At 36.3% G+C, this 125,747-nt stretch overlaps 2 protein-coding genes and 2 non-coding genes across 4 annotated transcripts; 3 read left to right on the top strand and 1 right to left on the bottom strand.

The window, feature by feature from the left end:
• Positions 1-8,369: 8,369 nt before the first annotated feature.
• Positions 8,370-8,474, bottom strand: LOC120891256 (U6 spliceosomal RNA). The gene has a single exon (XR_005735627.1). It is a non-coding gene; the product is annotated as a U6 spliceosomal RNA (small nuclear RNA).
• A 17,492-nt stretch (positions 8,475-25,966) lies between these two features.
• On the top strand, positions 25,967-81,023 carry LOC101978234 (heat shock factor protein 3). The gene is made up of 13 exons (XM_040288561.2): positions 25,967-26,199; positions 35,497-35,605; positions 56,413-56,540; positions 60,268-60,392; positions 63,605-63,680; positions 64,130-64,191; positions 66,909-66,993; positions 67,195-67,328; positions 71,921-72,145; positions 74,265-74,364; positions 74,818-74,898; positions 77,062-77,125; positions 78,342-81,023. The coding sequence occupies exons 1-13, from the start codon at positions 26,101-26,103 to the stop codon at positions 78,665-78,667; spliced, it is 1,614 nt and encodes a 537-aa protein (XP_040144495.2). The 5' UTR covers positions 25,967-26,100; the 3' UTR covers positions 78,668-81,023.
• On the top strand, positions 53,977-54,107 carry LOC120891076 (small nucleolar RNA SNORA1). The gene has a single exon (XR_005735511.2). It is a non-coding gene; the product is annotated as a small nucleolar RNA SNORA1 (small nucleolar RNA).
• Positions 81,024-100,924: 19,901 nt separating the features above from the next.
• Vsig4 (V-set and immunoglobulin domain containing 4) lies at positions 100,925-124,945 on the top strand. The gene is made up of 8 exons (XM_078034641.1): positions 100,925-101,078; positions 106,919-107,275; positions 108,055-108,356; positions 118,554-118,596; positions 119,100-119,177; positions 121,607-121,711; positions 123,832-123,853; positions 124,207-124,945. The coding sequence occupies exons 1-8, from the start codon at positions 101,024-101,026 to the stop codon at positions 124,442-124,444; spliced, it is 1,200 nt and encodes a 399-aa protein (XP_077890767.1). The 5' UTR covers positions 100,925-101,023; the 3' UTR covers positions 124,445-124,945.
• Positions 124,946-125,747: the final 802 nt, after the last annotated feature.

The raw sequence follows: 125,747 nt of genomic DNA, 5'->3' as shown, positions 1-125,747 counted from the left end.
CCAAGAGCTCACACAATTGCCAGCATTTTGAATCCTCAGAAGATTCCAGTCATGCGTGTATTAATGTTCCAGTTAAAGAGCTGAGGAACTAGGGACAGAAAAGTCAAGTGACTTTCCCAAAGTCACACAGCTAAGAAGGAGTCAGCCAGGATAAAAGTCCTAGGCTAATTCCAATTGATAGACCCAACCTGATCTTTTCTTAAAATTGGGAGCCATCTCGCCACAAAGCCACGACAAGCTGATTTCAGCTTTACTATATATTACTGCAAATTCTGAACCTGCTTGGAATGCCTGCCCGTGCCTTGAACTCACCCATTTCTGGCTCTGTGACCAGATAGCAACCCTCTCTGAAACTTTAGTGATGCCTCACAAATCTTGGCCTTCCCTGGTCAGATACTGACCCTCTCTGAGGCTCTAATGGTCTTCATAAATTCTGATGTCGGGGCCAGCAAAAAATGTAAACTACCATTAGTGTGATGCTCGTCAGAGTTCTGTTATCTGTAACCCCCCCTTTGTGTAACTTTCTGGGCTATAAAGCTGGGCTGCAGGAAAAATGCTGCTGCTGTCTTGGGGTGGGAGAGGCAGCCCAGGGGTCGAAATAATAAACTTGCTTTAATTTGATTTTGATTGGAGTCAGTGGTCTTTTCCTGCATCCTGGTCTAACACCAATCCCTAAATTTCTCACACTAAAAATTTGTTGTTTTTTATTCTTTTTTTAAAAATTTTTTTCTAATTAGTTATACATGCCAGCAAAATACATTTTGACATATTATACACAAATGGACCACAACTTCTCATTCCTCTGGATGTATATGATTCACAATCCCACCAGTCATACAATCATATATGTTCATAGGGTAATAATGTCCCACTCATTCCATGATCTTTCCCACCCCCACACCCCTCCCCTCCCCTTTCTACGCTCTGCCCAATCCAAAATTCCTCCATTCTTCACTAGCCACTTCCCCATTATGGATTAGCATCTGAATATAAGCGAAAACATTCAGCCTTTGGTTTTTTGGGATTGGCTTATTTCACTTAGCATGATATTCTCCAACTTTATCCATTTACCAGCAAATGCCATAATTTCATTCTTTTTTAAGGCCGAGTAATATTCCATTGTGTACATATACCACATTTTCTTTATTCATTCATCTGTTGAAGGCTTCTAGGTTGGTTCCATAGTTTAACTATTGTGAATTGAGTTGCTATAAACTCATATCACATTAAAAATTGTTGGCCCTTACATGAGAGTCCATGGGATTCTCTCATCTTTATAGATTCCCCAAGTTTATGCCTTGGTTATGATTCATTGACAGGTTGCATTTGTTTTCAAAACACTCACCAAATATTTTATAATGACCTAATAAATTGCCTTTTATATTGATTGTTAACTAAGACTTACACATATCCTTTGAAAAATAGTGACAGTTTAGTAAAAAATACCTTGTTTAACAAATAATTAACAAAAGATCCTCTAAAAGGAAAGAGAGTGGGAACTCACTCCCAGTTTCATGAATATTTCCTGACTAAAATTAGTAAACAGGAACCACATAAGTGAGTCAGAACACTGTGGTATATCACTGTTAGAGAAAGTTTAAAATATGTGGTAAGGACTGCCATGATGTCATATGCCTCTAATCCCAGAGACTTGGGAGGCTGAGACAGGCAGATCACAAGTTCAAGGTCAAATTCAGCAATATAGCATGATCTTCAGAAATTTAGGGTCACGCTGCCTCAAAACAAAAAATAAATAAATAAAAATGCCTGAAGATGTGGCTCAGGGGTTGAAAGCCCCTCAATTCAATCTCTACTACCAAAATAATAATATTAATAAAAAGAACTGGGAATGTGACTTAGTTGTAAAGTGCCCCTAGGTTCAATTTTCAGTACTGTAAAACAACAACAACAAAAACTATGGGCTAAATTTTGGACTAGGGTTTAGTAAAGGAAATGGTGAAGGGAAGGAAAGCATTAGGAGATGAAATTAACACATGCAGAGAATTCCAATGGCCAAGGGATTTGGTGGAGAAGAAGAAAAGTGAGTTTTACATGTGAGATTGAGGACAAATTTGAATGGTTTGAATATTAAAATATATTAAATATTAAATATTTCAACTTTGTCAGTTGGTTCAAAGTTGTGAGTCTCTAAATATTATAGCAGAAAATAAATATAATAAAATTTACTTTTAGTTTGAAAAGTATATAATTTCTATATCTTTAGTATTTATTTATTTACTTATTTATTTACTTTTGTGCTACTGGGGATTGCTCTAGCACTGAGCTACATCCCCTGCCCTTTTTATTTTTTGAGAGAGGGTCTCCCTAAATTGCCAAGATTGGCCTTAAACTTCTCAGTCTCCTGAATAACTGGGATTGCAGGCATGTGCCATTGCATGTGGTAACCTTTAATATTTTTATGTCATAACTACATGATTTTAATCAGATATATTGGATGTCTTAAAATGATTTATAATGCCACAGCCACTGACTAATATTAAAATTATAAATCTAATGAGAGGTGATTATGGACAAAAAGGATTCAAGAAATATTGCATTTAAAAGTACACTTAGAAAAGAGAAAAAAAGACTGAGGTGGCCTAGGGATGTAGATGAGTGGTAAAGTATGTGCTTAGCATGCACAGATCCCTGGGTTCCATCCCCCAGCACCATTAAAAAAAAAGAACACAGTGATATTTTATTTCACACCCAGCAGTCTGGCAAAAATATTCAAGTCTGTCAAAACACAAGAACCTTCTAATCACCAAAAAAAAGCAATCAAATATTGTGTGACTTGTTTGTCTCAAAAAGATAAGCCTCTAGACCTAAATAATCAGTTCAGTGGCAAGGCAGAAGAAAAATGAATATGTAAAATAGCATTAAGTAGGGGATGGTGGTATAGCTCAGTAGTAGAGTATTTGCCTAGCAAGTGGCAGGCCCCTGGGTTCATTCCCCAGCAACACACACACACACACACACACACACACACACACACACACACACACTGCAAATGATAAAATACATGATATGTAAAATTTTACAAAAGACCTGGTTTTTAAAAACCACGTGGAACCTGGCATGGTTGCTCACACTTGTAATGGAAATGACTTGAGAGGCTGAGACAGGATTTCAAGTTTGACTTCAGCCTCAGCAACTATGGGAAGCCCTAAGCAAATTAAGGAGACCCTGTCTCAAAATTTTAAAAAGGGCCAGGGATGTAGCTTGGTGGTAAAGTCTGGCTTCAATCCCCAGTACGGAAAAACAACAACAACAACCCAAAAACAATCCTAATGGTAGCAAGAGTCATATCAACTCGGGAGGCTGAAGTTGAAGAATCACCAAGAGTTGAAGACCAACCTGCCTAATATATAGTGAGACCTAGACTCAAAAATGTATTACTGGAAAAGGAAAACAGAAAGGAGGTTATAGATTTAAGACTAAAAGGGGAGAATTCAACCTACTGTACTTTGTTTTGACTTTGATTTGATCATAAAAAGTACTTTAAAATTGAAAAATCCAGAATTCTGAATACTGACTAGATATTTTGTGATATAAAAAATTATAATTAAAATGTTGTATGAGGTGCAGTAGTGCATGTCTGTAATCCCAGCTGCTCAAGAGTCTGAAGCAGGAGGATTTCGAGTTCAAAGCCAGCCTCAGCAACAGTGAGGCACTAAGCAACTCATTGAGACCCTGTCTCTAAATAAAATGCAGAATAGTGCTGGAGAGGGGGCTCAGTGGCTGGGTGCTGCTTATTTTAAGAAACTATAATGATATTTTTTAAAATTCTATATAAATAAATAAAAATTCCTTATTATTTAAAGATGCTTATAGAAATATTTATAGATGAATTGATATGACATCTAAGATTTGCTTTTAAATACATGTGACTGAGTAGTAGAGTGCTTGCCTGGCATGCATAAGATTCTGGGTTCAATCCACAGCAATGCAAATTAATAAATAAACAAACAAATAAATGTCATTGGTGTGGCAGGTAAGGCATATAGATGTATTGATAATTGGTAAAATAGTATAATTTCTTTTTTTAACTTTATTTTATTTGTTTAGTTTCATGTGGTGCTGAGGATCGAACCCAGTGCCTCAAATGTGCTAGATGAGTGCTCTGCCACTTAGCCACAACCCCAGCCCTAAAATAGTGTAATTTCTACATAGAAGTTTAACACGCTGTTACATATACACTTTTGTATATTTTTTAAAGTCAAAAGGAAACAATAAAAAACAGACAATAAAAAGTATTGGCAAGTATGCAAAACAATAGAAAACACTTCTTCACTACTGGTGGTATGATAATTGGCATAAACATTGTAGAATGTTTGGCAAATTCTAGTCAGGTTGCATGTGCACATATTGTACAATCTGGCAATTCAGTTATTAGATATAGACTCTAAAGAATCTCTTGCCCATATACAAGCAATGTTGTAATAGTAAAAAATAGAGACAACCCAAATTACTACGAACAGGAGACTAGACTATGGAACAGCATAATGGAATCTCACATATTAATGAAATGAAATAATTATAATTTTATTTGTATTTATATACATATATAATCATATCAATAAAATGAATCTTAAAAACATGATATTTTGTTTATTTAAAGCAAGTTGAAGAAGAATGCATATAGTATGATATAACTTATTTAAAATTTACTGACATGTAAAGCAATACTACATACATTGCGTATTTCTAGATAGTAAAGGAATAAATAAACTCATGGAGATGATATGCATCAAATTCTGGATAACATTTGCCTCTAGTAAGGAAAAGAGATAAAATCAGAGTGATTTTTTAAAATTTTAGATATTTTTAACAGTTCTAGTTATATTACACTTCTTAAACTGGGAGGTAAGTGTTCCTTGATTGTTTTTGGAACTTTTTGTGAGGAGTACCAAGGATTGAACTCAGGTGCACTTGACCATTGAGCCAATCCTCAGCACTATTCTGTATTTTATTTGGACACAGTGTCTCATTGAGTTGCTTAGCGCTAAGGCTGGGTTGGAACTCGCAATCCTCCTGCCTCAGCCTCTCAAACTGCTGGGATTACAGGTGTGCTCCACTATGTCCAGCTGTTCTTGGTACTTCTTTGTATATTGTACAGATCATATAATACATTTTTTTTTTCTTTTCTGGGGATCAAACCCATGGTCTCCCAATGCTCCCCATGGTCTCCCAATGCTAGGCAAGTGCTTTGGCACTGAGTCACACTCCCAGCCCCATGTAACAAAATTTTTTAAGAAAAAAGATTTTAAAGAAACAATTGACAGTTTATAGCAGCACAATTTACAATAGTGAAACTGTGGAACTAACCTAGATGCCCTTCAATAGAGAATGGATAAAAAAACCTATGGCATATATACACAATGGAATATTACTCAGCACCCAAAAGAGAATAAAATCATGGCATTTGCAGGTAAATGGATGGAGTTAGAGAAGATAATGCTAAGTGAAATTAGCCAATCCCAAAAAACCAAATGCCTAATGTTTTCTTTGATATAAGGAGGCCAATTCACAGTGGGATAAGGAGAGGGAGCATGGGAGGAATAGAGGAACTCTAGATAGGGCAGAGGGGTTAGAGGGGAAGGGAGGGGACATGGGGTTATTATGAATGATGGTGGAATGTGGTGATCATTATTATCCAAGGTACATGTATGAAGACACGAATTGGTGTGGATATACTCTGTATACAACCAAAGATATGAAAAATTGTGCTCTATATGTGTAATAAGAATTGTAATGCATTCTGCTGTCATGTGTAAATAAAAAAAGAAAGAAACAATTGACAGAGCTAAATGATTGGAAAAGAAAGGAGGGTTTAACTTCAAAATTACAAATCTGAAGTGGTTGTGGTGGCGTACACCTGTAATCCCAGCAGCTCTGGAGGCTGAGGGAGGAAGTTCAAGAATTCAAAGCTAGCCTCAGCAAAAGCGAGGTGCTAAGCAATTCAGTGAGATTCTGTCTCTAAATGAAATACAAAATAGAGGGGCTGGGGATGTGGCTCAAGTGGTAGCACGCTTGCCTAGCATGCATGAGGCACTGGGTTTGATTCTCAGCACCACATTGAAACAAAATAAAGATATGTGTTCACCTAAAAAAATTATATTTTTTAAAAACATACAAAATAGGACTGGGGATGTGGCTTAGAAGTCGAGTGCCCCTGAGTTCAATCCCCCATACTCCCCTAAGAAAAATTATAAATCTGAGTAACTGGTTATCCAAAGAATAAAGTTACTAAGTGAGACAGTCCAGATAGTGCTGTGGGACTGATCATAGGCTGAATTTTAAGTAATGATGGGGTGTCAAGAATCATGGGGAAAAAAAAACAAAATAGCAAACACTTGTCTCAGAGAAGGAGATACAGAGCACTAGGGAAAGTGGTAGAGCTACAAAGTTTCAGCATCATGAAGCCAGGCAGAAGAAAGTTTGAAGAGGGAGGGGTTGATCAGAAAAATCAGATGCAACAGATAGCAAGCAAAATGAAGACAACAAAAGAGGAGGTTGGATTTGGTTATTAGCATGCCAGTGGTGAGCCCAGAGAGAGCCATTTCCAGGAAATGGAAGAAATAAAATCTGGATTCAGAGGTTAAACTGTGAGTAGGTGTTGAAACAGTGGGTGGAAGCAAGTGGAGCAATCAGCAGCAGAGTGCCGAGGGGAAGTGGGAGTGATGAGAACAGTTTGAAAAGAAGAAAACATTTCAAAGACACATTGAAGTATAACTTCAAATGACGCAGAATAGTTATGAATTTCTGGAAATTGACAGCTACAGAGAGAGCATGCATGCATGCAGTTAATTTAATTTATTAGAATTCCTGGAATTTGATATCATGCTTTTGTTTATCAAATTCACTTATCCATATTAACTCATGGGATCTTCACAACATCCCTAGATATAAAACAGAACACTTTATGGATGAGGAAGCTAGAGCCCCGAGAGATTTCCCCCAAAGCCCACTGTTAATAAATGCTTTATCCGTATATCATGTTAGGAATGGGTCCATGTAAACATGGATAACAAGAAAGAATGACAGAATATGAAACTAATAAGAAAAGGTATGAATAACAAGAGCCTCTTCAAATAATTGTAGCTGCAAACCAAAGGCGAGTCTCTATGTGTATGTAACCTAGAAAAAAAATTTCATCACACACTAGTCATTTATTTCAGTCACACAAGGATGGTATCACTGTTACAGACAGCTTATGACAGAGCTGTCTGGACCAGATAAGAATAATTAAAGATTTCAGGATTTGAGACTCTTTACATATCTTTTTTCTATGATATATAAAGATAAACATTTGTACCTATATGAAGAAAACTTATAAAATCAAGCAAAGGAGTATAAATGAAGACTTGAAAAACTGAAAAGATACAACTTATCCTAAGATACAAGTCTCAGAATTGTATTTCTTGCTAAACCATTCTGTATATTCATTGATATTATTCTTTAAAAAGATGTGATTTTTTTCCTTCCACATCTTTATTGGTGTATTATGTTTGTAGGTAATGAAGGAATTTGTTGTTAAATATTAACACATGCACACAACATAACAATGTAATCTGGCCTATATCACATCCCAGCACTTCCCCCCTCCCTTCCCACTCATCATCCCTTAATCCATTTCCTCTACTGATCTCCTTTTGCCTTTCATGAGATCCTTGCCCCCTCTTTCTTTTCCTTTTTCCTCTTCAGGTTTCACATATGAGATAAAACATACACCCCATAATTTTCTGAGTTTGACTTATTTCCCTTAACATAATGGTCTTAAATCCCATACATTTTCCTGTAAATGACACAATTTCATTTTTCTTTATAGTGGAATAAAAATTCACATTTTCTTTATGCTTTCATCTGTTGATGAACGCCTAGGCTAGTTCCATAGTTTGGCAACTGTGAATTCTGCTGCTATTAACATGGATATGCATGTATCACTGTAGTAAGATGACTTAAATTCTTAGGATAAATACCAAGAGTGGTACAGCTGGGTCTTATGGTGGCTCCATACCTAGTCTTTTTAAGAACTTCCATACTAATTTCCATAGTGGTTGTACTAATTTACAATCCAACCAAGAGTGTAAAAGTGTTCCTTTTTTTCCACATCCCCTCCCGCATTTATTATTGTTTATGTTCTTGATAACCACCATTCTGACAGGTGTGAGGTGAAATTTCAGTGACATTTTGATTTTCATTTCCTGGATTACCAGAGATGATGAACATTTTTTTTCATATATTCGTTTGCCATTTATATTTCTTCTTTTGAAAAGTGTTTATTTAATTCATTTGCCCATTTATTAATTGGTTTATTTTATTTTATTTGCTGTTATGTTTTTTTGAGTTAAAAGACATGATTTTTAAAAAATATGGTACACTTCATAAATTTGTGTGTCATTCTTGTGCAGGGGCCATGCTAATCTTCTCTGTTTCATTCCAATTTTAATATATGCTCTGCTGAAGCAAGCTCAAAAGACATGATTTTTTAAAAAGAACTTAACAAAATTATTCTAAAGTTCTCTTGGACAATGAAACATGAGAAGAGGCAGAAATGTTTTGAAAAATAGAAGTATTGATGAGATACTGATTATAATCATTATAATATGTTATAAATTTGCAGCAGTTACAGAAAATTTGTAGCAGTCAGGAATTAGACAAAAATCAATAGAACAGGACCCAGAAATAGACCTAACATATAGGAAAATTATAAATTATTCATCAAATGTCATTTATTGGATATTTACCTAGCATGTAGCATTGATCTGATCCCAAACACCACAAAAAAACAAGAAGAAACAAACAAATAAAACCAAACAATAGCATACAGGACACCGAGCACACAAAATCACAGTAGACCAACGCCAAGACACATTGTTATGAAGATATCCAACATACAGAACAAAGAGAAAATATTAAAAGCTACAAGAGAAAAGAGGCAGATTACATTTAGGGGTAAACCAATAAGGTTAACAACGGATTTTTCATCACAGACGCTAAAAGCGAGAAGATCCTGGAACAACGTATTTCAAACACTGAAAGACAATGGTTGTCAACCAAGAATTTTGTATCCAGCAAAATTAAGCTTCAGGTACGACAACGAAATAAAAATCTTTCAGGATAAACAAAAACTAAAAGAATTCGTAGCCAGAAAACCAGCATTGCAAAGCGTCTTGAGCAAAACATTACATGAGGAAGAAATGAAAAACAATAACCAAAACCATCAGTGGGAAGTGCCTCTATAAAGCCAGAGGGCGGGGGGAAAGCTAAGCTAGGAGAAACAAACTAAAAGAAGATAAATAATCAAACATGGCTGGAAGTACAAACCATACATCAATAGTAACTCTAAACGTTAATGGCTTAAACTCTCCAATAAAGCGACATAGGCTGGTAACATGGATTAAAAAAACAAACCCAACAATATGCTGCCTCCAGGAGACGCATCTGATTGGAAAAGACATACACAGGCTGAAGGTGAAAGGTTGGGAAAAAATATACCACACACACGGACCTCGCAAGCAGGCAGGTGTGGCCATCCTCATATCGAATAAAATCGACTTCAAGACTAAATTAATCAAAAGGGATAAGGAAGGTCATTATATACTGTTAAAAGGAACCATTCACCAACAAGACATAACAATCATCAATATTTATGCACCAAATAATGGGGCTGTGACATTCATGAAAGAAATTCTCATCAAGTTCAAGAATCAAATAGACCACAATACAATAATTATGGGTGACTTCAACACACCTCTCTCACCATTGGACAGATCTTCCAAACAAAAGTTGAATAAAGAAACTATAGAACTCAATATCACAATCAACAACCTAGACTTAACTGACATATATAGAATATATCATCCAACATCAAGTGGCTATACTTTTTTTTCAACAGCACATGGATCCTTCTCAAAAATAGACCATATATTATGTCATAGGGCATCCCTCAGTAAATATACAGGGGTGGAGATAATACCATGCATTTTATCTGATCATAATGCAATGAAAATGGAAATCAATGATAAAAGAAGGAAGGAAAAATCCTACATCACATGGAAAATGAACAATATGTTACTGAATGATCAATGGGTTACAGAAGACATAAAGGAGGAAATCAAAAAATTCTTAGAGATAAATGAAAACACAGACACAACATATCGGAATCTATGGGACACAATGAAAGCAGTTTTAAGAGGGAAATTCATCGCCTGGAGGTCATACCTCAAAAAAAGGAAAAACCAACAAATAAATGAGCTCACACTCCATCTCAAAGCCCTAGAAAAGGAAGAGCAAAACAACAGCAAATGTAGCAGAAGGCAAGAAATAATTAAAATCAGAGCGGAAATCAACGAAATTGAAACAAAAGAAACTATTGAAAAAATTAACAAAACTAAAAGTTGGTTCTTTGAAAAAATAAATAAGATTGACAGACCCCTAGCCATGCTAACGAAGAGAAGAAGAGAGAGAACTCAAATTACTAACATACGGGATGAAAAAGGCAATATTACAACAGACACAACAGAAATACAGAAGACAATTAGAAATTATTTTGAAAACCTATATTCCAATAAAATAGAGGATAGTGAAGGCATCGATAAATTCCTTAAGTCATATGATTTGCCCAGACTGAGTCAGGAGGATACCCACAACTTAAACAGACCAATATCAATAGATGAAATAGAAGAAGCAATCAAAAGACTTCCAACCAAGAAAAGCCCAGGACCGGATGGGTATACAGCGGAATTTTACAAAACCTTTAAAGAAGAATTAATACCAATACTTTTCAAGTTATTTCAGGAAATAGAAAAAGAGGGAGCTCTGCCAAATTCATTCTATGAGGCCAACATCACCCTGATTCCGAAACCAGACAAAGACACCTCAAAGAAAGAAAACTACAGACCAATATCTCTGATGAACCTAGATGCAAAAATCCTCAATAAAATTCTGGCGAATCGGATACAAAGGCACATCAAAAAAATTGTACACCATGATCAAGTAGGATTCATCCCTGGGATGCAAGGATGGTTCAATATACGGAAATCAATAAATGTTATTCACCACATCAATAGACTTAAAGATAAGAACCATATGATCATCTCAATAGACGCAGAAAAAGCTTTCGACAAAGTACAGCATCCCTTTATGTTCAAAACACTAGAAAAACTAGGGATAACAGGATCTTACCTCGACATTGTAAAAGCTATTTATGCCAAGCCTCAGGCTAGCATCATTCTCAATGAAGAAAAATTAGAGGCATTCCCCCTAAAATCTGGAACAAGACAGGGATGCCCTCTATCACCACTTCTATTCAATATAGTTCTCGAAACACTGGCCAGAGCAATTAGACAGACGAAAGAAATTAAAGGCATAAAAATAGGAAAAGAAGAACTTAAATTATCACTTTTTGCGGATGACATGATTCTATACCTAGAAGAACCAAAAGGGTCCACAAAAAAACTACTAGAACTAATAAATGAATTCAGCAAAGTAGCAGGATATAAAATTAACACGCATAAATCAAAGGCATTTCTGTATATCAGCGACAAAACTTCTGAAATGGAAATGAGGAAAAACACTCCATTCACAATATCCTCAAAGAAAATAAAATACTTGGGAATCAACCTAACAAAAGAGGTGAAAGATCTATACAATGAAAACTACAAAACCCTAAAGAGAGAAGTAGAAGAAGATCTTAGAAGATGGAAAAATATACCCTGTTCATGGATAGGCAGAACTAACATCATCAAAATGGCGATATTACCAAAAGTTCTCTATAGGTTTAATGCAATCCCAATCAAAATCCCAACGGCATTTCTTGTAGAAATAGATAAAGCAACCATGAAATTCATATGGAAAAATAAAAGGCCCAGAATAGCAAAAGCAATTCTAAGCAGGAAGCGTGAATCAGGCGGTATAGCGATACCAGATTTCAAACTATATTACAGAGCAATAGTAACAAAGACAGCATGGTACTGGTACCAAAACAGACGGGTGGACCAATGGTACAGAATAGAGGACACAGAGACTAATCCACAAAGTTACAACTATCTTATATTTGATAAAGGAGCTAAAAGCATGCAATGGAGGAAGGATAGCATCTTCAACAAATGGTGCTGGGAAAACTGGAAATCCATTTGCAACAAAATGAATCTGAATCCCCTCCTCTCGCCATGCACAAAAGTTAACTCAAAGTGGATCAAGGAGCTAGATATCAAAACAGAGACTCTGCGCCTGATAGAGGAAAAAATTGGCTCCGATCTACATATTGTGGGGTCGGGTTCCAAATTCCTTAACAGGACACCTATAGCACAAGAGTTAATAACAAGAATCAATAAATGGGACTTACTTAAACTGAAAAGTTTTTTCTCAGCAAGAGAAACAATAAGAGAGGTAAATAGGGAGCCTACATCATGGGAACAAATTTTTACTCCTCACACTTCAGATAGAGCCCTAATATCCAGAGTATACAAAGAACTCAAAAAATTAAACAATAAGAAAACAAATAACCCAATCAACAAATGGGCCAAAGACCTAAACAGACACTTCTCAGAGGAGGACATACAATCAATCAACAAATATATGAAAAAATGCTCACCTTCTCTAGCAGTCAGAGAAATGCAAATCAAAACCACCCTAAGATACCATCTCACTCCAGTAAGATTGGCAGCCATTATGAACTCAAACAACAAGTGCTGGCGAGGATGTGGGGAAAAGGGTACTCTTGTACATTGCTGGTGGGACTGCAAACTAGTGCAGCCAATTTGGAAAGCAGTATGGAGATTCCTGGGAAAGCTGGGAATGGAACCACCATTTGACCCAGCTATTGCCCTTCTCGGACTATTCCCTGAAGACTTTAAAAGAGCTTATTACAGGGATACTGCCACATCGATGTTCATAGCGGCACAATTCACAATTGCTAGACTGTGGAACCAACCCAGATGCCCTTCAATAGATGAATGGATAAAAAAAATGTGGCATTTATACACCATGGAATATTACGCAGCACTAAAAAATGACAAAATCATGGATTTTGCAGGGAAATGGATGGCACTAGAGCAGATTATGCTTAGTGAAGCTAGCCAATCCCTAAAAAACAAATACCAAATGTCTTCTTTGATATAATGAGAATAACCAGGATCAGAGCAGGGAGGAAGAGCAGGAAGGAAAGATCAACATTAAACAGTTACAATAGGTGGGAGGGAAAGGGAGAGAAAAGAGAAATTGCATGGTAATGGAGGGAGACGCTCATTGTTATACTAAAGCACTCATAAGAGGTTGCGAGGGGAATGGGTAAATAAACAAGGAGAGAAGTGAAATACAGTAGACGGGGTAGAGAGACAAGATGGGAGGGGAGGGGAGGGGGGATAGTAGAGGATAGGAAAGGGAGCAGAATACAACAGATACTAATAGGGCATTATGTAAAAATGTGGATATGTAACAGATGTGATTCTGCAATCTGTATTTGGGGTAAAATTGGGAGTTCATAACCAACTTGAATCTAATGTATGAAACATGATATGTCAATAGCTTTGTAATGTTTTAAACAACCAATAAAAAAAAAGAAAAAAAAAAGAGTTTTCTTGTGTAGATTTTTAATTAAAAAAAATAAATAAATAAAACCAAACAATAAAAAAGTTGTTGTGAAAACTTATTAACAATTTTGACAAAAATGTATAAAACATTAAATTAAATTCCTACCTCTGTACTTATGCCAAAGTAGATTTTTTTTTTTATGGACCAAACAATCAGTTAGTTTGTTTATTTATTTATTTATTCATTCATTTATTTTTTATTTTATTTTATTTTTTGGATCAGTTTTTAAAAAATGAATGCAAATCAGGATACAAAAAGAAAACATGTGAAATGTTCAAGAATTCTTGTGGAAGAGAAAATCTAGAAACCACAAAGGAATTTTAATACATTTTATATAAAATGATTTTTATATCTCCACAAGAAAAAAAGAAAAAAATTATTTTTAAAAATATTTATTTTTTAGTTCTAGATGGACACAATATCTTTATAAAACCCAGTGCCTCATGCATACTAGGCAAGTACTCTACCACTGAGCCACAACCCCAGCCCAAGAGAAACAATTCTAATAGGAAAGTATCGCAAAGGACACAAACAGGCAATTCACATAAAAAAGCAATAAATGACTAATGAACATAAAATAAAGAAGTGATATATGAGGAATATATTTCATCTATAAGATTGACAAAGATTAAAAAGATTGTTAATGTATGATGATAACAAGAGTATTGGAAAACATTCATTCTCCAAAAAATGGACTGATATAAGTAGAAACTTGTACAAATTTTCAGAGAAAATTTATAATTATCCATTAAAACTTAAATATATGAACTCATTAACCCATCAATTCCACTTTATCCTGTAAATATTCCCATAAATATGAATATATATAGAAACACACATAACATAATCATTGCATAGTTTGTAATCACTAGAAGAACTAACAACCAAATGTCTATTAATAATATGGCTCAGTGGTAGAGCACTTGCCTAGCACCTGTGAGGCATTGGGCTTGATCCTTAGCACCATATAAAAACAAATAAATAAAATAAAGGCATTGTGTCCATCTCTAAAAATATATATATTTTTAAAATAATTATATAATTATGCTTGTGTGTGTGTGTGTGTGTGTGTGTGTGTGTGTGTATGTGCGCCCTCGCTCGTGCGCACACACACCTATGCAGTGGTACTAAGGATGGAAGCCAGGTCTTTGAGCATGCAAATCAAGCACTGTATTACTGAGCTATATCCTCAGGCTTAGAAAGTTTATAGAACTTACTAAGTGAGGAAAATAACTTGAAGCGCTTATATTTAGTATGATCTCATTTTTGTTTAAAATACTCAGGTTCACCCAAACACATCTATGCACAGACTCAGGCATATATGCTTGAACAAGCAGAAAAAAATACAGAAGTATACATAAGATATAGTTTAAAATTTACTAGAGTTAATAGGGACTTGGTTTGGGAGGGAGAGAACCTTTCTTTCAACTTTCTATGTTTCTGAACTATTGACCAAGATCATGAACTTCTTATTAAAAAAGAAGAACACAATCAATTTCTAATACGTAATAGTTGACAAACTAATGAAGATGGCCTAGTTAGACATATTCATATTATCAGCCTCATTTCTTGCTTCTTGTCTCATGCTGCTATAACAAAATAGATACACTGTGTGGTTTAACAGCAAACATTTATTTGTTAGGATTCCAGAGACTGGGAAGTCCAAGATCAAGGTCTTAATCTGGTAAAAGCGGCTTTTGTTTTATAAAGACCATTTTCTTCCCGTATCCTCACATGAAAGAGGGTGAAAAATGAGATCATTTCATATATTCTCAGCCTCATTTCTTGTCACTCACCCATGCTCCTTCACCAAGCCATCCTTCTACACTTTTGCTTCTATAATGCCTTTTGCCTGGAATGCAATTTACATATTTCTCCAAGCCTGAAAATCCTTCAAGAACTGGTTGAAATGTAAATCTGAGACTCTCTCTGATTCAGCTCATGTAATCAATTGGCATTTGCACTGCTGTGTCCCTGCAAATATTTTAATGCCCTTTGTCACACTTGCCTTTTAGCACTTATCTCATTTCATTGTTGTGTAAGTTTGTACATTTACATCTCTTTTCTCATTTATAATCTTTTTAGAAGCAGGAGGCAAGCCTTATGCTGCTGTTATCTTTTGGGCTGAGACTAGTACTTATTACACACAAGGTTTTCAATACATGTTTTTTAAATGAACTATGAAAATTCAAGTTCATTATCATTTATTCAAGGGGACACTACTGATTTTAACTAAGGCAGACATATTTATAGTATATAGCATTATGGTGAAGTGGCTAAGAATATGGGTTGTGGAATATGGGTTGGGTTTAAAGACTGATGCTTCTACTAATTAGCTATTGACCTTTGGTCAAATTATTTATCTTCTCTGTTCTTCAATTGTTTCATCTAATACTAATATATACCTCACAGGACCATTAAATGACATAAAAATATCATATCAAAACATCAGCTATTTTCAGATATCATAATCATAATCATATTAGCATTTGGCTTTGATCACAGAAAAATAAGTAAAAATGCTCTAAATAGATAATTTTCCTTTCCTGATTTCAGTATCAACAACAAGTAGCTCTAAATTAGATTTTAGAGGTTTTCATTAATTCCAGTTTAGATAATAAACAAATTACTAATTTTTGTTAAACCAAACAATCAGTTTGTGGTACTGGGGACTGAACCCAGGGGTATTTTACCCCTGAGCTATAGCCCTACCTTTTTTTATTTTTTGAAACAGAATCTTACTAAGTTATTGAGGTAGGCTTCAAACTTGAAATCCTCCTGACTGAGCCTCCTGAATTGCTAGGATCACAGGAGTGCACCAACATGCTCAGTGTCAGAAAATTCTTCCCAACAGAAGCAAAATTTGTATCCAGCAATGGTCTCCTTTATCCTTAAGAGTATACTTAGGTCATGAGTTACCCTCAACCACAGGAAGCCAGTTGGACAACTGACCTTCACTTCTTCACTTCAATTTTAGTGCCTTGAGAAAGATGTTATTAATTTCTTCCAATAGGCCCCATTGCTTACCACCTTGCAAATAATAACAATTGTAATAATGATAACAATAATAATAGTTCTTTTTTTCTTCATTTTTTCTTATTTATAATAGTTCTTAACCTGTAATAAACATTTAGGATGTTCCAGCGGGCAATTCTAAATACTTTATGTACACTAACATATCAAAATGCTCAGTACTGAAACTGTGTTGTGGTCATCCAGCTACCTATACTTAAAGAGAATCCATTTGCTAAAGCACAATTCTGGTGAGGGATAAATTAAAAATACATCCTGCCTATTGGCAAACAGCTTGTAATCCAATGCTGTGCAGTACAATAGCCAGTAGCAATGTATGGCTTTTGAGCACTTGAAATGTGGTATGTACAACTGAGAAACCAAACATTTATTATTACTTATAATTCATTCATTAAATTTATTTTTTGACACTGGGGATTGAACCCAGTGGTGCTTAGCCATTGAGCAACATCCCCAGTTCTTTTTTTTTTTTTTTTAAATTTTGAGACAGGGTCTCACAAAATTGCTTAGGGCCTTGCTAAATTGTTGAGGTGGGCCTTGAACTTGTGATCCTCTTGCCTCAACCTCCAGAGTTGCTGAGATTACAGGCGAGTGCCATCACTCTCAACACTTAAATTTATTGTTTGTATTACTGGGGATTGAAATCAGGGGTGTTCTATCACTGAGCTATACCATCATCTCTTTTTATTTTGAGAGAGGGTTTTGCTAAATTACCCAGACTGCCTTGATTTTGTGATCTTTCAGCCTCAGCCTCCTTGAGTAGTTGGGATTACAGGTCACAGTGCCTGTCTGATTAATTTAAATTTAAATAATCACACAAGGCTATGGGATACCTTATTGAACATAATACCTCCAGCCAAGAATTTCATAAAATATTTCTGTAAAAAGTCAGACAGGAAATAGTTTAGGCTTTGCAGATCACATAAAGTTTCTATTACATAGTATTCAGTTTTACAAATCTTTAAAAATTTATAAGCCATTCTTACCTCAGGAGCTGTACAGATTATAGGCTGGATTTTAGCTTCAGGGATATAGGTAGCAGACCTCTGCTCTAGTCCATTAGGGATGGTGAGAAATAAACACAAATATCCAATATGGAGTAATAACTATCTTACCTTTGAAATTATGAATTCAGAAATTTTTAGCTGGGTTCAGTGGCATATGCCTGATGAGACAGGAGGAATGCAAGTTTGAAGCCAGACTCAGCAATTTAGTGAGGCCCTAAGTAATTTAGCAATACCCTGTCTCAGAATAAGGTAGAAAGAAGACTGAGGATGCAGCTCAATGGTAAAGCACCCTAGGGTTAAATCCCTAATACCAAAAGAAAACAAAATCTTATTCATGGGCTGGGGATGTAGCTCAGTGATAAAGTGCCTGCTTAACGTGACTAAGGCCCTGGGTTTGATTCATAGCACCAAAGGGGTGGGGGTGGGGACAAGGGGGCGGGGTGGGGGGAGAATCTTACTTATGACAGACTGTCAGACTGTATACATGTGTTAAATTATCACATTGTACCTCATAAATTTATACAATTAAAATAATAGTTAAAATAAAATGAGGAGAAAAAACAGAAAAATGTTATTTACTCACTACAACCTCTTATTTTTTTAATCAATAATTTCCATTACATCTCTTAGATCTATTTCCCTAGCACTCATAAAAATAATAGTATTTGGGTTGGGGGTGTATCTCAGTGGTAGAGTGCTTGCTTAGCATGCTCAAGGTGCCAGGCTCAATCCCCAGGGCAAGTCCCCACCCAAAACAAAACCAAACAAATAAAGAAAGGAAAAAAAATATTGGGGCTGGGGCTGGGGCTCAGCAGTAGCACTGTTATGTGTGAGGCACTGGGTTTGATTCTTGCCTGGTATGTGTGAGGTGCTGGGTTTGATTCTCAGCACCATGTATAAATAAATAAAATACAGTTCTATTAACAACTAAGAAAAGAAAATTTTAAAAAGGAAAAAAAAAATAGAAAAAACTTGAAATGAGAAAGCAATTAATAAACACTCTATTTCCTTAACCTATTAAGGAACTATGTCACTGTAAAATCATTTCAGATACTTTGTATTTTAATTTGCTTTAATGATGGTTATTATATCAATGTTATCATCCCTCTTAATTGTGAGTTGGTTTATTGATGAGTCAATAAAAACAGTCTTTGGTTTTCATATTGAATGTCCCCTTAAAAAAAAAAAACTGCAGGGGCCAGGGGTGTAACTCTGCCTTAGAGCCCTGGCCTAGCTTTGGTTGTGGTCCTGAGTTTAATCCCTGGAACTACAAAGAAAAGAAAAAGTTCAATGTTTGGGAGGAGGGCAGCAGATGAAACTAGAGTGGCCATGATTTGATAATTATTGAAACTGGGTAAGAGGTACACAGATATTTATTATACTATTCTTTTGGGTTTTGCATATGCACAAAAATATTCATAATAATACAAGATTTTAAAATATTTATTTATTATTTTATATATTTATTATGCATTATAACTATACATAGTGGTAGATTTCATTGTGACATATTCACATATGCTCCAGGACATTCTCTAGTACATTTCATTTTCCTTCCCCGCTTCTCCTTACTGAGTGCCTGCCCCTAGATCTTCTACCTCTACTCTACTGATCTCCCTTCTATTTTCATGATATTGCCTGCTTTAAAAATTTCTTTTTTTTCTCTTTGGCTTCCCCATAGGAGAGAAAACTTTCAACCTTGACTTTTCAAGTCTGGTTTATCCCACTTAGCATGATGTCCCCTGGTTCTATCCATTTACCTGAAAATGACATTATTTCATTCTTATTTATGGCTGAGTAGAACTGGTGTGTGTGTGTGTGTGTGTGTGTGTGTGTGTGTGTGTGTGTGTGTATACATATATATCACATTCTTTTGAATTTATGAAATATCCATAATAATAAAAATGATTTTAATTAAAATTATAAGGCAATTAGAAATATTGAATAATGGATATTTAAGAGTCTTTGTTAATTTTTAGGTGTGATATTGGTATTGTGGTTATATATTTTTTAAAAAAATATTTATTCTTTAGTTGTAATTGGACACAATACCTTTATTTATTTATTTTTATGTGGTGCTGAGGATCAAATCCAGGGCCCCGCACATGCTGGACGAGCACTCTACCACTGAGCCACAACCGCAGCCCTGTATTGTGGTTATATTAAAAGAAAAAAGGTATCTTTCAAAAAAGTTAATTAAAGTGTCTATGCATTAAATTATGTTAATTATGGATTAAATTATATAGTGTCTGACTATTCAAAATAAGGAATGAGAGGGGTTGGAGCATGTTTTAAATGAAAACAGGTTGGCCTTAATTTGTAATTGTTAAAACTGGATAAGAGGAAAAAGGACATTCATTCCCATTACAAATTTTTTTCTACTTTTTTGTTTGTTTGCAGTGCTAGGGATTGAACCCAGGGCCTTGTGCATGCAAGGCAAGCACTCTACCAACTGAGCTATACCCTCAGCCCCTCTTTCTACTTTTATGTATGCTAATTTTTTTTTTTGGTGCTAGGAATTGAATCTAGGGCTTTGCATGCTGGGCATGTGCTCTAATACTAAGCTACACTCCATTTCCAGTGTTGAAAATTCTTATGATAAAAAAATTAAAGCTCTATGCTATTTGTTACCTCAAGAATTTTGTATGTACTGTTCCAACTGTCTGAAGCACTCTTCTTTTAATTCTTTGCAAGGTCTCAGTTCAGGTATCACTTCATCATGTGACCACTCCCTGGTCCTGAAAGTCCAAGTTAGGGCCCTCTGCATTCCACAGTCACCTTTGCTATTTAGTAATAGCACCACAATTATTAAATTGCTTGCTTATTTATTTGCAGCCCCCAGTATACTGTTCCAATTTTGTGAGGCAGGGATCAAGTTTATATTGGCATATAAGTTCCATCAGCCAACCTATTACCTGGCATGCAGTAGGTACTCAATAATTATTTGTTCAATGAGCAAGTTTCAACTACTAGGAAAAAATAGGTATCTATATCTGTGTTTTTATATATCAGATTGTCCATTTATCCATCTCTTCTTCATTTATTTATCTAATATATAGTAGGTAGTATTACAGTAGCTAGGAATACAAAAATGAACAAAATGACAATAGCCTTTTCTTATCGTGACATTTGTATTTTCCTTCTAGTGGGAGAAGAGAACAATAAGCAAAATAAATAAAAAATATATATAACAAATAGTGATATAGTACTAATGGGAGTGAGTACAGGGCTAGGTGTCATTAGATAGTGAATTTCAATTTAAAATAAAGTGGCCAAGGAAAGTCTCACCAAAAATATGACATCTAAATCAAAATGTTAATATATGACGAGAGTCATATAGATATTTGGGAAAGTTGGTTTTGGGCAGAAGAAATAAGTTTGAATGTTCTTATGCTGGGAAATGTCTAGTGTGTTCAACAAATACAAAGGAGGCTGATACAGCTGGAACAGCAAGAGCAAGGGCAAAAGGAGAGGAGATGAAGTCTGAAATGGAGGGGAAAGGATGAGGCACAGATCATGTGGTAAAAAGGAAGCTTGAAGATTCAGAGTAGAGAAATATCATGACTTGTCATACATTTTCACAGGATCACTGTGGCTCCTGTGTGGAGAATATGTGAAGAAAATGTTTTAGAGGAACAACAAGAGGGCCACTATAAGTGATGATGACAATTTGTACCAGACTTGTAACTGGCAGGAATCAGTTAGATATATTTTAGAAACTAAGCTATCAAGATTTCTTAAAGGATTGAGATGTGATGGATATGGGTATGAGTAAAACAATTTAATAGTTATTTGAGCAACTGAGATGATAGAACTGTCATTTCAAGGACTGAGAAGACTATTGGAAGAAGCAGATAAGGGAAAATATCAGGAGCTGGCATTCTAAGTTTGAAATGCTTTTTAGACATCTATGTGGATACAGCTGGATATATGAGTCTGGAGTTCAGAGGAGAGGTCTAGACTAGAGATATAAATTTGGGAGTTAACAAATAAAAATGATATTTAAAGCTATGAGACTGGATGAGATCATTAAGATAATGAGTGTGAATAAAAAAAAAGAGAAGAGGTCTAAAAGCTAAGAAGAGGAAGAAGCAGCAAAGAAAGTTGAAAAAGAGCCACTTGTAACATAGAAATTGCTATATGAAAGCACTCTAAATACTTCCACATACATCAGTTCATTTAATCCTCTCAAACTCCATGAAAGGTTCCTGATATTGGTCCCATTTTCAGATGAAAACACTGAGGTGCAGAGACTAGAAGTACATTAAACCGGGCACATTGGGGCATGCCTGTAAACACAGTGACTCTGAAGGCTGAGGCAACAGGATCTCAAGTTCAAGATTAGTCTCAGCAAGTTAGTAAGACCTGGCTCAAAATAAAAAGTAAAAGGTTTAAATTCCCAGTACGAGAGAGAGAGAGAGAGAGAGAGAGAGAGAGAGAGAGAGAGAGAGAGAGATACGAGAATGCTATAGAAAATCACACAGCTAATACATTTCAGAACAAGAATCCAAACCCAGATGGTCCGATTTAGATCTCACAGCTCCTCCACTATGTTATTTTGCTTCTGTATAAAGATGGATATAATATCTACAGGCATAAAATTTCTGGCCAAGGAAAGTGGGGAATGTGCTTCAAGAGGAGTGTGTGTCTGGGGGTGCACATGAGTGCGTGTGTGTTGGTGTGTGTGTGTGTGTATATGTGTGTGTTGTGTGTTTTCTTTTTGTTAGATCACAGATCATATGAAGTTGTTAAGGTAGGAAAGAAAAATTTAGATCACTTTCAAAAGGATTGAATTCCATGCTAAGGGATATATGAACTTTATATTACAGTTCTGAATATGGTTTGAGTGCTTTCCCCAAGGAAGGATTTGTATATTGGAAGCTAATTCTCTAGAATGGAAATGTTGAGAGGTGGCATGGAACCTTTAACAAGTGAGGCCTAGTGGGAACTGGATAGCTCATTTGGGCCTCTGTCCTTGGAAGGGATCAAGGTAGTCTCACGGGGGAGGGGGGCGGGCAGGGGGCCTGAGTTAGTTGTCATAAAAAAAAGTTCTTAAAAAAGAGTGAGCTGGGCTGGGACAGTAGCTCAGTGGCAGAGCACTTGCCTTATATGTGTGAGGCACTGGGTTTTGTTCTTAGCACCACATAAAAATGAGACAAATAAAATAAAGGCATTCTGTCCTTCTACAACTACAAAAAAAAATGTTTGGAAAAAAAAGAGTGAGCTGAGCCCTGTGGCTTCTGTGTGATCTCTCCTTTAGGCACATGTGCCACTATGTGACACAGCCAAGGGGGCCCTTCTCAGAAGCAAACTGATTACAGGATCATGCCCTTGGACCTCCAGAATTGAGAGCTAATTATACTTCTTTTATTTTTGTGGTGCTGGGAATAGAAACCAAGGTGTCATACATGATAAACACATACTCTACCACTGAGCCGTACCCCTACCCCACATCTATTTTCTTCACACAGTATCTAGCTTCAGGTATTTTGTTATAGTAACAAAAAATAGGAAATAAAATATGGAAGAGCCACCATAATTTTCAGGGTACAGGAATTAATTCTGGCAGTGATATATAAGATTATCTTGAGAAGACAGAATACAGGTAGAAAGACCAGTTGGAAGATAATCCTATTGTCACTGCATATAGAGAAGTATGAATACAAAGGAAAGGATTGCTTAAGGGAGCACCGGTTAATCAACAGATATTTACTGAGCCACTTCTATCATCCTCGCCCCATGCTATAAGGAAATACTAGGATATTATAGTGTATATAATAGTCTTTAACAAGTTTATAATCCAGTTAGAGAGGGAGACATGTTTGAGAAATAATAAGCAAATAGAGAATTGACAGATAAGAATTATTTATTGAAGTAAAAGTTCAAATTGTGGGGGCTGGGGATGTGGCTCAAGCGGTATCGCACTTGCCTGGCATGTGTGCGGCCTGGGTTCGATCCTCAGCACCACGTACAAAGATGTTGTGTCCACCGATAACTAAAAAATAAATACTAAAGTTATCTCTCTCTCTCTCTCTCTCTCTCTCTCTCTCTCTCTCTCTCTCTCTCTCTCCTCTCTCTCTTTAAAAAAAAGTTCAAATTGTGGGGAAAGAGAGATAATCAGATACTACATAATTAAAGTGCAAATTATCTGGTAGAACACCTATTTAAGAAGTCTGAATATGCAAAAATAGAAAATTAACTATTGGGATTCAATAAATCAAAGAAATAAAAAAAAAGAAGTCTGAGACTGGTGAATGGTGGAATCAAAGGCCTCCAAAGTCTTCCTTGGTTTGTTTTGGAATGAAGGGTGGGGAATAGAAAAGTAAAAGCCAATGAGAAGAAGTTGGCGAAAAGTTAAAGAGAGATGAATCTCTCAGGCAAATAATGGTAAATCATGAGATCTTTATGCCCAGCCAGCTGTATTACTACAAATCAGTAAACCATGGACACAAAAAAGAATAGGTATTAATTTACGTATCATTCTCAGCTCGTTTGGAAAGATTTTGAGAATAAGTATTCAACTGAACAAGTAGCACTGGTCAACAAAGAGAGGAGGATAAAGATTAAATAACAAAGAAAAGAACACTTTATAAAAAGTACAAAAAGAGGGGGGCTAGGGTTGTGGCTCAGTGGTAGAGTGCTTGCCTAGCACGTGTTAGGCACTGGGTTCAATCCTTAGCACCACATAAAAATAAATAAATATATAAAATATATTGTGTGCATCTACACTAAGCATTTATTTTAAAATAGCACAAACCTACACATAAAACTTTTTAGGTTATATTTAATATTCATAATATTTAGTAACTCAATCTCCATTCAGAATGACCATTTATTTTAAATTTTTTTTTAAATAATTATTCTTAAGCTTTAGGTGGACACAATATCTTTATTTGACATTTATGTGGTGCTGAGGATTGAACCCAGTGCCTCCTGCATGTTAGGCGGGCACTCTACCACTGAGCCACAACCCCAGCCCAAGAATGACCATTATTTTTATAAAGTGGGACATGCTGCCTGCCCTCAATAAATTTACAATTCAAGAGTGGCATAATCAGTGTGCCACACTTATAAGAGATTCACTGTTTATGAGTGGGGTGTAGCTAAACGGTAGAGCACTTGCCTTGCCTGCGTGAGGCTGTTGGTTTGATTCCCAGCATCATAAAATAAATCAATTCACTATTTAGTTCACAAAAATAGACATTGGACCTCCATTATTTCCCTTTAGAATTTACAGGAATTTAGCCTTCAGATCCCTTCCACCTCTAACATTGTATGAATTTGTACCTACTAGTTATTAAAATCCATGTGAACTAGAAGTGAGATAATCCCTACTGCTATTTTACTTTATTTTATTGTTTGAGGCCAGGGATGGAATCCAAGGACACTTAACCACTGAGCCACATCCCCAGCACGTTTTTAAAAAAATTGATTTTGAAACAGGGCCTCACTAAATTGCTTAGGGCCTCTCTAAATTGCTGAGGCTGGCTTTGAACTTGTGATCCTCTTGATAGCCTCTGGAGCCACAGGGATTACAGGCCTGTGCTGCATCACCATGCCTGGATCCTGCTGCTATTTTATTGCTATTATTATTAGTATGTCCGGTATAAGAGAGGGACTGATAAATTTCAGGACTCAGTTCAACTCAAGGATATATAAAAAAAATTCAGAAAATAAGTGGCATTTTAATCACTCAATATTTTCTAATGAAAGTGGGGCGGGCAAGTTTGTCTTCATGTTCTCCTTCCCAATCTTAATAGTAGGAGGAAGGGAAGGCCTATTTCCTAATATCCCAAGAGTCTTCCTTCATACCAAAACCATATGCCAAAAATTCTTACCATTTCTCCAAACAAAGGATCGAAACTGTACTGCAAAGTTTCATTGCTTTGTAATTCATTAAGTTCACCACCAAGCAACATGCAACACCAAGCTCATGCAATGCCAAGCTAGTGCAATGCCATGCCCCTTGCTTACCTGAACATGACCTAAGTCATACAATATCATCTCCCATGTAGTGTGAGGTCGTGACCTGTGCCATGTAGTGCCATCGTCTGCATCCCCGTACTTAAATGCTTGCTAATTATTGCTAGGGATAATATGGGAGGTCTCAAGTCTATATTAATTCCTCTTACTTTTGAATTGGGATTCGTGGATACAACAGAAAAATCTATGTCAAAACCCTTTTCTCCATGACTATGTTTTTACTGCCCCTTTAAAGATTTTCCTCCTACCCAAAGTAACCTAAGAGTCACGTGTGAGTAAGTAGGGGCTTTGAAATAACAATAGCTTAACCAGCCTATGGGGTTTATCTATTAGGCAATCAGCCCCTCCCCCAAGGGCTGTAGGCGGTACCCAGAGTTTAGTCACCGAAGGCTGCTGCTCTTTGGTTGTGTCGGTAACGAGTTGTCCCTGGGCTATTGCCCCTGCCTCTCCCTTCCCCTCAGTACTGACGCTCAAAACCATGGAGGAAGCCTCCAATGCCACGGTTCCTGGCTTTCTCATTAAGCTCTGGACGTTAGTAGACGACACCAACTTGGATGATGTGATTCGCTGGAGTGAGGTATACCTGCTTGGGGAGAGGATTGGGTGTAGTAGAGGGGTGCGGGTTCGGAAAGGGTCTTTTCAAGATGTAGAAGATTTGGGGCAGGGTCCAAGGGCAGAGGCACCAGACTATTTAACGACCCCACGTCATTTGGGCATCAAATTCAGTTTCTTCCCAAGATAAGCCTCACCTTATTAATTTCCGTGGGAGTAACTGCCAAAAGCTAGCCGCTATTTTCTGGCTTTTGTTTTTCTCTTCAGAACCCCCAAACACGTGGCACAGCAGCAAAGAGTCCCTTACCCTGAATACGAATTCCTCCCCAGGAAAGTGCCTTGGTACACACTAGTGAGCAACTCAACTGCCTTCTTACTAGAGCATAAGTAACTTTTTTTTTCCTTTTTTTTGGTGCTAAGGTTAGAAACCAGGGCCTCGTGCATGCTAGCAGAGCGCTCTCCCACTGAGCTGTACCCCACCCCCACTTTTTCTTTTTAAATAATGGGAACTTTCCTGCCAAGTGTACCTAATTGAGTGTCTTGGGTGCTTTTAACAAGACCAACTTTTTCACAGCTTCTGAAAGCATTGACTTGTAGATTCCATTCTTGACCAGGCCTTGTCAGTTTCTCCCAGACAGTGTGCTGGGTGGGCATACGGAAGTTTGCACCTTCCTCAATATCGGCAGTCTGATGCTTGATCAGACTGCTTCTAGGATTTGATTTATGCTACCTTTAATCACCCAAATAGAGAATTATGGAACCCTGCGGGATAAGTTAAAGCCCAGTACTCTAACTTGGTAATAGTCACCTTGGTAAAATATACGTATAAATTGAGGTAGAACTTTAACCTTTCACTTCTTTTGCTTTCTTTTCTTTGGTGTTGGTGTTGTAACCTAGGCTTTCATGCATGCTAAGAAAGCACTCTGACACTGAGCTACACTTTTTATATTATCTATAATTCATATTTATATTATCTATATATGTCATATATATTTATATTACCTATAAATGTCATATATATATATATATATATATATAAAATCAAACACAAATATAAAGGGCTACAATGAACTCACAATTTCTATAGCCAACTTAAGTAATGATTATGGCCCTTCTTGTTTCATAGATAAACTTCTACTCTTCCTCTAATTATTTTGAAGCAAATGCTTCATGTGATATTTAATTTATAACTTATTCATACACATGGCTAAAATGAAAGAAATTCTGAAGTAAAATTTTGATGCTTAAAAAAATGAGAAGCTGGAGTGTAGTTCAGTGTACAGGGAGAAGAGGCCCTGGGTTTGTTCCATGACCAGCACTCCAAATATATATACTGCTTTGAGATCAGGATGTAGCTCTGTGGCAGAGCACTTGCAAGGCCCTGGGATCTATCCCCTAAACTGGAAAAAAAATACACACACACACACAGATATATCTATATATCTATATATATGTATATTTATATATATAAATGGACTCAGAGAATTTGAAAAAAACTGAGTCCTTATGTTACTGTGGAATTTTCATGATTATGTATCTGTCTAAATGCCTGTAACCCAAGTTTTTGTAAAGGAATATATTATTAAAGCACTTGTTGAAAGACCTTAGGCCTGTAATCCCAGCAGTTTAGGAAGCTGAGACAGTTCAGGACTCCAAGGTCAGCCTCAGCCATTTAGTAAGGCCCTACGCAATTCAGAAAGACTCTGTCTTAAAATAAAATATTAAAAAAGTGCTGGGGATATGGATCCATGGTTAAGTGCCCCTGAATTCAATCCTCAGTACCAAAAAAGGTAAAGTTCTATATAGGTATGTTGTATTCCTTATTTTGAACTATAGAGCAAAAAAAATTTACTTTTTTAATTTGTTATTTTATTTTTATTAATAAAATATACTTGCTCATGTGGATTGTGAAACCATTAAGATAAATGTGAAAGCAATAAATGTTAGTGTTCATAAAATTGCATCATAATTGAAGAGACACAAGCACATAAGCCTTCTAGATGACTTACCTAATATTTTTGGGAAATGTATATCTACATAACACAGAACTATTTTCCATTAAATTTTATTCTTTCCTTTTCCATTTCCATCACCTTCTAAAAAGTTAACTCTTCCAATTTTTAAAGCACCTGCTAGGCAAAGCCTGTATCACTGAACTACACCCCCAGCACAGCACCTGGAATAATACACCCCCCCACACACACACGTTATTTTATTTTTATTGATAAAATATACTTGCTCGTGTGTATTGTGAAACAATAAAATGCCTATAATCTATGGAGAAAAAAACAGTGGAGTCTTCTGTTGTGGGGGACAGATTTGAGTAGAAAAGAGAATGGGGAAATGGTTTTAGGAAAATAGCTGTTAGCCAACCCCATCCATATCTAAATGGTGTATACATTTGTCAAAACTCACTTAAAACTGGTTAATTTCACTAAATCTATTTTTTTCTGAAAACCCCCAAACAAATGTCAACAGTGTTGTGCTCTTAAATTTTTTTGTGATAGTCATGTGTATGAATAACTTATAAATTAAATATCACATTGTTTTTTTTTGTTTTGTTTTTTGGTGCTGGGGATCGAACCCAGAGCCTTGTGCATGGGGGTAAATATATATTGTTGATTGACTTAAAGCATTGAGGATTGAGGAAGCCTCTTTTTAATGAGTGAACTTTTTAAAAAGCCTTTTCACAGCAGGGGTTGGGAGTGTATAGCTCAGTGGTAGAGAGCTGACCTAGCATATAGAAGGCCCTCTATTTGATCCCCAGGGAAACACAGCCAGCCAGCCAGCCAGACAGACAGACAGACACACACACACACACACACACACACACACACACACACACACACGCCTTTCCACAAAATCCATTAAAATCTTATGTCACATCATGTGCACATGGTAGATAAACGTTGCTCTTAGGCTTTGGATGATTTTTGCCTTATACAACATTTAATGTGTACGTTGAAGTAGTCTTATTTTATAGACAGTGGTGTGCTAGAATGGGCTGATTATTGCTCAGAGGTGTTTATGAAAGCCAGTTGTACTCATCTCACAAATCTGCATTCAGTGACTTCATGTCCTCAAAGTGAAATCAGCAGTATTTACATTTGGAAATCACCAAATTCCACAAATCAGTCCCATATCCCCAGAATAATATTAAACAATAGCACAATACCCATTTTTGTAACAAAATAAATTGATAAATTGGCCTTGGATTCAATTCCCAGAAAAGAAAAAAGGAAGGAAGGAAGAAAGGAAAGAAAGAAGAAAATTGAGGCTGAGGTTGTAGCTCAGTGGTTGTACCACGACGTGGGAGATGCTGGGTTTGATTCTCAGCATCCAATATAAATAAATGAATAAAATAATAAATATCCATCAACAACTAATAAAATATTTTAATAAAAAGAAGAAAATTGCTCCCAAGTCATTGATATTGGGTGTGAATAGCTGTACTGCTACACTTGAACTGGGTAACAATCTCCAACATTTTTTGAACGCTGATTGGTGTTGGTGGGGTAGGTGGGAGAGAGCACCACCTAGCGCCTTTCTGAGTTAACTGTTGCTTCTGACCCTGGGATTTCCTAGTAACCATGTAGGCATTGCAATTAAAAACTGTGTATTTGAGTATGTTCACCCAAACCTACATCATCTTAAGAAGTAATATTCTTTCAGGATATATTAAGTGAAACAAGCCAGACACATAAAGATAAAAATGCTACATATTCTGAGTCATTTCTGGAAGCTAAAAGTATTTGACCTCTCAAGTATCACTTTTTACTCTCATGTTGAATCTAGGGGAAAAAAGACATGAAACTACAAGGGTGACTATTAGGAAAGGGTACTGGGATCAGGAGGAAGAGGAAGGATAGAGTAATAGGGAGGGTGGATATGATCAAAGTATATTATATGCATGTATGAAAATATCAGAAAGAAACCCATTATTTTGTGCAATTAATATTTGCTAGTAAGCACTTTTAAGATTTTTTATATTTATTCTTAAGTTTTAGGCAGACACAATATCTTTATTTTACATTTATGTGGTGCTGAGGCTCGAACCCAGTGCCTCCTGCATGCTAGGTGAGCACTTTACCACTGAGCCACAACCCCAGCCCCTAAAATGTTTCATAAAAGATATTAAAATGATAGTCTTTAAAGCCTAGGAAGGGTGCTGGAGGGACAGGGGAGGTTGCATAGTAGATACCAAAATACTGTTAGGAGAAATAAGTTCTAGTGCTCTATAGCACAATAGGTAACTATAGTCTACAACAATTTATGATATATTTTAAAATAACTACAAAGAAGTCCAAAGATTGTCAACATATAAAAATCATAAGTGGGGGCTGGAGTTGTAGTTCAGTGGTAGATTACTTACCTAGCACATGTGTGAGGCACTGGGTTCAATCCTCAGCACCACATAAAAATAAATTAATGAAGTAAAGTTAAAAAAATAAAAATCATAAGTGTTGAAGGATGCCTACACTAATATATTGATGCTCATTATACATTGTGTTCATATACCAAAATTTTATAATACATATACACATCATAAAGATACACAAATATGTCAAAGAAAAAAAATTTTAAAGGGCTGGGATTGTGGCTCAGCAATAGAGTGCTCGCCTTATTGCATTGCAAGGCCCTGGATTCGATCTTCAGCACCACATAAAAATAAATAAATAAAAACAAAGGCATTATGTACAACTAAAAGAAATAAATATTTTTTAAAAATTTTAAAAATAAAACAATTATTCCCTTTCAGATAGTATAAATATAAATGAGTGCAAGAATACTGAAGCTTGAGCAACTGTGTGTGTTTGTGTATGTGTGTATTCATGGAAATTTGGAAAATATAAAAAAATGTCTATAATTACAACATTCAAAGATAACCCAAATTTTATGTATTTTTTTACATGGTGATATAAATGTATTCATACAGGTTGACATGTATCTTTACAAATGCACATTTATTTACCAAATTAAGATCATGGGGCTGGGGTTGTGGCTCAGTGATAGTGCGCTTGCCTAGCATGCATGAAGCACTGGGTTTGATTCTCAGCACCACATACAAATAAATAAAATAAAGGTAAAGGTCCATCAACAACTAATATATATATATATACATACACACACACACACACACAAAAACATATATAAAGATCATACTCTGAAATTTTGTAATTAACTTTTTTCATTAGTATTATATTTTGACCATTTTTCATACTCAAAATTGAATATTTAAAAAATATTTTGCTGTGCATTTGTAGTTTCAGCAACTCAGTGATTGAGGAGGATATCTTGAGTCCACAAGTTTCAGACCACCCAGGGCAATGTAGCAAGACCTGGTTTCTTTTGGGGGGGATGGGGGCACCAGGGGTTGAACTCAGGGGCACTCGACCACTGAGTCACATCCCAGCTCTATTTTGTATTTTATTTAGAGATAGGGTCTCATTAAGTTGCCTAGCTCGTCACTTTTGCTGAGGTTAGCTTTGAACTCTCTATCCTCCTGCCTCAGTTTTCCCAGCTGCTAGGATTACCAGCACTGCGCCTGGTCAAGACCTGGTTTCTAATCATCATAGTCATGGTTATCATCAACATTATCTCATGTAGACATGATGAATACATTTGTGCAGAAAGGTTTTTTCATGGGTTCTGCTTCTTTAGAATAGATTCCTAGGATGGGAATTACCAAGTTAAAGGATATGAGCTTTTTGTGTCTATATGCTACCTTGTGATAATAACAATTTTTTGTTTGTTTTTTGTGATACTGGGGGTTGAACCCAGGGCCTTGTGCATGTGAGGCAATCCCTCAACCAACTGAGCTATATCTCCAGCCCCCAATAAAAATTTTTTAAAAAAATTATTTTTTAGTTTTAGGTGGACACAATATTTTTATTTTATATTTATGTGGTACTGAGGATCGAACCCATTGCCTCATGCATGCTAGGCAAGCACTCTACCACTGAGTGACAACTGCAGCCCTCAAGTAGTTTTAAATAAATTTAAAATTCTGAATACAATGTATGCTTATCATAGAAAAATTTATAAACTGAAAACTAAAGTAAATATACCCAAATATGAAACAGTACTTATTTCTAGGAGGTGAAGTATCAATTTTATTTGTACTTTTCATGTTTTGTGTTTATGTACACACATATATATCAGTGTCTATATGTATATATCAGTGTATATTCAGTGTATTCGTATATATTTTTAATATGTATTTTTTTAGTTGTAGGTGGACACAATACCTTTATTTTATTTTTATGTGGTGCTGAGGGTTGAACCTAGTGCCTCATGTGTGCCAGGCAAGCACTCTATCACTGAGCCGCCCTCCATGTATGTATTTATAAACATACAGAAAAAAAGTTCAGTGTCTATGTTTTGACAGATAGCCTGGGAGTTCTTTACAATGTTAACAATTGCTATCTTTAGATGGTGGGAATTTTATGATTTATTTTTCTTTGTTGTTCTTTATATTGATAATGTATCATTTAACAATCAGAATAAAGCCAATTTTTAAGAAGGAAAACACTTAAAATATTACATTATGCAAAGTTTTATCTAAGACAATATTTTTAGGAGTTACAGTATATTTTGTCATAGAAATATGCTGTAAGTAATGTAATCTTTCCTCATGTTTTCTGGACATGGGCATGTAGGTTCTTTCAGTCAAATATTTTAAATATATGAAGGAGAATGTACCCTTTAAAGGCAATCAGTGTTGTCATTCCTTATGTAATTTGAATAATCACTAATTCATTTTTTTATACACTTCCTTTTTAAGTATTAATAGTTTAATTTTTATAAAATGAAGGATGGACCAATATATAATATATTTAAACTGGAACATACATTATCATATTTTACTTGCACTTTTATCATATATTATTATCGAACCTCTAAATATTCAGATACCATTTATCCAATTTAGAAGTAATTTTCTCTAGGGCCTTTTTCACTTCCTGATTATTTTTAATTGAATCATCATTTGTTTGTATCTCCACAGAGGGTTGATCAAGGGGAGGAATAGTCTAATCTGACATTATGCAGATTTCTCTGTTATTTTCTCTTATCTCTGAAGTCCAGTCAATTCTGGGAAAAGCATGAGCTGAGTGAATTCTGGGGATTCTGTTCTGAGAATAATTTAGTTTGGTTTATAGATAGTCCCAAGGGCTCTTGAGAGGCAATTCCAATTAAAGACAATCCCCAGCCAAAACACACACCTTTAATAAGAATGACTCAGGAAGTCTGAGAACAAACTAGACTAGAATGAATTAAAATTCTTGGATTTTTCTCTCTCGGTGCCTTTTAGGATTATGATGATCCATTTCACTTCTAAAGAACTGAACTAATTGTTAGGTAATATAGGGACATGACAGATAAGCATATTTTTCTAAATCTTAGTCCAAGTGGATATTAAAATTTAAGCAACATAATATTGCAGTTAATACATTTTTTATAATTTCATTGAACATTAAATTTATAATTTTAGAGAATGAGCACTACCACCTTTTACTACTTTTAAAATAATTTTTATTGAAATACATTTGTTTTAGAAAATTTAGAAAATAAAAATAAGCAAAAAATGTCATATTACCATCCAGTGAAATTACTGTTAACAATTTGCAAAATATTCTTTTGTGGGTCTTTTTTTCTGTGTGTGGTGCTGGTGATCTAACCCAGGGCCTTAAACCTGCCAGACAAGCACTCTACCACTGAACTATACCCCAGCCCAATATATTTAATATAAAATTTATTATTTTATACTGTCTGAAAATTTGCTGTTTTTTTACTTAAAATATATCATTATGAACATTTCCATATCATTAAATACACTTCTATGGCTTTACTTTTATGTCAGTATAACATTCATTTGCATGGATTTGTCATTCTCTTAGTATGTTATTTCAATTTTAAATATTAAATAAAATTATTTATGTAACAGTTTTTAGATAAATCTCTGTACATATCAATAATTATTTAATATAATTTAATATCAAATATATATAAATATAATATTTAATATATATGATATAATTTGAATGTCTTTTTTTATTCTTTATTTTTTTATTCCTTTCTTTTTTTTCTTTTTTTAATTATTATTAGTTGTTCAAAACATTACAAAGCTCTTGACATCATATTTCATACATTTGATTCAAGCGGCTTATGAACTCCCATTTTTACCCTGTAGACAGATTGCAGAATCACATCGGTTCCACATCCACGTTTTTACATAATGCCATAATAGTAACTGTTGTATTCTGCTGCCTTTCCTATCCTCTACTATCCTCCCTCCCCTCCCATCTTCTCTCTCTACCCCATCTACTGTAATTCATTTCTCTCCCTTGATTTTTTCCCCTTTCCCCTCACTTCCTCTTATATGTAATTTTATATAACAATGAGGGTCTTCTTCCATTTCCATGCAATTTCCCTTCTCTCTCTCTTTCCCTCCCACCTCTTGCCCTAGGGATTATTGAGTGCTAGGGATTGAACCTAGGTGCTGATATATGCTAGGCAGGTATTCATCCTCTTAGTGGCATCCCCAGCCACGTGTGTGTGTGTGTGTGTGTGTGTGTGTGTGTGTGTGTGTGTGTGTGTTGCTAGGGATTGAACCTAGGGCTTTGTGAATGTGAGGCAGGTACTCTACCAGCTGAGCTATATCCCCAGCCCCCTAGACACTTTAATTTTGCTTTCAGACAGGGTTTCATTGTGTGATACAGAATGGCTTTGAACTTGTAATTCTCTTGCCTCACCCTCTTAAATAGTCTGGATTATAGTTGACCATCATCTTTCCAACTCAGGACCAATCTAATTCACATTTTAAATACTTTTTTTTCAAAATTGTCTAATTGTTTTGAATTATTATTTTTTTTCTGTTTTTTTCAAATGGAGTTTATGTGTTTTGACAATTTGAACGCATTCATTATATTTTAATAATGTTCTTTGTTATATGTGCTGAAAATATTTCTTTCACTTCATATTTGCCTTTTAAATTTGTTTATGCTTTCTTGATTTATGGTTTTTGTACATGTTTTCATTTTTGTAGCCAACCTATTACCTTTTTCTTAATGTTTTCTCTCTATGACATATTCTGTCTCTTTATAGAACAATTTTTCCCCAGTGGTAGGTAGGGATTGAACTTAAGTCCTAGAAAGCATGTTATCACTAAACTAGAACCCTAACACAAATGTTCTTATAATTTTTGGCTTGACATTTTTACAAGTCTTTCAAGTTCTTGGTTCCTGATGCATTGTTGTTGAACTGCTGCTTTATTGAAACTTTATTTTTTCTGTAAATAACTACTTTTTGATCTTATTTCTAGAATGGTCACAGCTTTCTCGTTGTGAATGAACAAAACTTTGCCAAAAACATACTTCCAAAATACTTCAAACATAACAATATATCCAGCTTCATACGGCAGCTCAACCTGTGTAAGTACGACTTATTTCTGCAAATATCAGAATTTAGTGGTATATCACATAAAAATAATCCTTTTTGTAAAACATATGTGATATTACTTGAGTTGAGTGAGGGTTCTTAATAAAATCTATTATTATTAAAACTTTACTTAGTTTGATTTTTTGATTGTGGTTCCAAATATGAAAAAATTTCCTTTTGGCAATGCCTGCTTTAATTCTTTTGAGTTATAGAATCTTAAAACTGAATGTTACCAAAGAATTTATCTAGTTTAATCCTATTATGTTAGAGCCAAGGAATGGGCTCTAAAGAAATTAAGTATACTTGATCCAGTTCATACAGCTAGGCAAATCAAGTCTGGACTCCATTATTTTGATTAAAAGTAGATTAGTTTTTCTCCCTCTAATCTTTAGAATTCAAGGTCTGACATAGCACAGATATGAGTTCTACTGCTGCCATAAGTCTTCTTTTTTCAACATAATCTTATATTACTGTTAGAAAAAAATTGAGAACTATATAAAAGTATAAGAAGTACATTTGTATTTGTGTATGTAAACTTAGGATAATCTTTGCAAAATTTGTATCTTGCATATTTTCAACCTAGCATTGTGTCATAAATATTTCCCATTTAAAATATTTTGTCTTATGTAATATCATGATATCATTATTAAGGCTGCTCTCACTTATACACACTTTTGTGGTACTAGTTACATGCATTTTTTTAAAAAAATGTGCTTCTACAAGTGCAGTGGCTCATGCCTGTAAATCCTAGCTACTCAGGAGGCTGAGTAAGGATGATTACAAGTTCAAGGATAGCCCGGACAATTTAGCCGAGACCCTCTCTCAAAATAAAAATTGCCAGCTGAGGATGTTGATCAGTGGTAGAGCACTCCTTGGTTCCATCTCCAGTACCATTTGAAAAAATAAAAAAACTTCTCTTTATACCAATTTTTATTGTGAATATCTATTATTTTTACAGTAAAATAGAAATATTATTTATGTAAAATACCTTTGAGATATTTTTAAGGCCTCAAAAGAGTAATAGTTGGAGATACCCAATGTATTGCTTTAAAAATTATTCAGATTTAGAAGCACAGAAACTTTTCATATTTATTAACAACACATAATATTTTTATTTAAAATATGTAAGGCATACCAAGTAAAACCATAGGCATTGCAAAAACCTTAAACATTTCTTTTTTTTTTTTTGTGGTGCTGGGGATTTAACTCAGGACCTTGTACATGCAAGGCACTCAACCAATTAAGGAATATCCCAAGCCCCTTAAACATTTCTTTACAAACTGTCATATTAATATGGTTACTCTGCTAATTCTTCTTCTATTCATCTTTAAACATTATGCATTTATTACTGAACCTATCTCAGCATAACTAGAGACAAGATCTGTTTTCCTAGTTACTTTGGAGAATAGAAAACTATTCATGTACCTGTGCCTCCCCAGTATCTTTAGCATTTTAGATTTATTTATTTTTTGTGGAACTGGGAATGAACCCAGGAGCACTTTACCACCGATCTCTATCATCAGTACTTTAAAAAAAATTTTGAATTTGAGAAAGGACCTCACTAATTTGCTGAAGCTAGCCTCCAACTTGTGATACTACTGCCTCAGCCTCCAGAGTTGTTGGGATTATAGGCATGGACTACTGTGCCCAGCTTAGATTTGTTTTTACATTTAATAAAATATTCTATACATTAATAGGAATTCCAATTAATAGGAGTTTCAAATTAAAAATACAGTGAATTTTTGCTCTTCCATACTTATAAACTATTTTTTGGGGGGTGCTGGAGAGCACATCCCTAGCCTTTTTTATTTTTTATTTTCAGAAAGGGTCTTGCTAAATTGCTTGGGCTTGCATAAATTTCTGAGGCTGGCTTTGAATTCATGATCCTCCTGCTTCAGCTGCAAGCCTCTGGGATTACAGGTGTGTGACACCATACCCAGCTCTAATTTGTTTTAGAGGAATATATATTCTCTGTATAAAAATATGATTTCTGTGCTTTTGTCATGTACAGGAATGAAAAAAATAACTTTTTACTATGTTAAGAATGACAAATTACACTAAATTAACCTAGATCCATGGCAAGAAATTACATTTTGACTAATTGAATAGGCAGTAAAAAAATGTAATAATCCTCTATTTTAAGTTTATTGTGTGTTCATGTTTGTGTGTGTAAAGTTGATAAATGCTGGTTATAGAAAATTAAACCTTTATAAAAGGAGAGGGAAAATTTCTCCTAGTTTCATAATCCAAAGATAAAAAATGGGGTCCTAAGTAGAATAACATATATTCATGCTTGTACAATTATATCAAAATGAATTCTACTGTCATGTATAACTAAAAAGAAACAATTTTTTAAAAAGATAAATACTGCTGGGTGTATTGGCACACACTTGTAATCCCAGCAACAATTAGTTTTTTTTTTTTTTTCAGGACCTGGGATTGAACTCGGGTGCACTGGATCACTGAGTCACATCCCCAGCCCTATCTTGTATTTTATTTAGATATAGAGTGAGGTTTCAATTTCTTGGCACCTCAGTTTTGCCTTTGAACTCGCCATCCTCCTGCCTTAGCCTTCTGAACCATTGGGATTACAGGCATGTACCACTGTGTGTGGCTAAAAATTTTTAAAAATTAAAAAAAAAACAGGCTAGGGATGTGGCTCTGTGGTTGAGGTCCACTGGGTTCAATCCCTGGTACCAAAAACAAAGCAAAGACAACTACTGATTGATAAAGTTATATATCCTAATTTTGTTTGTTAGGTTGTTCTATGTAGTGTTTTAATTTTCCAATTTTTATCTTATCTCATTTTGAGATGGAGTCTCACCATTCTACCTAGGCTATCCTTGAACTCCTGGGAACAACAATCCTCCTTCCTCAGCCTCCCAAATGGTTGGAATTACAACCACACAACAAGGCATGCACTACCCTGAATCGGGCAAAGTTAATATTTTTTAATTGACAACATTGTATGTATTTATTGTGTATAACATGATATTTTGCATTGTGGGATGCTTAAATTTAACTGATGAACATAGTTAACATTTTTGTGGTGAGAACACCTAGCCACTCTATTGTTTTCAAGATTACAACATATTATCATTAATTCTAGTTAACATGTGGCATAGTAGCTCTTTTGAACTTACTCTTTTTCTCTCCCAGTGCTGGGGATCAAACCAAGGGTCTTGGGCTTGCTAGGCAATCACTCTACCATTTAGCCATGTCCCCATGCCTTGAATTTACTCCTTCTATCTACCTGTAATTATATGTCTTTTGGGCAATATTTCCCCTATTCTCTAGTCTCCTTGACCTCATTCAAGTTGTTTAGGCTGGTCTTGAACTTGGAATCCTCCTGTCTCAGCCTCCCAATTTGCTAGAATTACAGACATGTGCCACCATGCCCAGTTTATTGTGGTTCTTAATTGCAATTTCTGGTGATTAGTAATGTTGAACATTTTTCATATGCCTATTGGTCATTAGCATTTTTCATATACCTATTCTCCTTTGAGAAATTTCTATTTAGATCTTTTTCCCAATTTTAGAAATTCAGGTTATTTTTATTCTTATTATTGAGTTGTTTGAGTAAACTGTTCTACTTGTGTGTGTGCATGTGTGTGTGTGTGTGTGTTAGTTACTAAGAACTGAATCCAGGACCTTGCACATGCCAGGTAAACTGTATACTATTAATCTACATCCCTAGCCCTTTTTAAATTTTATTTTGAGACAGGGTTTCATAAATTTTCTGGACTGACCTTGAACTTGGGATCCTCCTGCCTCAGCCTTCTGAGTAGCCAGGATTATAGATGTGTGCCTGCCTATTTTTTAGATCTATATTGTGCAAATAATTGCAACTTGGCAGTTTTTCCTCTTTCTCTGTTTGACTTATTTCACTTAATATATAATGTACTTCAGTACTCTACATGTTATAATTGATACGAATTCATTCTTTTTATGACTGAATAGTATTACATTGTGTATATGTACTACGTTTTCTTTATCCATCCATCAATGGATAGATACTTCAGTTGATTTCATCTTATCTATTGTGAATCATGTGCAGTAAACATAAAAGAGCAGGAATATATTCAATATACTGATTCATTCCCTTTGGATATATACCCAATAGTGAGATTGCTAGGTCATGTAATATTTCTGTTCTTAGGTTTGGATTTTTTTGCTTGTGCTGTGTATCAAACCCAGGGCGTTGTGCATGTTGGACAAGTGCTCTATCACTGAGCCATATCCCTAGCCCCTAAGTTCTAATACTTTGAGATTTTTCCATACTATTTTCCATAATGGGTGTACCAACACCATTTATTGATACACCCATTCCCAATACTATTCTTTTTAAAAAATTTTTCTAGTTGTAGATGGACAGAATGCCTTTATTTTATTTGTTTATTTTTATGTGGTGCTAAGGATTGAATCCAGTTCCGCATGCATGCTAGGTTAAGTGCTCTGACACTAAGCTACAGTCCCAGCCCTCCCAACACTATTCTTATCAATAGTGTATAAAAGTTGTCTTTTCTCCACATCTCGACCAACTTTTCTTTCTTTTTGATAATAACTATTCCAACAAATGTTATGTGATACAGCTTTTTTTTTTTATGTACTGGGGATTTAATTCAGGGGCCTTACTCTGTCCCTGAAGTACATCCCAAGCTCTTTTTCAGTTTTTGTTTTGAGAAAGGGTCTCTGTGGACCTCATTCAAGTTGTTTAGGCTGGTCTTGAACTTGGAATCCTCCTGTCTCAGCCTCCCAATTTGCTAGAATTACAGACATGTTCCACCATACCTTTTTTATTGTGGTTCTTAATTGCAATTCCTGGTGATTAGTAATGCTGAACATTTTTCATATGCCTATTGGTCATTAACATTTTTCATATACCTATTCTCCTTTGAGAAATGTCTATTTAGATCTTTTTCCCAATTTTAGAAATTCAGGTTATTTTTATTCTCATTATTGAGTTGTTTGAGTTTCTTATATATTTTAGATGTTAACTGTTCATCAGATTTATGGTTTGCAAACATTTTCTTCTATTTTGTAGATTGCCTCATCACTTGGTTGTATTTTTCCTTTGACATGTAGCTTTTTAGTTTGAAGTAATTCCATTTGTCTATTTTTACTTTTATTGCCTGTGCTTTTGAGGTCATATAAAAAAAATCGTTGCCCTGAACAGTGCCATGGAACGTTTTTCCTGTGTTTTTTTTTCTGGTAGTTTCATAGCTATGAAGCTTACATTTAAATCTTTATTCCAAACTGGGCATCGTGCTACTCACCAGTAATCCCAGCAGTTTGGGAGGTTGAGGCAGGAGGATCTCAAGTTCAAAGCCAATCTCAGCAACTTAGCAAGGCACTAAGTAACTCAGCAAGGCCCTGTCTCTAAATGAAATACAAAAAAGGACTGGGGATAAGTGGTTATGTGCTTCTGGGTTCCATATCCAGTACATAAAAAAACATAAATAAATAAATCTTTACTCCATTTTGATTTGATTTGACTTTTGTATTTAGTCAGTGCTAAGGGTCTAATTGCATTCAGTTTTCCCAACAGCATTTATTGAAAAGACTGTCCTTTTCCCAATGTGTATTATTGGCACTTTTGTTGAAATTCATTTGTCTACAGATTCATGGATTTATTTCTAGATTCTCTATTCTTTTCCATTGTTCTATGTGTCTGTTTTTATGCCAACAGCATGCTGTTTTTAAAGTTTGGAAATATTATGCCTCCATCTTTGTTCTTTTTGCTCAAGATTGCTTTGGCTATTTGTTCTATACCACAATTTTCTTTTTCCCCTTTTTTTGGCACTACAGATTGAACCCAGAGGTGCTCTAACACTGAACTGCATTCCCAGCCCATTTCATTTTTTTTTTTTTAATTTGAGACAAGGTCTCACTAAATTGCTTAGGCTGGCCTCAAACTTGTGATTCTCCTGCTTCAGCCTCCAGGCATGTGCCACTGTGCTCAACTATACTCTAATTTTCTTAATACTTTGCTTTTCTTTTTTTTGGGGGGGGCGGTGTGGTACTGGGGATTGAACCCAGGGCTTTGTGCATGTGAGGCAAGCACTCTACCAACAGAGCTATATCCCTAGCCCCGTCTTAGTGCTTTTATGGGAAGTATTAGTAATCTCTTGTTTTTCTCCAATGCCCCTCCTTTCCTTTTTCTCACTGTCCAAGAGTAGGTTTTTGGCTAGTATTTGACCCTTTACCCCATTCTAATAAACTCTATGCATTGATTGTTCTAATAAATTATTCATATTACTGTTTGTTTCACATTTTCAAATTCAAATCTTATTATGTCAGTCTTTTTAAAAGGTCTTACTTGGTTTCAACCACAATATATAGAATAATGTACAGTTCCTCAGTCTAGCATTCACATCTTTCTACAGCTCAACTTTATCCTTTGTTTTCTATCTTCTTGCCCTACTTCTGTTCTCACTCATGGTGTGTGTGTGTGTGTGTGTGTGTGTGTGTGTGTGTGTGTGTACACATCTTTCCACTATACAGGGTAGTTACTGTCTTTACATGTTTTATAACTGTGTTTCTCAAATAAACCACAGTAAAAGATATATTTAGAAAAAAAATTGGACTGGCAGTATGGCATTCGTCTCGCGAGGCTGAGTCAAGAGTATTGTGAGTTCAAAGCAAGGATGAGCAATTTAGCAAGGCCCTAAGCAACTCAGCCAGACCCTGTCTCTAAATAAAACATTAAAAAGGGTTGGGGATATGGCTCAGTGGTCGAGTGCCCCTGGGTTCCATCACCAATACCAAAACATTTTTTTTCAATCTGTTACAAAGCAATACTTTATTTTAAAGTATAATAAGAGTAGATTCTTAATGTTTGAACTTCAGAGCAATGTTGAGTTACTATAAAGTTATCTAAGAGACTAATATGAATTTTAATACTTATAGCATTCCAGCCAAAACAGATGGCTTGTAGAGCAGCAAGAGTCCCTGAACAATACTTTGTGTAGTAGTGCCATAGACTTTTCTGAATTAGTGTCTTTCTTCATGCTCCTTTCTTCACAGGAAATGCTCTTCTTCTCCAACTCCATTCATAGTGTTTGCTTATCAGAGTTCTGTTTATTTTTCAAATACGAGCTCAAATTTAGTTCCTTCAAAAAGCCTCATGTGTGAGAATTAATCTCTTCTTTCCACATGTGCCCACAGTACTTCATTTAGAAGAAAACTACAGTGCTTATAACAGTCTTTTTTTACATACCTGGGATTTAATCCAATGTGCTTTACCACTGAGTCACATCCCCAGCCTGTTTTATTTTTGTATTTGGAGACAGGGTCTCAATAAGTTGCTTAGGCCTTTGCTAAGTTGCTGAGACTGGTCTTGAACTTGTGATCCTCTTGTCTCAGCCTCCTGAGTTGATTACAGGTGTGCACCACTGTACCCAGCTCAGTCAGTCTTTTTTTACTGAGATGTGATTCACATACTCTGTAATTCACCCATTAAAATGCCAAATCCTTGGCTTTTAGTATATTCACAAGAGTTTTGCAACCATGGCCACAATCTTAATTTTAGAATATTTCTGTCACCCAAAACAAACCTTGTGCAGATTAGCATCTCCATTCCCCCCACCCCACACACCTTACTTTATTTATGCTTGTGTGTGTGTGTGTGTGTGTGTGTGTGTGTGTGTCTGCTTTAAAAAGTTGTGACTTCTTAGATGATAAAGGTTTGGGAAAGTGCTGTTATTTATCAGCAATCAATATTAAGCCATCTAGATAGAGTGCAGTGTTTTGTTTGTTTGTTTGTTTGTTGGTTGGTTGGTTGCTGGGGATTAACATGCTAGATAAGTGCTCTACCACTGAGCTGCAGACCCATCCCTTTTTATTTTATTTTTTAAATTTTGAGACCTGGTCTCATGAACATGTTACCTTCCTGCTTTAGCCTGCCAAATTGCTGGGATTAAAAGTATGTGCCCTGGGGCTGGGGTGGTGGCTCAGTGGTAGAGTGCTCACTTGGCATGTGCAGAGCCCTGGGTTCCATCCTCAGCACCACATAAAAATAAATAAAATAAAGGTATTAAAAAAAAAGTATGTGCCCCCATGCCCAGCTGAGTACAATTATAACAATTATTAATCATACATTTCCTAATTGTTGAATTTATATGTCTCTCTGATTTAATTTTCAGAAAACTTTTGCTTTGGAAATGCCTTTGTGTGGGGTCTGGGAATGTAGTTTACTTGCCGTACTTGCCTAGAATGTTCGAGGCCCTGGGTTCAATCTTTGTTTCCATGAAAAAAAAAAAAAGCCTTTTGTGAACGTGTTTGTTTCTCACAATTTTGTTCCCTGAGAACTTACAGATGTCAAGGAAAACTACATCTGCTGATGATCATCCACTCAAAGCCTTAGCTTTTCTTTTCTTTTTTTCTTAATTTTTCTCCCTTTCCTGAGTTCAACATGTTAGCAGGGGTTTGAAAATAAAGCAACATGTACTGGATCGACTGTTCTGGTGCAGATTTTCTTCCTATATAATTCTATGACAGTATTTTTATTCTTCTGACAAATTTGTTTTCTAGGAAGACCACTCTGGATTTTCTTATTTTGTGAGAGTTGATCTAAAGATATTTGATATATCTCCATCTACACTGGGAGTAATTCATTGTTCCCTCCTTTATGTTCTCAAACATTTGTCCATGCTATAACTTTAGCATTCAAGCATGCTGCATTACTGTAGTTATAAATGTGTTTGTCTTCCTTGCTAGACTGTTAAGATTCTTGCAAATAGGAATTTCATCTTATTGATTTGTATTTCCTCCAAGAGCCCAGCCAACTAGTTATGCAGGGTGAAGTTAAGTGTTTAATAAATGTTTGTTAAGTGGATGAATGATAAGAAAATTCATTTGTAGAGTGGAGTGTCATGGGAATATGTTTAGACTTTGGTCTGTGAATACATTTCAAATGGAAAGGAATAAATCTTTAAAACTATCTATCAGGTTGGGGATATAGCTCTGTTGGTGGAGTGCGTGACTTGCATGCACAAGGCCCTGGGTTCAATCACCAGCACCACAAAACAAAAACAAAAACAAACAAACAAACAAAAAATCTATCAGTCTTCAGTAAGAAAAACAAGAACCCTCCAAGTGGAGCATGGTGGCATATTTTGTAATCTGAGACTCTGGGAGTCTGGGGATGGACATCAAAATTTAGAGGGCAGTCTCAGCAATTTAGCAAGACCCATAGCAAATTAGCAAGCTCTCTCAAAATAAAAGTTAAAAATTAATAAAAGTACCCCTCAAGTGATTAGCTTTTATGCTATCTGCTCTGATAGAAGATATAGGAATAGAAAATGAAAGCCAAACCTCTTACCACATGAGGGAGAAATAATGCTTCAGAAACTCATTCCTGAAAGGAATACATACCTTTTAAAAACACCATTGATGGCCCAGGCCTGTAATTCCAGCTACTCCAGAGGCTAAAGCAGGAAGATCGCCACTTCAAGGCCAGCCTTGGCAATTTAGGAAAATCCTGTCTCAAAACAAAATTAAAATGTCTGGGGATATAGATCAGTGATAAAGCACCACTGGTTTCAATCCTAATACCAGAAAAAAATTGTGTGTGTGTGTGTGTGTGTGTGTGTGTGTGTGTGTTCTGGCAACTCTTTCCAATTGATTAGGTATAGATTTGTAGCTGCCTATGTTTAATCCCATTCTCTCAAAAGGGCCAGTCTCTGTTTACCTAAATTTAACTTTTTGTCTTTGACACATATAACAAGAAAACCTCAAAGATAGTTCTCATTTCAAAGCAAATAGTAGCTGGGTATGGTGGTGCATGCTTTTAATCCCAGCAACTCAGGAAGCTGAGGCAGGAGTATCACAAGTTTGAGGGCAGCCTCAGCCCTAAGCAACTTAGGGAAACCCCATCTGAAAACAAATTAAGAGGGGCTGGGGATATAGCTCAGTGGTAAAGATCCCTTGGGTTAAATCCTGAGTACCCAAAATTAAAAAAATAAAAATAAAAGCAAATTGTCATTTTCATATACTAGAACATTCTTATGAAATTTATTCATTTATTAATTTTTTTTTTTACCAAACACATGTTTATCATTTTTTTTCTCCAGGTACTGGGGATTGAATCCAGGATTGCTCCAACACTGAGCTACAACCTCACCCCTTTAAAAATTTTTTTTTATTTGAAGACAGGGTGTCACTAACTTGCCTAGGCTAGCTTTGAATTTTTGATTCTTCCGTCTCAGCTTCCTTAGTTGCTAGCATTATAGGTGTGTATCACCACTCCAAGCCATATGTTTATTTTAATGACACATAATACTTGTATATATTTATAAGGTACAGTGCAAATATTTGAATACATGCATATATTGCATAATGATCAACTTAGGGAAACCAATATATTCAAGATATCACACAATCATCATTTCTTGTAGTGAATCCATTTAAAACCCTCTTCTATTGATTTTTAAATATATATTACATTATTGTTAAATATAATCACCCTATTATGTAATAAAAACATCAGAACTTATTCATTCTATTTAATTATGTTTGTACCCATTGGCTAATCTCTCCTTATTCCTCTAGCCTCCCTGCCCTCTCCAGTCTCTGGTAATCACTGTTCTACTTTTTTACTTCTATGAGAACAGTTTTTTGTTTTGTTTTTTTTTTTAGATTTTAAATGTAAGTAATATCATGCAGTATTTGTCTTTCTGTGCCTGGCTTATTTCATTTAATATAATGTACTCCAGTTCAATCCACATTATTATAAAATGTTAGAATTTTGTTCTTCTTATAACTGAATAATATTCCATTTCATATATATGCCATATTTTATATATTCATCCATGGATGGATACTTAGCAAAATCAACCTATTTTAAATAGTGCTGAAATACATAGCAGTGCAAAAATTTCAGTATACTTATTTCTTTTGGACATATATCCAGTTATGGGACTGCTGGGTCATGTGGTAGTTCTATTTTTAATGTTTTGAGGAACTTCCATATTGTTTTTCATAATGGACACATTAATAAATATTTTTTTGGTACCAAGGATTGAACTCAGAGGAACTTTACTATTAAGCTACATTACATCCCCAGCCCTTTTTTAAAAATTTTGATTTGTTATATATGACAACAGAATGCATTACAGCTCATATAACACATATAGAGCACAATTTTTCATATCTCTGGTTGTACACAGAATAGAATCACATCCTTTGTGTCTTCTTACATGTACTTAGGGTAATGATGACCATTGCCTTATACCATCTTTTGAACCCTTATGCTCCCTCCCTTCCTCTCCCTTCCCTTTGCCCTATCTAGGGTTCCTTTAATCCTCTCATCCCCCTGACCCCAACAGCATATTATGGATCAGCATCCTTAGAACAGACAAATCATTTAACATTTGTTTTTTTTGGGATTGGCTAATATCACTTAGCATTATATAGAGAGCCTACTAATTGGAACAAATTCTCATCACATGCATGTCAGATAGAGCTCTAATCTCTAGAATATATAAACAACTCAAAAATCTTAACACCAAAAAACAAATAAGCCAATCAATAAATAGGCCAAGGTACTGAAAAGACTTTTAAGAAGAGGATGTACAATCAATCAAAAATGTTCAATATCTCTAGAAATTAGAGAAATGCAAATCAAAACTACCCTAAGGTTTCATCTCACTCCAGGCCCTTTTTTCCTTTTATTTTGAGACAGAGTCTTGCTAAAGTTTTTAGGGCCTCACTAAGTTGCTGAGGTTGGATTTGAACTTGCCATCCTCCTGCCTCCGTCTCTGGAGCTGCTGGGATTACAGGCCTGCAACACTGCTCCTGGCCTAATATACATTCTTACTAACAGTCTGCAAGTGGTCCCTTTTCATCACATCTTCACTAACATTTGTTATCTTTTGTCTTTCTTATAATAGTTATTATAACGACTTTAACAAGCATTAGGTGAAATCTTACTGTGGTTTTGACTTGCATTTTCTTGATGATTAGTGATGTTGAGCATTTGTTTATATACCTGTTGGTCATTTGTACATCTTCTCAGATATCTGTTTAAGTCTTTTGCCTGCTTTTAAATTGGATTATTTTGTTATTGAATTGAGTTCCTTACATATTCTAAATATTAACTTCTTGTCAGATGTACATTTTGTATTTTGTATCTTCTCCCATTTGTTAGGTTGTCTCTTCATTCTTTTTTTGGAGGGATGGATACCAGAGATTAAACTCAGGGGCACTCAACCACTGAGCCATATCCCCACCCTATTTTGTTCTTTATTTAGAGACAGGGTCTCACTAAGTTGCTTAATGCCTCGCTTTTTACTAAGGATGGCTTTGAACTCGTGATCCTCCTGTCTTAGCCTCCCGAGCCACTGGGATTACAGGCATGTGCCACCACACCTGACTCTTTATTCAATTTTGAGTTGATTTTTTTGCATGTGTAATGAATGATAGGGGCTTCAGTTTTATTCTTCTTCATATGGATATCCAGTTACCCAGTATCACTTATTAAAGAGACTTTCCTTTTCCTATTGTATATTTTTGACACCTTTGTTGAAGATCATGTACATGTGTAGATTTTTTTCTGAGTTCTCTCTTCTGTTCCTCTGATCTATGTATCTGTTTTTTATGTCACTATCATGTTTGTTTGGTTCCTAGACCTTTGTATCATCATCATTGTCATCATTTGTTGTACTGGGAAGTGAACTCAGGGGAACTTTACCACTGAAGTATACCACAGATTTAAAAATTTTATCTATTTATTTTTAAGACAGAGTCTTGCTAAAGCTGGCCTCAAACTTGTGACCCTCCTTCTTCCTGAGTAGCTGGGATTACAAGCATGCACCACCCCTGTGCCCAGCTGTATTATATTTTGAGGTTTGGTAGTGTGATGATGCCACAGTTTTGATCAATCTTTCCTTCTTTCTATGTTTCTTTCATTGTTTCTTTGTTTCTTTCTTTCTTTGTATTGGGAATTGAACTCAGAACCTCACACATGGTAGTCCAGCACTCTACCACTGAGCTATATGGTCAGCTCCCTTTTAAAATTCATTTTGAGACAGACAGTGTCTCACTGTGTTGTTCAGGCTGGCCTCAAACTTCTGATCCTCCTGCCTTAGCCTCCCATGTAACTGAGATTATTGGGGGGTAGCACCACTATGCATGGTTATGTTTTATCTTTTTGATCCAGAATTACATTGACTTTTCAGGGTCTTTTGAGGTTCCCTAGAATTTTAGAGGTTCTTTTGTATTTCTGAAAAGAATACCATTGATATTTTAATAGGAATTGCATTAAGTTTATAGGTTGCTTTTTATAGCATGTACATGTTAACATCATTAGTTCTTCCAGCCCATGAACATGGGATATATTTCTATTTATTTGTGTCCTCTTCAATTTCTTTCATTAGTGTTTCCTAGTTTTCAATTTAGAGATTATTCACTTAAATATATTCCTGGGCAATTTTTGGTACCTATTCTAAGTGGAATCAATTGCCTGATTTGTTATTTATATAGCTCACTATTTTTAAGATGCATTTTTAGTGCAATTGTAGTTATACATAACAGTTGGGTTTATTTTGACATAATCATAAATTCATGGAATTGAATTTGCTCCATTTCAGTCCCAAGTACCTCCTCTTTTCCCTCTATCCTCCCCCTATTCCCTTTCCTCTGCTCTACAAGTCTTCCATTTATTTATTTACTTATTGGTGCTATATAGATATACTGAAAAGTAGAATTCACTGTTGTATATTTATATATGTACATAACATTTGTCAAATTCATTACACATTTCTTCCCCTTTTCCATCCCTCTTCTCGTCCCCCTCAATGTCTCTTCTCTACTCCACTGATATTCCCTCTATCCTTACAAAGTCAGACCACCCATCATTTTCCCCCCTTACTTTGATGTAGTCTTTGCATGAGAGAAAACATTCAACCCTTGATTTTCTGGGTCTGACTTAGTTCACTTAGCATGATGTTCTCTTACTGGCAAATGCCTTGATTTCATTATTCTTTGTGGTTGAATAAAACTCCATTGAATATATGTGCCACTTTTTCTTTATTTATTCATCTGTTGACAGGCATCTGGGCTAGTTCCATAACTTGTCTATTGTGAGTTGGACTGCTATAGACATTAATGTGGCTGCATTCCTATAATTTGCTGATTTTAGATCTTTTTGGAAATATACTAAGGAGTGTGATAACTATCTCATATGGTGGTTTCATTCCTATTTTTTTAGGAATCTCTATCTGGTTTTCAAGACTAATTTGCAGTCTCACCAATACTATATAAGCCTATGTTTTCTCCCACATCCTTGCCAGCATTTATTATTTGTGTTCTTGTTGATTGCCATTGTAATTGAAGTGAGATGGAATCTCATTGTGGTTTTTATTTTCATTTTTCCTAATTTCCAGGAATGTTGAATATTTTTATGTATATGTTGACCATTTGTATTTCTTCTTTGAAATGCTACTTATTTTTGTATGTTGATTTTATATCCTGCAGCCTTACTGGATTCGTTTATTAGTTCCAGCTGATTTCTTTTTGTAGTTGTGGTGGTAATCTTTAGCTTTTCTATATATTAAAGACAATTTTGGCAGCAAACAGGAATATTTGACTTCTTTTCCAAATTATGCTTTTTACTCCTTTATCTTGCCTTATTGCTCTGCTTAGGATTTCTGTGGTTTATTGGATACAAGTGGTCAAAGTGGGTATACTTCTTTGTTCCTGATTTCAGAGGAAAAGATTTCATGTCTTCCCATTTAGTATGAGATTGCTTGTGGGTTTGTCATGTGTAGATTTATTGTGTATCTGTACACTTAATTTTTTGAGGGTTTATTATTATAGCGAACACCTAGACTTTCTGAACTGTGTATAACATGCTTTGTCATGGAGGACAGATATGACCTAGAAAATGTTCCTTGGTGTACTTATCAGGCAAACATACTCGGGATGCAAGCATAAGGGCACAAGTGGATGATCTACTCAGGAGGGTCCTAACTACCCTGTTGAATTTTAAGGTGTGAGAATACAGTATTATCACCTTGTTTCACATGTGAAAATAAAATTTGCGTGGAATTCAATAATTCAAAATTTGGGATTTCTTACTCTTTTAGGTAATGAGGTGGTGTTCAAAGTTTTTGCACATAGGTAGCTGATATTAATGCAGAGAAAATCAGGCTTAGGACAAAAAGGGCAAACTACATTAAGAATATTAACAAAGACAGAATGATACAACACTTAAAGATAAAAGGTCAAGGGATCTAGGGATGTAGCTCTAACATAAATGTGGCCTAGTTTTTATCCCCAGACCACCCTCCGACATGATGAAGAAAAAAAATCTCTCTCTCTTTTCTTCTAAGTACTGGGCATTGAAACCCGGGATGCTTACCACTGAGCCTTATCCCCAGCCTTTTTTTTTTTTTTTTTTCATTTTGAGACTGGGTCTTGATAAGTTCTTTGGGTCTCACTAAGCTGTTTAGGCTGGTCGTTTAGATTAAAGGCATGCACCACTGGGCCCAGCAAAGATCTCTTTTATTCCCATATTAAGTTTAATTCAGTGGAGGGATTTGGATGTAGGCTACTGTAGACTGATTTCTAGCTTTTTCCATAGAACACTTTATTGTCCCAGGTTAACCAGGAAATAAAAAACTGATTAGGCCTTAAAAAGAAAGTAGTTACTATGTAGAAAAATTGATGTATAAATGCCCAGAGTGCAATATTTCAAAAGAAATAATTTAAATTTGAGATTGCCCTCAATTGGATATCAGCTGTTGATTTCTCCCTAGCAAGGTATATTGAGATTCCTCATGACATTAAGAAAAAGTTTAAATTCTCTTAAAATATGCTGATCTTTTTAATTATGAAACTTTGAAAGTAAAGACAAATAATTTAAAGGCATAAATTTTAGTCATTCTTCAGACTTGTGTTCAAATATAGAATAATAATTTCCCTTTTGCTACCCCCCCAAAATTTATGAGTGATGTTTCAAGTTCATGAAAGAGACTTACTATACCAACTATTGCTGTTAGTCTATGATGGCATAAAGGATGTGATTCACTTTATAATCAGCTCATTTAAAAATATATTATTCACAATTTGGAATAGGACAGAATCTTTTTAGATGTCTTCCTGAGGGAAGGCAGTAAAGGAATGTTAGATTTCTTAATATAAGAGAAAACATTAAATAATGTTTCAGAAACAGTATTTTTATTTTATACATACTGTGGCTAATAGCTACTGATATAATTTTTTTCCCTTCCTTGCTTAGTTTCTGTGAACTATGAATCTCTGAATATGTTCATAAATCCAGATTCCTAAATGAAATTAAAGAAATAGGATGGGTGGGCTGGAATTGTGGCTCAGTGGTAGAGCACTTGTTTGGCATATGTGAGGTACTGGGTTCTATCTTCAGCACCACATAAAATAATAAATAACATAAAGGTATTATGTTCATCTACAACTATTTTTTAAAAAAGAAATAGGGGGCTGGGGTTGTGGTTCAGTGGTAGAGCTCTTGCCTAGCATGTGCGAGGCCTTGGGTTCAGTCCTCTACACCACATAAAAATAAATAAAATAAAGGTATTTTAAAAAGAAATAGAATGGGTAAGCCATGTCTAGTTTAAACAATTATTTGAAATAACTCATGCTGCCATTGCCATCTTTTCCCAACTCCCTATTAATCAGCACATATGACTGCACCTGGTAAGTGACAGTTGACAGTTGTGCTGTGTGTGTATGTGAGGTACTAGAAATGCATCTCAGGCCTCATACATGTTAAGTACTTTATTACTGAGCTATGGCCCCAGCCTGATTCCTCTTTTTCAGATAGTATACCTTACTAGTTCCAACTATACCTTCTCTGAATTAGTTATGCAGTCATGTTTGTGACATTTTTTCTTACATTAAAAGACATATAATCAATCAACAAACATATGAACAAATGTTCAACATTGCTAGCAATTAGAGAAATGCAAATAAAAACTACTCTAAGGTGCTGGGGCTGGGACTCAGCAGTAGCTCACTTTCCTGGCATGTGTGAGGCACTGGGTTCACTTCTCAGCACCCCATATAAATAAATAAAATAAAGGTCTATCAACAACTTAAAAAAACTACTCTAAGATTTCATCTCACTCCAGTCAGAATGGCAGATATCAAAAATACAAACAACAATAAGTGTTGGCAAGGATGTGGGGAAAAAGGAACACTCATACATTGCTGGTGGGACTGCAAATTGGTGCAGCCAATATGGAAAGCAGTATGGAGATTCCTTGGAAAACTGGGAATGGAACCACCATTTGACCCAGCTATTCCATTCTTTGGTCTATACCCAAAGGACTTAAAAACAGCACACTACAGGGACATAGCCACATCAATGTTTATAGCAGCACAATTCACAATAGCTAAATTGTGGAACCAACCAGATGTCCTTCAATAGATGAATGGATGGGGAAATTTTGGTATGTATACACAATGGAATATTACTCAGCATTAAAAGAGAATAAAATCATGGCATTTGTAGATAAATGGATGGAGTCAGAGAATGTAATGCTAAGTGAAGTTAGCCAATCCCAAAAAACCAAAAGCCTTTTCTTTGATATGAGGATGCTGACTTGTAATGGTGATGGGAAAGAAGCATGGGAGGAATGGAGGAACTTTAGATAGGGCAAAGAGTGGAGAGGGGCAGGGAGGGGGCAAAGGGGTAGTAATGATGGTAGAGTGAGTTAGATATCATTACCCTAAGTACATGTATGTAAGACACGAATGGTGTGAAAATACTTTGTGTACAATCAGTGACTTGAAAAATTGTGCTATATATGTGTAATATGAAATGAATTATATTCTGCCATCATGTATAATGAATTAGAATAAATAAATGATTTAAGAAAAAAGACATATAAGGAATGGGGCTGTAGCTCAATGGTAAAACGCTTGCCTCTCCCGTGTGAGGCACTGGATTCGATACTCAGAACCACATAAAAATATTGTGTATTCATCTACAACTAATATGTGTGTGTGTGTGTGTGTGTGTGTGTGTGTGTGTATGTATAAAAGACATATAAAAGCAGGACACTGTGGGGTATGCCTGTAATCCCTGAAACTCGGGAGGCTGTGGCAGGATTGCAAGTTGGAGGTAGCCTCAGCAGCTAAGTAAGGCGCTAAACAACTTAGAGAGACCCTGCCTCTAAATACATAAATAAATAATTAGAGGCTAAGGATGTCACCCAGTAGATAAGTCAACTCTGAATTTAATCACTAGTACAAAATAAAATTACTTATAAACTGGACACAGTGGCAGAAATCTGTAATCCCACTTGAGGATTACTCAGAAGCTTGAGGCAAGAGGATTGTGAGTCTGGGGATAGCATGGGCAACATATCAAGACCTTGTCTCAACCCTCATTCTAGATGAGAATAGGCACTGTGGATCAGTGTCTAAAATTGGTCAGTGTGGCTAAATTGACACAGTTTATGCTTCTATCACAGTATATGTATTGCAGTGGTGACAATGAGACCTGTAACATTTTGCTTAAGCTCACAAGTGAAAATAGGTAATAAGAAAAATGCTGGCATTTCAATATTAAAAATGATTAATGAGGGGCTAGGGTTGTGGCTCAGTGGTACAGCACTCACTTAACATGCATGAGGCACTGGATTCAATCCTCAGCACCACATAAATATAAAATAAAGATATTGTGTCCACCTATAACTAAAAAAATAAATATTTTAAAAAAATGATTAATGAAACAAGTACTTTCTGCAGTTCAAGTTCTAGAAAAAGAAGACCCTAAGAAGCAAAATAAAAAAATGCCTTTCATTCATACACAATTACCTCTGTTTTCTCTTTAAAAAAAAATAACGAGGATGATTTTTTTTTTCTTTTTGTGGTGCTGGGGGTTGAACCCAGGGCCTTGTGCATGCTAGGCAAGCACTCTTACCAACTTAGCTATATCCCCAGCCCCCACAAGGATGATTTTTTGTTGTTGCTTTCATTTTACTTTATTATTTGCTTAGCATCTATTTTTTGTACATATTAATGGAGTTCAGTGAGATATAAATTATTGATATATAATATGTAATAGTATTTACATAATGCATATATTATATACATTACATAATATATGATATTATATTACATATATTATATAATATCCAATATTATATTGTACATATGCATTATATATTATATATTGTGTACAATACATAATATATAATACAAATGCACATTATATATATATATATATATATATATATATATATATATATATATATATATATAATGACAGAATCTTAGTTTCTATACTCCGGCTGACCTTGAACTCCTTAGTTCAAGTGATCTTTCTACCTCCTCCTCCTCAGTAACTGGGACCATAAACATGTCCCACTGTATTCCAGCGTGATATTTTATATACAGCATGCATTGATCAAATTAGGGTAATTAGCTTTTCCCCCTCCTATGTTTCTTTATGTTTGGATCATTTGATCTCTCTTCTGTATCTTCCCAAAATATATAATAAGGTATTCTGAGCTGGAGAACACCAGAACTTATTCCTGATATCTAGCTATGTTTTAGTACCCATTATCCAACTTCCTTATATCCACCCTCCCAACCCACCTACCACTTTGAAACCTCTGGTAATCACCATTATTTTCTGCATTCAGGTCCATGTTTTTAGCTTTCACATATAAGAGAAAACATTGTCTTCAGTATCTGACATAATGTTTGACATAATGCCCTCCATTTCTATCCATTTTGCTGCAAATTACAGGATTTTATTTTTATTTGTGGCTGAAGAATATTACATTTTATATACAAGCCATATTTTCTTTATCCTTTCATCTGGTAATGGGCACCTAGGTTGACTCCTTATCTTAACTATTGTGAATAGTGTTACAATAAACATGGAAGTGCAGGAATCTCATTAGTATGCTGATTTTTATTTTCCTTTGGATATATACTCAGAAGGATTGCTGGATCTTATGGTAGATCTATTTCTAATGTTTTATGGAGCCTCTGTACTGGCTATACCCCACTAACAGTGTTTTGAGCTTTCTTTTCACCACATTCTCACCAGCACATTATTTGTTTTAAATGTTTTTTACTTGTAGCTGGACTTAATACCTTTATTTTATTTATTTTTATGTGGTGCTGAAGATCAAACCCAATTTTTGACTGTCTGATAATCTCTGTTTTTACTGGAGTGATGTAATATCACATGGTGGTTTTGGTGTGTGTTTCCCTGATAACTACATGTTGAACATTTTTTATATGTTTGTTAATCATTTGTATTTCTTTTGTGAAATCTCTACTTATATCTTTAGTCCATTATTAATTGGATTATTTGGCTTTTCGTTCATGATTTTTCAGAAGCATATGATCTAGTTTGTTATCTCTCCAAGTGTTTCAAGCTTCCCCCTTCTCATACTGCCTTCCTTTTCATGGTTTTTAAAGGGTGAGAAAGACACTAAAAGAGGATGAAACAAATCACTAATTTTTTTCCCATTTTTATCTTTGAGATAATAAAATCACTACATATAGGGAATATTGCAAAATTTGAAGCTATTGCTTAATATGGGTCTTGAGAATTATATATAGATCTTCAATGGTCCATGCTTTCACACTAGTACTCTAAAATCGTATATCTTTTCATATAAACAAAGTAAAATAAGCTATTGAGATTTCACTTCTCAAGTTTGAAATTAGGCTATTATGGTACATTAATTTAGTATGTAGTCCAGTAAAATATTTCACATTATTTCTTATTTATTCTAGTGATTCTAGCTTTCCTTTCAGAGTTTATTCTATTATCTTTGTGTTTTTGTTTCACTAGATGGTTTCCGAAAGGTGCTTGCAATGGAAAATGGAAAGGTTTTACAAGGGAAGACATTAACTATGGAATTTCAACATCCATTCTTCAAAAAGGGAGGATCCAGCCTTCTAGAAAACATCAAGCGCAAGGTAAGGGGACTGTTGCCACAAACTCTTCTGTAGCATTTTGGGCAGTGGCTAGTTTTTCCTTAATCTAAATATTTCAGTTTTTGTAAGTTTTAAGGGTCAAGTTGCTGGAATTTGGCAATTGGAAATTCTTTTGCTAGGTACTTTTTCCAGTTCTCTAGAAAGATGACTTTTAGATATCAGTTTATCTATAGACTTATTATTATGCTTCCTTGGTATATTTTATTGCCATTTCATCTTTTTCTCATGCAGAAGAGAATATAACATTTTAGCAAGTAAGCAGAAGAGACAAGGTTAAATTATAAATTAGTAACTATATTTTTTCCTAACATACAAGATAACTGCTGAACTTGCCTGTTTACTCCCAGAGCTAATTATTAGTCAAGGCAGAATAGTAATAAAGTTTTCCATTCATGAGATGTCTATGTCTGTAGATACTTTTCATGAACCTATGTATAGATGACATCAGTGTACTGGAAGTTTAAGACCAAAATCAAAACCAGAAAGATTTGGATTATCACTTAGATTAGTGGTTCTCATTATATGATCTGTGAACACCCTAACTTTCTTGAGACATTTTTTCAGGGACCTGTGAGATTGAAACTATTTTCTTAATAATACAAAGATTTCTTGGCTTTTTTCACTCTTTATTCTTTCCTGAGTACAGTGGAATATCTCCAAGGTTACATGATGTCTGATTGCATCATCACTCTAATATTAATACATAATGTATATATTATTGTAAATTTCTTTTGGTACTAGGAATTTAACCCCAGGGTGCTTCACCAGTGGGCTGTCTCCCCAATCTCCCCCCTTCCCCTTTAAGACTGGATTTCACAAAGTTGCTTAGAGCCTTGTTAATTTACCAAGGCTGGTCTTGAACTTGTGATCCTCCTGTCTCAGCTTCCCAACCCACTGGATTACAGAAATTAATAAATATTCAAAATTTTATCAAATTTAAATTCTGATATGGTAAATGTTCACAAATATAAGCCATATAAATAAAACCATAGTCTTCATCTTAGATGTGGTGACCTTGGAATGACCTTCCCATTCTGTGAGGTAGAAGAATGAAGAACAAAGCTAAATTAAGATGAATCAGCTGGGCACTGTGGCATTTGCCTCCAGTGACTCAGGAGGCTGAGACAGGAAGATTGCAAATTCAAGACCAGCCTCACCCTGCCCTCAGGAACTTAGTGAGACTGTGTCTCAAACCAAAAAAAAAAAAAAAAAAAAAAAAAATTAAAAAGACTGGGAATATGACTCAGTGGTTCAATCCCCAGTTTATAAAAAAAGGTGAATAATTATCCCATAAGTTGAAAAGGAGTCACTTGGGATTTCCCAAGTGATAAATATAAGCCATATAAATATACTACTGAGCACTTTTTTCTTTTTTCTTTTGTACTTAGGATTGAACTCAGGGGCACTGCACCACTGAGCCACATCCCCAGCCCTATTTTTTATTTTATTTAGAGACAGGGTCTCACTGAGTTGCTTAGCACCTCACTATTGCTGAGGCTGGCTTTGAACTCAAGATCCTTCCGCCTTAGCATTCCCAGCTGCTGGAATTACAGACGTGCACAACCATGCCCACTTTCTGAACACTTTTTTTTGCTCTCATTCGGAGTAATATTTAGATATATGAACTCAACAGTGTTGTTGTTGTTGTTGTTGTTGTTGTTGTTATTATTATTATTATTATTTGGTGCCTGCAATTGAAACTAGGGCCTCATGTATAGGCTAATTTCTTTCTTTTTCTTTTTTTGTTTTTGGTAGCAGGGATTGAACCCTGGAGCACTATCCACTGAGCCATATCCCCCACTTCTTTTTATATTTTATTTAGAGAGAGGATCTCATTGAGTTGCTTAGGGCTTGCTATGTTGCTGAGGCTGGTTTTGAAGTGACGATCCTCCTGCCTCAGCCTCCCTAGCCACTGGGATTACAGGCATGCACTGCCACACCTGGCTTATTTTAATTTCTTATTTTAATAAACAAAAAACTTTAAATGTGTTTTTCTTGTATAAGTATACTTGTTAGCTTTTAAGTTCTTCGGTTTAGTGAATATTTGGGAAATGATACATACCCTCCACAGAGAAGATGACCAGGTTATGGCCTACAAAGAGGACAAGCAATTTTTTCATTTATTAAAGAATGAAAACAGGTATCTGTTTCACTGCAAATATAATTATACCTTCTTCTGAATCTTGATACAATTTATTATCTGTGCTACTCAATTGCCATTTATTGCATACTGCTTTTCCTAGATAGCATCTGTTTGTGTCTAAACATCTAACTTTCTTGATCTAAAAATTTTTTATTTATTTAATTTTAATTAAAAAAAATTTTGGTACTGGGGATTGAATCCAGAAGCACTTTACCTTTGAGCAACATTACAGCCCATTTTGTTTTGAGACATGGTCTCACTAAATTGCTTAGGGCCTTACTGAATTGCTGAGGCTGGAATTGCACTTGTGATCCTCCTGCCTCAGCCTCCTGAGTCACTGGGATTATGGGGATGTACCACCATGCCACTCTTCTGATCTGTAAAATTTATATAAGCAATCTTTGATAGTCAGCTTAGTCCTTAGACAAGTTTACAGCAGGTAAAAATATACTGGAAGCTTTTGTTCAGAATTCCAGACTTTCAACTTAAGGGTCCTAGAACCTCTAGTTTCTTCTTTGCTAGAAGCCAGTCTCACACATATTAGTGGCATGACGTAAAGATTAATTTTAGAGAAATTGGTAACATGATGTGTTGCTTTATTCTGTTAAAGTTTTGTTTTTGTTACTTCTCATCTGTGTTTAATGTAGATTAAAAACTTTTATTGTATGTACACCATGAGATAATGAATGAGTGAGAGTTTTTAAAGATCTAACAAATATGATGATAATGCACCTTATAGGTATACTCCCACCAACAGCAGAGATCTAAATCATTAAAGCCTGTTCAGTCACCACCTGTGGAAATAATTACAACAATGTTATTATAGACATTATTCTGCATTAAATTATAAAGCCTTCTTAGCATGGTGCTTCTTTTTATAAAATACATACTGCAGTATGCACTTATCGCAGCAGGCCTATAAAATGAATCTCTAGTCTAACTTGGATTGTTTCTGAGAATTAACCACATTGTAGATTATCCATAATCTAAAGCCCCTCCCCAACACTGATCATAATAGCTCCCAACAGGAAATAACTAGGTGAGGGTCAGAGCTAAAACTTAAATATAATGAAATATATTTATGAGAGTGCCTATCTAAGTTAATATACTTCCATATGTGTCAAAGTCATGTATAATTGTCTTTTAGATTTTCTGTTTTGCTATAATACATACTTTATTCTCTCTGTAGGCTTTTTCAATTCTTTGGGGATAGAAACTGTGACTTACCCATATTTGCACTATTGTTAATATGTAAATTATACTCAACATATGCTGAATTTAGGAAATATTTATTGCAGATCTCTTCTGTGTAAGGTATTGTTCTAGGTAATGGTGAGAAGGATAGAAGGAGACTATCTTTCAATTAGTGAGAGAGATGATAATGTATGTAATAACTGTAATATGAGGCATAGTTTGCTTCGTGCTACCATAAAGGCACATTTATAGAATTCAGTCTACTGTTTTAGATTAATCATACATCTTTTCCCTTCCATTAGTGCCAATAATGGAGAGTTGATGATATGTGAAATTTCTAACCAGCCCGACTGTATTCTGTTTTCATTTTAGGTGCCAACAATGAAAATTGAGAATGTCAAAACTTACCCTCGTGAGTTGCAGAGAATAATGAGTGAAGTGCAGGATATGACAGACAAGCAGAGTAGCATGGATGCCAAATTTGCAGAACTGAAAAAGTGGGTGTTTATCAAGATTTCCAATGTCTGTTTCCAAGGTTTAAAGGTTGATTGCTTCTGAGTTGAGAAACTGAACTCTTGTTTTCCATGGCACTTTAATGAGGTTTCTTTCAAGTTAAACCGCAGCACTGAATCAAATGCTTTAGTGTTTGGACTGCTGCTAATGTGCCAGTGGCTCAGATCATGTAATTGTGGCTGACTAGAAGACCACTGTATAAATCAGAAATAAACGATTGGCATCCAAAACAACTGTGCAGGCATGAGTGGTATAGCATATAGCAGTTTTCATTTGACAATAGAAAACAGAAAAATATATAGGTTCTGTATTTAAGTAACCTGACCTAAATTCCTGGCTAATTCTTTCCTTGGACTAGTTTTTTAAAATTTTCTGTGAAATGCATACTTTAAGATGTATTTCATTGCTTTCTGAGGAGTTACCATGTACAGAATATAGCATACAGTTATTCTAACCTTTATTCAGAATATAGTGTTCAAAGGCAAAATTTAAATGGTTAAGCAGTCTCAAAATAATACCTGTGATAAAAAATTATAACCTATTTTTTCTTAGAGATGTATGTGAATATTTTCCAGTAAATGTTCATAAGTATTCAAATTAAACTTGAACTCCTTTCCAAATCTTTTGATGAACTGCAAATGTACCTTTAATTTCATGATTCAATCTTTTGTAATTGACTTAGTAAATTAAACTTTTCATATTCATCAAGGGAGAAAAAGAGTGAGGAAGTAAGGAGAATGGAAGTAGTTTTCTTGCTTTTTCATCAACATTGAATATAAGCCCAGATTTTCATTGACATTGACCATGAGCCAACCCTTCATATTAATTCTGGATATCAGCCTGTTGTTAAACGTTAACCATAACCTACAGATACATCATGTGGTTGATGATCCTCCAGTGGGTTCTGGCTTGTTTTATAGGTAAAACAGACCAGAAAATATTGGGCAATAGTGAACTAGATGGCCTTCTGAGGTTTCTTTTGGCCCAAAATTTGTGATACTTTCCCATTGTGGAATTTGGATTGTATTAGAACACATTTAAAAGCCATTCTGTATAGGAAATTTAGTCTCTTAATCTGGTACAAAGTGTCTCTTGTCATACCATTCAGTAAAAGTATAGATGTGTTAGTTTGGCATAAATCCACCATCCTAGAGTTTTAAGTATTCTTTCAGCCTTTTATGAACTATTTCTCTATTCCTAATCCTATGAATGTTATGACTACATTAGAAGTATATGGATTTGTGGGGGTGGGGTTGTGGCTCAGTGGTAGAGTGCTTGCCTGGCACGTGTGAGGTACTGGGTTTGATCTTCATCACCACATAAAAACAAAGAAACAAACAAACAAACAAATAAATAAAATCATGGCATTTGCAGGTAGTAGATGGAGTTTGAGAAGACAATGCTAAGTGAAGTTAGGCAATCCCCAAAAGACAAATGCTGAATGTTTTCTCTGATATAAGGTGATTGACTCATAGTGGGATAGAGAGCGGAATGGGAGGAATAGATGAACTCTATATAGGGCAGAGGGGTGGGAGGAGAAAAGAGAGGGCAAGAGGTTAGCAATAATTGTGGAATGTGATGGATATCATTATCCAGAGTACATGTATGAAGGCATGAATTGGTGTGAACAAACTTTATATACAACCAGAGATATGAAAAAATGTGTTCTATATGTATAATAAGAATTGTATTATACATATAGAACACATATTATACATAATACACTGTCATGTATTTAAGAAATGAAAACAATCAATCAATAAACAAATGTATTATATCCATTTACAACTAAAAAAATGAAAATAAAGAAGTATATGGGGTTTTAATGATTCTCAGATTCTCCCGTCTAGAAGAGACTACCTTAATAGTAGTCTTGCTCTCAAAAAAATTACTGTGTGATACAGAGGTGTAGATCAGTGGTGCAGCATGTGACTAGCATGGACAGGTCCCTGAATTTGGTCTCCAGCACCACATACAAAAAAGAGAAAAATTAGTGTGATATCTGTATGGACTAATTCACTGACAAAGTTTGAAAAGTATTAAATTTTAAACCTGAAATATTCAGGCAGGATAATGGGAGGTGGCAATCTTCATGAAGAACATGTTTTTGAGACTTTTATTTTTAATTAATTTTTTAATTAGGACAGTGGAATGCATTACAATACTTATTACACATATAGAGCACAATTTTTCATATCTCTGGTTGTATACTAAGTATATTCACACCAATTCGTGTCTTCATACCTGTACTTTGGATAATAATGACCATTACATTCCACCATCATTTCTAACCCCCTGCCCCCTCCCTTCCCCTCCCACCTCTCTGCCCTATCTAGAATTCATCTAATCCTCCCATGCTCCCCCTCCCTACCCCACTATGAATCAGCATCCTTACATCAGAGAAAACATTCGGCATTTGGTATTTTGGGATTGGCCAACTTCACTTAGCATTATCTTCTCTAACTCCATCCATTTACCTACAAATGCCATGATTTTATGCTCTTTTATTGCTGAGTTATATTCCATTGTGTTTATATGCCACAGTTTTTTATCCATTCAACTACTGAAAGGCATCTAGGTTGGTTCCATAGTTTAGCTGTTGTGAATTGGGCTGCTATAAACATTGATGTGGCTGTGTCCCTGTAGTATGCTGTTTTTAAGTCCTTTGGGTATAGACTGAGGAGAAGGATAGCTGGGTCAAATGGTGGTTCCATTCCCAATTTTTCAAGAAACCTCCATACTGCTTTCCATATTGGCCGCACCAATTTGCAGTCCCACCAGCAGTGTATGAGTGTTCCTTTTTCCCCACATCCTTGCCAACACTTATTGTTGTCTGTATTCTTAAGAACTGCCATTCTGACTGGAGTGAGATGAAATCTTACAGTAGTTTTGATTTGCATTTTTCTGATTGCTAGAGATGTTGAAGATTTTTCATATATTTGTTGATTGTATATCATCTTCTGAGAGAAGTGTCTGTTCAGGTCCTTGGCCTGATTAAGTTATTTGGGTTATTATTTTGGTACTTAGATTTAGTCTGCTTCCTTAACGCAGTAGACAGTGTGTCAGTCTCATAATCTGAAGAACATTTTAAATACTATTAACTCAGACAACTCAATATAATATTTGATATATATATTCAAAATTCTACAGAAACATTTCTGTCCTGTTTCATTTGAGGAATCTGTTAATGTTGTAGGAAATATGCAACACTTTGGCTTGAAGTGACAGAGCTAAGACAGAATTACTGCAAGCAACAGCAACTTTTAACACAGGTATTAATTAAATCTTTTTTAAAAAAATATTTTTTCATTTATTTATTTTTACATGGTGCCAAGGATTAAACCCAGTGCCTCATACATTCCAGATAAGCACTCTACCCCTGAGCCACAACCCCAGCCCCTCAGTTCAGACTTTTAAGGTAAAGATTAAATAAATCACAACTAAATTTTAATATTTAGTTGTATTGGGCTGGGGATGTGGCTCAAGTGGTAGCGTGCTCGCCTGGCATGCATGTGGCCCGGGTTCGATCCTCAGCACCACATACCAACAAAGATGTTGTGTCCGCCAAAATTAAAAAATAAATATTAAAAAATTCTCTTTCTCTCTCTAAAAAAATATTTAGTTGTGCTTAATGAGGTCTCTACCTTCCTCTTTACCTGTTGATTTCCTTAAATATTAAAGATGATGTCCTAATTAATTATTCTGTATGATTTTTTTTCAGATTCTTCAGTTTATGTTGAATTTGATAGGTGAAAACTACATGGTAAACACAGATAGAAAAAGGTGAATTTATTAACTCCAATTCTTTTCTTGGTTACAGAAGGTGTCTTTATTCTCTCTTATAATTTTTCTAAGATCATTCTTTTTTACATCAGAGAATTTAGCATGTACAAATTGTACGTGTGATATCAGGATAAAAAATACCTACCAACAAAAGCCACACATATCAGCTCAGTGTATCTTGGTTTTCCTTTTGTTTTCGTACTTGATAACAGACCAACTTTGCTAGGCATGATACAATAGGTATATCCTAGTTGCTGGATCTTACTTGCAGGATGATTTTTTTCTTTCTGTCTTCCTTTTGTAGGCCTACTAAGGGCTAATCATTCTAAGGCTTCTTCTCTGTAAGGAGCCAGACAGAACTGGACTTCTTTACTTTTAAATAAACATGTTCATTTTATTGTATGTATGTATGTATGTATGTATTTGGTGCTGGGGATCAAACCCAGGGCCTCACACATGCTAAATCCATACTCTACCATCGAACTATACCACTAGCCTCAGAATCCCTTCTTAACATATCTCCTGGGATTATTCTGGAATAGATTGAAAAGTACTCCCCAACTCTACTTTGTTAAGGAGTCGTAGAACTTTCATAGAGGTTCTTCATACAAGGGATTATCCTGGACAGAAAGAGCAAAGATGTTTTACCTCCAATTTCTGATATGATCAGGAGTTCCCAGCTTTACCTTACCCAGTCTTTTGCAACCTAAAATTATAGGATTTTTATATAAGTCCTTAGAAGACAGAGTATATAATTGTAAAATATTCCCTTGTGATATGCCATGTAGTTGTATCTGAGAAATAAAGTCATGTTATTACCTTGATTCCTCAGATTTCATTAAGCTATTTTGAACCAGTAGATAATAGCTGAAATTTATTGAGTATTTACAGTGTGCTATGTGCCCTACATAGACTATCTCAATTAATTATTACAAAAATTCTATTGGATGGGCTCTAACATTATCCCCATTTCACAGATATGAGAATTAACCAAAAGAAAATTTAACTACTTTATCTGAATTGACTTAGTTAATACATGATAGAGTTATATTTCAAACCTAGGTAGGGGGGAATCATTGACTTCAGAGCTTTGCCTCACATTTGAGTGGACCCTCCTTCACACTTATTTTTGATAACCTCTAATTTTGATATAATCAAACTTGATAAAAATTTATATGAATGCTACAAGTGACTCCCATAGAGCTTTTACCCAGATTTCCAACTTAACATTTTATATTATCATTTATTCTCCCTTCTTCCCTATCCTTACACACACACAGGCACACTTTTTCTGAACCATTTGAAAGGAAATTCAAGATATAGTGTCCATTGTTCCTAAGATTTCATGTGTATTTCCTAAGAATAATGATGATGATGATGATGATGATGATGATGATTGTTATTATTTGCTTTTTGAGGGGGTGTTTTTTTTTCCTTTTCAAGGTATTGAACCCAGGGGTGCTTTGCCACAGAACTATATCTCCAGTCCTTTTTATTTTATTTTAAGGCAAGGTCTTGCTAAATTGCTGAGCCTGGTCTTGGACTTAAGATCCTCTTGCCTCAGCCTCCCAAGTCACTGGGATTATATGCCTACACCACCATGCCTGATGGACTTCAACATTTTTGAAGAGTACAGGCCAATGATTTTTGTAGAATATCCATCACTTTGGGTTTGCTGTGGTGTCATGGCTAGAAAACAATTGTAATTTTTGGTAGTATAACTAAGAAATGATTCTGTATTCTTAGTATATCATTGTCAGAGACAACTAATGTCAGTTTCTGTAATTATCTGTGATGTAAGCTTTGATCATTTGAATTCAAGGGGTGTTTCCTCAGTTTCTCTAGTCTTAAGTTACTATTTCTCACTTAGTAACTTTCCAGGAGATACTTTTAATTTATATAAACACTCTTTTCAATGTTTTTTCCATTAAAGTAGTCCTTAACTCAAGGGCGATTTACCACAGAGTTACACACCCCTCCACCAGCCCATTTTTATTTTATGTTGAGACAGGGTCTTGATAAATTTCCTAGGCTGTCCTTGAACTTGGCATTCTTCTGCCTCAGCCTCCTGAGTAGCTGGGATTATTGGCATGCTATTTGTACAATTTGACTCTTCTAATTATATTATTTCTCTATATATTTTGTTTACATTCTACTATAAGGAAGAACTTTTTCTTTTTTTGCTGGTTATTCATTTATTTATATCAACATGGAATCATGGATTCTTATTTTAGTAAGGGATTATAATCTTTATCAGAATATGTCCATTGACAGATATATTGTGGCTTTGAGCATTTTTACTTTTCACATAATAGAATGTTCTAGGCTTGATTTATACTTTGCATTTCCCAGCTCTGGAATCAGGCATCACTCCAAAGAGTCTGGTTTCCCCTTTAGCTCTTTGTTTTAGTTTTAGCTGACCCAATGTATACTTAAAAAAAAAAGCAAGCTATTAGGATATCTTAATGTAGACACTTAGAAGGAAGCTAGCACACAGTGGTAATATTCCAAATTGTTGCTAATTTTTCTAAGCTGCCTCTCATTAAAATGTGGTGGGTCCTTTTCTTTGCTCACATTGTTGCTGAGATGCTAAAACATTATGTCTCGTGGGAATCATTCTAACAAAAGATAATTAATATTTAGGTTCTATACAATACTTTTACTGACCATGCAACATTAAGATAACTTATAACATTGAAATGTGAATCTCGTTGCAGGTCATTTCCACTTAAATCTGGGGCTTCAGCTTCCAAATGTGCTCATCAGTATTTCCATATTCCAGAGGAGAAGAAGAAAGAAGCTGTAAGATTCTGGAATAAGATGATAGTGGTGGGTGGGTAAAAACAGAGCATTTACTGTCAGTTAAATTTCCAGTACCTGTTATTATTTCTCATACCATTGTTAAGTTTCTCTATGGGAATCACATCAAATATGATCTGAGAAAGACCAGATGTATACATAGGTACATGATCAACTCTCATTTCCTCTAACCTTCCTGTTTAGATGCAGATATTACAAAATGGTTATACACTTATTGAAGAAAAATATAAAAATCTCCTTGACAGTATCATACCTACTTTGAAAGATGAATCTAAAACCTTAGTTTCATGTATGGACCAGGCAATTGGAGATGATGGGTAAGCAGTCTTGTGGATAATGTACTGGTAATGAATCATAATATAGTCTACAGGTATGTTAAATCACGAGGTATATTTTGTTGTTAAGTGAACAAATAATGTTTTCCTTCAGTTACTAAAATAAAATACAACTGATGTCCTGTCATTATGCATTTGTGTTCTTCCTTAGTGTTAATCATACTGCTGTCCATATCTGGGCATTGAACCCAGGGTGTGAGCAACATTCCCAGCCCTTTTATGTGTTGTTTATGGACTTTATTTTATTTATTTTATTTTATATGTGATGCTGAGAATCTAACCCAGTGCTTCACACATTCTAGGCAAATGCCGTATCACTGAGACACCATCCCAGCCCTAATGTTTTATTTTGAGACAGAATCTTGCTAAGTTGCTTAGGGCTTCACTAAGTTGCTGAGGCTGGCTTTGAACTCATGATCTTCCTGCCTCAGTGTCCCAAGCCACTAGGATTATAGACTTACACCACTGTACCTGGCTACCATTCATGTTCTTGTTCAGCCTTCCTTATGACTACCAAAACAACCTTGTAAAAATGTTTAACCTGTATTTTATTACAACAGAATAGGGCAGTGATAACTGGCCCTTTAAAATATGTATACAGCAAATGATTTTTGAAGAAATAAGGTATTAAAATATAATTTACTTAATGTAAGATATTTGTATATGATTATGGCTTGGATATGAGATATCACCTAAAAGTTCATGTTTGAGAGAATCTAAAAAGGTTCAGTAGTGAAAACATTTGATTATGAGAGTTGTAATTTACTCAGTGAATTAATCCACTGATAAGGATTAACTAGGTGGTAACTGAAGGCAGGTAGGGTGTAGCTGGAGGAGATGGGTCACTAGGGGCATGACTTTGGGGTTTATATTTTGTCCCTGGTGAGTGGAGAACTCTCTCTCTCTGCTTCCTGATTGCCCTGTCCTGAACTGCTTTCCTCCTCCATACCCTTCTACCATGATGTTTTGCTTCACCTTGAACCCACAGCTGTGGAGTTGGCCTTCTGTGGACTAAGACCTCTGAAATTGTGAGCACCAAATAAATTTCTCCTTGTCTCAAATTGTTCTTGTCAGTTCTTTTGGTCACAGTGGCAGAAAAGCTGACTAAAACACACACACACACACACACACACACACACACACAATATGTAACTTTTTTTTAGATGCCAACAATAGCCAGTTAAAACTTCTAGTGGAAAAAAATTCTCTTGACAAAAAAAAACTAAATTTAAAAATACTATAAAGTTAATAATAAATATGAAGTATATGTTGGCAAAAAAATTTGTTCTGAAAATTTGAGAATTTCTATATATGCTAAAGAAAATAAAAATATAAGCATGAGGTTTTTTTTTAGTGGGGGTAGAGGTTGCTGCGTAGGGAACCCATTGTATGTTCTAGGCAAGTGCTCTATCAGAGATAGGCATTCTGAGCCTTTTTATTATTTATTTTGAGATCAGGTCTTGCTAAATTGTTGAGGCTGGGCTCAAACTTGTGATTCCCCTGGCTCAGCCTCATAAGTAGCTGGCATTCTAGGCATGTGCCATCATGCATGAATATTATTTTTATTGAGACATAATAGTTTTACATATTTATGTGTTACAGTATGGTTATTCATACATGTGCAGTATCAAATGTGCAGTAATAAAATCAGGTTATACCCTTCTAGTCATTTTGAAATATATTGATTGTTTTAACAATACTTACTTGTGCTATATAGACAAATAGTACTAGTTCCTCCTCTCTGTTTTAGTGCCCTTTGTTTAACTTCTTTCTTTCCTCCCACTCCTTCCCTTCCTAGTCTCCGTTGGCCACCATTTCTTCTATAAGATCAGCATTTTAGTTTCTACAAATGAGTGAGAATATGTGGTATTTATCTTTCTGTGTTTGGCCTATTTTCCTCAGTAAAAGGTCCTCCAGTTTCATCCATGTCACAAATAACAGGATTTCATTCCTTTATATGGTTGAGTAATAATATTCTATTGTGTTTACATACTGTGTGTGTGTGTGTGTGTGTGTGTGTGTGTGCGCGCATGCGCGTGTGCTAGGCAAGTACTCTACCATTGAGCTACAACCTTAGCCCCGTTGTGTATATTATTTTTAGGTGTGTGTTATAGATATTTGGATGTCTATTGGAGAGAGTTTTTTGTTTAGACATCTAAGTCTCAACGATGTCTATATGGTTAGAAAGAAAGACCAAATGGAGAATCATTAAATGTGGTGCAGGAGGGTGGAAGTTCTAGAAAATGATACTTGACTACGAGACTGTTGGAGGAGCATGCAAGTGGAAAATCATTCAGAAGAATATTATGAGATGTATTTTAGAAGTATCCAAAGAAATCCTGAGGGTATAGAATGTTTGGGGAGAGATAAGTGTTGGAGGGGGAGGTCAGTATGGATATGAGCAGTGTGTCTTAGAGCCTGGTATATCCAGAGAAGTAAGCCACTGAGTCAGTAGGGTCTGGGAGCTGGGGTGCTTAAGGGGACAAGACAATGAGAAGGGTGCCATTTTAGAGAAGGAGATATAGATGTTCAACATCAGTCCTTGAATTAAAGTTTTTCACAGATATTGTATGCTAAATCCAATAGCATGTAAGCTATCCATCTGGTTGCTGGCCCAGAAAGAGATGCATATATGCATTTTCTTTACCCTGTCCAACAAGTTAACAAGGATGCAGAGTGGTGACAATAGATACATCTTTAAAAACAGAGTATACCACAAAAGCTTTCCTAAATAGAGCAAAGAAAGAAAGAAATCAGTGGATCTGGGACTTTATGACATCTAGAATGTTAAAATTTTGATGAATGATATTTGAACATGTGTACAAAGAACCTTAGAAGCTAATTAAAAATTCAAGTTTCAGGGAGGCTACACAATCACAGATATTTGTAGTGTCTTAAAATATCATGTCAGGAAAAAATATGGAAAATCATGGTAACACATCAACTTAATTGTTCTATTAGAAACAAATATTTAATCCTATGATAAAATTAACTTGTTTGTTTAGCTTTTTCATCCTTGTTCAAAGAACCCCAACACAAACTATATAATTTGTTACATGAGAAACAATACAAAAATCATTTGTCTTTTCTTTGTATTTCCTCCTTTATTGATAAGCAAATAGTTGTCCCATTCTGCTTATTTTCTAGTCAGAATTGACTACAAAACAGAAAGGAAACTTGAGCTGTGAGCTTTGACTACTGATCCTCATAGTGCCATTCCATTGCTCTGATTTGTAACATGCTATATAGCCTCTCTAAATGATAAATGGATAGATAGGAATACTTATATGTATGATAGTTACATGCATACAATAATATGTAGCTGAGATTTATATATGCATAGCTAAACAGTTTTATGGAGACATAATTTGTTAATTTTAATTTTTGCTGTTCAATTTGTATTGAATTTACTGAGTTGTTAAACTATCCCCATCATCCCATATTAGAGCATTTTTATCACCCCAGAGAAATCTTTCATGCCTGTTTACTAACCTACTTTCTGACTCTCAATTTGACTACTTTGGATATTACATATCAATAGAATGATAGAATAAATGGTCTATTCTGTCTGGCTTATTTCACTTAGCATAATATTTTCAAGGTTCATTCATGTTATATCATAGATTAGTGCTCTTTATAAAAATAAAAAAATTCCATTTTATGGGCTCACCACAGTTTTCTTTCCTATTAGTTAATTGACACTTTGGGTATTTTCCATTTTGAGGCTATGAATAATGAACATTCACAGAAGAATATTTATGTTCATATTTCTCTTGGGTATATACCTAAAAATGGAATTGCTAGAAACTAATGGAATAGAATGGAAAATTATTTTTTGTTACTAGGGATTGAACCCAGGGGTACTTAACCACTAAACCACATCCCCAGACCGTTTTTATATTTGATTAGAGACAGGGTCTGAGTTGCTTAGGGCCTTGCTAAATTGCTGAGTCTGGGTTTGAACTTGCAATCCTTCTGCCTCAGCCTCCTGAGTAGCTGGGATTACAGGCATGTGCCACTGCACCCAGCTTCCCAAGCTTTTTAATTTTTAAAAATTTTGAAACAGGGTCACACTAAGTTGCTCAGAGCCTCAGTAAACTGCTGAGACTGTCCTTGAACTTGTGATCTTCATACTTCAGCCTCCCAAGTTGCTGGAATTACATGTGTGAGCCACCATGCTTAGCATGTTTAACTTCTTAATAAATTTACAAACTGTTTTCCAAAGTGGTTATACCATTTTGCCTGTATTTCCACCAGTAATACGTGGAAGATCCTATTTTTGTATATCCTCACCTTCACTTGTTATTGTTTGTCATTTTTTATTATAGCATTCTGGGTTTGATAAATATTTTTTTCATTAAGTTAAGGTGATAGAACAATTGACTGGTCAGTTGGCATGGACATAGTATTATATGATGTATAAATGAAATGAAAGGAGAACTTCATGGCATATCATATAAGTTATTCTAAATATTGCAAATATTTATATATTATATAACTGATGGAGGTGTTATAGCCTGTATGATTTGAGTTCTAACATCATTTTTGATTAATATGTTCTTGTTGTTTCTCAGAGAGGATCTTAAAATGTCTATTCAGGATATACCTATGAATGAAAATTCATCGGATGTTGATATGTATTCATCTATACCCGATTTTCAAGAACTAATGACTGAAGACTATTTAGGAGAGGAAACTGACAATATTTCTTTGGAGTTTATGTCTTCTCCTTCTGAGGATAATTATTCAATCTTTACTGAAGACAAATCAGACAGTCAATTTAATACTATAATGAATAGGTATGCAATATCTTTCTTCTGTAACCTAGTGGGTTTTACATATTTTTGAGGAAAGTGTTTTTTTTTTTTTAAATTACAGTCTGGGGTTTGGATACAGCTAAAGAAAATCAGGGATATAACAATAGCTTATAGAGTCTTTGAAGGATACCTCCACCCCCACTCTTGCCCTTTATTTCTGTGAAACCCCAAAACATTATTTAGAATGTTGATAAGGACTTTGAAATCTAAGTATATAGCTAGTTACCCCCAAATCTAGCTGAGCAGTAGCATAATTCTTTGCTATATCTGTGATTACACAGTTGAATATTGAGTTGAGTCTACTCTCATTTTGCAACCTTAACTAATCAGACATTTTTAAGGGGAAAACTAAATTAGGATCAACACCTTATCCTGGGACTTAGCACTGATGTAGAACTTGTGTTTCTGAGGAAATTTGGATATTGATTTTCACACATATGTTCTTTTTCTGAAGTTAGAAAATTACCTGTTTATCCAAAGCATAATATTATGGTAAGTTCTGGGAGATATAATTAAGGAAACATTTCCCTTAGGCACCTCCAGTCCTGATATTATCTTTGTTTCTTATATACTGCAAATGTACTTTTTGGTAATATATTTGGTGTTTCACCTTCTGTGGTCTTCTGAAAATAAGAGCCCAACATTGGTAGTATAAAATCTTCCCTTTATTTTATATTCAAAATTATCTCAGAAAGCAGGATGAAACCTCCTGCTTGGAACAGAACTAGAAGAAAAAAAAAAAAAAACAAGATGTCTTCATTTCCTGAAACTAAGAGGTTGTGTGTGCTTCAGCAGAAATACTACTAAATTTGAGCCACAGAGTCACTGTTGTCAGCAGATCTCTACTCAACGACAACACTGAGTGGCTTGTGGAGGAGGGATGTCAGCTGGAGTTTCACCTTCATCAGCAGTGCTTACATTAGTCTGTTTTCATGCTTTACCATCTTATATTTGTATTATTCCCTGCTACTTTCCCTTATTTATTGTCCAATCCCAGAAAGATGAAGGTCATGTGTGGGCCTTGGTCAAATTTTTCTCATAAGTAGCTTCCCAAGAACATCCAAAAGGGGGCCCTGTAAGCTCCCTGAGCCTGATCCAAAACTTCACTACAGACCCTTGGACCTGTTTCAAAGGAAACTTCTCTAGACAATGAAATAATCTACCAATTTTAGGGCACATTATGTCCTCAGAACATTAACAGCAACTGTTGTTTGAGATAATTATTCTGAGTTGCTTTAACATTGCCTGAATTGGCCACCAAAATGAAGTTTAAGTTCTAATAGATTGGCAAAGTTATAGGAAACTAAGAATTTAGTGGCATTTGGATTCTTAGGTTAAATAGTAATATTTGATAATAATAAAATATATGATCCTCAGAACACCTGATTTTCCTGATGACTGGCACCACAAAATGAAGTCAAGAACTCTACCAAAGGACAAAGTCAAACTATGCATTATTTTTTGTTCACTGACAACTGGTGACATGTGTCCCACTTCCTCTATTGACGAGATTCAGGCTGAGTGTTGTTCACTGGAGCAGTGTAGCCATTTCAAAAGCTAACTTTGGTGTATATAGAATCTCATAAATGAAAAGACCTAGAGGTCATTTGGATTAGCTAGCTACATTGTTGTGGTGTTTTGCATCTCACTTTTTTCCTTTTGATTGGGAACAGTGACTTATCATCCTATTTGGCACCAAATTCACAAAAGGGCATCCTGTGGAATTATAGCTTTCCCTGGGAACAGACTAGCGTGTTTTTCTTCCATCCTTCTTTTCTAGGCCTCTTCAGGTTGAAAACTCTGGTATGTTACTTGGAAGTGGGCCGCTTTGGCTGAGTTATAACCAGTGAATTATGTACTGAAATCTTCTGAATAGCATTAGGCTTTATAGTCTGAAAGTGAAATATCTGTAACTGGAAAATGCCATATGGTTTGTGGTTTCTTGGTCAAGGACCTGCCATGATCTGTGCAATTTATTATGTTTGTGGTATTTTCTCAAAGATTGTCTCCTGGCAGTTAGATTACCATTTTTTCCATCCACCTTCATCCTGCTTGGCAGCAGAGTTTGTTGATTTCCCCACCCCTCTATTTTTCATTTAAGGGATGAAATGTATATGCAGGGTATTGAAGGAAATCTGGTGGAAATTAAGTCCTTGCAATCTAGGAAGAAAGTGAACTGTGATGCTGGTCATGTCAATGAGGTAAGACTATCAATTCATTTTGCTGTATTTACATAAATTATTCCAAAAGCAGAATGATATATGACAATTGGCACTGGTAATATTATGCCTGGGATTAAAAAATACTTGAATTCTTACCTTAACTTTTCCGTTGATTTAGTGTATATGGTGTTTATATATTGGTTTTCTGAACCAGAAACTGAAGTAGTTATTATATCTCTCTTCCCCAGACTAATAGTATAATTTATTTTTTATTATGTGGTGATTTTCCTTCTTCCAATTCCTTTAAAATTGTCAATATGAAAGTATAAGTATACCTTTATGTAGAATTTTGTGATGCTTTAATAATAGTTTTTCATACATCCAAAGTTCCTCTTCTTGTCACATTATACCTCACTGTTGTGCAAAAATATTTTCCTAAACTAACAGTGTAGAATTTAAGTTGTTGTATATTTCTCTCTTTTTTCTTTACAGCCAGTCAGTTCTAAACTTCCTACTTTAATGACAAACGAAACTGAAACTTTATCCAGTATGGATGTCATGGCAGAAATTGATGTAAGATCTATTTTTCTAGTTGTTTTATTGCTTTTTATATATCATCCAATTCTGGGACACTATATTGTATTTTTGATGATGAAGATTGCCATAGTAGATTATTAGCAGAAAAACTTGACAGTTAAGTGAATGAAGTAGGATGGCTTAAGGGATGCCATCTATATTCTTTATCTGCCTTCCTCACTTTTTCTTCTATGCCTTAATATTGACTACTTATAGCAAAGTCCAGTTTAACTTAGTATTTTTCAACATTTTACTACTTCCATGCATATTTAAGACACCCAGAGATCCACTTAGTGAAGCAGAACTTCTTTGTTCACATAGTTGCAGGTGGCTACTAATATAATTGACAAGCCATATTTACTGATGAACCTATTATTCCAGCTATTCAAGAGACTAAGAAGATAGGAACATGACTTGAGCCTAGGAGTTCAAGGCCAGCCTGCACAACATAGTGACACCTCATCTCAAATCAAAAATTACTTCTAAGTGAACCATTGCTTTTCTTGGCAATTGCTTTCTTTATAAGTTACATAAAGAGGAATCTTATCCTATTCCTGTCTATATAATCAAAAACTGATCCATGTGTTAGATTAAGTATCTTTTTTAACATCAGTTGCCATGCTGAACAACAGAACTTTCTTTAGAACTTGTCTCTTATAGACAAGGGGACCAGAGAGAATAATTAAAGGAATATTTTTGGGTGCTGGGGATCAAATTCATGGGCTCATGAATACTAGGCAAACACTCTATCATGAGCTATACCCCCAGATACTAAGGAAATATTTTTAAGATACTTGTCAGCCAGAAAATATGTATGACTGGATTAAAATGACCATTACCACATTGCTCATATACTTGATTTTCTTAAACATTACTTCACACTCTAGGATACCCTTTCCTGTCTTTTATGACATAATTTGGTGGCTATAGGTGGCTTTTTTTTTTTTTTTTTTTGCTACTGGGGGATTGAACTAAGGGACACACAACTACTAAGCCACATCCCTAACCCTATTTTTATTTTATTTAGAGATAGGGTCTCACTGAGTTGCTTAGTGCCTCACTGTTGCTGAGGCTGGCTTTGAACATGTGATCCTCCTGCCTCAGCCTCCTGAGCCACCGGGATTACAAGCGTGCACCACCATGCCTAGCTATGAGTGTCAGTTTAATGAGAATGTTTGACAAATGGAAAATCTGTGCATTTTAGACTATGTAATAGATAAATATCTGAATATTAAATGTATTACTTTATAAATATTGGATGGGTAACCAAATTTAATCTATGTAAGAAATCATGCTTTGTTTGGATATAGTCATTTAGTAAATGATCATGATTATGACTGGAAATTATAATAGGACCAAAAAAGAACAGGGCATCTGTTTGTTAAAATTGTTTTTGTTAAGCCTTTCCTCATACTCCTGTGAATTGCAAGGAAACTGAATTCCTATCAGATAATTTTCTTTAATAGTATACTTACAGGCCTGTTTCTCTTAGCTTAGTGAAATCTTATTGTTGCTGTTGCTATTTTAGGAAAAAATAAAACCCTTGTATATTCCCATAACTGTTTTCTCTAGCTACAAAAGATCTCTAGATGAAACTTTTTTTTTGGTCATTGGCCATTAAGTAATGGGGCTAGATCCTGTGGGTGTTGACTCTTGTTATATATTGTTTAGATGAGATAACTTGAAAGAAGTGTTTTTTTTTTCTTTCTGGACATACTAGACATATTTGATGATTCTCATCATTCAGGTTCAAACACTCAGGTTCAAATCCAATATTTACCACATTTGCTTTTGTCTGGGCAAATAAATATTGGTCAATATTAGTTCAAGCTAAGTGACAACTGGACCTACGTCGCATAATTGGCTCTTGCTGCACTATGAATTGATTTTTTCCCCTCTGTCTAAAGAGCAGTTAGTAAAGAAAGCTACAGCCTTTAGAAAGCAAAGTAAATGGAAGCATTCTTCCCTCAATTTTGTTAATCTCTCAAGAGAGAGTTTTTTTTTTAAGGTACTGAGGACTGAACTTAGGGCCTCATGGTTGCTAAGTGTGTACTGCACATACTCCGGCCCAAGACATAGTCTTTTTTTCATCAAGTATTTAACTTTATCTCCAAGAATGATTGATGGATAAAGATTCTAATATTTTATCTCCCTTTATAGACTCTTGATTTAATGAATAGTGAAGAAGGAGAGAGGAATCTACTTGAAGCCAATGGAAGAAAAGGTATAAACGATTTTTTTGTAGAGGGGTAAGATTTATGTTTTAGACTAGCCTCACAGCTTACTATCTAAATGACCTTTGGCATGTCATTTAACCTCTGCAAACCCATCTTTACTCTTGTTTAAACTAAGATAATAATAATTGCTTTTTTGATTTATAAATTTTTATGAATATTAAATGAGTATTAAATGAGATAATATATTTGAAAGAGCCCTGAAAACTATTTTTAATTGAATTTATTTTTTAAATATATGACAGTGGAATACATTACAATTCTTATTACACACATAGAGCACAATTTTTCATATCTCTGTATGTAAAGTATGTTCACACCAATTTATGTCTTCATACATGTATTCTGGATAATAATGACCATCATATTCCACCATCATTTCTAACCCCATGCCCCCTCTTTTCCCCTCCCACCCCTCTACCCTATCTAGAGTTCAGCTATTCCTCTGATGTTCCCCTTCCCTACCCCACTATGAGTCGGTCACCTTATGTCAGAGAAAACATTCAGCATTTGTTTTTACACAATGGAATTTTACTCATCAATAAAAGAGAATAAAATCATGGCATTTGCAGGTAAATGGATACAGTTGGAGAAGATAATGCTAAGTGAAGTTTAGCCAGTCCCAAAAAAACAATTGCCGAATGTTTTCTCTGATACCATGTAAACTTAAGGGAGAATGTATTATAATGTCTCTAACTTTAAGACAAAAATCATAATAAAGATATTCAAAAGGATGTGCTGTAATGAATTTGGGCTTTTCACATGACATCCAAACAAGTTCTCATAAGGTGGGTCCTTTGTTTTTTACTAAGCTTAATTCTCCACAGTTAGCCTTAGATTTTATAGGAAGTGCATCCTACAAAGATCTATATTCTAGTGGTTACTGATATTCCTAAATCCAAAAACAGATTTTAACAAAGTCACATCACATTCTTCTCTTATAGAATCATCAAAAGTTTGAAATATTAAGTATATTAGGAAAGCTGATATTAGATTCTAGGACCAGAGGCAAGAGTACATTATTCTTCCACATTATTCTTGCATAAGATGCCCCTCCAATAGCTATTTTGAAGAGTGTAACTCAGAATAGTGAGAAGATAACTCTCATTCTATTCTGTGATTCATTTAGCAGTGTAAGATTTTGATTATATTTTTTCTTACCCTCTCTTCTCCCACAATGTGTAACAAAACAATGTCTCTCCACAGAACAGCATGTGGCAGAATACAAGAAATATGCCCTGCTTTCCCTGTTAGAAGAGGTGCCAAAAAATGATTTTGGAGAAAGACTTCAAGATTCTAATGACCTTCTTTTGGATGATCTGAAGAATCCATCGTTGGTCTTATCAGATTTCAATGACCATGATTGTATAGCCCTGAATGTTTCATCTCCAGGAAATGTAAATACTATTGAAAACTCTGCACCCCACTTGTATGTGGAAACAAATGGAGAATCTATGCTGTTCCCTTTGGTTTTTCTCAGCCCTGTTACCAATTTTGATGATGAATCCAACAAACTTGTGTCTTCTACTTGAATTTATTTTGAGCTCCCCCCATTCTAGCTTCCTGCTAGAAAAGTGGCAATGATTCAAATACCTTTGGCTATCTAGTATATGCCCCTTCATCTCTTAACCTCTGTGAATTGAAAAATACAGTTAAAATTGTTGCTTGCTGGTACCTAATCAAGTTTTCACAACTGGGATTAAATTCAAACCACACACACAAAAAAAGATAGAGAACACATTGAAGTTGGGAGGGCATGTAAAAAAATGTAAATCAACATTTTGCTGATACCTTATTTACATCCAGAAGTTTATGTTAAGTACTACAAAGGATGACAATCTTCAAAATAAATAGCAAATCCATGTAGCTAGTTTCTGCTGATAGCAAGCAAACTATGCCATTCCAGGGATTCTTGAGACAAATATATTTTGAAAAATATTTTCAAAAGCAAGGATTTTTTTGTGAATTCTGGAAAGGACAGGACTAAAATTTTCCCTTGATTTTACAGGTACATTTATTTTACAGTTTTTCTATTTTAGTTTAATTATGCAATTTTTATTTTCTAAGGAAAATTGAATTTTCAGCATAAAATTATATTTTTATATGCTATTGCACTAATCAAAAGATTCCCTTTACTTGGGCTGGAGTTGTAAGTCAGTGGAAGATAACTTGCCTAGCACGAGTGAGGCACTGGAGTCGATCCTGAGCACCACATACATACATACATATGTAAACAAATAAATAAAAATATAAAGAAATGCTGTCCATCTACAACTATATAAAACAATTTTAAAGAAAGACTACCTTTACCCAATATTTTGAATCTCATCTAAAACCTTGTGAAAGAACTGAGTCACATTCTAGCCATGTTTTTCCCCCCAGTATGAGGAAACACAAATATATAAATATATATATATATATATATATATAGTTGTAGTTAGACAAAATACCTTTATTTTATTTATTTTTTATGTAGTGCTGAAGATCGAACCCAGGTCATTTCACGTGCTAGGTGACTGCTCTACCACTGAGCCACAACCTCAGCCCCCAATTTAGTTTTTAAAAATTAATATGCCACATTCACAGTCAACCATTTCTTAACTTTATCTCCCATCTCTATTTCTTTAGTTGCTTAAAGCATATGCTGGCATGCATATACTTAATTTTATAATTGATTATGCTTCAGGAATGTTATATGGTTTTCAGCCTGGAGCAGTTCTTATACAAACTCGTAGGATTCATATTTGATCAACCAGTGGGCACCACAACACTTGGACTCTAAATCTTCTGTTAAGTACAGGAAACATTATAAAACATGTGCAAGATTTTCTAGTTTTTCAAAATGAATAGAAAATCTTCAGGGTAATTTTTATGTGTGCAGGTGTGTGTGTGTGTGTGTGTGTGTGTGTGTGTGTGTGTGTGAGAGAGAGAGTGTGTGTGTGTGTGTGAGAGAGAGAGAGATTGAACCCAAAGGTGCTTAACCACTGAGCCACATCCCCAGCGTGTGTGTGTGTGTGTGTGAGAGTGTGTGTGTGAGAGTGTGTGTGTGTGTGTGAGAGAGAGAGAGAGAGAGATTGAACCCAAAGGTGCTTAACCACTGAGCCACATCCCCAGCCCGTCTGTCTTTCTTTCTTTCTTTCTTTCTTTCTTTCTTTCTTTCTTTCTTTCTTTCTTTCTTTCTTTCTTTCTTTCTTTCTTTCTTTCTTTCTTTCTTTCTTTCCTTCCTTCTTTCCTTCTTTCCTTCTTTCTTTTCTTTCTTTCTTTCTTTTTTTGAGACAGTATCTTTCTAAGTTGTTGAGGCTGACCTCGAACTTATGATCTTCCTGCCTCATTCTCCTGAGTTGCTGGGATTATGGGTCTGTACCTCCATGCTTGGCTCAAGCTAATTTTTTAAAAATTTTTAGTTGTAGATGGACACAATATCTTTATTTTATTTATTTATGTGGTGCTGAGGATCAAACTCAGTGCCTCACACATGTGAGGCAAGTGCTCTATAACAGAGCTACAATCCCAGCCCCTCAAGCTAAATTTTTAAAGAGATCAATTTGTACCATTTTTCTCTTCTTTTACTCTTATCTGCTAAATGATTTCTACAAATTTACTTATTTTATGCTCCCTTTATTTCACAAAATTTCACATGTGGTTCCAGAACCTCTCCAATGAAGTCAACTTCAAAAGAAAGGATTTTTTAATTGTTTTCAGCCAATACAAGTAAAAATATTTGTGCTCATTTTAATGGTTTATACAATCTCTAAAATTCTTAAGTCCAGGCTTCATTTTATTCAGGACTGAACTTTTAATATGCAGAATTGAACTTTGCATACTAAATTGGAAAAAAAACACTTTCATTGTTGTTATAATGTTTACTTCACAGGTTACATAAAGTTAATAAACATCCTACCATGTGTTTCATGTTGTCTTCTTTGGGGAAGGCTGGGCTCTATACATAAAGAAGTAAACTGTACATATAGGTTTGCGACTGTGTAAAACACATACATATACTTATTTGCACCAATTTCCACTTCAAAAAAATCCTAGCCTTGAGATTCCTTCAGTTGTGTGGTTCTATGCAAAATAAAAACAACACAGAGCCACATATGTGGAGCAATGTGTTGGAGGTGAAACTGGCAGTATCTTCAAATCCATTGCTCAGGAGTTTACATTTCAATTTGAACAGTTTGAAGCAGGCAAAAAATATGAGGGACAAAATGAAATCAAATTGGCATGTTCATAATAGTCTGGTTGTAGATTGGATAGTTTTAAGAATCTAATATTATGTCTATCAAAAATAATGTTCTGTTTTCCTCAGGGCCCATACCCCATACTAAATAGGTAATGAAATAGCACACTTTACTACAGCATTATACAAGACTAAATGTCTAAGGGGTCTTTTTAATTTTTTTAACTTGTTCTAATTAGTTATACATGACAGTAGAATGCATTTTGACACATTGTACACAAATGAAGCACAACTCCTTTCTCTGGCTGAATATGGTACAGAGTCACAGGGGTATTATAATCATTCATGTATATAGCATAATAATGTCCATCTCATTCCACTGTCCTTCCCATCATACAGCCCTCCCTTCCCCCTCACTCCCCTTTGCACAATCCAAAGTTCCTTCATTCATCTTCCCCCGTTATGAATCAACATCCACTTATCAGAGAAAACATTCAGCCTTTGTTTTTATTGGGTTTGGCTTATTTTGCTTAGCATGATATTCTCCAGCTCCATCCATTTACTTGCAAGTGTCACAATTTCATTCATTTAACACTGAGTAATATACCATTGTATATCTCAATGTTTACAAGTGAATGTTGACCTTGGGCTTTTTTCGATTTGGTGAACCTATCATCACTTTCCTTTCGACAGCCTATAGAAGAAAAAGAATCACAAAGCTGAATGCTGTGGCCATCACAAAGTAATCTTGGCAAATTATTTAGGTGCAAGATTACTAAATTTCAAGTACGTATGTTTTACTTCCATTCTGAAAGAGTCAAGGTCCCTTCTTCTAAACCAGGCAAGCACCCAACTGCTTTCATGACATTCCTATCAGGGCCCACGTCTGAGAAAGGGTAAGGTTACATTGGACAAAAACCCAAGTTATGTAGAGAGCTCTAGCTTCCCCCAAATTAGAAATACCATACATTGTGAAATATATAATGAATTATATTTTAGTATTAACTTATTTTTTTCCTGATTGAACCCAGTAGTACTTTACCCCTGAGCTATATCCTCAGCCTTTTAATTTATTATTTAAGACAGAGTCTCACTAAATTGTTCAGGCTGGCCTTGAAATTGTGATCCTCCTGCTTCAGCCTCTTGAGTTACTGGAATTGCAGGCATGTGCTTTCTTTTTTTAAATACCTTTATTTTATTTTATTTATTTTTATGTGGTGCTGAGGATTGAACTCAGTGCCTCACACATGCTAGGCAAGCGCTCTACTACTTAGCCACAACCTCAGCCCTGACATGTGCTTTCTTAATGAAGACTTAGAAGGTACTAACAGATGCACCTACAGTTTGAAATTATGAAAGTGCTCATCTCACACAGTGGAAAGCTTTCAAACAAATGACTTAACCCATTTTGCTTTGCTTGTGCTCAGGGCAATTGTCCATCAAGAAATGAGTATTGGTAGTTCTGATTTTAGAAAAATGAAGGAAGCTTTCTTCTATTTTCTCAAATATCTTTCTTGAGATAAGATCTTGGGCAAAGATAAATCTTTCCTGACTAGTTGATTCTTGTGCCAAAGACACTGAGAAGAATGAACAGAGTAGTAAAACTCATCAATTAAAAAGGTGGTGAATAAGCACTTGCTTTTCTATTGCTGTGAATCCTTTTAATATTTATTAAGTGCCTATTTTGTGCCAAGATCTAGAGGTATGACAGTGCACATGATAGAGTCCCAGCCCCCATGGATCTTAGTCTCTCTGGGAAGTTATAATCATCACTCAAATACGTAATTCCATTAAGTTCTAAGAGACAAAATGGGAAAGGAGGTTTTTTTACTTGTTTATAGTCCATTCCTCTTATCTAAACTCCAAATTGCAAGATCAAGGATTTTGTTGTCTTATTTGCCCTATGTCATTGATTTCTAGAATGTAAGTGCCACAGTATGTTGAATGACAGATGAAAAGATGGTCAGTTAGGCTGTCCCCTGAATAGAAAGAGCTATTCCATAGTGCTTGGGCAGAACTATAAAATCTTGGAACAAATAATTACCTCAACATCCATGAAATTTCTAAGGGGGATGCCCAGTTTGGAATGTTCCACTTAAAAACCAAGAAATATGCAAGTTCTAGAATTAAAGCTAGAGGCCATTCTACTTTTGGAGAGCCTGAACTTATCCTATTTCATTTTGGAAGTCATTCAGAAGCCACCTTTTTTTATATATTTATTTTTTTAGTTGGGCACAATATCTTTATTTTATTTATTTATTTTTATGTGGTGCTGAGGATCAAACCCAGGGCCTCACATGTGCTAGGTGACCGCTCTATCGCTAAGCCACAACCCCAGCCCCCACCTTTGTTTTTTAATTGTCAAAATGCTATTAAGTAAGCCAGGCATAGTGGTGAACACCTGTAATCCTCAGGCTCTGGAGACTAAGGCAGGAGAATTGCAAGTTCAAAGTCAGCCTCAGCAACTTAGCAAGGGCCTAAGCAAGTCAGTGAGACCCTGTCTGTAATTAAAAAATAAAAAGGGCAGGGATATGGCTCAATGGTTAAGCACCCCTAGGTTCAATCCCCAGTACTCCCTCAAAAAATGCTATCAACTATTGGATATTGGGGTGGCACACACTTGTAATCCTAGTGACTTGGGAGATCTTGTCTCAAAAAGGGCTGGGGAGGTAACTCAGTTGGTGAGAGCTTGCCTAGCAGTCGGAGGCCCTGGTTGTTCAACCTCTAGTACCAATAAAGAAAAAAATACTGCTACTTGTCATTTCATATTCTTTTTTTTCCTGCATTCTATTAATCATTTATTTCCTTAAATATCTGTTTATATTTCTCTCATACTGCTGTGCTGACCTACAAAATTAGAACTCAAATCTGAATATTGCCAGAAGTTTGCTAGTCTAATGGTTTTTTAATCTTAGCCTAATAAATACTTATTGTTAGATTTATAACATACACATTCCACCACATTTAACTACAAAATGAATTTCTTAAAAATTTTAAGTCTCAGCAGCTCAGAGGCTGAGGCAGGAGGAACATGAGTTCAAAGCCAGCCTCAACAACTTGCGAGGCTATGCAACTCAGCAAGACCCTGTCTCTAAATAAGTATTAAAAAGGGCCGGGAATGTGGCTCAGTGATTAAGCACTCTGGGTTCAAGCCCTAGTACCCCACTCCAAATTAAATAACATTAGCTTCCATAAAATAATAAATCACAGAAGAAAATAGTAAAAATACCAAAGAATCAATATGGTGTTATTATTCCTTTTCTGACTGGATATTAATAATAGGGCCTGCCATGGTGGGAGAGCATTTGCTTCCCTTATGCTTTATCTCACTTAGGCACTTTCTCAAATTATAAGAATTCTTCCCATGGCTCATGAGTCCCTGACACTACTACATTTCAATTTGATCACATCCTCATCAAAGATAGTACTTACTTTCACTTCTTACGTATGCCCATACCAAAAAGAGGAAAGAGATATAGTAATCTCTGGAAATCTTGCTGGGGATATATCTCATTATAGTACTTCAAATGACATTTAGATATATGCAATGATAAATGCAGTCATTCTCAATCTTGGCTCACATTGGAATCAGCTGGAGAACTTTACAAAAATACTGATATCTGGGACCTTTTAAAGATTTCAGTTTAATCTGTCTGAGGTAATATTTGGACATCAGGACTTTTAAAAGTTCTCCAGATAATTCTAAATGTATCCAACACTGAAAGACACTGCTTTATGTCTATGACTAATTTGACACTATCCATCAGAGTTGATAATAGTGATTGTTTGGATCTATAAAGTTGAGAACCTCTACTGAAGTGTTTGGAACCAAACCAACCTTTGAAGCTCTTTCATCCAGGAATAGCACGGACATGTGCCCCAACATAGCATGAGAAATAGATGTTTCTTCCTAGTGTCTAAAAGATATAAGGTGTTTCTCAAACCTTTTTTAAAAAATGAAGTGTTCTGGAAAAAGCCATTAATTTTTTTTTTTTTACTTTTCAGTAATGTCTAACTCTCACTTTGAGAGATTATAGCAATTAAAGAGAGATAGCCAGATGGAAGTATCATTAACTCTAGGCTTTGAGAAGATTTTTCCTTGCAATGCATCCAAAGTGATGCTGGAGAAGAGCTAACTACATTTGAGTTGTGTAATCCATGTATTTTTTAAAACTTTTTTTTTTTAGTTGTTGGTTTGCCTTTATTTTATTTGCTTATTTATATGTGGTGCTGGGAATCAAACCCAGTGCCTCACCCATATGAGGCAAACTCTCTACCACTGAGTTACAACTTCAGCCCCTAATCCATGTATATTGAAGAAAGCCTCATCTCCTGTTGCACAGTTTGTACCTCCTCATATAGCTCAGCATCAACGCAGTTCATTGAGCCAGTTTGCCACAGAGAGCTGAGCCTTTATGTCTGCATATTTATGTCTCATCCTCAGTAGTACCAACTAATAAAAGTAATAAATTTAATATCACCACTCTTCATATAGATGACAGTAACCAAACAAATAATGGAGACAAGTGATGGTTTCTTTTAAGTTTATCTTATTTTTTTTCTTTCTGCCTGCCCTCTCTGACCCCCAATTTCACCCTGTTACTACACCACCCTAGTTGCTCCATGTTCCATGGGAGTGGAGGGCTGCTTTTGTTGTTAAGTCATTGAAGCCATTTTTTCCATCTCAGTCAGCATACCCTTTGGGAGTGGTTGAATTTCCCAATTCCTCAGTCATGGGATTGACTATAACAGCTTATTAGAACACAGTAATTAGGAAGAAAACCTAAGAAGTACTCTCAAGAAGTTCTTAAGACCATGACACATGATTTGTGAAGTAAGATTAATGGAACTGGGACTATATATTAGAGAAGAAAGAATGGGGAGAGGATATTAAATGAAGTGAGCATCTTTGCTAACAGTCTATAAATTTTGGAAGCTAGGCCAAACACCACCTAACTATTCTCTGCTAGGACTTTAATGGGCTTAAGGTGCTACAGAAAATATATCCAATATTAGAATTATTTTCTAGTAACAGATTATTTTTGGTGCTAGGGATTGAACCCAGGGATGTTTTACCACCGATCCACAAACCCAGCCACCCCCCCTTTTATTTTGAGACAAGAGATCTCTAAGTTGCTTAGAACCTTACTAAAATACTCACATAAGTCCTTGAACTTATGATCCTACTGCCTCAGACTTTGGAAATCACTGGGATTATAGGTGTGCACCACTGCACCCAGATCTAATAACAAAACTAAAAATAATATCTCTCTACTTGATACTTCTGAACTACTTAACATATATAGTGTGACATTAATATGCAGCCTACAAGTCTAGTTAGTTGCTATGTGTACTCTAGATTCTGTGTCTCCTAAAAGCAAAAATATTTTAGACTTATTTTATATCGGCTGAGGGTCAAACACTCAGAAGCAGAATGAATAAGAATATGAATTATAGAGCACGCTTGTTAGCATTGAGCTATTTTGGAAAATACAAAAGATTGTCAAGAAAAATTGTAGAGTTTTATTCGTTGGACTATATAACCTCTGACTTTCATAGGACTGACTTGATTCCTACTTGAGCACTAAAAAGGTAGAAAATGAAATAGAAGATTCTAGGGAATGTAGATTCATGATCCCATGTTGTATTTATTGAATTTTATATAGGTTTCAAGCAGGCAAATTTCCAGGCACACTAGTGACATATCAGTTAAAAAAAAAAAAAAAAAAAGCACGGTACCACTCCATTGAAGCTTGCAGTCTAAAAGAATTAGGAGGAAATTATGTTTTCCAATTCTAAATACTCTCTTGTCAGAATATCTGGGATAATTTAGTACAGGTTGTATAATTTAGTCTTGGATAATAAAGCCAGATGATGAGGAAGAGTTGGCGAAGGATTTTGAGAACTGAGAAAAGATACCAGAATAGAGCTCAGTATAAATTTAAATCCAAATTGGAGATATCTAAGTCCATGAGAACAAGTAAGTTCAGTTGTGAGCTACACAGAACCCCAGTGAGAAATTTGATGATAAAGATGAAGAGCAGTATAATAAGGCACCTGAAAGAGGTAGCAAAAGAAGAATATCTGTTACTTCCAAGGTAAGGTATGAGATAGCAAAATGTACAAGCATAAGAGCAGGAATAAGTTTGAGAATATTTATATTGGTCTCATCCATAAAAACATGTTATTTGTGTATATTTCAACATCCTGTTCCAGCTAGGCTTTGTCAGCTATTGCCACTTCTGCTTTGCTCCCAAACCAGTGAGATAGAATAATTTAGTTTACTCAAGAGTTTTCATCCTCTGTGGTCAGTGACCTAGGAGGACTTATAACTTTAGCCCAGCCCGGAAATGGGATTCCACTTCCACTTTCCCATCTCTAAAGCAAAAAGCAGTTTGCACGTATAAAAAGCAACAGCTATGCAAGACACCAAGGGGCTGCACCAGGGAAAGTTGACTTACTCTTCACTTAAATCTGGACATGGTTGGGCAATATGAAAGAGCATGAACTTAGAATCATACAGAAATGGGCGAGATTCCTGGTTCTATTATATGTGATCTTGGGCAAGTTACCCAACTTCTGAGCCTCTATTTTATCTATACAGTAGAATAATGATAATGTCAGGTTTAGGATAATGCAGGTAAAAATGCTTTGATTTTCAATAGCACGTAAGAACAAACATCTAAGGCTTTTCCCATTCAGAGAACTCCTTTGCAATTTACCAGATATCCTGCTCTTCAAAGGGAGGTTTTAGGCATTTTCTACTGACCTTGTTTGCTATTAAGGCAAAGTCACTAAACCATTACCTGAAAGTGGATTGTCAAATTTTTTCTTTACCATTTTCTTCTGATATCAGAAATTGCATGAAAATAATTAGTTAGAAAAATGCGGTCTGGGGCTGTGGCTCAGCAGTAAGGAGCTCGCCTAGCACATGTGAGGCACTAGGTTTGATCCTCAGCACCACATATAAATAAATAAATAAATAAATAAACAAATAAATAAATAAATAAATAAATAAATAAATAAATAAAGGTATTGTGACCAATTACAACTAAAAAAAAATTTTTTTAAAAAAAGAAAAATGCAAGGCAGAATAATATTGAGCATCTTTGTTCATTTTCCATTTACTTTCAAGAAAACTTTAAGAAATATATATATAATTTATATGTAACAGAAATATATTTATATATATAATTAATATATATATATGTAACATCCTGTTACAAATGAGAAAACTGAAATTAATTTATACATCTCACACCTTAATATACAACAGATTTAGTATCAAAACTCAATCCTTGTCAGGTGTGGTGGTGCACACCTATAATCCCAGAGACCCATGACACTGAGGCAGGAGGATCACAAGTTCAAGACTAGCCTGGAAAACTTAGCAAGACTCTTTCTCAAAATTAAAATAAAAATTATATTTTATCTCATATGTGGAAACTAGAGAGGAAAAAGGAAAATAAAGTTAGGGGGATCTAATGAAATTTGAAGGGAGATCATAAGAGTACAGGAAAGGGACCAGTGAGAGAGAGGAGAATAAGGAAAGGGGAAATAATGGGGAATGAAATTGTCCAAATGATAGTTATATTGTGTGCACATATGAATGTGTAACAACAAATCCCACCGTTGCGTACCACTACAAGGGACCAATAAAAATATGGGGAAAAAAGGAATAGGAATGTAACTCAGTGGTAAACATCCCCTGGGTTCAATCCCTAGTACCATAAAGAGAGAAAGAAAAAAAATCATCCTCTGTAGAAACTGCTAGTCCCCCATAGATAACAATTTGTCTTATGCCCTTCACATAATACCTATACACACATTAACCTATATTGTAAAAAAAATAACTAATTTTATATTCTCTTTTAAAATTTGCTTTCTTCACTTAAAAATAATTTGGAGAGGGCTGCAGATATATTTCAGTGGTAGAGTACTGGCCCTAGTATTTGTGAGGCCTTGAGTTTGACACCCAGTGTTACACATAAAAATCTTGTATGTGTGTACACACACACACACACACACACACACACACACATACTGGGGATTGAATCCAGGGTGCTATACTATGGAGCCTCATCCCCAGCCCTTTTTATTTTTTTTTTACTTTGAGACAGGGTCTCGCTAACCTGCTGAGAATCTCCATAGATGTTAAGGCTGGCTTTGAACATGCAATTCTTCTGCCTCAGCTTCCTGAGTTACTGAGATTGCAGGAGTATGCCACCATGCCCAGATGTACATATGCATTTACCCCCATTCTTTTTAGTAGCTCCCTAGTATTCTTTAGTACATTGATGAAGTAGAATTTGTTTAAACAATCTCAAACAATCTCTTCTTTACAGATAGACATTTAACTTTCCTTTAATTTCCCCTACAAAAATCAATCATACAACAAACATTTTTGTATTTCATTTATGTTTGTGTAAATGTTTCTGTTGATAACATAACTTCAGTTGCTTAGTAAATATGATTTTTTAAATATCTATTTTTTAGTTATAGTTGGACATATATGATTTTTATCTTGATAGATATTATCAACGTGTTCCCAAAGTATGGCACTAGTTTTAATCTTTTGTCTATTATAAGTTTAGCAAATTGTCATGTGTTTACTAGCCAAATATATTATTTCTTATGCAAGTTGTCTTCTGGTGATTGCTTACTTTGTATAAGTTCACTTCAATTATCTTCACTTATTTATAGATGTTATAATGTATAATGGATATTTTATAATATTTTCAACTGCTTTACTTTTGTTGATTGTTTTTTCTCTCCATTTTTTAGTTTTGTTGATTATTAAAATAACATATTTTAGTTGTAGAAAATCCACTAAATGATAAGAAGTAACAATAGAAAAATTATATTGGACCTACCAGTTAAATACAGTGTTAATATTTAATACACATTTTCCACATATAGAGAAAAGTACAAAAATATATTATAGGAAATACATAATTATTGGAAAACACTTGGAAAAATATGGAAAACTTAAAACAATGAAACATTATCTGCATGTTCATTATATTTTAACCTGCTTAAGGTTATAGCTTAGATATAATTTCATATTCTGCTTTATTACTTAACATAAACTTTTTATAGGACATTAAAATTCTTCCCAAAGTATTTTTATCAGCTTTATTGAGATATAATTTACAGAACATAATGTTCACCTATTTGAAGTGTACAATTCAGTGGTTTTCTTGTATATTCAAAGAGCTGTGCAACCATCACCATAGTTAATTTTAAAATATTTCACAACCCAAAAAAGAAACCTTATGCACATTAGCACTGAGTGCCCGTTTTCCTCCCATCTCCTAATCCTGAGAAACAACTTGTCCACTCTTTGTAACCCTATAGTAACTTGTCTGTTTTTTAAAGAACTTTTAATACTGACTTGTTTCTGCCTACCAATATGGACACAGACAGCTTCATAAAATACTTCAAATTTTATGTGCTGATGAAATACAACTTTATAACTAATATAGTAGAATGTTTATTATATCATTTGCAATTACATGGCTTTGGGCATAGTACAGGTGAAGTCCTGTCTGGAGCCAAAATAGCTGCTCACATGTGGGACTGAAGTATGACACATGTGGTAGCCTGGTGTGGTAGTACACACACCTGTAATCCCAGTGGTTTGGGAGGCTGAGGCAGAAGGATCAACAATTTGAGGCCAGCCTAAGCTATTTAGTGAGGCCCTAAGCAATTTAGCAAGAACCTGTCTCAAAATAAAAAGTAAAAAGGGCTGAGATGTGGCGCAGTGGTTAAGTGCCCCTGGGTTCAATCCATAGTGCCAAAAAATAAAAATAGAAAAGAAGACTAGAGGTACTAAAAAAATTATTTGTCCACACAAAAGTTGGCTGCTTCCAGGCACAGTGGCACATGCCTGTAATCCCAGTGGCTCAGGAGGCTGAGACAGGAGGATCGCAAGTTCAAAGCCAATCTCAGCAAAATCAAAGTGCTAAACAACTCAGTGAGACCCTATCTCTAAATAAAATAAAAAAATAGGGCTAGGGAGGTGTCTCAGTTGTTGAGTGCTCCTGAGTTTAACCCCCTATAGCCCCCCAAAAGTTGGCTACTTCACCCTGAACTTCAGCTTGGAGTAGTCCCCTTATTGTCCCTAATGCTTCCTGTAGAAGACTACCCAATTCTCAAAGTGTATTTCAAATGCCGCTATCTCATACTGAAAGCTTTTCCTGACCCTATGGGGAATTTAGTACTTCACTCTTGTATTGTTTTATAGTACTTTAACCTCCTCACATTGTAATGTCTACATTCAATTAGAGGAAACCTAACAGATATGCCAAATACCTGGCACATGTCAGGCTCCTGGCTGGGCTCAGAATTTCAGAGATGAAACTTATTGTATAAGAGACAATATTATATGGTGATAGTAGTCAGAATATGAAATACAAACTGCATAAGTTACATTTCCAGCTCTGTTTTAAATTAGCTCTGGAGCCATGAGAAGTTATCTATAGTCCTTGAGCCTTGCACTCTTAAAAATGAGAACAAAATTAGTACCTTCTTCATAGGAAGGTATGAAGGAGCCAATTCCTGTGAGTAACCTAACATAAACCTGGCATACAGTAAGAACTCAATCCTGTTGGTGAAATTACCAGAAATTGAAAGTTCATTCAGGAGGAACCAGGGAAAAGGCTGGCAGGCCTGGCCTGCTAGAAATCTTCCTAGGCTTTGGAACATCAATGCCCTTTGTTCAACTCTTTGAGTCAGTGGCCAGACTGGGTGGAAGTAGGAAACTGATGAAACTTGGGTGGTGTATGTTCATATCCACCCACTCACAGTTACCATCACTGTTCCACTTCCCCTTTTTCTGTAACCTTAAGAACCAGAGCTCAAGAAACATTGTTTTTTTGTTGTTCAGTCAAAAAGAAGGACTGGCTGCATACACTTGTATCATTTTGTGTTTATTACCCATTTTGCCTCCATGCATGTAACCAATGGATCCAGTCTTCATTTTCAGGCATATTCTTAGATGTTTCAGTAGACTGTTCAATTCTAGTAGTATTACTCTTCAGGGAGGAAAACTGGGACCTAGAAAGGGCAAAGCAGTTCCACAGCCCAGTCTAGAATCAGCCTCTTCCATGAACATTTCTGAAGGTGATTGAATAGAACCTGCCCAATTAAGGGCTATAGCAGCATGAATGGCAGTACGAATGTGCTTAAAAGTAGTCGAGTTGTAGATCTGTTACCCCTTTGTATTCTTTTTTGTGTATGCGTTGGTGGGAATTGAACCCAGGGCCTTATGCATGCAAAGCAAGCACTCTACCAACTGAGCCATATCCCCATCCCTACTGTGTATTTTTGAAAAAATTTTACTCTCTCTCTCTAGGCTTCAGTTTTTCCTTTGTTTACTATTGAGGCCAAGTAGGACTCATTGGTCAAAGAGTCCTCTAAGTTCTGATTTTCAATATATGAGTTTAGAATTGGTGGTGGTGGCGTATGCCATAAGAACTCATTTCTTCATCTGTGGCTGATTTCACTGCCACTACTGTACATTTATTTATTTTTTAAAACTTCTTTTAGTTGTAGATGGACATACTACTTTTATTGTATTTATTTTTTTTATTTGGTGCTGAGAATCAAACCCAGTGCCTCACACATGCTAGGCAAGTACTCTACTCCTGAGCTACAACTCATGCCCCCACTACTGTATATTGAAGCTTATCTGCTACTTGACTTACCATAAAGTGAAATTCTGATAAACCTGTCATGAGTTGAAAATAATGTAAGTAACAATGCAATTTCTACAACTAACATCATAGTTTGCAACACAGTACATTGTGTATTGGCTTTTTTCTCCCGTGTTGAAATAGCTGACTGGGAACTGTGTCTCACTTCCTCTGCCCAGCATCACAAGAGAGTTTTGTAGTACATATCTTAAATCACTAGCCCAGGAAAGATAAAAATTCAAAGTATCATTTCTATTGAATGCTTACCACTTTCACATCACCCTAAAGTTGAGAATTATAAGTAAAATCATAATAAGTTTGGGAGCATCTGCACTTATTTGTCATAAAATCATCCAGACTGGTCTCCCTCCTTCCTTTCCCCTCTGTAGCCTATAGAAGTCTCTAGATACCAGAGCAATGGTTTCAAAATACAAATAAGATCCATCCCCTTGGCCAGGTGCTTCTAATCATTTCATATCACACTATGAAAGCTAAAATCCTTTAAATGGCCTACAAGTCCCCACATTATACACTCCCTCTCACTCTTTTCCCATCTAATCTATCAAATTTCCCCTTTTCTCACTCTGTTCTGATCACATCTTGAACATGCCATGTATGCTTCTTCCTCAGGGCCTTGACACTTGTAATCCTCCATACCTGAAATTATATTTGCCCAAGAATCTGTCAACCTTGCTCCTTTACTTCATTCTGGTCTGCTAAAATATCAGATCCTCAAAGAATACATTCTACTTTATTACTGTCTGTATTAGTTTTAAATGTTACTGTCATAGGAGATTAACACAAATTTAGTGGCTAAAAAGAACACAATTTGAACCAGGCCATGTGGCACATGCCTGTTGTCCCAGCTATTTGGGAGGCTGAGGTAGGAGGATCAGTTGAGCCCAGCAGTCAAAGGCCAGCCTTGACCACAAAATAAGACACCATCTCAAAAACATTGAATAAAATACCCAACATTTTGTTCCCTTACAGATCCAAAAGTTACAATTTTGCCATGAATGCAATGGAGCTAAAATTCAGATGCAGCAGTATTACGTTCCCTTCTGGAGGTTTTGTTTTAGTGAGGGAGGAGGAGTCAGATTCCTTGCCCTTCGTATCTTCTAGATGTCATCCACATAATTGGCATATGTTCATTCCTCTTTCTCCTCTTCAAAGACAGCAGTCTTTTTTTTTTTTTCATACCGGGGATTGAATCCAGGGGTACTTAACCACTGAGTTTCTGAGGGCCTCACTAAGTAGCTGAGGCTGGCTTTGAACTTCAGATCCTCCTGCCTTAGCCTCCTGAGCCACTGGGATTACAGGCATGTGCCACTGTGCCCAGCAATACAGCAATCTGTACACTCCTCTGCCTTTCTTCTGTACATAGTCACATCTTCCTCTAGCTCTAACCCTTCTGCTTCTCTCTTCCACTTTTAAGAACCCTTGTGATGATATTGGACCCACCTGGATAATTCTAGAAAATCTTCCTATGTTAAATTCAGTTGATTAGTAAGCAAATCTGCAAATTTCATTGCCCTTTGACATGTGTTATGGTTGGATATGAAGTGTCCCTCAAAATCTCCTATTAGTGCAGGAATACTCAGAGGCTAATTGATTGGGTTGTGAGAGCTATAACCTAATCAGTCCATCCTATGTTGAATGGACTACTGAATGGTAACTGTAGGTAGATGGGGTGTGGCTGGAGAAGGCAGGTCACTGGGGTCATGCCCTGGAAGAGTACTTCTTCCTACTGGCTCCTAGCCTCTCTCTGCTTCCTGGTTACCATGAATGTTGCAGCATTCCTGCACCACACACTTCTGCCATGATGTTCTGCCTCGCCTTTGCCCCAGAGCAATGGACTTGGCTGACCATTGAATAAACCTCTGGAACCATGAACCAGAATACATTTTTCTTCTTCTAAATTGTTTTTGTCAGGTACTCTGGTCACAGCATTGCAAAATCTAACTAAAACACCATGTAACTTAACATTCACAGTTTCTAGAGATTAGCATGCAGATATCTTTAAGGAACCAACATTCTTTCTATCACACTCTACCCCATAGTCTTATTTTATTTTACTTCATGGTACCTATCACTACTTTACACATTATAACCATATATATTATATTTATATTATATATTATAATATGAAGTATATATTATATTATGTATATTATATATAGAATACATAATATATATATTTGATTGACTACATATCTCTAAGTAGCATGCTTATATTGTTATTCTGTAGAAGATGAGCATCTAACTCTCAGGTACTCACTCTCATCTATTAATCACAACCTTGCAAATACACACTCATGCACATTCCCTATTTTACCATTCTCCCAATGTATTGTTCTTAATTTATTTATGCGTAATTTTGGTGGTAACAGCAATATTCAGTGTTTATGTTACTGATACTTCATAAGTCACAAAATATATAATCATAAATGCACTATTTTCCTTTTCATATATGTTTTGTTGTTTGCTTAATATCTATTATACTAGAATGTAAACTCTATAATTGTTTCATTAATTACTATAGGCCTATACCTAGAATAGTGTCAAAACCATTAAAATATGCCGCAGTCTGGCTAGGCACAAAATCACGAGCCACTCAAGCAGGAACAAACTTTATTTTTTGAAACTGCCGCCAATGCCCCGTACGCCCCCAGGAAGAATCCCGATGGACCCACGTGGCATTCTCCCGGCACCCCAGAGGAAGCTCCTCCCCCGGAATTCCCTCCTACTGTACTTCCCCAACCAATGGGAACTCTCCAGGAGTCCCTAGCAGGCTGAGGTGAACAGCAGGAGTCCAATATCCATATGAATGCAAATCTTAACATAATCATATCATCTCAATGGCTAGCTGGTGTCACCTTTCAACCAAAAATGCCATGCATCATATTACTTGGCTGTGGCTCTTAGCAAAAATATACATTTGTTAAATACCAATTATGTGCCTGGTCTCATGCCTGGACTTATACACTGAACCCTTAAAAGCCAGACCAAATAAATCTTTAAGTGTTAGCTATCTCTGTGATTTCAAACCATTTAAACCATCTAAACCTTTTAGGTAAATGACACATTACGATCCCAATAGTTGAAGCACATAAAATCATTTACTCTGGTTAAAGTGGTATGGAGAATTGAAACCAGTAGTGTGCTGGTGAATATCTGTCAACTCTCCAAAGGAAAAAAAAATCCCTGGATTGTGCCATTTGCTGATTTTCATGATGTAAATACTCCTACCATGGCCTATTTCAAGATACTAACATGATGTCACTATACATGGAATTGGAAAGAAATTCACACAATCATCTCAGAATTCAAGTTGGCTCCAGCATACTATTGGTTGAAATTCAGTCACCTAAACCCCTTCTCCCCATTCTAGCCCTTTTCTCACCTAAAGCATTCCTAAAGATCCCCCAGAACATAACTTGGGAATCCATGGGTGAATATGACACCTTTAGGGTACAGAGATAAACCCAGGCTTCCTAATGTCCATTCAATGTTCTTTCCATTGCATTAAGCTTCCAATCACCTAGTTAATATGCCATTTTCCTGCTTCCAATTTTTCCCACCCAATTTCACTTGTATTTCGTCAATAGATTTGGTACTAAAACTACCTGTTTTTAGCAACAGCAGACCGCTATTTTGCTTTAAAACTTTCTATGGCTACCCTAGAAGCCTATAAGATCAAGTGTAGGCATTTTGGCCTGGTTTACAAACTCCTCCATAATCTGATGAGGCCTTTTCGTCCCCTACCTTCACATACATGCACCAAAATAAGTCCAGCTAATTTTTTCTTCTACAAAACATTTCTTGTTCATGATTGCCTTGGGGCATTAGCTATTGCTTTACCACTTACTTGGAATACAATCACTATCACCTTTACCTGTCCAGTTCTAACCAAATTTCATACCTTGGTTCATACCACATGTCCTTTTGGAAGATTTTCTCGACCACTGAAGTCCATAGGATTTGCTACCACCCTTAAACTCTCATTGTACAAATGAGTTTCTGCTATTCTCTTGCCACTTAGAATGTGAGACCTCTTATTATTAGTTTACATTTAAGTTCACATACTTTTCATGTATTTTGAGGTTGATGTTCATGTGTGTTTCTATGTACATGTATGTTGTATCTGTGTTTATATTAGTGTTCATGCACTTATATGCATGTGCTAATGTTCTGCTTGAGTTTATGAATTTGTTTCAGTATTTCTTTTTCTATACCTGTGCATGTATGTCTTTGTGTACAGCATGTCTGTGTCCTATGTGTATTGCATGTCTGCGTTCTATGTTCTTGTGTTTCTGTGTAAATTTTGTGTATTGTGTGTCACTGTGCTCACATGTTATCCCTGGAGCCATTTTATGCACATACACATATCTATGTTTATGTTTGACCTCATGTATCTACATCTGTTTTTCAAAGTGGTACTTGTGTGTTTATATGTGTGTATGTGTCTTAGAGTAGGACTGAGGATTTCCTCTTCATATCTCTGCTTCCCTCTATCACAGCCAAGCCCAAGGTGCACAGGGTGTTTTCAGCTAATATATTCACACTGATATACTGCTCCATCCTTTTCCTAAGAAGGTAGGCTATGGGGGTGAAAGTAGGCACCAAGCCACAGTGACTTCTGGATACCAGACCTTAAAAGGCTGCTCATTCACAATCTGTGAACTATTATCACATGCCATTGTCCAGGAAGTACTGGGTTTGAAGATAAGGAAGAGGTAAACTCCCTAGATTACCTGTCCATCTCTTTATCCTCTCCTCTTCAACTACTTCCTTTATGTTTCAGTTCAAGTATCACCGTGGGGTATTGAGGGGGGAAAAATATACATTCTTGGAAATGGGCCTATTTGGATGGGAAATCTCATTTCCGCCACTTGCCAGTTTTGTGACCATGGGCAGGTTCCATGGTGCATCTGGACCTCAGTTTCTCCAACCAGAAAATGTTGTTCTTCATGCTGAGGATGTTGCTCAATGTAGAGTATGTGCTTATCATGGACAAGGGCCTGGGTTTGATGCCCAGCACCACAAAATAAGGGGTGTTCATAATGTCTTTTCTATAGGTTAACACCTGGAGTTAACAGCAAGAGCTCTATAAAAGATCATTTTGGTATCAATTCCTCTGGGAACCCTTTCCATACTATTATAGCTTCAATAGATATTGTTTAAACCACAAATTTTAAATCTCAATAATCCAGTTTGTGTTAGTGTGAAAATGTGTGTGCCCATTGGTACGTCCATACTTGTAAGTCTTGACTTTATCTAAAATCTTACTTAGCCAGGGACCATGTCTAACATTTCTTCTGTCTTTCTTACAACATCCAAAGAAGGTCTGGAAATATTATCTAAGTGGTCATTAAAGGTATGAAGAAAACAAATAGTGTGGTACTTAACAACATCATTTCTTGAGCTATGAGCTTGAATCTTGTCTAGATACCTCTATACAGGTAAGTCATTTCATTATTCTAAGTCTTAGTCTTATTTGTAAAATGAAGACATTTAATTCCTTCACTCCACAAGTATTTATTAAATCTTTATTATATGCTGGGTACTGTTTTTGGCACTAGAGATACAGCAGTGAACATAACATACAAAAACTGCAGCCTTCATAAGGTCTCCATTCCAGAGAGTGAGACAGACAACAAACAATGAAGTCAATAAATATGCAATATATTAAGTAGTGGTAAGTTTATAAAGAAAAAGAAAAGCAGTGCAGAGGAGTAAAGAGTAATGAAGAAAGATAGAAACATAATTAGAATAATACCCACCTGAGGGATTGTAAGAAACAAATTAAGTCATCCATGAAAAATGCTTAGTAAAGTGCCTAGTATAGTATAGTTTCATTTTTAAAAATCTTAGAAGAGGGGCTGGGATTGTGTCTCAGCAGTAGAGCGCTCGCCTAGCATGGGCAGGGCCCGAGTTTGATCCTCAGCACCACATAAAAATAAAGGTATTGTGTTGTGTCCATCTACACCTAAAAAAATATTTTAAAAAAATCTTAGAAGATACGGCATCAAGTCTAATGAGGTGATAATTGGGGAAGCTGAGGTTCATAGAGATTTGATTTGTCCAAAGCCTCAGGATGAAATAAATGCAGAGCCCTGCCTGTCTCCAAGTTAACTGACTTCCTATCCAATTCTCTTTTGATCTACTGGGCTGCTGAGTCCACTGCAAGGCTGGAAGTCTTCCCCAGAGAAATTCTGTGCATGCTTCCCGGCACATTTACTTATCTTTAGATACAGGAGCTCCTAATAAGATGCGAGAGACAGCTCAAAAGATACACAGGGCTAGGCAGAAATTGACACCAGTTTAATGGGTTTCCACCTCCTCAGCAAGAAAAGCTGTAGAGGGGAGGGTCAGTGTGTGTGTGTGTGTGTGTGTGTGTGTGTGTGTGTGTGTGTGTGTGCGCGCGCGCGCGCGTGCTAGTAGTGGTGGTAGAATGTTGGTTGGAAAATACAAAAGGAAGTTTCTCTGAAATGCAGGTTTCCCTGAATGAAGACATAATGGAAAAGAAAGCCTAAAAGTTACAGTGAGGTGAACTGAAAGAAGTAGCTAAAAAACAAAGGACAGGAGCTGGGGTTGTGGCTCAGGGGCAGAGCGCTCACCTTGCACGTGTGAGACCCTGGATTCGATCCTCAGCACCACATAAAAATAAATAAGTGAAATAAAGGTATTGTGTCCAACTACAACTAAAAAATAAATATTAAGGGTTACTGGGTTCAGGAGGCAGAGAGGTTTGACAGAATTCCATGTGATAACTGAACCTGAAATTCTGGGGTCTCCTCTAACCACTTGCATACAAACCCAAATCATTTGTATGTAGCCATCTCTTGGAACTAGTATTTCTGTCCAATCCCATTTCCCTGAATAATACCTCCCTCCTTAACTAAGCCCTCTCATATACCTCCAATCAAATAGAAAACAAATCCTAGACATTACTTATAGTGCAGCATGAATTTGTTGGATGTATTTTTCATTTTCAAATCACTTAGGATTTCAAAGTTTAGTTGACTGCAAGCAGTGCCACACATAGAATTAGACTACTGATGAAATTTCAGTCACTCTGGGGCCTGTGAACAGGAGTGATTTTGGGAGCAATTGAACTTTGCTAAGGGACTTCACTCATTCTCTTGTAGGTCAGAGTCTCTACAAATTAGAAGTCAACAAATTAATTCAGTCTAATAGAGCATATCACTATCAAGTCCATGGTCTATTGCATTGAAAGCAATGTTTATCCTTCTCTTAGAAGAAGTGAATAATAAATATCTTGTGAAAAAACATGAGGATATTAATGAAAATGGATTCTCCTTTACCACCAGGGAGGTGGAATTATTGGAGAAAGTGATTGAAAGTGCTTTCCCATTATGAGATATGGGGCATTTCCTCTTATCACTGCATTATCCATGGGTTTGCCAATTATTTAAGCTTTGTTGTGTAGAAAGCCCTTTCACACACTAAGCTCTTGTAATCAGAAGCCCACAGGTGCCCCAACTCTAACACTGTCCATTTACATAGGCTGAGCGGGCAGGAGTTAACAGTACAATTGATGAAAATTGCATAGGTCAGCAAAGTTGATTTCTTCTCCCTGGGCCCACCAGAAAGGAAAACACCCCCATACTGGAATGAGCAGACTCACCATAAAGGTCACCCCCAACCTCTGAATCTTGTGGAGGGGACCCAAAATAAACACAGCCTGGGAGATCAAAGACCAGAGAGCCCCACTGGCTCCAGGGAAATTCAAGTCAATACCATAGCAGGGGGAGGAATTGCTTCACTCACCCTCGAATCTCCAAACTCAGGCAGGGGGAAGGGGGAATCCCACGTGACTTGGGCTGAAATAGGGAAGGAAGGGAAATGTGCGGTGGGACTAGGAGTTCAAGTCAGAGATATAGATAAGGAAGGGAAGTGAGCAGACACAGACACTGGCAGCCACCAGGAGTTCAAGTCTCCTTGGCAGTTGGAGGCTGGAAGAAAGGATAGAAGTCGCTCTGACTGTGATGGGGATCTTGCTGGGTCTGCTGCTCCTGGGCCACCTAACGGTGGTCACCTATGGTAAGGCAGCAAGTGGGGGCCTGGTGCCACCATGGGCCCAGGCAAACGACTGGGGGGTTGGTGTTGAATGCTTACTGAAGAAAGCCTATTCCTGCTGGGACAGGTGAGTGTTCTCAGCTAATGCTGCAAGTTTTCCAATTTTGGGCAAAGGAAGGGAGAGAGTAGAAACCTGGTAAAAAAAAAAGCCAGAAGCCAAGTTTTGGTACAATTTGATAAGGATTCCCTCTTGGAAAACATCTGCATGATTTTCTAATGCTTGTATATCCAGACACCCATCAAAAGACTCCCAATATGGCCCAAATCCCCCATATGCTCTCTTTCACCTGTAATTCATCAATTAGACCTAATTTAGGCTTTGCTTCTAGGCTTTGCTCCTTGTTTGCTATGCAGCCTCTGAAGAAGGAATGATGTCTAAGAAGTAGGCGAGACCTTTGAAGTAGGCTATATCACTATTCATTGTTGGAAACAAGTGCTCAGCATTGTCTGTTGACATACTTCTATTGCCTGGGAGTTTATTACTTCTCCAGACCATCTTGTCTATCCAGGAGCCACTCCAAATGTTACTTGTGTGGAACTAAATCTGCCTCCCTGTGGCTTCCCTCCAAAAGCCCCTTCTGGAAATCATATAAAACATGTATGCTTTCTTTTCCCTGTGAAATCTCTTTAAAGGACTTAAGAAATATACTATGTCCTCTTAACTCTTTTTTTATCCAATTAAACAGCCCTAGATTCTTCACCTAGTCTTTATAGGACTTGGTTTCTTACTAACTCTTAGGCTAACTAACTTCTCTGTAGACATGGCCCAGTTTGTCTGGACTTTTGCAAAAGAATCTGAACTATTCCATAGTGGCATTCTTTCTGTGGATCTTTCTCTGTGCTCCTTTATAACCTGTAAAGTGAGATGAATTTTCAGGAAATTAAGCCTGGGTAATAGCTAAGTAAGATTCAAGATAGGGTAAAGGGGTTCTTGTTTCATCTCCCTAGAGGGAGAGGCTAGATGTGTGTTAGTTTGATGTCATATGTGCAGTCAGAAACCCAGCTTTCTTTAACTAACTTAGATTAGGTTACCATGTCTTGGGACTCTGGGACTCATCAACCTCTAAAATCTAAAAGTTTTAAAAGACCCTGAATTAAGTCAGCTCTTAGGGAAAAGAATTTTCCCTAGGCCACAGATCATTAGTGATGAAGTTAGTGCTCCTGCTCCTGAGTTCTTTCTATAACTAAAATATTTTTATTGTGAAGTAAATTTTAGAGTATACCTCTCTGCCTCCTCTTAATTTGCTGGTTTGAGCTAAGATTTATTGAGGTAGGGTGGCAACATAGAGAAACGTTGTAGTATAAATGTGTGTGTGTAAATTCTTGGGAGAGGGAAGCAGAGAGAGAGAGAGAGAGAGAGAGAGAGAGAGAGAGAGAGAGAGTAACTATGTGAGCATTCCTATGTGTCTTGTTTTTTTCCTAGTCTGTAAACATCTCCAGCTCTGGCAGCAAGCCTTCCATATGTGTATAAGTTCTTACACTAGAGCTGTGGTTCAGGATACACCACATAGCCAATAAAGCACACACACCCCCTCCTTGGACCTCAGTGACCCTAGCCCATCTGTACAGTGAGAAGATTGACTTGGTTGGTCTCAAAAGGGGCTGCCAGCTGGATAGTTCTGTGGGATTGTGACTTCAATGCTATAAAACCTCTAGAGGCCTTAATTAACTTTCAGTCTCTTCCTCCAGGCTAAGACACATGTTGAAACAATCATAATAAAATGATGTTTTCACATTTTATAAACATTTTAAACACTTCATAAACACTTTAAACATTTTATAAACATCTGTTATCGAAGCTAATCCACTATCCAGAAGGTAGCTCAGGAGAGGGAGACAGGCCAGGCACAGGAGGTGTTGGGACACACAGGAATGGGAAATCTCACTGTCTGTGATGATGGGAGGAAGAGGATTCTGAAAGGGACCCAGAATGTGCCTGAGAAAGGGGCCTACAACCAACAAATCAAACCTTTCCTTTCTTCAGGATCATTGCACTCTGCTTTTCCAAGTCCAGTGTCCCTGCTTTCTTAAGATAAAATCTCCTTCAAAAAATGTGTCCAGCCCTGGTCTTTCTCCTGAAAGAAACAAACATTTAAAGGAAATACAATTTCCCTGAGAGAGGAGAACAGGCTCTGTGATTATGGGAAAGGTTTTTTAGAAAGCAGCTATAACGGGGGGGGGCATTTTTTTTTCAGGCAGTCAGAGGGATTCTATCTAGCAGTAGGATAACATCCTTGAAAGCATGTTAAGTAGATCCAGGTAAGGTATCATTGCTTTCAGTTGTGGTGGTGCTTTAATAAGTTAAGAAAGCAAGCAAGAAATGTATCATGTGAAAGCCTATATTCTAGGCCTCCAATCCCATCTGTGTCTTGCTATCTATGTGAAATTGCACCTCTCCCTCTCCTCTCCCTCTCCCTCTCCCTCTCCCTCTCCCCCTCCCTCCCTCCCTCCCTCCCTCCCTCCCTCCCTCTCTCTCTCTCTCTCTCTCTCTCTCTCTCTCTCTCTCTCTCTCTCTCTCTCTCCCCCTGTGCCCATAGGTACCCTTGAAGAAATGTGATTAAATGATTTCTAAAATTCCAGAAGTCTCCAAATTTCATCCTGCCTGATACCTCAATCCCTTTTGTACAAAGTAGCTCACCATTTGGTGGTTTTAAGGTATCCATAGGGGCAGAACATTTCACCAGGAGGTGGAACTTTCCTGAAATGGATTTTTCCTATTCAATATTCCAGGAATGTTAGAAGTATTGCTTAATTTGGCCAACATTTCACATTGGTTGCCAAGCCAGTCCTGTTATTGGAGGCACATGCTACTGTGTTCTGTCTGGCTGCCTTAAAACCCACAGATGGCCTCATACTGGTCCATAGCTCAGTGGAGCCTATTAGGCTGGGGAGAGTGGCTCCTTACCTTGTCATATGATAACTTCTCTTTCAGGACCCTCTTGAAGATGCCAGTGATCTAATCAAATGAATTTGTTTATGTAGGGGAAGACATTGTTGAGAACTGTTATGGGGCAAATAAAATCAAAGCAAATGTGATAAATTTCACTTGGGTCATAGGAGAAGACAGTATTCATCCAGCACCTACTAAACGTGAGCTATGCTAGGTGCTTTCACGTGTATGAGCTCATATAATTGTATCAATAACCTTCCATGTAATGTATGTTATGATATTCATTTTATTGATAATTGCCTAAAGTTCAGACAGATTTAGTCATTTATCCAAGGTCACACAGAGAAATGGTAAGACAGACCTTGTATCTAGATGTTGTCTACCTTATGCAGTCTTTCTGTCTTCCTGATCTCACTAGGTTCTCCTGCTAGGTGTTTTTCTAGGATCTCTGGGCACCATATAGATAGTTGGAAGGTGTAACTCAATGTTATTGTGGTTATCTTCACTCTGGACAAAAGGGAACATGGAGAATAGTAGAATGTCCTCTTTCTTGTGATGCTCTCCATATACTATCCACTCACTATGCTACTAATGAAAGCAGGAGGAAGTAAAGGACAGAAGAACATGGAGGAGAAGAAACAAGAAAAGAAGGAACAGAAGTTAGGTGGAGTAGTGAATGGAAGGAGGAAAGAAGGAGGGAGAGTGGAAGAAAAAGTTAAATACAGGGGGAAATAACTGTGCCATTTTGGAAAGTGTAATTACCAACTGTCCCTCACCCCCATTCTGGCATGGAGGATTCAAGCCTGACCTACTTTTGGAAGTTAATTTCAACATTGTAAGATTGGGACTGGGTGGCTGTGTTCTTGACAAACCAGAGTGGGCTAAGTGAGTATCTCTAACAAATTCTCAGTGAGAAATGCAAGCCAGACATTGCATCTCCCTTAAGGTCAGAGGGAATACATGTATATGCATAGACAAAGGCATTTTCAGAAGCTCCAGATATCCTCACAGAAGAATTCTGTACTGCTGCCCAGTAGGGAAGTGTGAGAATGCTTTTCAATGGGGAAAAAAAGAGAGAGAGAGGTTGGGGAGGGTTAAAGGAAGATTAATGGGTAAGAGTTCATTAAACCAAGAAGCTCAAATGTTTTTTGCATGTGGCTAAAAATATGTGTGGGAAAGTGTGTCCAAGGTGATCATAAGCTGTATCTTTATGCACATGGAAGCATGAACCATCAGTAGCACAGTGAAAGTCACCACTTGGTGAAAGTTCACCACCAGCTAGCACATGTATCTATTTAATTTCTGTTCCCATTACTGTCTTTTAGCACTTGAGCAGGGTAGAAAGAAACCTTAAAGAATAATTCTGTCTAAGACTCAAACAGAGCTTAGAACTTCCCCAGATAGCTTAATTCATCCATAGAAAGCTCTGATTTTAAAGTTCATTGCTAGGGCAAACTAAAATCTGTCCCTTTTGTATTTTTATCTGTAAGGGTCAGTTCTGCACCCTGCCATGTCTGAAACTCTCCAGGGAGTTAGTGGTGGATCTAGCAACATGGAATTAATGTTTGTTTATTCTTTTCTACTCAAGGCCTTTATCTTGGCCAAAATATTCTATTCTTCTAAGAGTCCCTGGTGGGGGCACAGGCCAAAGGCTTAACTTTAGTATTCCCATTGATAGAAACCCTGGTGCTTGACAGTAAATTTTAGAAGCTGGAAATCATACCCCCACCCTATCCAAAAGGTGTAATATTCTGTCTGCTTGACTAGAACCTGGGGATCCTGGGCTAAATAAAAGAATATTGTTTAATAATAGCTCACACTCAGAAACCACATGTCCTAGGAGAGATATAAAAGTATTGTTTAAATATCACCCATTTCTACTGGCCTCAAAATGTGAACTTATGGATGGAAAATTCTAATGGGAAGACAATGCCTATTTCAATGTCCCCATCCTTTTCCCTCTGGTTTCCCTCCTTAGTCCACTATGGAACATTACCCCTTTGTTCCTACCACCATTCCTAGCACAGTCAGTGCCAGGATTTTACTCAGACCCTTTTTCTCTCCAGACCAAGTATGGACAAATCTTTGCCCCTCAGGATGGAATTTTCCAATGAATCTTGATTATAACTAAGAGAAACCAAAAAGGAAATAAACAAAGGGGAAAAAAAGAGAATTCAGGAAAAAAAATCAGTCAGACTTACAAAGTACAGGTTTCAAACTTAACAATAACTGATGATTTTGTTAAACAGGAATGCACACCCAGGCCTGTTCCATATACTAATTCCACCCTCAGAATTCCCTGTAGCTTACTTTCTTACTTCTATCCAAAGAAGAACTCAGGGTTGAGACCCCAATCAGTGAGCCTTTCTTCTGAGGAAGCAAGGGGGCCTTTCCTTGCCAAGACCTGAAACCCCCACATTTCTCCAGGCACATATTTACACAAAATGAAATAGTCCAGACCCAACTGCTCATTTTTGCTCCAACATCACTTGGAAAATGTTACAAGAAAAAAATTGTTTTCATGGATATGCAGACTATCAGAGTTGGTAGAATCCATAGAGATCATTCTATCCAAACTCTCCACATTATAGATGAAGAAAATTAGTCCTTTATGGTGAGAGTTACTTACTCAGGGTCAGATACTAAGGGTCACTAGCAAAGCAGTGATATGAAAAGGACTTGAAACACTTAAAAGCTAACAACTATGTTAAGGATTTTCTTCTGAAGACTGATTCTGATTGATAAGGAAACTGGCAGCGAACAAAAGGGCACAGGAAACAAAAAAAAAGTGTGATAGAAGGAAACTTAAGGAATGTTTCTTAGAAACACCTTGAGGCTTACTACTGCCATCATAGTTCCCAGGTGGTTATATCATCTATGTTGTTTGTTTCCTTCCTCTGTTCCCTTTCTTCAGGCCATCCCATACTGGAAGGACCAGAGAGTGTGATAGGGCCATGGAAAGGGGATGTGAATATTCCCTGTACCTATGGTCCCCTGAAAGGCTACACTCAAGTCTTGGTGAAGTGGCTGGTACAACGTGGCTCCAACTCAGTCACCATCTTTCTACGTGACTCCTCTGGAGACCATATTCAGCAGGCCAAGTACCGGCGCCGCCTGAATGTGAGCTATGAGGTTCCAGGGGATGTGTCCCTCCAATTGAATACCCTAGAGATGGATGACCGAGGCCACTACATTTGTGAAGTCACCTGGAACACCCCTGATGGTACCCAAGTGGTACGAGACAAGATCATTGAGTTCCGTGTCCAGAAAAGTGAGTTTCTGTGTTACTGGGTGAGTAGGAAAGTATTGATCAGCAAAGATCCAATAAAGTATTATATTCACAGAAACCTCTGAGAAATTGAAAGACCTTGGTTTATCTGTGCATAGGTTCTATTAAGTTATATGTGCTGATGAGAGAAAAGTGACAGGCACAGGATCCTCAGGGTCATCAATTCCATGGTAGAATTTATGAAAATATTGGAAGGGCTCCTGACTTTCAAATCTCTACCTCTTCAAGTGTCCCAGAAATTATGGCATCCATAAGTTGGTTGCTTTCCTTAAGCAAATCTCCAAAATCCTATAAGATATATTCATTTTTGTGAATGAATAAAAAACTCATAAAAATGAATATATCTTATAGGATTTGAAGACTAGATAGATGCAAGCCCAGAAGTTTTTGAGAAAAGGAAGCAAGGGTCAGCCAATGTAAATTTTCCTGGCTTGACAGTTTTGTAAAAATCTGACCCTAGTAATCCAAAACTATAGATAATCCCAAAACTACTTGAGCTCAAAAATAAAAATAACATTATTTTCTTAAGTCAGTTGAATTTAAACTGCAGATAATTCTACAGATAATATATATTTAATCTTCCAAAGGAAAATATTTTTATCTTCATTTCTCTTTTTCCTTCTTCTTTTCTAAGCCAAGAGCCCCGGTTAGTTTCATTTGAAGTTATACCCATGTCCTTGTGACCAACAAGGATAATTTAGCCTTGTGTCCCCATATCCATAAGATTTCCTAGAGATTCCTTTCTTGTCTTCCCTTTGCAGTTCCTGTCTCCAAGCCTACGGTGACAACTGGCAGCGGTTACGGTTTCACGGTGCCTCAGGGAATGAGGATTAGCCTTCAATGCCAGGCTCGGGGTTCTCCCCCCATCAGTTATATTTGGTACAAGGAACAGACTAATAACCTGGAACCCATCCGAGTAGCAAACTTGAGTACCTTACTCTTCAAGCCTGCAGTGGTGGCTAACTCAGGCTCCTACTTTTGTACCGCTAAGGGCCGGGTAGGCTCTGAGCAGCGCAGTGACATTGTGAAGTTTGTGGTCAAAGGTGAGCAGCCCTCTCTCCTGGTGAGAATCTTAACAGACAACCTTGAACCAAAGATACCTCTGGATTGTTCCTTATGCCAGAGGACAGTTGGGGGAGTGGGGTTCTGGATAGGCAATGGCTGTACAATTACACACACACACACACACACACACACACACACACACACACACATTTGGTACTGGAAACATTAAAGCTAGAGATAATGCCTGTCATTTAAGAAAGGAAAACTGACATTTACCAGGTACATCATATTTGTCTAAGTTCAAGAACTCAATACACATTTTCTCAATGAATCTTCACAAGTGTCCCATGAGGCACCTATCGTTACTCTCATTACTGTCATTCTCTCTCTCTCTCTCTCTCTCTCTCTCTCTCTCTCTCTCTCTCTTTGGTGGTTCTAGGGATCAAACCCAGGGTCTCAAGCATGTTAGGCAAGCACTCCACCAAATAGCTATACCCCAACCCTGTTGATTAATTGACTACAGTACTGGGAATCCAGGGGTATTCACCACTAAGGTACATTCCCAGCCCTCATTACTCTTACTTTACATAAGAAGAAACTGAGAGCCAAAAAAAGGGAATCTACTTGCTCCTGAGCATATAGCAAGGAAGTGCAAAATCTGGATTTGTGCTCAGATTTCATGATCTTTCCACTACCTCTGATTGTTTCCCATGGTTGCATCTATATCAGATCCTCGGCACCCATTGGCTATATATATATTTTAGCTTTATATGGACACAATACCTTTATTTTATTTATTTATTGTTATGTGGTGCTGAGGATCAAACCAGGGCCATGGTAAGCAAGTGATCTACTTTTAAGCTACAACCTCAGCCCCTTTGGCTGTATTTTTGTTGTTGTTGTTGTTCTGTTTTTTTAATTGTGGTTTTGTTGGAATTCTTTATTGTTGTTTTGTTTGTCTTCCTTCCTTTCTTTCTTCCTTTTTTCCTTCCTTTTCAGTACTGGGGATTGAACCTAGGGGTACTTTGTCAATGAGCTACATTCCCAAGTCATTTTCATTTTATCTTGAGAGAGAGTCTTCCTGATTGCCAAGGCCACCTCAAACTTGCAATCCATCTGCCTCAAACTCCCAAGTTGCTAGAATTACAGACATGCATCATCATACCCCCTTACTTTATGTTTCTTTTTGCATTATGAGAGAAAGCCCAGATTTGTATGTATTTTCTTTTAATTTTACCTCTTCTTCCTAAAGCCAGATGCAAAGCCAAATGCAACCTCTGTTTGAGGTTTTTATGAAGATGGACTCTAGTTAATCAAGATTTGGCTATTCCTTATAGCACTGTCATATATAGATTATGCATATAAAGACTACAGACTTAACTGGGTGTTGTGCCCACACCTGTAATCCCAGTGACTCGGGAGTTTGAGGCAGGAGGATCATAAATTCAAGAAAGCCTCAGCAATTTAGCAAGATACTGTTTCAAGATAAAATAAAAATAGCTGGGATGTAGCTCTTTGACAAAGCACTCCTGGGTTCAATCCCCAGTAATGCAAAAAAAAAAAAAAAAAAAAAAACATTAAAAAAGACTACAGGCTGGAGTTAAATGAAGAGCTAAAAAAATACATGTTAAATGAATTTTTTTTTTGTTTGGCTTCCAACAAACCTTGAAAGGGGAAGACAACAAGGCTTTAATGCCCCAAAATGTGTTTGGAACTAGGGGTTTTCAGAAAATCACCCTCAAAGCCACTGAAAATTATTGAACTTTGAGGATAGCTCTGTATAAGGAGAATGAGTGAATTCTCCGTCACCCGTGAAGTTGTGAAACTGATGTTGTTTATTTTTAATATTTTTTTAGTTGTCAGTAGACTTTATTTATATGTGGTCCCGCGAATCAAACACAGTGCCTCACACATGCTAGGCAAGCACTCCACCACTGAGCCACAACCCCAGCCCACTGATGTTGTTTTGAGACTCCTGTGTTTTCCTTGAGGGATTTCCCCCAACCAAAGTTGAATTGTAGTGAGAATATCTGTGCTGATATAATTCTGGTCTGTTGGTTTTGTGGGGAATAAGGTTGGTCTCATTCTGAGAACAATCCTTAGATAGTGACTCAGTTCTCTGAAAAACAACAGTCTGGTCAAGGAAAGAGGGTAGGTAGGTTATGACCATAAAGTCTAGTTTTGTGAACTTCACAAAGAGACAAATTAAATATTCTTGGCTTGGGCTAGGACTGTGGCTCAGTGGCAGCACACTTGCCTTGCATGTGTGAGGCATTAGGTTCGATTCTCAGCACCATATACAAATAAATAAATTAAAGATATATCAATAACTAAGAGAAAAATATTTTTTAAAAAATTATTGCCCTTCTGTGGTCTGTTAGTTCCTAGACCATCTGGGCAAGAACTTGCTCACTGCCAACCACCCTGTTTATTCTTTATCACAGTCAAAGCTTTTCATTACAATGCTGTTAGGCAGTGCTTGCCATTGCCCCCTATTGACAGATAAGGAAATTGAGGGTCTGAGAAGTTCCTCTCAGCTTTCCACACTTCCCTGCCTTCTGAGCTAAGCTACTCTCACAGATCTCCCAACATTTCACACTTCCACCTCACTCTCTGTGTTAACCCACAGTTCTGGAATGGCCCTGTAGGTTCATGCCTTTGCTCTTAGACTGCTGAGCTCAGCTGATAAAACAAAGCACAGATATGCACTGACCATACTCGAGTTATATGCTGTGTAACATCCATTGCCTTCACCGATACTGTTTGTCAATTCATTTGCTGTCTTATTTCTTATAACATCAATTCTGAACATTTATACCTTATTTCAGTTCTCCAGTCCTGCTTCAAGAAAATGAGGCCACCTTATTCTTCTTGGAGAATATCTTCATCCTCTTCACTTGTGAATTCTATCACCTACCTCCTCCTCTCTGCCTTGACATTTCCCTACTCATTTTTTTTTGGATCAGAGATATGATTTGCCCTCCTCCATATTGTAGCTGTTGTAAACAGTACCACAATAAACATGGACATGCAAGTCTTTTTATGTTGATCACACTTCTTTTGGACATATACTCAGAAATGGGAAGACTGGATCATATGGTAGAGCCATTTTCAGTTTTTGAGGGACCTCCATACTGTTCTTAGTAATGGCTGTACTAGTTGACATTCCCACCAATAGTGTATGAAAGTTCCTTTTTCTCTACATTCTTGCAAACAATTTGATTTCTGATAATGGCCATTCTAACTGGGTGAGATAGAATCTCATTGTAGTTTTGATTAGCATTTTCTTTATTGTGAAGGTACTTGCATTTCTCATATATTTGTTGCCATTTGTATTTCTTTTTTTTAGGGGGTACCAGTGATTAATCTCAGGGGCACTCGACCACTGAGCCACATCCTTAGCCCTATTTTGTATTTTATTTTAAGACTGGGTCTCACTGAGTTGCTTGACACCTCACTTTTGCTGAGGCTGGCTTTGAACTCGTGATCCTGCCTCAGCCTCCCAAGTGGCTAGGATTACAGGAGTGCACCATGGCACCTGGCTTGTATTTCTTTTTGAGGAATGTTTGTTCAGATCATTTGCCTATTTTTAATTGGGTTATTTGGATTTTTGTTATTTTTTGACTTCTTAATATATTCTGGGTATTAACCCTGTATCAAATTAATACTTGGAAAATATTTTCTGTAGATTGTGTCTTCACTCTGTCAAATATTTTTCCTTTGTTATGCAGAAGCTTTTTAGTTTGATGTATTCCCATTTATCATTTTTTTTCTTTTGATTCCTGTGCTTTTGCGCTCCTATCCAGAAAATCATGGCTCACATGGATGTCTTGAAGTTTTTCCTGTAGGTTTGTTTCTAGTCATTTCAGAGTTTCAGGTCTTACATTTAGGTGTCCGACCCAATTTTTTAGTTGATTTTTGTACAGGGTGAGAGATGTGGGTCTGGTTTTAGACTTTCACAAATGGATATCCAGTTTTCCCAGCACCATTATTGAAGGGGCTGTCCTTTCTCCAGTTGGTTGTAGATGTATGGGTTTGGTACTGAGATGTCTATTATGTTCCATTGGACTGTGTTTCTATTTTTGTGCTGGTCCCATGCTTTTTTGATTACTGTAGTTTAGAGTATGAGTTAAAGTTAGACGTTGATTGCATATGTACCACATTTTCTTTGTCTTTTGTGCTTTCTTTGTCTTTGGCACCTTGCTTTTTCTGAGGCTGGCTTTGAACTTGTGATCCTGCCTCTGTCTCCCAGCCTATTTTGTATTTTATTTAGAGACAGGGTCTCACTGAGTTGCTTAACACCTCACTTTTGCTGAGGCTGGCTTTGAACTCAACAATCCTCCTGTCTCAGCCTCTGGAATCCCTGGGATTATGGGTGTACACTAACTCTTCTATTTTTATGTTGATATTTATGTTTTGTATGTCATACATGAGGCTATTGCCTAATCTCAGTTTATGAAGATTTTTGCCTATGTTCTCTTATAAGTTTTTTATACTTTTAGCTCTCATGTAGACCTTTGATCCACTTTGAGTTAATTTTGGTGTATAGAGTGAGGTAGAGGCCCACTTTCTTTCTTTTAAATGTTCCTGTCCACTTGTCCCACACCTGTAAGCTAAAGAGACCATATTTTCCCATTAATGGTCTTTGTAGCCTTGTTGAAAATCATTGAATAATGATACAGGAATTTATTTTCAGACTCTGTTGTCTAAATTTCTTTCTAAGTATTGTACTATTTGTTTATACATTTGAATGGACAAAGAAAATGTGATATGGATACACAATATAATAATTTTCAACCATGAAAAGCATGAAATCCTGTCATATGCAACATGTGTGAATCTGAAGTTTTGTATTATTTTCATTCTAGTGTACTAGAATAGATTTCTTACTGTAAATTATGGATTGCTCATTGTTCATGTATAGAAATACAACTGATTATTGCACATTGATCTTTTATTCTGCAAATGCACTAAATTTATTTATTGTCTTTAATCATGGTTTTGTGGATTTTAAAGCATTTTATATGTATTCTTATCTGAGAACACAGATAGTTTATTTCTTCCTTCCCACTCTAGAAAACATTTTTTTCTCTAGGGATCAAACCCAGGGTCTCAAGCATTTTAGGCAAGTGCTCTACCATTGAGATGGCCCTAAATAACTTTTTTTAAAATTGTATAATGTCCCTGGTTGTGTCTCCAATTCACAATTGTGAATAAACATGGCATGAATGGACACACTTGTCATGTTCTTAAACTTATAGGAAAATCATTCAGTTTATTTATTTTCTTTCTTTTTTCTTTTTGATACTGTGATTGAACCCAGGGGCATGTAACACACCACTGAGCCACGTCCCCAACCCTTTTTATTTTGATTTTGAGACAGAGTCTCACTAAGGTGTTTAGGGCCTTGCTAAGTTACTGAGACTGGCTTTGAACTATCAATCCTCAGTATCCTGAGTGACTGGGATTATAGGAATGTGCCATGGCATCCAGCTGAAAAGGTAATTAAAAAATTATTTTGTGCCTGTGGGCGGCAGGGGAGTAGAAGTTCAGTGTATTAGACAAAGGGGAATAAAGGGAAGGGAGCAGGAATAGGAATAGGAAAGACAGTAGCATGAATTGGACATAGCTTTCCTATGTTCATATATGAATACACCACAAGTGAAATTGCACATAATGTACAAGAACAGAAATGGGATCCTAATAGAATAAGTTATATTCCATGTATGTATAATACATTAAAATACACTCTACTGCCAAGTATATCTGAAAAGAACAAATAAAAATAAAAGGGAAAAATGAAAAGCAAGAGGAAAACAATTGTGATTGGGACTGGGCTGGGGATGTAGGTAGCTCAGTGACAGAGCACTTCCCTAGCATGTGTGAGGCACTGGGTTCAATCCTTAGCACCGCATAAAAAACAAAACAAAGAAAGATATGCTGTTCATCTACAATTATAAAAAATTTAAAAATTGTGCTGGGGACTGAACTATACCACTGACTTATATCCTTATCACCATTAATTATGTGGCTTTTTGTAGATAACCTGTATCATAACAAGGAATTTCCCTTTATTCCTAATTTATCTCAAATGCTTTTTTTCTGTGTCTATTAAAATTATTGTGCCCATTGTCCCCTTTATTCTAGTAATACTCAGTTTTGTATATTGAGACAAGCTTGCAAGCATAAAATAAATCCTACATGGTCATGGTGTATAATACCTTTAATATACTACTGGATTTGATCTGCTACTACTTTTGAGGATTTCTATACATATATTTGAATATTTGGGTCCTAGTTTTTTTTCTTTTGTTATATTTGTTTTTGTGTAAGAGTAACATCTACCTCATATAATGAGTTGAGACTATTACCTCACTAATTTTAAAAAAATGAAAAGTCAAGAAATTGTATTCATTTTAAAAACATTTGGTAGGATTCACTAATGAAGCCACTTATGCCTGATATTTTCTTTGTGGGTAGTTTTTGATTAGCAATCCAACATCTTCACTTGTTAGTTGTGTCATTTGAGGTTTTCTTCCTTCTTCAGAAATTACTTTCCCTTATTCATTTCTAATTTACCACCATGATGGTTGGAGAACGTGCTTCTTCTTATTTCATATTTACTGAGATGTCTTTTACATTGTAATGTACCAGTCCACTCTGGATAATGTTCCATGTGTACTTAAGAATAATGTGTATTCTGCTATTACAGTATGGAATATTCTGTATACTTCTGTTAGGTCTAAATTGTTAATACTGTTGTTCAAGTTTTAACTTCCTTGCTGATCTTCTGCTATTTGTTCTATCCATAATTGAAAGTGGGGCATTGAATACTCAAACTATTATTGTTGAATTACCTTTTTCTTCCTTCAATAGAGACAGGTTTTGCCTCATGAATTTTGAGGCTCTGTTAATAGAAGCATATGTTTACAATTGAATTATCTTTTTAAAAAATTTCAGTTGTAGATGGACACAATACCTTTATTTTATTTATTTGTTTATTTGTTTATTTTTTGTGTGGTGTTGAGAATTGGACCTAGTGCCTCACACATGCAAAGTGAGTGCTCTACCACTGAGCCATAACCACAGGTCTATGCAGTATCTTTTATATCAGATAAAAACATATTTACAATCCATATTTACCTAGGTACTGGTTCTTTTGTATGTCTTTGGGTTGGTTTAATTTACTATCTAATGTCCTTATATTTAAGTTTGAAGAATGCCATTAATATTCCTTATCAGCCAGATCTCCAGCAATAAACTCTCAGTTTTTGTTTATCTAAGAAATGTCTTAATTTCTGCTTCATTTTTGTTTCATATTTTATTTTTGTTTTGTTTTCTTTGAGTTGGGGATCTCACTACGTTGCCCAGGTTGACCGTAAGCTCACGGGCTGAAGCAAAATTCCTGCCACAGCCTCTAGAATATTTGGGACTACAAGTGTGTACCACTGTGTCCAGCTTTCTACTTAATTTTTAAAGAGTAATTTTACTGAACATAGAATTTTTGTTTCAGCACTTTGAATATATAATTCCTCTGTCTTCTGGCCTCCACTGTTTGTGATGAGAAATGAGCCATTAATCTTATTTGTAATCCCCTATTGTTTTGATCTTACTGCTCTCAATAGTCTCTCTTTGACTTTTTATTATGATGTCCCTAGGTGATATGTTTTTTATGAATCTTATTTGAAGTTCATTGAGCTTATTGGATTTATTGATTATTCTTTTTCATCAAATTGAAGTACGTCTGACATTTCTTCAAATATTATCTCTGCCCTTATTCCCTTCCCTTTCTAGGACTCCCATTGCATATATGTTGATATACTAGATGGTGTCCCACATGTCTCTGAGGTGTTGTTTATTTTTAAATTCATTTTCCTATCTTTGCTACTAACTGGATAATTTAAATTTCCATATATTAAAGTTTCCTGATGCTTTATTCTGCTTGCTAAATTGGCTCTATTGAATTTTTCTCCCTTATAGTGAAGTTTTTCTTTTAATTATTGTGCTTTTCAACTCCAGAATTTCTATTGGTTCCTCTATAACATTAGTCCGTTTATTGATCTTCTGCATTAAGTTTGAATTATTATCATTCTTTCTTTTAGTTATTTAGATTTCCTTCAACTTTAGACATATTTAAATTGTTTTGTCACCTGGGTGCATTGTCACATGCTCATATTCCCAGAAACTTCAGAGACTGAGGCAGGAGGGTAATAAATTCAAGGCCGTGGCCTTGGCTACTTAGCAAGACCCTCAGCAACTTAGTATAGACCTTGTTTCAAAATAAGAATAAAAAGGACTGGGAATGTAGTTCAGTGCTAAGGCACCACTGGGTTCAATACCTAGTACCAAAAAAAAATTTGTTTTATCTAATAATTTCAGTATCTGTGCTTCTTTAGGGATATTTCTATTGATTGATTTCTCTTCACATATTTATGTGATACATTTTCCAGTTTCTTTATGTCTCATACTTTTTGTGGTTGAGAACTAGATTTTAGAATAATAAATCATGGCAACATTAGAATCCAATTCTCTTTTTCCCTAGAGCTTGTTAGTGACAGTGCTTGTTGTGATATTATTTTGTTTTGTTTGTTTAGTGACTTTCTTGAATTAAACTCTGTATTGTTTGCCACCAATGGCCACCGAAATATATAATTAGTTAGCTTAACTTTCAGCTAATGATTAGCTATAAATTTTCTTAAGTGTGTGAAACCAATAAATCTCCTAATCTTTACCAAATAACTCTGATGCCTATGAAGCTATATCTTCAACACTCAGCCAGTTTACAACAGTGCCATAATCTTTACTTTTTGTTTATATAAAGCCTCAAAGCTAGCCAGAGGCGGGAGTTCATGGCCTATTTCCTGAGGGGACACACAGCCTTATCAATCTGTACAGTATTCCAGACTCCTAGGAATGTGTCAAAGCTTTTCAAACTCTCTATGGATATCTAACTCTTTAGCTTTTCCTTTTAAGATTCTTAGTTAGTCTCTTGTTTCCCAAAACTGTTACCATTGCCTCAGACTTCTTCATAACACATATTTTCCCATTCTTGGGAGACGCTTTTAGCTTTGGGTGATCAATAAAATACACTTTTTGAGTCTGGTCTTTCAGGGAACCACCAGAGAGGTCAAATGATGATGAGTGTTGTGAATGAACTCTGTCTTACTCACTGAGGCACCTGGAATGAGTTTTTTTGTTTGTTTGTTTGGGTACTGGGGATATTGAACCCAGGGATGCTTAACCACTGAGCAACATTCCCAGCCTTTTTTTATATTTTATTTTGAGACAGGGTCTTGCTTAGTTACTTAGGGCCTCGCTTTGAACTTGCAATCCTCCTGCCTCAGCCTCCTGAGCCGCTGGGATTACAGGCATACACCACCATGCCCAGCTAAAGTTTTATTTTCTGTTTTGTTTTTGTTTTGGTGGTGCTGGGTATTGAACCCAGGACCTTCAGCATGGTAGATGAGCATTCTACTACTGAGCCAAATCTCCAGTCGCAATGAGTTTTAGTTTCTGACTACCTCCAAGCTGGGAAAGGGGTGATGGGACCACAGTAAGTGAAAATGCCACAAAACTTACCACTCTTACCAAAATGGTCATGTTTTTCTTTCTTAGATGCTTTCTGAGTTACTACAAATTTGGATAATTTCAAAATTTCAGGAAAAAAATGATATGTCAAAAATTTCCAATTATCTTATTGTTTTGATGAAGAGGTGAATTTTAGAAGATAATTTGTCTACCATTTTCACTGATATCATCCAATACCACCTTTGTGAGATTTCCAAAATTCCTCTCAAGAGGACAAATCACAAAATTTCAGTTAAAAATTAACAAAAGATAGAATATATTTTCTTTTTTAAAATTTATTTATTTATTTCTAACTACATGACAACAGTGGAATGCATTACAATCTTTATTACATATATATAGCCCAATTTTTGTATCTCTGTCTATAAAGTAAAAGATAGAATATATTTTCTTATCCAAGTTTACAGACCCTCTGAACTTTACTCCCAGACTCCTTCAAGGTCTATGAACTTCGATTTAAGAACCCTGCCTTAGACTGATATGTGAAGGATAAACACAACACAGGACTTATCAGGATCATGAGGGAAGTATTAAGAGGTTCAAGTATAGACCCAACTGGCCTTGATTACTTCCTAATTTTCCTAGGGCATTCAGCTATTTACTTAAAGGGTATCAGGCCCTTGATTGAGTTCCCTTTTCCTTTCAGACTCCTCCACGCCACTCAAAGACCAAGACTGAGGCACCTACAACCATTCAAATTCCCTTGGAAGGTAAGTTTTAGTGGAGTTCTATGGGAGTAGGAGAGTTCCAAAATGGTATCTTGGAAATCAAGACAGAAACCCCAATGCCATTGAATGAGGAACAAGAGGCCATTAGGTTATTCAATGAGAGCATAATAGAAAACGATTGGAACCAAAAGAAAGGTAACAAGGAGTTAAGGATGGTGAAGAAGTAGAATCATGAATGTATAATCTTTTTTGTGAAGACTTCTGAAGCAAAAGAGAATACTGTGATTTGTGTTTTGCTCCTAGTTTGACTTACTCTGTGTATATTACATCCCCTATATGTACCTTCTTTCAACTGACCACCCCTAATAGTAAGAAACAAAGATGCCTTACCAATAGTACTAGTGGTACTAGTGGTTCATGGCCAGCCACTCTTGAAAACCTAGTAAAAATTCCCCTAGACTAACCTCAACATTTTCAGAGGTCTCTTACCTCACAGCTACTGGCTGCAAGAGAGGCCCCCTGACCCTGATTCCCTATTGTTATAGAGACATCTATAGTGAACCCATCCCGGAACTGGACCACTGAAGTGAGTGACTATTTGGGGGACACAATTGCTGGGCCAGGTAAGAACAACGTCAAGACTTCTATCCTTCCTTCTTGATGCTAAGCTTTGTTTCCAAGACTTTCTACTATATAACTGTCCTGTGGCATTTAACTCTACAAATCATTAAATATCCTGTAGATGAGTAGGGTAGTTTTCATAGAGTGGAAGAGATATGTGCAAGGATGAGCAAAGTCAAACTGAGGTGAAAGGGGGAGTGACAAATGTATTCTTAGCTAGTTTCTTATTTCCATAGCAATAAACTTCCCAAACACTCTGAACAAATATAGGAATAGGGCCACAACCTTAAGCAGCCTTCCTAGGGAAATGGGCATTGGGTCAGGTAAGGATAATAGCAGTACCCCATACCCTATTATTTGCACTATCAACCAGACCTTTCCCCGGCAGCTTGCAGCTAATTTTTTCGTCTAAAGTCTCAAGGATTCCCAGGCCAGGGTCTCAGAGATTGAAATCCCAAAGAGAAGATTTTTTTTGCACCTTTAACTGATAGTCAGCTTGTATTCACTTATATGACTGAGCTTACTTTTAAAATAATGAATTGCTTTCACACCACTTGATAATTAGCAGCTTCCCTTAAACCATGAGTTCCCCATTCTAACTTGGACTACCATATCCCACCATCTTGAACTCTCTAGACCACCTCATGATGCTGCAACAAAATTGTCAATTCCTGGTATACCAAGGGACCTCTAAGACTCCTGATCTATATCAGATAGCTGTTTTAATTAGTTGGTGTGAAATAGTTTGATGACACTCACTCCTAGTCTTATCCTTTAGCTCTGTATCATTGAAGATAGACTTCTGAATGTCTTTTCTACATCACCCTGTTTGCAGAGCTCCCTAACTGCCTCTGAGCATAAACATAGTTGATTTGTGTGCTACCTTTGTATTGCTAATTTTGGCTCAAAGGTTTCCATACTTGGATGGTTCTTCCACGAAAACATCAATTGGAAGAAGGGAAATTAGAATATGCCTCTTGGTTTGGGATGATAAAAAGTTAACTCTGGGAGAAGTACAAGTTCTCAGATATTGGATCCATACTCTACATCATCTATCAAGGATTTTATTGCTTGATTCTCATCAAGGAGGTGTATTTCTTTGATCTGCACCAGCTTATAGCTTGGGCACTCTCACTCCTAACCAGAACCTTGGAAAACCACATATAACAGATTTCTAGGACAGAATATCATGGAATCTAGGAAAAAGAAAGCCAGCAACAGCAACAAATCTCAAAGGAAGGAATTCCTTTCCATACCCCTTTCTATCTCTTGATCTAGTCCCTAGATTAAGAATATTATAGCCAAAAGTGCATTAGACATCATCCAAATGTTTCACTTAACTTATGGGGAAACTAAGGTCTAGTGACAGTCAAGGATTTGACAAGGTCACTGTTTTCATTTTTTATTGCTGCTGTAAAATGTATCTGAAACCTAGTATCTTAAAACAATATAAATGTATTATCTTACAATTCTAGAGATAAGAAGTCTGGCACTGTTATTAGTGAGTTATAATCAAGGACTCAGTAGGATTGCATTTCTTCTGAAAACTTTGGGAAATAATTTATTTCCTTATCCATTCCACTTTATGGAAGCTGCCCACATGGCTCATTTCTCCCTTTCTCCATTTTCAAAACTATCAGTGTAGCATCCTCAACTCTTCCTCTGACTCTGACATCTTATGTTTCCTCCCTCCACTTTTAAATGATCCTTATGATTACATTGAGCCCACCCAGAGAATCAAGGATAATGTCCCCTTCTTAACACCAGCTATTTATCAACCTTAATTCTTTCTGTAACCTTAATTCCTCTTTGAAATGTAAACTAATATACCCACAGATTCTGGGAGTTCAGATATAAACATCTTCAGAGAACCATTATTCTACCTCACCACTGCAAGTATGTAACAGAACCAGAACTAGAAGCTTAGTACAGTGGATTCTTTCAGCATACTGGAGATGTACCCCAGGTGGCACAGGGGATATATGTTTTGAGATAGAAGGAAGAAGAGAATTTAGAAAAGAGTATTATAAGGGAAAGACCATTTCTGACTAGAAGTAACTAATCAGAATCTCGTTAAGGTAGCATTTTGATGAGGCTAGGAAGTCCAGGTACTAATTTTTGTTTCCTTCTAAGAGAAGATAAACACTTCTTTCCTTGGTCCCATGGTAAGTATGGGGGTCTGGCTCAAATGCCCAGGCTAATCAGCCATCAATCAGTGGGTCTGCAAGAATTTGTTTATACCTGGTGTATAAGGCCTTTCCCAAATCTTTCTCATGGCACTGGAGTTTTGTCTCCTTGACTAGCTAAGAAAGTAAAGAGAAGAAGGAAAGTGGAAAAGAAAAAAAATCCTGGTTTAATCTAGGCTCATCCTTACAGTTTTTTTAACCTTATTTTTCAACCTTATATCACTTGATCTTGTCTTGCATCCTAGGAAGGGGTCTTCCTATCTTTGCCATCATCCTCATCATCTCCTTGTGCTGTGTGGTGGTTATCACCATGGTTTATATCATGCTTTGCCGGAAGACATCCCAACAAGGTGAGTGACTTGATTTTTGGGTGGCTTTAACTTATTCTTTCTTTCTGGTAATATATTTAAGCTCTGTATCAGACACTGTGTCGGGCACTTCAGTGAACCCCCCAACCTACTGTTGGAGTGAGGGTAGAGGTGCAGATAGACATATGTTCATGCAAACAATAACATAAGTATTATGGAAATGAATGCAGAAATATTTGGCATCTCCTTGTAATATGTCACCTCATAAGGATGCAAAGGAATTTCCCTCAAGTTGCTTATAATTTATATAGAAAATTCAAAGTTGAAACATTAAACTTACCAATAACAAAACATAGAAATGAAAATTATGGACTCAAAACCTGGAAAAGACAATAATGATCTTGAGAAGAGGAGAGTCATTTAGGGCTCGAGTAATTAGCTAGGTCTTTCAGATAGCAAAACTTGGACCAGTCCTTGGAGAATGCAAACAGCATGTAAGGAGTTCAAATGTAAAACTCAAAAAGACAACTGAGTGTGAGGTCATCAATAAAGAGAATTGGAGCAATAGGGAAACAAGGAAAAATAAAAGTTCAAAGTCTAATTAAAGAAGACTTTGAATGCCAGTCTAAATGATTCGGACTTTCTTTACTAAATGCTTTTTAGAAGTACTAAAAGTCGCCTAAGTTTTTGAGCAGAGAAGTGGCATGAGAAAGTACAGTTGTCAGAGCCATTTCACGACAATGGGCCAGCTGAGAAGGACAAAGAGAATTACAATATTTATTTATAAGAAAAACCTAGGTAGAACTTAATGCCTGCTGTATTATGGACCTGACCCAATATTCATTAGCATTAGTTTCTCTCTTTCTCTGCATTATCCTGTACTTACAAAGAGCCTGCTTTCTATCCTGCATCTCTTTAAACAAAAAGAAGGGAGTCCTGAATATCTCATTCTCTGGATCTCAAGTATACTGGTCTTGGCCAGTAAGCATGGCTGTGACCCATGAGGATAAACATGGGAGTGGAGATACCTCAAATCCCAAGAGCCACAACCCAAAGAGCACTAAAAGGAAAGTATTCATCATAGTCTTGATGAGGCTGGGCATAAATAGTAACCACATTAGCCTGTTTCCTTCTCAAAATGTTGCATGGCTCTTCAGTGCTAAGGGGATAGAAGTCAAAATGTAAAATTATATTCAAGACCCTCTGTGATATGCCTCTAGCCTGTATTTTCAACATACCTATCCTCATGACCAGGTACTGAAGTCAAACAAATAGGCCGTATTCTTCACACCTTTATGCTTTTTCCCCTTCTTTGTTTGCCTTCCCAGAATGCCTGTTTTCTACCTCTCTATAAGGGAGACATCTTCAATGTATCAATTCAATTTAAAATATAGTTACTGACACCTACTGTGTGCCAGATTCCAGGAGTATAAAATAAAAAAAGACACAACCCCTATGGTGCTGAGTGCCCATGCCAACGGGGGAAGTAGAACATGGAAATGTTAAGGCTTTACCGAAAGGCAGAAGGCACTAGTCTTACCCTGTTTGTTTACTTATTTGTTGTTTTTAATGCATGCATTCCCAGTTGTTCCCCTGAAAATTGTAAGCACGTAGAGGGTAGTATCAAGAGATATCAAGAGATATCCATCTTTGTACCAAGCTAAGCCTTTGAGCCTGTATAGGGAAATTTCCCTCCACAGACACTAGGGGGCAATGGTTACCTATTCTAGGGCCTTTCTAGGGTATGGGATGGGGGTGAGTGCACTTGGGAGTGGCTTGGGTCATAGTCCCTGACATCAAACTAATCCAGCCCCTTCTTCCTGGGCTGTGGCCCAGAAGTCAAGTTTCCCACAAGGACTCAGATTCTTGGGTGGAGAGCCTGTCGAGTTCCAGTGATCTTCCCCCACCCACACCAAGCAACAACTCCAGTCAGAGATGCCAAATAGAACAGTGATCAAGCATGCTTCCCCTTCCTTTATCTGACAAATCTGCATCCTTGTGCTTCAATGTATCTCCCCAATACCTCCCACTGTTGGAAATCTGAAACATAGAAATCCCCCTCTGTTCCTTTCCTTCATTTTTTGACTGGTATCCAGAGTCCATGCTTGACTCTTGTTCCTTGTCCATAGAAATTTCTGACCTGATTCCTCCTTCTTTTCTAGAGCATGTCTATGAAGTGAGCAGGTAAGATAGCATCTCCTTTTCCATCCTATAACCTCTTCCCTGTCCTCAGTTCTGTTGGTCATTGACAGGCAATATGGAGGAAGGTGGGATGTGTGGCAAAGATAGAGCTACTCTTAACACCAATGTCCTTCAGTGACAGGACACAGGTTTATATCCTCTCTGAGGCACCTTCTGAGGTTCTGCCCTAGATCACTGAAAGCACAAGATGATTTAGACCTACCAGCCTTCTGCCCCTAGAATTCTTAGGTGGCAAGAGCCTCAGAGTCAGTTGGTAAGAACTTAGGCAGATGGGTGAGAAACCAGGGTGTAAGCTCCAAGTCACTTCTCATGGAAGGTGGACTCTTGGACTTTAGGATGCCTTCCAGTGAGGCCAGTGACTCTGGAGAAACCATGAGAGTGGGCATCTACACCAGTGGCTGTTCCAGTGATGAGCCAGCTCCCCGGGCTCTGGACAACAACTACTCTGACGATCCCTGCCTGGGCCAGGAGTACCAGATCATCGCCCAGATCAATGGTGACTATGCCCGCCTGCTGCACACAGTTCCCTTGGATTATGAGATTCTGGGCAATGAGGTTAAGAGTGTCTGCTAACAATCCCCTACTAGGTCAAATTCTGTTGACATAATTAACTATTCAGTATTCAGTCTCTGCCTTCTGCATGCCCCCCTTCTCTGCTACCTCTCTTCCTGGATAGTCCAAAGTGTCTTTCCTGCCAATGTTGCGGCTCCTGAGAGTGACTGGTTTGCCTAAGAATTAGCCATATGCATCTCAAGAACGCTAGCTGTTGAGTTTGGCCCTGAGCCCTTCTAGTATCTCTTCCTGGGTTTTCTATTGCTCTTCTCCAAACACCAGTGAAACACCAGCACTAGGACTTGGTCATCATGTCTCCAGATACCACCAGAAGACCAAAGGAGGCCCAACACTGACAGTCGGAGAAGGAGTTGCATCCAGGATCACTGCCCGTTCTCCAGGGATAGACAGCTTTTAATTGAGATTGTCATGTCACAGGCTGGGGTTCAATTCTGCCCTTGCCCTGTGAGTCTAGTGCTTTGGTATTTCTTTGGTGCTCAATAAATATAATCATGATAGCAACCTCAGTTGTGTTGTTCTCTCAAGGTACGGTACTAACTAACAAGAGTGATCAAAATGGTTGGGGCCTGGCCTCTGTGATTACAGGTTACAACTTTGTATTTTTGATCTTCCCTTCCATCATGCCACTCCTATTTTACTCCACAGATAGCCCCAGCTGGGGCACAGTGAATCTTTGGTTAAACAGGACTCTACTGGTTTCCATTCCCATTCTTGTCATCCTGTCAGCTCTACCTGAATGACTTTTCCTGGGTCAACTGAAATTTTAACAAAGAAAGAGCTCTACTTCTTCCTCAGGGAATTATGGATGGAGAGATAAAAGGATTACCTTCTTTCCAAAGTATGTTTATATCATCCCTAAGGATTTCTACTTCTTTAAATCCTAAAATTTGGGGGTATTTATATTTTTCATGGGTCATTTTCTCTAGCTCCTGGCCCCTTCTTATAATGTGGAGTGGAGGTAAAAGCATTGAAGTCTTTCTCAAGCAGGAATGGGACTAAGTGTGTGTGTGTGTGTGTGTGTGTGTGTGTGTGTGTGTGTGTGTGTGTGTTATGTATGCACCTTTAAATTGAGCTCTCCTGTAAGAACATGTCTTGGGCCATATCTACACTGCTTCTTTTTCCCCATGTAAATCATGTGAAGTCAAAATCATTTTACTCTTCTTGAAACTGTCATATTTCTACTTCTTGTTCCAGGGTCAGGTCAGGTTTAGCAAGAGCTGCTTCCCCTGTGGGGTGATTACAGAAGTCAAAATAGTACACAAAAGTGAACAAGGAGGTGGCCTCCCATTTACCACCATGCAAC

Source organism: Ictidomys tridecemlineatus, chromosome X (genome assembly GCF_052094955.1).
Source record: "Ictidomys tridecemlineatus isolate mIctTri1 chromosome X, mIctTri1.hap1, whole genome shotgun sequence".
NCBI lineage: Eukaryota > Metazoa > Chordata > Mammalia > Rodentia > Sciuridae > Ictidomys > Ictidomys tridecemlineatus.
Note: the sequence above shows the minus strand (reverse complement) of the source record. Positions and strands in the feature narration are given on the sequence as shown.

What these genes read in the sequence shown, in the direction of transcription:
- LOC101978234 (XM_040288561.2), top strand. Translation starts at nt 26,101, where the DNA reads ATGGAGGAAGCCTCCAATGCCACGGTTCCTGGCTTTCTCATTAAGCTC. An exon ending in ATGTGATTCGCTGGAGTGAG is followed by an intron (nt 26,200 to 35,496) that starts GTATACCTGCTT and finishes TCTTATTTCTAG; the next exon opens with AATGGTCACAGCTTTCTCGT. An exon ending in AAATTTGCAGAACTGAAAAA is followed by an intron (nt 60,393 to 63,604) that starts GTGGGTGTTTAT and finishes TTAATGTTGTAG; the next exon opens with GAAATATGCAACACTTTGGC.
- Vsig4 (XM_078034641.1), top strand. Translation starts at nt 101,024, where the DNA reads ATGGGGATCTTGCTGGGTCTGCTGCTCCTGGGCCACCTAACGGTGGTC. An exon ending in CATTCAAATTCCCTTGGAAG is followed by an intron (nt 118,597 to 119,099) that starts GTAAGTTTTAGT and finishes CTATTGTTATAG; the next exon opens with AGACATCTATAGTGAACCCA. An exon ending in GGACACAATTGCTGGGCCAG is followed by an intron (nt 119,178 to 121,606) that starts GTAAGAACAACG and finishes CTTGCATCCTAG; the next exon opens with GAAGGGGTCTTCCTATCTTT.